This window comes from Cricetulus griseus, chromosome 2 (assembly GCF_003668045.3).
Source record: "Cricetulus griseus strain 17A/GY chromosome 2, alternate assembly CriGri-PICRH-1.0, whole genome shotgun sequence".
Lineage (NCBI taxonomy): Eukaryota > Metazoa > Chordata > Mammalia > Rodentia > Cricetidae > Cricetulus > Cricetulus griseus.
In genome coordinates, this window is record NC_048595.1 from 377607692 (window position 1) to 377751870 (window position 144179).

Consider the following 144179-nt stretch of genomic DNA (forward strand, 5'->3'; position numbering starts at 1 on the left):
ATGTGAAAAGTGAAGGAGTGTCACAAAGAGGTAGTTTTTGTTGTAACCCCCAGTTACTTGTGGGGGTCCCTTGGTCAAATCCTGATATAGCAGCTTTTGGGGATAGGAATGGGGAAGGTGAATGATATGTCTTGGAGGATTTTTTATTTTCTATCTAAAAATATTTCATTTTTATTTTATGTGTATGAGTGTTTGCCTACATGCATGTATGTGCACTATGTGTTTGCAGTGCTTGCACAGTACAGAAGGGGGCGCCAGATCCTCTGAAGCTGGAGCTACCAGTGGTTAAGCACCACGTGGGTGCTGGGAACAAAACCTGGGTTCTATGTAAGAGCAGTAAGTACTTAACCACTGATCCATCTCTCCAGCCCTATTCTCCCCTCTTAGCAGAATATAATGGAGAAGTGTTTGAGCTACCACAAAAATGGGAGTGAGGAAGTTAAGTCTGAGATTAACTTGGGTTTTCCTGGAGACTTCAGTTGTGATCTTGATTTACCTAAGCAGTGTGATGGTGTCTTCTGACCCAGCAATTATACTCCATGGCATAAGAGAATCTGTGAAGACTAGCTATGTCAACTTGATCTAACCTAGAATTGGCTGGAAAAGGGATTCTCCATGAAGGACTAGGTCAGGCTGGTTTGAAGGCAAGTCTCTGGGGGGAACGGTCTTCACTATCTTAATTAATGTTGGAAGATCCAGTCTAAAAATTTCCTGGGTTTGGATCCTGGACTGTGTAAGTGTAGAGAGAGGGGTGAGCACATGCATGAATTATCTCTCTGCTCTTGTCTGTGATGCGACCAGCCACTTGAATTTCCTGCCTTGACTTCCCTACATTGATGCACTGGTGTGATTCAAATAAACCTTTATCTCTTCAAGTGAAAGCATTTAATCACAGGAGCAGAGAGGAAACTAGGACAGAACCTGAATCATATGTTTATAAAGAGTGTGCAGCCGCACCATTCATAGCAGCAAGAAAGTGTGAACAACACAAACCAGATGAGTAATGGCCAGGCAACATGGGCTATCTACATATGATGTATGTGACTTTACCATACAAATAAATGAGGTGTTGGCCAGAGTTACAACGTGGATGAATGCCCAGAACGGATGCTTTATGGCAGAAATCAGACACAGATCCTCAAGTTTCATGATTCCTCCCTGGGCTGGTGATGCAGTGTGATTGATTGAGTACATGCCTGTATGATTCTGTTGATGTAGAATATCATGTATATAAAATATCATGGAGGTAGACAATACATTTTGGTTGTCAAAAATTTGGAAGCTTAGGTGTTGTGTGATATGATTCCTGGGGAGATGTGGACAAACATCTACTTGCCTCAGATAAGTAACAACAGACCAAAATAAGAACGCCACCAAAGTCTAATTTGGTAATTTGGTGAATGAGTTTTATTGGATCACTTACAGAGGCAGAAATGACTCAAGGACAGCTGCGTTACCAAGGCCCACGGCAGCACAATTGACAACTCACAAACCTGGGACCCTGAGCATGATGCACAGACTGCCTGTAGCTTGGACAGTCAGTGTCCTTTCCAGGTTTCTCTGCTGGTCTCTGTCTGTTTCAGGCATCTCAGAATATGCATGGTGAATCTGGTCAGTTTCTGAGACTTCCTGAGCTTACTGGACTTCCTCCAGGATGGACTGTTGCACCTCATCTTAGAGCATCCTGAGTGATAAGGAGCTTCCCTACAAGATGGATATTTATCTAGGGGGGAAGTTGCTGCACAATAGAAAGTTGTTGGGGGTTTTGATATGAAATGTCCCGCAGGCTCATGTGTTTGAACACTTGGTTCCTGGATGATGGCCCTGGTTGGGAAAGCTGTGGAATCTTCAGGAGGTGGATCCTTCCTGAAGGAAGTAGGATACTGGGGGAAAAGTGGGGGTGGGGTGGGGTGGGCCTTGAGGCTTTATAGCTGGGCTCCATTTCCTGTTTGCACTCTTGCTTCCTGACGACTGACACAATGTGAACAGCCAGCCCGCCACCCCGGCCGTATCCCCTTCAGCTGTCAACTAGAATAAGCCCTTTAAGCCCTTCCTTCCCTAAACTGCTTCTTGTTAAAAATTTGGAAAGTGGAAAGTGGACAAGGGCAAGCCCAACATCTGCTTCGGGTACTGGGGGGGTTTTGCTGTAAGGAGAATGTTCTAGAAGTGGGTGATAGCTGTTTAGCTTTGTTAAATCATAGCCCTTAAAGGGCAAAATTCGTGGGTTTTTTTTTCAGATATGAAACATATATCTCAATGTTTTAAAGTTTGTGGGATGCACACTTACTGGCTTATTAGCATATGTCCTAGTTAACTCGTTATTCTCACTGTAACTGCAAAAAGTGCTATACCTGTTAGTAAGTATATCTGCTTACTGTTCCTGGTAAAGATATGCTTGAAGATCCCTGAAAGAGGGCCAGCAAGATGGTTCAGTGGGTAAAGAAGCTTGACAACCCAAGTTCAATCCCTGGAGCCCATATGATGAAAGGAGAGAACTGAGTCTTGTAAGCAGTCCTTTGACCCTCACCTGTGCTATGCATACCCCCTACACGCAAATAAGTAAAACATGTAAAAAAAAAAAGAAAGAAAATGTCTTCAAGAAGCATTTCATTAACTATGAAAAACCTCTGAAGCAGATTTTACATGAGCTGTATCACTGGTCCCTCTAAAAGATTCATTACTTGTGTCTCAGGGAGGGCACATGTGTACCACAATGGGTATGCAGATGTTGAAGGACAGTTCCCAGGTTCCTTTCCACCTTGTTTGGGGTGTTCCACTGCTGTAATCCCAGCATTCCTGTGGTGAGATGGGAGACAGTAAGAGGAAAATCACCCAGAATCTCAGGCCAGCTAACCTGGGCACAGCAGACCTTGCTTGCCTTAAATAAGGTGTTAGAGTGCTGGCCTGGCATGTGTGAGCCTCTGGGCTCAACGACAAACTAACCAAAAGCTTCTGTACTGATCCCTGCATGCACCCAGGATGGGAAGCCCTGGTCTGTAACAGTCAAACTAGGTCATTCTTGTCTACAAAATAAACATGGCATTTTTGTTTGAAAAGTTGTTTTAATGAATTAGAAAAAGATACAGTGAGTTGAAAATAGCAAATTTATTTATAAAATACAAGAGACGGGAAATCACCTGAATTCTCTGAAAATCAACATAAAAATGTGCTCCACATCCTACCTGCCTCAGCATCACTCATGACACTGTGGCGGCAGAGAAACTTCTGGCTCTTGATTTGAGGGGCCTCAGCTTGAAAGAGCATGCCAACCGGGCAGAAGCTTGTTAGCAGCCCGAGTCAGCACTGTGGGTGGGGGCACCCACAATTTCTCCTGGCTCCCTTGTCTACCTTGTTTATCCCAAAGCCCTCCAATAGCTATTTGCATTTTAAAGTCTCCCACAACCTTCACTAAGGCTTACCCCTAGGGACAATGTACTGACATTCGAAGAATGAAAGAAATACTTTTCAGTTTCAAAGGAACGAATATCTAAACCTGAAATGATCAAAAGTTGACTTCTTTCTCTTGAAAAAAAAAAAAACAAAACAAAAAACATAACAACACAGCACCCAAAAGTCTTTGTCGCTTGAAAGATGTGCTAATAAACTTGAAAATGAAAAATTAAGTCACTGCCTTTTTGTCCCCACAGCAATGGGGACCTCTAAAGTGTTAAACCTTCCAGGTCTTTGGGCAGTGGAATCATTTGTGTTCCAGCAAAAGGACTAGGCTTCTAGATAGGATCTGAGCTCCCCTTGCAAGACTGGGGGTCCTGTAGAGCCTCACTAGATGCTTGACTGCTGCCACTCAGGTTACCTAGGTAGCTGTTGATGACACTAAGTTCCTGGATCACCAGGCTCAGGTCTTCATGAAGTCGGAGCACAGCACCCCTCACCTCGCCTAGAAGCGTGCGGATAGAACCTGACTCGGAGGATTCCCGGGGCAAGCCCTGGCTTGTCTGCAAACTAGCCTGGGACACTGAGGGGAAGTAGGTTCTTGATGGGGTGGAGAATGCTACCTGGTTACAGCCGGGAATGTGACCTGGCTTCTCTGTAGTTGAATTGGAGTTATCTGGAATATTGGGGTATTCCTCGTCATCTGAAGATGCTGTGCTCCTGGGAGCAAAGGGCTGGTGAACTCTGGCTGCCTCATCTTTGTATGTGAAGGGGGCAGAAGACGGCTGTGAGTGGGGCTGAATCCAGAAGGAAGGGCTGGTGAAAACCAGGGGAAAGTGATGGGCTGACTTCTCTGGATGGACCAAGTCAGGAGACGACACAGACAAAGTAGAAAAGGAAGATGCGACCTCAGAGGTGGTGGAGACTAAAATAGAATGGAGAGAGAGACATTTATATAACATACAAATAAGAGTAATAGCTACAATAATTGTGCCAGGTAAATACCTATCTGGAAGGCCTCAATATAAACCAGTCTGAATTTTAAAAGTTAGAAATTCACAAACCTGAGAAAAAAAACAACTCAGGAAACAGACAAATCTACAGAAGTATTATATACTAATAATGCCATGGAAATAAACATAAAGTAAAATGATCAATATTCATCATGACTTCCAAACCCTTCCCAGCAGGCCTTGTCTGTAGGCAAACCCTACTGTAGGCCTTGTCTGTAGGGGAAGGTATTAAATCTTCTGCCTGCCAGTGTTTTATGTAGGCATTTAAAGTAGAAAGGCTGAGAAAGTCCTAACCCAGTCTTTCACCTTTTCCCCATACAGATATTATTATAACACCATAAACTCCAGTATCATGAACTGGAGTTCCTCTCCGTGGTCAAATTCAACAAAGACTAAGTCCCACCCAGCTCAGAACCAGAGCACTGTAGCACAGATGAACCCACTTTTCTCAGTAAGGATCTTTAAGCAGCATAAAAAAGCACTTGAAACCCATTTCATAAAATTAAAGGCTTGAGAACAACTTCATTTCCTTTCAGGCAGAATCATATTAAGTGTCTTCTCCTATCTACTTCACTCTAGTTTCCCAAACTGTCATGAGTGTGTTCCTTAGGATATAGTAGATGCCTTTCCTGAATGGAGATGGGAGAGGAGGGGACTAGGGGTGGGGGGGGAAGGGAATGGGGGAGAGAAACTGAGAGGGAGGCAGGGGGAGGCTGTGGCCAGGATATAAAATAAATAGGTGAATAAAAATAAAATAAGACAAAATATAGCAGATACTGGGGCTAGAGAGATGGCTCAGTGGTTAGGAGCACTTGCTGCTCTTGCAGGGGGCCTAGGTTCGGTTCCCATCACCCACAAGCAGCACCCACAACAATCAGTAACTTTGCTTCCAGGGTACCTGACACCCTCTTCTGACCTCTATGGGCACCAGGCATACATGTGGTGCACATACATACATGCAGCCAAAATACCTACACAAGTAAAATAAAGGAATCTTAAAAATAAAAAGCAAACAAACAAAAAACCAGGGCTTTTCAGCCAAGTGAGCCTGGTCACTGCACATTTAGCTCACATTAGGAGACTGACTGTGTACATCAGCACATTTAAAATGATGAGAAATCCACCACAGTACTTTCTTTAACAGGGGGGGTCTCATGTAGCCCAGGTTAGCCCTAAACTCACTATGGAGCCAAGGATGACCTTGAACTCCAGATCCTCTTGCCTCTGTTTCCCAAGTGCCAGGGTTACAGGTGTGTCATGACACTAGGTTCACGTGACACTGGATCAAATCAAGAGCTTCATGCGTGCTAGGCAAGCCCTCTACCCACTGAGCTAGACCCCCAGCCCTAACACATTTTATCCGAGTGTTTCCCAAACTTTTTTGGATACAGGACTTTTTTTTTTCTTTTGGAATACCTACTTGGATTTATTTTTGGATATACAGCACAAATTGGTGAAATCTAGTCCTCGGGTGTCTGATTCGCTCTGAACTTGTTACTTTAAAGATTTACTCGGCCAGGCACACAGCAGGGAAGCTGAAGCCTGCCACTCAGCACTCAGGGATTTTGCTTTGTTGGTAGATTTTACTACATATTCATGTCCCTTCTGAACTAAACTGGAACTCATAAAAATGGCCAGGGCAGGTGGCCATTCTCTATTTTTTGCCTCTAAGCTCCTCAGGGCCTATCTCCAGTTCTCAGGGAAAGTTCCAATCGCAAAACTTGTCTTTGGATGCCAAGAGTATTCTCAGCTGGTGTGAGCACAGGGATGAAAGGAAAGCAGCCACTCAGCTGTGCATGGTCAAGGCCAGCCGAGCTCCCTGGGAGAATCTGGGTCAGGCTAATCCAGTTGCTCCCTCTGTCCTGGGGCAGGAGGGCGGTGCCATGCTATTGGGCATGTGGATAGTGACAGTCATGTATGTGCTCACATGCTCTGTGCTGGATCCCAGCTGTCATCTACTGCATCCTTCCCCTCCTGGGCTGGCTCTCTGCTCTCTAGACTCCATGTCCCCACTTCTTGTTTTGCTGTCATTTGTGAACAGCACAATGACCAGCAGGCCAATGACAACAAGAGGTGAAGGCATTAGAATATCCACATCTGAAAAAGCTCTTTCTACCCTCAGGTTTAGTGATAGTTTTCACAAAGAATTTTAGGCAGAAAGTCTTTTCCTTTGGACTTTAAAAAAAATATCTTAGTGTGTACACACACACACACACACACACACACACACACACACACACACACACTGGTTCTCACCTTTCCACCTCATTTGAGGCAGGGTCCCATGTTCACAGCTGTGTACACTAGGCTAGCGGCCTGAGAGATTCTGGGGAGTCTCCTGTCTCTGTCCCTTATCAGATGCTCACTACCATGCATGGCCTATGTGACTTCTGTGGATCCAAACACGTCTCCATGAAAGCATGAGACTTGCTTGAGCAGTGAGTCTTGAAGGCCATCTTCCACTACCTTCCTGTTTCCAGCATTGTGAGTGCTAAGTCATAGCCATTCTACTTTTTTATTTTAAAGATGTATTTATTTTCATTTTATGTGTATGGGTGCTTTGCCTGTATGCATGTCTGTATACCAGGTGCATACCTGGAGTCTGTGGAGGCCAGAAGACAGCATTGACACCTTGGAACTGGAGTTATGGATGGTTGGGAGCCACCATGTGGGTGCTGGGAATTAAACCCAGGTCCTCTGGAAGAGCACCAGTGCTCTGAACTGATGAGCCATCTCCCCAGCCCAGCTGTTCTAATTCCTACTCATGGCACAGAGCCTGTTGCACCTCTGAGGTATTAACAAATTTCCTCTTCATCCCCATGCTCTGGAATCCTCGATGCTGTTTACTGAAGCAGGGCGATTTTCATTGTCTGAGGTCAAGCGAAAGTGAGTTTTAATCAGGCAACTCATTTCCTTCAGATTCAAGCATTTTCTCAAGACTTTCATCAGTGAGCTGTGGCCTCTGGTGTCCCTGTTCTTCTAAACTTCTGGTTTGCACATAAGAGCGGCTGGACTCCTAGCTTTCCAATGTATGCAGTGTGCGCACACATTCACGTGTGTGGGTGCAGGTGCGCGTGTGGAGTCATGTGGAGGTCAGGGGACACCCTTGGGTGTGTGTCCTCTCCTTCTTCTATGACACGGGGCCTCTTGATGACCACTGTGTTCTGCCTAGCTGGTCTGTAAGCTTGCTGGGGTTGTCCTACATCTCCCGTCTCAATACAGACACACCAGCATCACACACGTGTGCCACCACACCCCTGTCCTGGGGTCCACCAGCATCACACACGTGTGCCACCACACCCCTGTCCTGGGGTCCACCAGCATCACACACGTGTGCCCCCACACCCCTGTCCTGGGGTCCACCAGCATCACACACGTGTGCCACCACACCCCTGTCCTGGGGTCCACCAGCATCACACACGTGTGCCACCACACCCCTGTCCTGGGGTCCCCACTCTGGTCCTCATGGGTGAGCAGCACTTTATCCAGCCCTTTTTCTCAAGGATTATTATTGGTGTGTGTGAGCACACCACAGCACATGTGTGGAGGTCACAGGGCACTTCATGGAACCCATTCTCTCCTACTTTTATGTGGGTTTAGGGACTTGACCTCTGGTTGTCAGATTTTCTCAGCAAGTGTCTACCCTCTGAGCCACCTTGCCAGCTTCCTTTCTAATTTTCCTTCCCCTTTCTGTCACTAACCTTGTCTCTTTGTCCTACTTCTTGGAAGTTTTGTCAGCTTTAGCTTCCAGTCCTTCTGGTGGATATCTTGTGTCTGCTGGCTGTTTTTAATTTTTGAAGAGGTTTCTGTTGTTCTCAGAAATTCTCAAAACAGCCTGTTCTTGTTTTCTAGGCACATCATATTTTCTTATCTTTTGGAGATCTTAAAGATACATTTTAAAAGTATTTTCTTTTCCCCTCACAGCATAATTTCCTCCATTGTGTTTCCACACTGTTCCATATGAGAGGCCCTTCCAGAAGGCTCTTATTCTGTGTCTGCTTGTGCTAAGAACAAAGGCTGAAAGCTGATGGGAGCTTTCAAAATGAGCACAGAGCACCAACTTTGAGGCCCATTGAACAGCCACTGCCTGGGCAGGTTGTTTGACTAGAACTACAGACACCAGTGAAGCAGTTCTTCCCTCTGAGGCAGGTTAGCTTCTCAGAATAGCCTCCTGTTTGCTGCCCTGAGAGGAACGGCCTGGCTACCAGCCTTCTGGCAGCCATCAGGGGAAGGGTGCCGGCATTTGGCTTGCTCTGCCCACTCACTCCTACAATTGTTCTGGTTACAGTCCACACAACCTGACTACCTCTTGGGGCTATCATTTCAGAGACCCACCAACTACTCTCTCCAGATTTCCAGACCTCCCCACCATGGGAGTGATAGGCAGCTGATTACCTCTAGGTGAAGTCCAAGGATAGAACTCATTTTTATTTTATTCTTTTATATGATGATGGTAGTGGTGCTTTTGTCTGTTTGTATTTTGTTTTTTTTTTTTTTTTTTTTAAAGATACGGTCTCTCCATGATCCCTGGCTGTCCTGGAACTCACTATGTACATCAGACTAGCCTCAAACTCAAAGATATCTACCTGACCCTGTGCCGTGGGGGCTGGGATTATTAGAACCCATTTTTAAATAGCTGCTTCCTAGTTCTCTTTAGCACATGTCTTGGTTTACATTTACATGTGGTTTGTCCTCACGCCTTCATGTGTTGGAAGTATGCTTCTCAATGTTTCCATGAGAAGAGGTGGCCTCTTTAAGAGGCTGCATCTGGTAGGAGGTAACCAGGTCACTGGGGATACTGCCCTTAGAAAGGATTGTTGACTTTCTTCCAGAACTCAGGTTAGTGCCTGTGAAAGTGACTTATTATAAAGTGCAAACCTGACTCTCAAATCCTTCTCTCGATTCTTATCATGTGATCTTTCTCTCTCATATGAGGCTATCACTCACCAGATCTGATCAGATGCTCTTAGACATTCAAAACTTTGAGCTAAGTAAACATCTTTTTATTGACTAAGTATCTAGCCTTCAGTATTGTGTTACAATAACAGAACATTGACTACTACTTCGCTTGATGCAGAATAGGTTTTATAACCTCATTTTAAACATGACACAATGGAGTTCAGTTTCTAGGAATCTTTCCCAGATCACAAAGTTAGAGAGAGCTCGGAGTAGGACTCAAATTCAAGTAACTCTGATATCACAGACTGTGAGCTTAACCACACTACTCGACTGTGCTGGAACTAGTTTCACTCTATTACAGAGTTATGTTAAATTGTGGATATAAACTTTAGAAAAAATTATCAACATGGTGAAGAGACATGGCATCCATAGGAGTAGTTGACAGATATGCTGATCTTTTTTTTTTTAAAAAACAGATTTAATTTACTATGTATGTATACAGTATTCTGCCTGCAGGCTAGAAGAGAGCCCCAGATCTCGTTATAGATGGTTGTGAGCCACCATGTGGATGCCGGGAGTTGAACCCAGGTCCTCTGAAAGAACAGCCAGTGCTCTTAACCTCTGAGCCATCTCTCCAGCCCCCAGATATGCTAATCTTTATTCAGAAGAGATAATAAAGGAAGAAAAAAAACTGTATTTCATTATTTGTGGATCCCATTTCTCTTGTGCATGAGTTAGAACTGTGGTCAGTATGTGGACGTTATAGGAAAACCCAGTAAATAGCCCACCCAGTAAATGAAAAAGGCTATTATGGTTTGGAGCTGAAAGGTCCCTCAGGCTCATGCTCTGAATGCTAACTCCTCTGGTAGTAGAGGCACTGTTTTAGAAGGTGAGGCACCTTTTGGAGGTGGGGCCTTGCTGGCAGAGGTAGGCCACTAGGATGGGGCCTTGTGTGTGTGTGGGGGTGTTACCCCTGCCTGCTTCCTGTATCACTAGTTCCTAGACATCATGATGTGAGCCTCCCCCATAGGTCTCCACTCTCTGCCAAGCCGCCCTGCCATGCTTTCCTCCCCACCACAGCTGAATCCCCAGAAGCCATGAGCCAGAATAAAAATCTTCTCCCCTAAGATGGTCCTGGCAGGTTTTGTGGTCATGGCAATGCAACAGTAACCAATTAGCAACTTACTGTATCAATGGTGTTCCACACAAGCTGTGCATTCCCGAGGAAATGGCCGGTTTCCTGATATTCGGGGAGCTTGCCAAAGAGGTCATGCAGCTAATGGCAGAAAAATATGTTCTTGATGAAATTTGGAGACTCTGGGGCCCAAAATGTATTTGGTAGACTTCTAAGAAACTCTTTCAGAAACAGTATTTGGCAGAAAGAGTGGAAGGGCTGGAGGTGGTGGGTGATTACAAGGAAACTGGCTTCTGGCACATCGGCAGCTTTGCAAATATGAGCTCACAGTGGTTGTGACAACAGACAAGACCTGTGCCGGCTTAAATCAGACCAAATCCCAGTGTGGAGAGGGGTGTTAGCATGAAGCCCCACCCCTAGCCAAGAGCTAATGGCAGTTCTTAGCCGCTGGGAGAGGGAGGGTTAGTTTTCTCTAAGAGCAGAGCGGCTGAGGAGTCAACCACACCCCAGTGGAGGGCACATGACACATCCAAGAATATTTGGGCAGCACAAACTGATCTTGATGGGAGTGAGGGTAGGGAAGAATGCAGCACTGGGTGGGAAGGAAAGGGCGGCTAAGGGTGAACATGGGAAAAAGGAAGCAGAGTTTGAGCTTTCTGTGTTTAGAAAGAAGGCTCTCAGAGGAAACCCCTAAGGAGCCAAGAGGAAAAATGATTACATTTTTCAGACATTAATGGGGAGCCATTTCCACACAAGGGCACAGGTATGTGCACACATACATGAGCCCACTAAAACCCCCATACTTAACTTTGTGTTCCTGGCAGCAACACTGGGGACTTGTTAGAGTGTGGCTCTTGGGCCTTTCCTGGACCTAGAGAACCAGAGTCAAGGTGGGGTCCAGAAAAGCTGAGTTTCCCAGGTTACAGGTATTTCTGAAGTCAGAACCAGCAAGTCCTACTCTATCTAGCCACCTTCCTTTGGCTTTGTGCCACCATTGCTGAGTGACAGTGTCATGTGGGCTCCAGCTCTGATCTGATCTGCGGGCTCAGTGCCTGCGAAAAGCCACTCAGTGCTAATTGCAGCACACCAATTTCCTTTTGTTTCCAAACACTTTGCAGCTGTGCTGCACCCTTCAATCTGCTCCCGGGGTACTCCTCCACTGTCCCTTCTCTTCCCCTGCTCAGGCTCCCCACAGGAGTGATGTAGGCATCCTGTTGGCACTGATCCTCTTTGTGCACTGAATGCAGCAGTACGATCCAGGAAGTGGCCGTGTTTTAAGAGATTGTCGCGTGATACACACAGGCTAGTTGTCAGCTGCTCAAGGACAGCACTGACAAATTCATTCCAAATGTTGATGTGTTATCTTTAACACTTATACTTCTGCAAATGCAGAAGACCTGCTAATTAAGATACAATAGCTTTTGATTTAAATGACATTTAGAACTATAGTGCAAAGATAAAAAAAGTACATTTCCAGGGACATTAAAATCTTCCATTAGTGTACATGTGTTTTATCTGGAGCAGCAGGCCCCTGGATGGTTGAATACAGATTTCTCTTTTCACCCTCTAATTCATTTCTTTCAGTGCTCCCAGATGACACACAATGACTTCCAAATGAACAATACACATAAACTAAAGTATTGTCATTTCCCTTCTTATAGCTAAGAAATGAAACATCCTAAGAAATGGTTGTAAAGGACTTATTTATAATGTTAAAAATAACGATAATTTTGCTACAGTTATGAATTGTAATGTACTATTATGAATCGCAATGTAAATATCCGATATGCAGGGTATCTGCTATTCAACCCCCAAAAGGGGGTTGAACCAAGAGGTTGAGAACTGCTGACTTTTTCAGTTCACAGTCTGGTGTGCCCATCTGGTTATTTCATCAGCAGAGATGAACAGCACAGAACAGTGGTGGACCAAAGACAGAAACAGGATGAGGCCACAGCACACAACACTGCTGTTTCCTATCAGAGTGGGAAGCAGGCTGCTCATCTCTACAAAGACCACACAGCAGGCAGCAGTGACCTGAGAGCAGGAGTGAACACTGCCTGTTGGGGGTGCCATGCCTGTCATCCTGGCACCCACAAGTTCCCTGTCTGTTTAGTGTGATGAGGAAACAGATAATGACAGAAAACAGTAGTCTGAGCTACAGACAGTAACAAAAATCAAGCTGAGGTGAGGCAATGGGCTGCCCGGGGGTCGTTCTTTAGTATCAGAAGTCAGAAAGAGCTGGCCTTTAGGAGGGTGTTGAAGCGTGTAGGTGGCACCTCCACCCCATTTGAGGTCACTGAGATACCCATGTGCAAGTGCTTTTGAATTTCTCAGCTCATTACGCCAGACCGTTCATGATTGTTGGACCAGGACCCTTCATATAAACACTTCTTTTTAAAAAAATTATTTATTTATTTATTTTATTTGTTTGGTTTTTTGAGACAGGGTTTCTGTAGCTTTGGAGCCTGTCCTGGAACTTGTCTGTATACCAGGTTGGCCTCGACAGAGCTGTCTGCCTCTGCCTCCGGAGTGCTGGGATTAAAGGTGTGAGCCACTACCACTCAGCTTCATGCAAACACTTCATAAAAGCAGAACATCAGAGCTTCCTTGTTCTCCATCATCCCTAGTGTCAGTCGTAGAGGCTGTAGTGCTCCCTTCTGTGCTCCCCTCAGTATCAACGCGGTCTTCTTTCTCATCAGATTCCCGCTGCCTTGCCTTTCCCATGCTGTGCCACTGTGACTTTTTCCTCATCTGCTGACTTGCAACCCTTTGCTCTGAGAACCAGATGTGAAGCCCTGCGGTCTCCAGCACTGTGTGGCCTGGGTCGCAGTTGCTGTCTTTGACTGCCACTGAAATCTGTCTGTAAGGCAACCAGGCAGGCTGCACACCAGACACTCTCCTCCTGACACAGGCAGTGGCCAGAGGCTGTCTCCTGCTGGCCTCATCCTGCCCCTGTAAGAGGCACATCACTGTCCTTCTTGTCTGCACCCAGGCTCTGGAGAACAGAGCTCTTCGATGCAGAGGGCACAGGTGTGGGCTCCAGCAGGATCAATGTCTCCATAGCATCTTCTCCCAGGAGGCACTCCTCGTGTATCTTCACGGCAGACTGCCCAGGCTCCGCAGGAGTCTTTAGTCACTTTTCTGGTGCTGTGACAATTCAAGAGAAGGGTTCATCTTGGCCCCCAGTTCAGTGGTGGGGAGGCTATGGCGGCAGGAGTATGAGGCAGTTGCTCACGCTGCACCCTAGTCAGGAAGCAGAGCGTGAGACATGCTAGTACTCTGCCCACGTTCTCCTTTGTATTCATCCAGAATCTGAAGCCGACGAAACCGTGCTGCCCACATTTACAGTGGCTCTTTACACTTCAGTTACCCCAATCTAGAGATGTCCTCACAGACATGCCCAGAGCTTTGTCCCCTGGGTGATTCTAGATCCTATCAAGTTGTCAATCACTGGCAATCATTTCCTTGGGTGCCCTACCCCTCAGCAAGAAGCAATTGAGGCTGTGACTTTGGATGTGGGGTGCACAGAGGCTTGATGCTTCAAGACAGCAAGCAGTCCTGTGAAACAGCCTCTCTCCTCCAAGAACTTACTTCCCTTTGTTTTTGGGTTCTGGAATCAGGTCCACTTTCCCAGGGTCATTCCCCACCAGTACTCCTGGCTACCTCCCTGAATCTTTGTGGTCTTTAGTCTCCCTGAACTGTCTTGAGTGGGTGTGGAGAACCAAGCTGAGGACCTCTGTAACAGTAATATGGACTCTTAACTGCTGGGCCATTTCTCCAGCCCTGAAGTTCAAATGTCTTCACCTGCTCCCTCAAGCTCTGCATTCTCAATCTGGCTTAAAGCACAAGTAACCCCTTCTCATGGTTCTCATGGACCTGCACCATTTCTGCCATTTCTAAGCTGGTTTTAGTCCACTTATGAAATACTAACCACTACGATATGTAGGGCACTGGGCCTGGTGCTGGCAATACAATCATAAACAGGGCAGGTAGGGTCCCTATAACAGTTGGGGAGGAATGCACCCAACCATGAATCTATATGTAGGTATTGTTTAGCAAGAACAACAGAAGGTTATGGAAGGCAGAGGGAAGATAATGAGTGAGAGCATCTACACCCCACCGTCACACATTTCAGATGCTCTTGGAAGGGTAACGGGGTGAGTGGGGCCGGGGTGGGGCAGGAGAATGCCAGTGAGAGGGAATTGTACCAGAGAATGAAACAAGAGTTATCTGATAAGAGAACCCCCGGCTGGAGAACCGCGGTGGAAGCCAGGCTGCTCAGGGCTTGAAAGGCTGCTTCTTACAGGAAAATGGTGGTCAATCCACAGATGAGTGGCTGCTTTTCCAGGAACGAGCTGGAGTGCTCCCGGTCCTCTGTGCTCAGTCCCATCTCTGTACTATTCCACAGTGGGAATGTCTTTTCTAGGAGGAAGGCATTGTCCTGTCCAGTTTTATGTCAACTTGACACAAGCTAGAGTTATCTGAAAGTAGGGCACTCAAGAAAATGCCTCCATAAATTCTTGCTGTAAGACATTTTCTTAATTAGTGATTCATAGGGGAGGGGCCCAGCCCATTGTGGATAGTACCATCTCTGGGCTGGTGGTCCTAGGATCTATAAGAAAGCAGGCTGGGCAAGCCATTAAGCAGCGCTCTTCTCTTCCATGGTTTCAGCATCAGCTCCTGCCTCCAGGTTCCCACCACGTTTGAGTTCCTGCCATGACTTCCCACAGTGATGGAGTGTGACCTTGGCAGTATAAGGTGAAATGAACCCTTTCATCCCCAACTTGCTTTTGGTCATGGTGTTTCATCACAGCCAGGATAACCCTAACTAAGACAGGTGTGTGGCTGATCCTGGGAAAGAATGAGGATGCTGACAGAGAGATCCCGAGGGTTAGGTGTTGAGCTGGAGGTATGCAGTTCTATACACTCATGCATCTGAGTAACAGGGCAGTGGTTGCATGTGATGAGTTCCAAGTCCCACTCGAAGGGCTTTGCTTCTGTGAACTCTGTGCCACAGAGCCACCTGCATCTGTCTCATAGACCAGGCACCAACATGAAGAGGCCAGGTGACTTACCCAGTTGCCACGCTGTGGGTGGCATAAGAGCTGTGATCATAAGCCCAGACTCTCTGACTCTAGAGCATGTGATGTCACAGGAATGCTGTTCAGCCAATTATGAGCCCTAATTAGGCTTCATGGTGAGGTTTAGGTGCTTGATTTATTCTCCAGTCTCTCTCCAGTGCTAGGAACTCCGCCATCACGCTCTAGCAGATTCACAGTGTCTCTTCTGTTGGGATTCTCTGGCTGTTGAGCTGGCTCAGCAGGTAAGGCACTTGCTGCCAAGCCTGATGAGCCGAGTCCCATCCCTGGGACCCACACAGTGCAGGAAGAGAACAAACTCCTGCAGTTTGTCCTCTGACCTCCATATTTGAGCTGTGGCAATGCACATCTATACATATATACAATAAATAAGTAAATAGATAAAATATATGCAATAATTTGAAAACAGTAACCAATGCAAACATAATTCAGTGCTTGTTAACAGAGAAGTTTTAACAATTTGCAATAAGTGTAAAATCCATCAATGTCACATAAATATATTATCTATCTATCTATCATCTACCTATCTACCCATCTCTCCCTTCTATTAACAAAATTGGAAAGAGAAATTAAGGTTCAAATGAATTTTTAAAGAAATCAAATACAGAATATAACTAAGAATGGGGGTAAGAAATGGAGTAGGCAGATTAAGTACCATGGCGTCGGCTGGAGGGAAAGATGAACTCTGTTATTCAGTCAGTCATCCTGACTGACAGCCCAGGGACTCCCACCCAGGGCCAGCACTCTAACAGCTGTAGAAGTTTCACACTAAAAAACCAATGCTCTTGTTCTCTCAAATGTGTGCACTCTGGCGTCCTGCTTTACGATGCATCTCCAATGTTCTGCTCTCAAGATTTAGGCTGCCCAATTTACCTTACATTTCCAATGGCGATTAATGGAACTTGTCAATTCAACTTGTCAATTTCTAAGACCCCTTTTTACCAACAAAAAGCCTTCTGGGGCTGCAGGGAGTCAACAGTGACAATAGAGAGAGAGAAAGTGTCTTGACCTGCACTTCTAACCTGCAACCATAGAGCACCTCTCCATTGCTCTCATAAACAGTCGCAGCAGAGACTACTTTAGTTTCCCTGAGATGTCGGGTCATGCATCCCAGGGTAACCTCCACTAAGCAGCTGAGGAGGACCTGAGCTTACCTGTCTACAACTTCCAGGTACAGAGATTCTAGGTGTGTGCCCCATGTCTGGTTTATGCCATGTTCTGGATGGAACCCAGGGCTTCAGCTTCCTACATGCCAGACAAGCGTGCTACCAACTGAGCCCCATCCCAGCCCTCAGTGCTACTACTGTAAATGATAAATGACACTATTCTTTCTTGTTTTGTTTTTGAGACAGAGTTTCTCTGTGTAGTCTTGGTCGTCCTGGAACTTGCTCTGTAGACCAGACTGGCCTTGAACCTGCAGAGATCTGTCTGCCTCTGTGTCCTGAGTGCTGGGATTAAAGGTGTACACCACCACTACCTGGCTATTTTAATTAATTTTTAAAAGATGTGTGTGTGTGTGTGTGTGTGTGTGTGTGTGTGTGTGTGCGTGCGTGCGCGCGCACATGCCATGTGTATGCAGGTGCCAGAGGAGGCCAGAAGACAGCCATTGGATCCCCTGGAGCTGGAGTTACAGGCAGCTGGGCACTTTCCAATGTGAGTTCTGGAAAGGGAACTTTGGTCTTCTACAAGAGCAGTACAGGCTTTTAACTGCTATCTCTCCAGTCCCTTTAACTTTAACTTCTAACTGTCCGTAGTTGTAAACAGTAATACAATTTCTTCTTTGTCTGGAGACAGAACCTTGCTCTGTTGCCCAGGCTGGCCTTGAGCAGCACCTGGTTGTCAATCACTGACCTTGGATCCTGAACTCTTGCTAGACCTACCTATTAGATCTAGCTACTATTTTTTTTTTTGTGGGGTGGGGTGGTTGTTATGGTTTTGTTTTGTTTGGTTTTAGGTTTTTTGGTGTGTCTATGTGGATTTCCTACATAAAGAACCATGTTATAGAACACAGGCAATACTACCTTTTCCTTCCTGGTATCCACATCTTCTATCTCTTCCTATGGCAGACTTTGCCTGGCTGGGCCCTCCAACACACTGCTGAATAGAAGTGGTACAGAAAGACACACGTCCTTCCTTTCTTGCTGATCCAGTCAGAACAGCATTCGCTCTTTCATCATTAATTATGTCTGCAGTCGAATTTTAAAATATGCTCATTATTAGCTTGAGGGAAGTTCCTCTTTATTCCTAATTTGCTTACATTTTTTATAATCATAATTGAATGTAGAATTGTATCAATTTTTACATGAATCAAGATAATTATATCATTTTAAATCTTATTCTATTAATGCGGTGGATTGCAGAGATTCATTTCAAATGTCAAGCCAACGCTACAGCTCTGGGAAGAATCCCACTGGGTCATGGCACATTGTCACTTCTCGATCTTGCTGGATTCGATTTGCTAACATATTAAGAATGTCTGCATCTGATGGTAATCTATGTTGTTCTCTAATTTACTTTTCTTGCATTGTATGTCAGGCCTGTGTAGCAGATTAGCCATCTTCATGAAATGATGAGGTAATGCCTTGTCAGTTTTCGGAAAGAATGGTGGAAGCCTGAAGTTTTTCCTCCCTTAGAATATACCAGTAAAACTACATGGGACTGAGGCATTGTATGTACGATGGTTCTGGTTATACACTCAGGTATTTATGTTTCTGTATGTATGCACTTGCCATATATATATGCCTTAACATATATATATATGTGTGTGTGTATGCATACTTTATAACATACACCTTTGACATGGGAATGCATACACACATGTACATAGATCTATTTATGACCTTTGAGAAACACAAAGGTTATCTCAGGCCAATTAAGTCATTTACCAGCTTATCCATTTCAACTAAGGGCCCAGACCTACTGATAACATACTACTCTCTTACACTCATTAGATATTGGTATTTATAGGGTCTGTAGCTATTGAGTCTTTCTTTTTCCTGGTGATGCACGGAATTAAACCTGGGGCTTGTGCAGGCTGAGTGTTGCCCTTTCACTGTCTTTCTTATTATCAGCCACTGTTGGAAATACTTCCTTATTTAACTTTTGGTTTCTTCTTTGTCATAGACTAGAAGTGTACCAGTAAGGGCCCAAAATTTAGGGTTCTTCAGAGTATTTTATTATCATTTTCTAACTTAATCCCATTGTATCTGGAGAACATACATTTAAAGTTTTTTAAATGTATTGCTAGTTTTTATATTTTCAGATTAGATAGTTCCTGTTGATTTACCTTCAAATTCACTTACTTTTCCTTCCTTAATTTCCAGTCCACTGCTAAATAGCTCCAGTGAATTTGTCATTTCAATTAGTTTTCATCTCTGTGATGTCTATTTTGTTCTTTTATAGTTTTGTGTTCTGAGACTGTCCTCTCTGTTCATTCATTGTGACTACTTAAAGTCCTGGAATACATTTTTTGTTGATTGTTGTGACAGTATCCTACTTTGTAGCCAAGGCTAGCCTCAAACTCACTATGTAGTCTAGACGAGCCTTGAACTCATTATCCTCTTGCCCCCACCTCATGAGAGCTGCCTATACAAGTGTTCACCACCAAGTCAGGCAAGTTCTTGAAGACATTTTTAATGGCTGCTTCATGGACCCATCTGCTAATCACAGTGTGTCTGTCATCTAATGGTCAGCTCCTATTAACTTCTTCCTTGTCCTTCATTATGGTTCATGTCTTCTTATTTCCTTAAATGTCTGGTATTTTATTTATTTATTCTTAATTAAGTGTCTGTGTGGGTTTATGCATGTGAGTGAGGGTATCTGTGGGAGCCAAAAGTGGAGGCATTGGATCCCTTGGAGTTGGAGTTACAGGACACTGTGAGGTGCCCAGTGCTGCTGCTGGGAACTGGCCTGGGTCCTCTGCAAGAGCATTACAGTCTCTTAAGCACTCAGCCAAATCTCCAGCTCCATGTCTGGCATTTAAAAATGCCACAGTACATGTTGGCGGAGCCCCTTGATTCTGTGACTGTCCCCTGAAGACTGGTTTTCACTCCTGGGGGCAGATAACTTGTCCGACTCTTCAAACTGTCACCCGTGCAGTGGACGGAGGCTGAAGGCCTTTTCTTTTACTTTTGGTTTCCAGCAGGAATTGGGGGTGGTGGTGGTGGTACTCACTGGGATCCCACTACAAGTTAGTTAATGATCAGTCAAGGATTTGGGTAGATTTTATAGGGTTCACCCTTCTGGGTCTCCCTCAAGATTTCCATCACCACCCCTTGGTGTCTCTATATCCTGAACTGCCCTTGGTTTCTCTACTGGGGATGTCAGACACATGGTCTAAGCTGCATGTGGCCACACAGAACTGATGACATCTATGAATCCAGCCCAACACAAACCATGAACTTACTTAACATATCAGAGTTTTGTAAGGGTTTTTGTTTTTGTTTATTTTCTTTTTGTGACTTGAGCCTTGGTTCTTGAGTGTAAACTTCGCAGGTGACAGTGTCACTTGGCAATATCAAAGGCTGGGCATGCCGGCTAGGCCATGTGGACCAGTGTATGCTCAGGGTCTTCATTTCAGGACTGTATCTTTTCAGCTTTACAATGTCCACTCAGCCTTCACAGCATAGATAGTAATGGTCTAATGAAAGTCTATCTTCTATTTGAAAGTACCTGCCCTTTTTATATGCCTTGTGACTCAAGATTCTTGACATCTGTGACTCTGCTCTTGTGGTGTTTCTGTACACTTGTTCATTCCTTCTTTCACCTAGGAATTTTTGGTTAAATGCTTAAGTTTTTTTCCGTGAAAAATTACAGTAGCTTTCACAAAAAGGTCTGTTTTCTAGGTGTGGAATGGAGCCCAAGGCAGCCACTGTGGACTCTACATGGACTTTTCTGCCTATACAGATAGTTCTGTTTCTGATGTGTCCTTCCTAGAGTGTGGCTGAGTGGCATAGTCTGTCAGGTCCCCTGGGCCCAGCTGAATGACAGGAACATCCTCATTTGCTCTTTGTCCCCTGAAATAAGATGTTACCAGCAGCTCTGCTTAGCTTGCTGGTCTCTCAGAAGCTCACCAGTTTTAGTTTTTCTCTCTGAGAGCATACAGCTTTGCAACACACAGTTGCAGAGACAAAGAATTGCTTCCCTGTGGCTCCTCATTCTCTCCACTGGCCCAGAGTCACTTTGGGCTTTGAGACACTCTGAAACCCTCCAACTCAAGCTCCAAGGCCCAGAGAGACTGGGAACCCATGGAGAGGATGACTGAGGTCAACTGGGACTCATCAAAATATTCTTCTCCCTGGGGTCCAGATCTGTGTTTCTCCCTTGGTCATCTTCTGATAACTTAAACCAACTTTTAGTAATTTTTCACCTTGAATACTATTGGAGGTGTGTCAGAAAACGGTCCAAGAATGGAGTCTTATGAGGAGACTTCTGAGTGTTTATGAAAAAACTCCACGAAAACAAGAGTCTTAAGACCTCAGTTTCTTCAAGACATGGACTTGTTCTTGGAATGTTTTTTCGTGCTCCTCCCAGGTGTAGTGGATAGGAGCTTTTTTCAGATGACTTATTAGTGCTTGCTGTTGTCATTCAAGTACATGCCTCTAAGGAAAAACATGTTTTTGCCACATGTAGCAGGTCCTTGTGATAGTACACTTTACTCATGTGATTCTTTTTAGCCCCCAGAGTATAAATTGTCTGATGCTCTGAATAAAGTTGGCTATTGCATGAGACTTTAGTTCACCTCATTTATTGGCTACATCCTGCTAGGTCCCACCGCCTCTAGATTGCTAAAAAGAGGTGGAATTAAATGGCCTGTCAACTTCATTATAACCATAGCAGCTTCCCAGAGCACAGCCATGCCTAGAGGCCACCACAGCACAGCATAGGTGTCTTCCTTGGCAGGCAGTCTCAGCAAGAAAGTTATTTGATCACAAAGCAAAAATCCACCCATCCATCCATCCATCCATCCACCCACCCACCCACCCACCCACCCACCCATCCATCCTTCCATCCATCCGTCCATCTGTCCATCCACCCATCTGTCCGTGTGCATGTGCACTTATGCCATGGTATGCATGAAAGTCCAAAGAAAACATGTATTAGTAGATGCTCTCTTTCCAGTGTGTGGGGTCCTGGGGATTGAACTCAGATCATCAGGTTTGGTAGAAAGTGCCTTTACCTGCTGAGCTTCTTGGCAGCCCTAAGACTCAGCTTTACTGCCTTTAGGCTATTCAATACCAAAATGTTTTAAACAGAGTAATCTTTGAAACCTCTTTTTCAAAGAGGATCTTTTATCCTTCACTGCCCGAAACCAAGGTCAGTTCATTTAACCCCTGCACTGCCCCACTGTTCTTATTCCTATGTATTTTTACATTCTGGCTTCAATTATTTTTGTTTATATGCATCTCTGATTTTTGTTTGAAGCTGTTTAAAAGATGTATGTTGAAATCTTTGAGTTTATTTGAGTTGGTGAGCATGATCATACAGAAGCACCAACAAAACCACCACTGTTTTTTTTTAAATTCATGTGCAAACAAACTATTCTTTTACTAATTAACTTTGAAAAAGAAAGCCTAATTTCATAATACAAGATTTAATTGCTGACAGCCAACAGCCAGGCTTTATTCTCTATTGCACAATCTAAATAATACCACAGCCTATTTCATTCTGTTTCGTTTTACATAGGGAGGGGCTCGTTAATGCAGCCCTGTTCACCTTGAACTTAATCTTCTTCCTCTGCTGAAGAGTGCTGGGAATAACAGGTTTGTCCTGCTATGCCCAGCCCCTTCCTTGATGTTTTATAAAGACAGAGAAAGAACATGGTTGCCTGCCCCTTTGGTGCAAATACTATAGAGCCTCAAAGAATGAATACACAGCTGTGTACATATGTGCCTGCACACAAAACAAACCACTTCTCTTGCACACAATCACCTCATGAGTTACCTAAATGTTTAACTGGAAGCCTCAGTGAATGCCAGTAATGTCTAATTTGGTTTACAGAGAAATTATTTAGAATGAATGTTAATATATTCAACCAAGTACTTGCCTGAAGTATCTACTACTCATTTACTATAAAGGACACATGGACAGCCAAGAAGACCTTCAGTGGTGTGTACATCCTGCTAGAACTGATAATGAGTGAGGGAGGAGACAAGAGCAGGACAGAAGGCAGAAGAGCCACAGACACCACTGCGGAGCACTTTCACTCCAATCATTGCTTGTTTGGGGTACACTCACCCCGCATGGCTAAGGGCTTGAGGCTCACATCTTCCATATCTTCCATCCAGCAGAGTCTGGATTTTCTAGGTGTCTGCAGGGCCTTACTGGATCTGGGCTCCTTCTCTGGGGTGACAGTTTTGAACGCGGGTGAGACATAGAGTGTTTCCACCGAGGACTGGTTGGGGAACATGGATGCTGACTTGGACATTCTCAAACCCGTGCTGACGAACTGGTCTTTACCTGATGGCCTAAATGCTTGCAAAGGTGTCAGTGTTTCAAAGCTTTTTGTGGCTGTCTGCTTTTCCTGAAGAGTTTGTGGGGAACTTTCTGTGAGAGTATTTGTGATGGTTTTCTCCAGTCTCTTGGCTAAACTCATATTTGTCTGTATTGATGGTCTTTTTTCTGAGGGAGTAGACACAGCATCTGTAAAATAGCAAGTAGCCCAAATTAAAACTGAAACATTCCATATAAAATCCGTTTTAATAAATAGGATCTTTCTTATTTAGTCTTCTGCTTTACTACTAGGCTGGTATATTCTATTTCAAGTACCTTCGAGCTATAACTGATGCCTTAGTCATTTGGTGACTGCCTTCCCCCCCCTCTCAGAGGAACTAAAACACAAGGCACAGACCATTTCAAATGACTTCCCTTTAAATATTTCTCCACTCACTCACTGATCTGTCTCTGAGCCACTATATTTTTAGTACCTTCAAACCTTTATTCTTTACAAGATTAGTTAGACAAAATATACATCATTCTATCCTTATCAAACCCTTCATCTCTCCTGGAATGAAAGCTGTCTTTTCCCAGAGGTACATTCAGAAGCACCTTAGGGCCAGCATCATTTTAATGAATCTTTTGTCTATGTAAAGGAAAACACATTTTTTTTTTTGCAGAGCTGTTCTGATGGTTACTACAATGCAAACTTTCTTGTCACTAAATAGCCACTAACACACCAAAGCACCAGGAGAGCCTGGGACAGAAGGGGCTGAGGCAGTGTAAGAAACGGAAACCTCAGGTGAACCTGGGTTGAGACCACTGCCTGAACCCACATATCTGGACTGAGTTTCTAGAAGGGACCCTCAGTGTGAGGGACTGTTCTCAGAGAATCTCATCTTAACCCAGACATGGAAAGAAGAAATTGTTCCTTAAGATTGGGTTCTTGAAATTAGAATCAGAACACAGTGAGAGGGGTGTGTGTATTCTCTGGCACTTCCACTAGGGAGGAGGGTGCGGAGCCTGTGGAGTTCACTGTTAGGTGATTGCACACATCACAGAGTACATGGATGACACTTCACAATGCATACAAACACAGGCTCTCAGCAGCTCCAAGGCAGGAGAAGAACTTCTGCTGTTTACCCAGAACTATGAAGATCAAGAAATTTATATTGATTGCTTCACTGTCGTGGTGTGGAAGGCTAGTTGAGGTTTGTGTGTGGCCACTCAGCAAAGATGCCTGAGGAAACCCAGACCCAAGACCAATTTTAATTTTTCAGTTAATGACCTTGATCATCAATATTTTCTATTTGAATGAAGAGATCTTTCTGAGGGAGCTTATTTCAAATTCATCAGATGCTCTGGCTAAGATCAGAGATGAGAGTTTGACAAGTCCTAGTACACGACTCTGGGAAGGAGCTGTACATTAATCTCATTCCCAACAAACAAGATTAAACTGATACTGGAACTGGAATGGCCAAGGCTGACTTGATTAATGACCTTGACACTACTGCCCAGTCTGGCACCAAAGCCTTCATGGAGGCCTTGCAGACTGGTGCAGATATCTTTATGACTGGCCAGTTTGGTGTTGCTGTTTATTCTGTGTATCTGGTTGCTGGGAAAGTGACTGTGATCACCTGGCAGCAATACTGGGGACTTGTTAGAGTGTGGCTCTAGGGCCTTCCCTGGGAGTCCTCAGCGGTCCATCATTCCAGTGAGGACTGACACAGTGAACCAATGGGCCGGGAACAAAGGCTATCTTACACCTGAAGGAAGACTAAGTAGAGCATTTGGAGGAAAGTTGTGAAGAGACACACTCAGCTCATTGGCTACTCCATTACTCTTGGAAGTCGGTGATGATGAGGCTGAAGAAAAAGTAGAGAGAGAGGAAGAGAAAGAAAAAGAAGAAAAGGTGTCCGATGACAAAAGAAGATGCTGTTTCCAGTGAAAAAGAAGAAAAGATAGTGACGAGAAGAGGGAGATTAAGGAAGAGTTCATGGATCAGCAAGAACTACATGAAGCCTATTTGGTTTACATAGAAATTATTTAGAACTGATGTTAATATATTTAATCAAGTATTTGCCTGAATTATTTGCTACTCATTTACTAAAAAGGCCACATGACCAGCCAAGAAGACCTTTAGTGGTGTGCGCATCCTGATAGACCTGACAAAATCCTGATGGATGACATTGCTAATGGAGACTATGGAGAGTCTGAATTTCATTCAAGGGGCAGTTGGTTCCAAGGGTCTCTCTCGAAGAACGGTGCAGTAAAGCAAACTATTAAAAGTTATCAGAAAGAGTAAGGTCAAGAAATGCTTGAACTATCCACTGAACTTGCAGAAGATGAAGAGAACTACAAAAAGTTTTATGAGCAGTTCTCAAAAAATATAAAGCTCAGAATTCATGAAGACTCAAAACTTGAGCTGTTGGAGCTGTTGTGATGCCACACATCTGCTTCTGGGGACAAGGTGGCTTCTCTCAAGGACTACTGCATCAGAACGAAGGAAAACCAGAAGCACATCCATTTTTATTGCAGCTGAGACCAAGACCCAAGTAGCTAACTTGGCCTTTGTGGAACGTCTCTGACAGCATGACTTAAAAGTGATCTGTACAACAGAGCCCATCAATGATAAAGTGTGTCACAGCTGAAGGAATCTGAGGGCAAGACTTTTATGTCAGTTACCAAAGAAGGACTGGAGCTTCCACAAGAGAAAAAGAAAACAGGAAGAGAAAGAAGTTTGAAAACTTCTACAAAATTATAAAAGACATTGTAGAGGGAAAGGTCAAAGTCATTGGTGAGATCCGAATGTAGTATCGTCACAGCACTTATGGGTGAACAGCAAACACAGAGAGAATCATGTGTGCTCAAGCCCCTAAAGACAACTCAACGATAGGTGACACAGCAGAGAAACATCTGGAAGTAAACCCTGACCACTCCATTCTCAAAACCTTAAGGCAAAAGGCAGAGGCTGACAAGATTGACAAGTCTGTGAAGGGTCAGTCTGGAAGATTCCCCAGGCACATGCTAACAGGATCTACAGGATGGTCAAGCTTGGTCTAGGAACTGATGAAGAGGATCCCACTTTGGATGACACCAGTGCTGCTGTAGCTGAAGAAATGCCAACCCTCGAGGGAATTGGCAACACATAGCTCAAGGAAGAAGCGGCCCAAGCTTCAAGAGAAGAACACCTGCTCAATGCTTCCTTCATTCCTTCTGAGAATACAGTTTCAAGGATTTGTGTAACATTTAAAGTATCTGTGTGGCATGAAAATTAAGGGAAAGATAAAATTTCTCTTTGCATCTTAGACTGTGGTACTGTAGGCTCATTTTAACAGGTTGGGAGAACAGTTGTTATAAGACATAAAGGTAAGCAATGTGAACTATTTAAGCCAGGAGCTAGATTCCTTAGTAGACCAAATCATCTGTCACTCAAGTGTCCTGGGATATAGCTTCATGTGTGAAAGGAAAAAAAAAAACTGTTAAGATGCCTTGAGTGTCAACTTCTAGAATCTATTTTGTAAATTTTTCATCCCTGTGGTTAATTCTGCCTGTACTAGTCTTAGGGGTAAGAACACAAGTTGAAACAATGTATTAAGAAGTCCCATGTGGCTTGTTTTCTAAAGTAAAGTACCAAGAATAAAACCCTAAGCTTCTCTAGGTCTTGTAAGTCACCACGGCTTGTGAATGAAAATATAGTACCCGGTCACATTCTGCTTTAAAAGATAAAATACAGACCAACAGCCCCCGACCTGTGGAAAACTAGACTTCTCTGAAACCATCCACCCATCTCCCTCCAATCACGGAAGATCAGTTACTTATTCTGGTTTATGTTTTTTAAGATTTTAAATTTTTCATAAAAGAACGTAACTGATACCTACACAAAAATGTGTTTTCTGCCAAAGGTTCGTGAGTGAGTATGTTATGTCAGATACAAGGGAGTTTTGTTTTTGTTTGTTTGTTTGTTGTTTTAGAAGTAAGATCCTGATCATGACTAATTCTTTTCATAAAGAAGGGAAATACAGAGTAGATATATAGAGAGGAAAAATAGAAATTTAGTTAGCTTTCCACCAGGAATCACACTTTTTCTAGCCGTCATATCTTTTCACTTTTAATTTTTTACTTTTTGGGGTTTTAAGGCAATGTCTGACTCGGTAGTTGGGGTCATCCAGGAAATCAGGATCCTCCTGCCTCTGTCTCTTGAGTCCTGGTATTCCAGCTTTCTACTGCAGTATGTGGGTGGCTTCTATTTCTGAAAATTCAACCCAAGTACTGCTTCCTCTCCAATGCCTGCCCTGGCCCTTCTGTCTGTGCCTTGTCGTACTATGGCCTCAACTACCAAAGACTGGAGCCTGATGAGCAACTGTAATACTTCATTCAGTCAAGCCTTGTCCCAGGATGGTAACAGTCGCCTTGAGTTGTCTCTGTGTCCCAGCACCCAACAGTGCCAGTCCTAGAAGATGTGTTCAATGTCTTTTCAATGGGAGGAAAAATCCAGACACAAGAACCAAAGAGAAGGTAATGCTTTTGTTTTTCTAAATTTAACATAGTTTAACAACTTATTAACAATAAAAGGAAACAGAAAATTGGTAGATGAAAATAACCTCTTCTGAAATATTACTAATTTGCATATGACCCAGTTATATTTAGTTGGTAAAAGGCTTTGTTAGAAGCACTAATATATCTTAGTAGGAAACCAAATTCATGGTATTTCAGAATGTATATGTATGTTACTATATTTACTTTAAAGTACTCCTTAAAGAGAATTTTTAGTTAAATATTCCCCTTGATTCTCCATTGTATTTGAGAAAAATATTTTGTTCTTTCTGTAAAGAAATCACTTTAAAATTCAGTGATTTGTAAAACAGGACAGCCTGGGATGACAATGATTTTCCCATGAAAATATCCCAAGAACACTCTCACCCCAAGTATCTGCACCGTCATGGGCAAAGACTCAAGATGATATGTTAATACTTAGTACAAAAGCTTAAAATTAAACACAAGCTTAAGAATTCAATGAGATGACAGGGTCTGATGAGAGGAATTCAATGAGAGGCTCATGATGTAAATGCTGCCATTGTCTGAGAGGTGGAGACAGGAAAATCCTACATGGAGAGTTCAAGGCCAGTCTGAGCTACATGAAACCCTACTTCATAGAATCAAACTACATTAATCAATATATTAAAAATTCAACAAAACAAGTTAGACTAAAGTTCTTCTATTTTTATCAACCTCTTTCCTGATAGTCTAGGAAGAATAAACTGCAAACTGGTTCCTTGGACTTTTATTAAAACTAGTAAGTCTTTTTTAACTGTGCCAGGAATTGAACTGATGTAACCCAAGTCCTAGTGACAGGGGCTGGGGATACAGCTCAGATGGTAGAGTGCTTGGGAAAAATGATTTCAGACGCACAGCACATTATCTTAAAAAGAAAAATGCTTACTTGAACAGAAAATGAAAGTGTTCTGAAGATTCTAGAACAAAGCTGCCTTGGGTTTCTCTGCTGTCAGCCCAGTTCCACACACCCACCCCATTCTGTGCAATATGCCAAATTAATTCTCTGTAATCACTACTTCAGTTATTTATAGTTTGGATGTGGAAGTCCCCTCCTATGCCAGTGGCCAACTCTGCACTCCACGGGTTCTGAAGGCTCTCCACGGCTTACTTGCTACTTACCAAGAAATGACCCACAGCGAGGCTGTGCTGCATTCTCAGGCTGACCTAGGACTCCCAATTCCTGCATCTTCCCCACCAGCCAACACCCTCCTGCTTCACTGGTTTAAATCCTACCAGCTCCACAAGACCCACCTCAAACAATTACTGCTTCTAGAAGCTATTTCCAATAGATAACACTCCACCCTAATCCATACCTTTTCTGAAATGATAAAACACACTTCCATGAACTCATTATTTTACTTAATTACATACAATATAGCACCGATCATATATGAAATTCCCACACTCTGACTTTACAGCCTATAGGATGCTTTTGCATAGGAAAGGAATGCAAATATCTGCTAAATTTAACAAGTCCCTAATGTGCCTCCTCCTGACATCAGCTTTATATGCTGGTTCTGGACATCAAAGCATGTTGTATGTGAAACCTAAAATCAAGAATGCTCAATCCCAAAGGGGTCAAGACCAGGGTGGGGAAGCCCACAGAAACAGTTAACCCGAGCTAGTGGGAGGTCACTGACTCTGGACTGACAGCTGGAGAACCTGCTTAGGACTGAACTAGACCCCCTGAATGCAGGTGACAGTAGGTGGCTCGGGAAGTTTGTGGGCCACTGGCAATGGGGCCAAGATCTATCCCTAGTGCATGAACTGGCTTGTTGGAGCCCATTTCCTATGGGGGAGATACCTTTTTCAGCCCAGACACAGGAGGAAGGGCCTTGGTCCTGCCTCAATGTGGTGTTGGAACAGACTTCACTGACTCCCTATAGGAGGCCTCACCCTTTCTGTGGAACAAAGAGGGGGGTGAGGAGAAGATAGGGGAGCAAGAGGAGGGGAGAAAGAGGGAACTGGGATTAGTATGTAAAAAAGAAAAAAAAAAGTAATGGGTATAACAGTCATAAAAATAGGTTTTTTTGTTTGTTTTGTTTTGTTTTGTTTTTTGAGACAGGGTTTTCTGGGTTTTGGAGGGTGTCCTGGAACTAGCTCTTATAGACCAGGCTGGCCTCGAACTCACAGAGATCCGCCTGCCTCTGCCTCCCAAGTGCTAGGACTAAAGGCATGCACCACCAATGCCCAGCCATAAAAATAGTTTTTAAAAATAGAATGCTCAATTCAACAACTGTTGGGGCTGGGGTTCAGCTTAGCATCTGGGTGTTTGTCTAGTATAAGTTAAGCTCGTGCTTGATACCGAGTATCATGAAAAATAACAAGGAAGGAACGGGGGAAAGAAAGGAGTGAGCAATGAAGGGAGAGAAAGGGCTGGCTAATTGATACATACTATTTACTTTGGGCTGTAAAAGGCTCTGTCTGGAAAGACATTAAGTAGGTCAATCATCCAGCAACACAAACACAGTAAAAAGTCAGAGAAGATGAGAAAGATGGGAACATGTACAAGTAAATGGAACTTCAACGAAGAAAGAAGGCTGGAACCAGCGTCCATGTGGCATCAGCAGGGCAGGCACAAGCCATTCAGTGTTATTAGTTTTTAGTATGTGGCAGAGAGGGGAGGTGCTCCAGCTGAAAGACAGGAAAAAGCCAGGGCTATGGACCTCTTGACTAACAGGCAGGAGTCTGGAGTAAGGAAACAGAAATCATGGGGCACTTTGGAAGCTCTTTTGGAAGCTTGTTCCTTAGTCACCTTGATGGAACTTTGCTCTCCTGTTCTCCAGGCCACCACCTTGTCTTCTGCTCCTTTCCTCTGAAATGTAGTAGTATATCCTCCACATATCACTTTTCTGATCTACAATAAAGTATCATTTACTTCTAGACTTCAGCTATAACTAGGATGGTCTGTTTGCAATCCATTCACACATTTTTAACCCTGGTCTCTGCTGAGTTCTGACACTCCTTTGGGGAGATCTCACCATCCTGACCTCCTGTCCTTGATCTCTACTTCTCCTCTACTGACATGGACACCAAGTTCCCCAGCACCTGGTTATTTTAGAAGTTTCAACCACAGTCTCTGGATCTTCCATCTGCTCCCTTGGTCCATTCCACACAACCTTCCAGAACAACTGGTCCTCAAATTATCTAACACAGTTTATGGCTCTGCATGAATTTGCCTTTCTTGCTGAATCTCCATCATTGTCCCTGAAAAACTGTGGCCCAGCAATGCTTTCCTGTCCACACCCCTCCTGGTACTAAGTCTGGGCCCAGCTGTTCCTTTGGCCTAAAATTCTCTCCCCTCCTTACATCTGGCCAAGGATTGCCACCTTCCAGGTTGGTACCCCTCACATGAGTCTATGCTTTTGCTCATGGGCATGCCTCAGTCTGCAGGATTCTTTCCAACTCTGACAAAGATGATTTCATTCTTCAAAACTCAATCCAATTTCTTGATGAAAAAAATTTTAACCTTCAAAGTTAAAATGAATCTGTTTTCCTTACTCATTATTGCATAATGAATGCCATATGAATAGTGACTTTTTTTTAGCCAATCTCATTATTTCAAATGAATCCATTCATTTGACAAAAGTGTATTAAGTATGAGGATGTGTCCAGCAGTATCCTAAGCTCAGGGATCACAGCACTAAACAAATGTGTTGTTTCTAACTTGGTCTGATTTCTTGTCACTTCTAGTATAGTGATCTCCCGCTGAGCACAAATCCTATTGAACTGTTCAGCCCACAAGAAACTGGCAGAGTGTCTGATAGTCATTGTTGTCCCAATGATATGGTCACTAAAAAAAAAAAAAAAAAAAAAAAAAAAAAAAAAAAAATTCATCTGTAGAGCCAGGAGAAGGAAGAGAGGATATTCTGATGCAGTCCTTTGAGATACAAGGTACTGAGATACCCAGAGACCTAGGGGCTTATTCAGGATCACATGGGATTCAAGGGCAGAGGAACAGATGTCAGACTGGTGAACTCAATAGTCTTTTGCCTTGGGGAACTGAAAGATGGTAGATCCAGCTGTACCTATAGGGTTGTTCTTCACTAACGATTCTATGCCTGGGATGTGTGCTGTGTCCATACCTCAGTCTTACCTCAGGACCACTTTGTCTGTCTGTGAGATGCAGGGCATGTGAGCAGGATCAAGCTGGTCCATATGTGTCTGAGCCTATGCATCATCTCCTGGGAAGCAAGATTTTGGGGAAGATGGTGGCTGAACACATGAAGAATGGACAGCATTCACGGACATTTTTCTAAAGCTCTCAGGAATGTGAGGGCTCTGATGGAGTATATCAGTGGGGCGTCTTTGTATATTTAAACACAAATACGTGAATGCATACCCTGCAAACACCAGTGTGATTGTTCCAGAAGGCTTCCCAACCTTTTCCAGGAGACAATTTCTGTGAATTCACTGAAAGAGCAGGGAGGAGTTCTGAGTGAATTAATTTGGTTGGCTGGCTTTATCTGGCTTCTCATTTTTTTTCAATTTAAACCTGAATGTCAGAGCTTTCTCTCCAGCATCAATCCAGCCGACTACTCAATAGGAAGCTCAGTGTTAAATTATGAGTGGGCTCCAGCTCGCCTTAGTCTTCTGCCAATATACCTGATTAATACAAAATGGGGTTCTGAGAGGCCAGTCGTCCTAGGCTTGATAGTTATCCTTCAGGAAGTGCTGTATTCTCTGTGGAAGAAACCAGGCTACAATTTCCACACAGACCAACATGAACATGCCTAAAGCTTGAAAACAGAAAACAACCTCCATGTCAAAGAGACCAGCCTGGTCAGTGGGCCAGGTGTGGTCTGGCTAGTTCACAAGGGTTAGATCACTTCAGTTTGGCTCAGAGTGAAGCAACTTTGACAACAGACAGGAACATCCCACATGACTCCTCTTTTTCATTTTTCAGCAATTCTGTGGGCTTGTCCTAGGGACTATAGTCATTTTGTGTTATTATGTACTTGTTATTATAAGTCTAATATTGGGCGTTCTAGTCCAACAGAGGCGGCACTGTACCCCATTCTCTTGATGGTCTGACGCACAGGATCCAATTACAGCTACAAAGGAGAGAGCTGGCAGACATGACTGAAGATGGATGCCAAGATATGGCTTTCTGTAGTTTAAAAAGGCGAAACTGAAGGATTTTTTTCCCTTTTAGTAATTAAGTTAATCAGAGGAAATAGGATGTGAAGATTATAATGAGGTCATTTTGCTAAGAGGCCATGGTTACAAATTATTAACAAGGGAATGATTTAAATTGCTTACTAATATATTAGTTTAAAACAGGCAGGTCATTAACCTAAAATGGGTATTGGATGTAAAAGTTAAATCATATGCTTGACACACAAAAAAATCATAGTTTTTTTTTTCTTGTGGTGCATGTACAAAATCCTATATAATTATAAATCTGAATAGCTACTGGTTCCTGAGGGTCTGCCCTAAGTGTGGAATAGTTGCCCCATCACATTCAGCTACGCTGCAACTATAACCAAGCATGAAGGGAGAAACACATTCAAAACTGAAGTCCAAGACTCACAAGTGTAGGATTTATTTCAGAATGAGTTGGCATGGAGGCTCCATTCTACCAGGAGGACAGAAAGGGGGACACAGAAAAGGACTTTGAATAAGCATCTTCGAGTAGAGCAGCTAACAGTGCTCACACCATAAAAATGGATTGTAATGAATGGATTACAAAATGGGCGCAAAGCACTCGTCTTAGCTGAGGTTCCACTGTAATAGAAATCCCATTTTCCTTCACTGGACTGCATCTCTGGGAAGGGAGGATGCAGGGCCTTTGTGAGGCTGGCAATCACTGCCGCCCATCTCAGCATCTATGTCTCTACAGCTCTGGTGAAATGGAAGCTGATATCTGCCATGTAAAGGTCACCCTGTGCTGCAAGTACACACCAGGCTCTGTGAGATAAGCAGGTGCACAAAGGCCTAAGTGGTGGTGACCCACAGATCACAACGACAAGCAAACACTGACTCCAGATGAGTAAAAAGTTAAACCTAATCAGGTGAGAAGTTTAACTCTGGCCAGAATGAAAATATTTCAAACTACAATATATCTGAAGCTGTGCCTGGCCCAAGGGTCTCACTACCAGGTGCAGAGAACTGTTATTAGGAGCCAACCGAAGCAATGAACCACAGAGCTCTTGCCACAGCTCTGCCTGGAAGTGGTGATGGTGCAAGGCCTGTGCCCACTGGTCCTCAGCAGGTGGCATCTGTGACACAGAGAAGGAAGGTAAGACACAGAAGCATGCACACCAATAATTCACCTTTTTACTTCGGCAGCAAATCTTAGGTAGGTCCACAGCATAGCAACCAGCCTCTAAATGCCATTTACATTGTGAATGAAGAAGAAATGCTACTTCTTATGGAGCATGACTGTGTGTTTATTCACAATAAGCCAAGAAGAGACCTGTAAAGACCATCAACATTATCCCAAGCTCATGTCTCTCTAGGGTCACGTTACTGATTTCCAGAGATGGTGCAAACCAGTCCCTTCCCCTAGACGTAGACTGCCGCATGGTCCCTGAGCCTACAGCTTTCTGCTCACATTCATCTTGAATGGCTGCTGCACTGTTTTGTAACTTACCTATGTTTTGCTTATTCTGTCTTAACCTAGCACCCTCTATATTTTCATTCACCAAATACCACTTTTTAGATAGACTGTGTGCTGAGGAGGCAAAAGCCAGAAAAGGCTTCAGTCACTGGGATTGTTGAACATGGAAATAAAATACCAGATACACTGGCTAAGAAGAAAAAAAAAATTCTGAAAGATGAGTGAAAAGTAAGGAATTATAAAACCTAAACTAAGCAGATTTCATTAAAAAAACCCAAATATAGTATCTAAAACTTTCAAAACTTGGAGAAATGTTAATGAATCAGTGGGTGGCAGGAAATAGAGAGCTGGAAGATGGCTGCAGAGTCAACAGCAGAGACATCTAGCATCAAGTCTGAGAGAGACATGGCAGGCAGAGTGAATCTAGCATCACTGACTGGCACTTGGCTCCCCCAGCCTCTGCTGGGGCCTGACCTCTGCAGGCCAGCCTCTCTGAGATCCCCACATACACCTGGGCCCTCACCACTGACCCCCCTCTCCCTTTCCCCACTCATCTTCAGGGTTGTTTTGATCTCTTCTTATCCCTGTGTTCTGTCCTGTGGGTGTTAGAAGAGATAGTTACCTGTCTCTTTCTCTCCTGGTCAATGCCACTGTCCCTCTGCTGGTGGTGGCTGCTTTGGCCATTATGGCCCTGTGAGGGTTCCTCCCCAGGATCTCCCTCTAGTGGAGTGAACCTGAGAGTCCTTTAAGGTTCCCTTGAGAGCCTGCTCTAATTTCATAGGGGAGGAAATGATTTATTTGGCTTACACATCACAGTCCATCCCTGAGGGAAGTCAAGGCAGGAACTCCAGCCAAAACAGGAACTATGGAGCAATGGCTGGCCATGCTGCTCACTGGCTCACGGCAGGGTCATACTCATATGGTTTTCTCATAGAACTCATGACTATCTGCCCACAGTGGGCAGGGCCTCCTACATCATTTAACATTCAAGACAAGCCCCCACAGACATGCCCACAGGTCAGTCTGATCTAAGCATCTCCTTCTTAGGTGACTCCAGGCTGTGTCAAATTGACAGTTAAAGCTAATGAAGCCACCCTCTACTGTGGTTCCCTTGCATGGGACTCCAGGCCCAAGACATCATCCTCCAACTCTCTGCACTTCCTGACTTGTGACCACTATAGATTACCTTGAACCCAGACTTCTGCCTGAGCATGGCTGGAGGAAGCACACCGCTGTAACTTCATGGTCTGCAGTGGTCTGGAGTCTTGGGAGGGGCCCGTCCTTTGGCTGGTCTTTAGCTTTCATTTTCTCCAATACAATCCCAAACCCTCACTTCAGGCACCTCTGTCAACCTGACTTTTCCCACTTGCTTTTTAGCAGTCAATCTTCTGCCCCAGCACCAGGAGAAGACAGACTTCAAACTGAGCTCCCCTCATGCTAACCAGCTGAGCTGTGCTTATGCAGTATCCAGCCCTCCCTTCAACCTCAGCCTGGGGGGTCTGGAGCAATGCTCTCAGCCCACTCCTTGTCCTGTGCTTGTCACCGAGACTCACTCGTTCTATTCAGCACTTCCTCCTGTCTTCAGCCTTGCATTAGCGGCTCCCAGGCCAGTGGCGGTGCTCTTCCCCCTCCGTATCAGCACATCCACATGTATTAAGCAAGCGGTGCTCAACATGAGAACTGTGCATGTCTATGCTGTATGATGTGATATTTTGGTCTAGAAATACAACGTGAAATTAAGTGAAGCTAATTAACAAGCCTACTACCTCACATACTAAGGGTTTTGTATGTTTTTTGTATGGTTTTTTTTTGTTTCCGATCTCTTCCTTTAGATCCTCAAGCATTGCACTGCTGCTTATCCAGGCTCCATGCTGTACAGTGGGGCTTCAGAGCCTCTTCCCAGATGAAACGTTACTACTTCTGATCAACATCTCCACACCCCGGGGAGCACTGTTCTCCTTTCTGCTTTGAGTTCTGTTTTGGAAGATTCCACATGTATAAGGTTTATTCTATGGTGCCTGTCCTGTCCTATTTCACACACTGCCCTTCAGGTTCAGCCACACTGTTTCGGGGATGAAACTGAGAGCATTCCATTGTGTATAGGAGCCATGTTTCTGTATCCATTCCTCCACTGAGGGACACTTTGGCTGTGGTGAACATGGGAGGGCATCTCTTCCACATATAGCAATCTCACTTCCTTTGAAAAGGTTCCCTGAGGTGTGATTGCTAGACCATGTGAGAGTTCTGTTTTAGGCTAGTCACTTCCACTTTAAATACCTCCACAGAGGGCCCCTTCTGCCATTGTGTTTTATCTTTCTCTTGTGCCACTTAACCAAACAAATGGCAACAATACATGCTTGCATTGAGTTTGTTTCTTCCTTTGCTGTTTGGCTCCTCACAACACTAGCATGGTTCCATTCCTTTCCCATGGAGCTGCCCCTGGGTGGCTGGCACTGGCCTGTTCATTGCTGAATCCAGTGGAAAATTTTCAGTCCTGTCTCAGGACGTTTCTGTGGCATTTAAGATTGACGAGCCCCCCTCTTCTTTCTGCTCCTTTCATTTCATACACTCATTCATTCAAATGATATTTATTAGGTGGTGTGTCACACACTATTCTAGATACTAAAAATATGACCGTGCACAAAAAGATGAAGACTGTACCCCCCTAGAGCTTATATTACATGGTGGGGGAGGGGAATGAATAATTAAACAAGGATTTATATTTAGCTAGTCGGACAGTGATAAATCCTATGGAGGAAAATAAAACCATTTAGGGGCAGAGGCAGAGCCAGGGAGTGAGCAGGCTGCTGGGGACCATCAGAGGGGCCGTGGTGCAGCAAACCAACTGAGGTGAGGGAAGAGATCATGGGGACTAGAGAGGTCTGGAATGTTCCAGTGACAGAGAAGTCCCTACAGATGCTTGACACATTTCAGGAATATCTAAGATGATCTAAGATGGCTGTGGCAGAGTGACCAAGGGAGAAAGAGGGTAGAAGAAAGGCCATGAGGAAGAAGCCAGGTCACAAGGGAAGAGGCTTCCACAGGAACACATAGAGATATTGGTGGTGGAAAGGACCAGATGCCAGTGATGGGGTGACTCAAATACATTTTCCCCTTTGGAGGCAAAGGTGTCATGAGTTTGACAACCTGACTGTAGGTAGCACCTCCCTCTCTGACCTCTGGTGTCTTTCTCTGTCCCCCAAGACAAGACCCAAGGTAATCGTGATTCCCACCCGGCCCCCATTCTCACATGGGTGTAACCATGCTCTGACTCACCCTGGGGTACAGGCCAGTCCCATTTACCAAGCTACAGAGGCTCACCACCACAGCTGACAGCTACCTTGTCCGTCTCCTGCAGTTGGGTCCTGACCATAACATCCAGCATGAGTCAGGGTCCTAGCTTTGGGGCCATCAACCCAAAGAACATTTCTCAAAGCCTGTCATAAGGTTGGGTCAGGCAATGACCATCTTCCCACTGCTGATAGGAGCTTGGGATTATAATGAGGCTTGGGGTAGAGGCCACTATTGTAGGCATCTCTTGAAGGAATGTCCTCTCAGACTTCTAGCACCCTTTTTCTGAGTTATCTGCTCTCCAGGTAGACCCAATATGATGACAATGGCCTCAGGGGGAAGATGAGACTGAGCACCTTCCCAGGAAATCTTACCATGGCTTCCTCATTAGATTCTTCCTCTTCCACCACATTGTACCTCTTCAACCTCTCCCTTTCTCTTTCTCCTTCCCTCCTTCCCTACCTTCACCCCTCCCTCCTTGTGAAGTCTCCATATAGAGACTTGATATCTTGGTATCTACTTTAGTATTAGCATCTCAAGCAAAATCAGATAGGCTGAAACATCCTAATATACATATTTAGGCTGGGGTGTCTAAAGTTTGAATATGAACCCATCTTCTGAGTCTTCAGGGTCCTGAAATGGTTGCATGGCTATGGTTACCTGACAGATTACTTCTCATTCTAACACTACAAATTAGGTGTTATAGTTCTTTTTCAACTGATAAATTTTCTTTTTAATTACCTCAAGCCTTTTGATCATGTGACTCAGAGATGTGTGCTAAGTCAAACCTTCCTTCTGAGTGTCAGAGTCAGCACTAGCAAGCTTGTACACACAAGTTCTGCAGCCTGCCCCTCTGCCTTCTCCTAATTCCAGGCAAGATGGTTTCTGCTCCATTGGAAGTATTCCCTGGGTCTCCAAATGCTCCAGCAGGGTCTCCCCTCCCAGGAAGATGCCTTTGCTGTTGTTGGTGTCCATGTTGGAGAATTTAGGGGTCTGGTCCATTTGGCCTGGAGACTTGGCCCTATCTTGTTTGCCTTCTTTACCACAACAATTAATGAATTGTTGCCCTTCTCAACACCACTCTTTTCTGAAGTCACTTCCAGGCACACAGTGACCTCCTTGCTCAGCTCTCTCAAAGGCTGTCATTATTGTAAACAGCGTCTACACTTACCAACTCTTTATCAACTCCTAAGCTCACCACTGCTTCCTGCATCTCAGATCTTTCTTCTAGAGTAATCCCCTTCTTCCTGAAATTTGGGGTGACACAGTCCTAAGGGTCTATGGGTAACACATTTTGTCCATTTCAAAGTCTTCTCCTCACTCTTTAACCACCCCTCATCAATAACTGCACATTCTAGGGGAACAGGGTTTTTCTCTATGCCTGGAAAGACACCTGTGTCCTAGCTTCTGTCATGGCTGCTGGGAAGTCTGCTGCTGGTCTAGCTGTTTTCTGTAGCTTTCACTTGGCTGTAGGGTCTTGGTCTTTTGTCTCCTACACCCTGACACGTGAGTTAGCAATTTGCCTATTTGCAATGTTGCCCCTCTTTCTGTGATTCTCTCCTTGGCTACCCTGAGCTTCATTTTTCATTGTGTCTTAACTCTCCTTTCTCCCACCTCCTTGGTATCTGCTGCTTCCTGGCTTCTCCCTGGTCTGCATATAAATCTACAATTCTCACTTGGGTTCCATGCTAACTGTTGCCTAACCCTCCCAACCCTCTGGTGTTCCCTTTTCCTCTCTGAAAGTTTTTCTTGGTTACTTTCAAATCTCTTTGGGCATTTCTCACTTAGCGACTCCATCCTTTTGTGTGCATGCATGTGTGGTACATGCATGTGCAACTGTGTGTGCTTGCTGATGCATGTACACATTAGAGGTCAGAGTTAATGCCAGCTGTCTTTCTGTTTTCCAACTTTTTTTTTTTTGAGTATCACAAAGGTTTATTTAGCAAAAAGTTTCTCATGAAAATGTACATGACCAAATTATACACCCCAGTCAAACAGTCCTTTGGGGAAGGATGTGAACTCCTCTGCTGAGCAGCCATTGTTTAGACTCTTTCCAAGGCTTCTAACATGATGATGCTGTTTCCTCGTATGACCACCATGCCAATGTTATTCTGTTGTCCACTAGTTGCCATCTCCACACACTCATCAATCACAAGATTCATAAAGGGATCAAAGCCCCATAGTATTCCTTGCACGTGTCTGCCACCATTTAACTTCAATGATAACTTCTTGTCCATAAATTTCTTCAGTTCGGGAGGGTGGGCCTTGCTCATGGCGACTCTTCGGTGGGCTCAGCACGATGGAAAGGCTGTTTTCCAACTTTTTAAATCACTTTCCACATTATTTTTGACACAGGTTTTCTCAGTGAACCAGAAGCTTGCCATGTTGGGCTGAGTGCAAATCCCCAGGATGCTCCTGTCTTGCCCATTGCCCTTACTGTTTCCTGCCAACACTGGATTAACGGGCACACACCACTCACCATCCTGGCTTTTACATGAATTCTGGGGATCCAAAAGCAGTTCTCCCTGCCTGCACACAAAACACCACCCCACTGAGAAACAAAACAAAACCATTACACAATGAGTTGCTTAACATTCTGCAGCAAGTACTCCATGTCTGGAAAGTCCCTGGAGGTGAACCCTTGGTTTCTTTGAAGACTCTCATTTACATAGCCCAACTACCTTTTCTGGTTGGTGGTCACTGACTATAACATCAAGTTGGGCTCAAGCTAGTTTGTAAGTCCAGAAGCTCTGAGTTATCTTGGGAACTGGGCATATGGACCTACAAGTCGCCTTGGGAGCTCCAGTGTAAGGCAATTTGAGGTCCAGTGTCTGCCTTTGTTTCTGTCCAAGGTGTATCTCTCCAACTGTGATGCTGGCAGAGGGTAACTCATCTTTTGATTTATGTACATTTGTAGTTAATGCTCCAATCATGGTGTGGCTCTCAGGTCTGCCTTTCTTCTGCTTTGCCCTTAGAATCTTCCTTTAGCCCCTGACTACACACACAGTTTCTCTCATCCAGGACCTTGCCTCACTTCGTTCATTTGCTTGACTGTGAGAAGCCAGGTAGGCTGTTCTGAAGAGGAAGTGACATGGTGACGGACAGACGTAAGGCCATGAAAAGAGACATAACAACAGTCGAGGTAGGAGTGACCAGGCACCACAGAGTCAGGGAGATGGCAGTGAAGATGTGGCCAGCAGAGATTTGTCACAATTCCACGGCTGAGAATTTATGAATAACTAAGCTTTCCAAGGTTACAGGGGGCAAAGGACTGGCAACAGGCATTAACTATGGCAGACTTCTCTCTGGGTTTCTCTTTTCTAAGTTAAATGAATCAAATGCCTGCCTAGAAGCAAAGCACATTCCTGATCTGCATTTACTTGAAACAGCTGACTTTGGTTAACAGCCACAGTCAAGCTCTGTTGTTGCTACCACCTTTGCTTATCAAGGTTTGTAATTACTGCAGTCCTTTGCTTATCGATTTGACATGTTGCATGCCCATCCAGCAACACAAATGAATCTGCTGCAGAACTCTCTAGGTTTACCTAGAGTAGTGCTGGAGAGCCACAGTATGCCACTGCATTACCCACACACACTCTAGAAAGGAACAAACAAACAAAAGCCACATTTGTGTGAGTGTAGACCACATACCAGAGACCAGCTCACTATGTACGCAGCTTGGTTCTTGGCCACTGTGAGATGCTAAGTGTCTCCTGAAGGCCCAGATGTACACACATCTCAGAGTGGAATTAGTAAGAGGTGATGGAATCTGTAAGATGTGGAGCCTAATAGGAGACCCTTGTTCACTGGGGCATATACTTGAAGGGGATTGTGAGACTCACCCTCCTCGTCCTCTCATTTGCTTCCTGACCATGAGGGTGAGAGACTTCATTCCTCCCTGTGTTCCCACCACAATGTGCCATCTCACCACAGGCTCCGAAGCAGCAGAACCAACTGACCATGGACTGAAACAGCTAAAGCTGTGATCCTAAGGAGGTCTTTCTCTTTATGAGCTGGTCCTGAGGGTGTCTGGTACAGTGCCAGAAGGCTGACTGAACTCTCTAAAGAGAGCTCACTCCACTGTGAGGAAGACAGCAATACCAAGATGAATAAGCCAGGGACCACTTACACTTGCCAAACTGCCAGCTTGAAAAAAATGAAGCAACAGCTTGAACATGAACTGCAATCAGCAAGGACGGGGTCAACTACTAGGGGTTTTTCTCCCAGAATTTTATTAAAAGGCTAGGCATGTCTGTCAAGGGCCTGCATTATGTGTAATGGAATGATCAGACTTCTCAGCAGACAGTCACCATCCAGGAAGCAGGGTTAGAAATTCTAAAACAACACATTTCTCAGGGAAAGTGAGCCTAACAATGAACAGCCTACATTCTGCTCTAGTTGTTCCAGTGCCTCAATTATAGTCAGTCCTCCCAGAGAAGAGCGGCCTCTTAGAGATGTCTCTGGGCACAGCTAACACACTATCCACAGGTTCCCCCTCCCCTGCTGCCTCCTCCTCAGTAAATGGCACTCACACCCTCCCTTCCCAAAGGCACAAAGCAAGATCGTCTCTGTCATCCCTCTAACACCTGCTCATCAGGAAATCCTGACAGAACACATCTCCAGCCTGTCCTGCCTTCTCCACAGCCACTGGCTCTGTCCTACCACAACCGCCACGCTAGGCGAGGCTCTCCTCTGGCCCCTCCGCTTCTGCTCTCCCACCACTCCACTCTCCCCCTGCACTCAGCAGTTGGTCCAACCCCCACATACACATCTCAAGGACTGAGGATTAAATCGTCTTGTCACACCACCCGCTTCCTGTGCTACATTCCAGCCACGTGGCTCCTCAAGGAAAAATTAATCTCCTCCACCTGGGTGTCCACGCTTCCTGTTTTCTCAACTCAGAATGTGCCTCTCCAGGCCTCTCCACCCTCCTACCTCAGCTCCTGCAGCTCTTCAGAGAAGTGCTCCCATGCAAGCCATCGCTGATTTACAAAGCTCTGCATCTGTCTTACTCATTCCTCATATCACAGTTATAAGTACTTTATTTGTTTACTGTCTGCTACCTCAGACAGATAGAAGGTCCTAGAGGACAGACAGAATCTGCCATATATCCACGCCCATCACAGCACCTGACACATGGCAGGGACCCAGTAACTATTTGTTGAATTAAAATCTAATTTCTTAATCTTTCCTTCTGGAACTCTACGTCAATTTTGCAACTGGTATCCAGTTGATAGTTATTGTAGTTTACATTTACCGAAAGGTACAATCTCTGGTCTTTAACTTAGGGTATTAGCCCGAGGAGAGTTCTTACCATATTGCCCATTGATTAAATAGTATCTCAATCAATAAGCTGTGTAGCTTCACTGAGCAGGGTTTAAAGAGCCTGAACACTCCTCTGAGTCCCAGTCTGCCTTAACCACTGGGTCATCCTCAAGCTTCTGTTTCTCTCTCTTCTCATCAGTTCTGTACTCCCCAGACACCCCAACAACAGGCACTGGGAGGCTGGGGGCTGGGAGTACACAGGCAGAAGAAGAATGAGCAAGTATGGTGACACAGAGGTAGTCTCTGTCCCCACAGCTCCACATACCACTGAATCCCTAAGACAGTGTTTCTCAACCTGTGGGTCACCACCCCCTTTGAGCCGACGGGTGTCAAATGACTCTTTCACGGTGGCTGAATATCAGATTCTTACATTACAATTCATAATAGTAACAGAATTACAGTTATGAAATAGCAATGAAATAATTTCATGGTTGGGGTCACCGCAATATGAGGAACTGTATTAAAGGGTCACAACATTAGGAATGTTGAGAACCACTGAGTCCCCAGAGCCCTCCATCAGGCACAGCCATCTGTATGACATCATCACTGCCCAACCAGAACACGATGGGTCTAGAGATGGAAGTCTTCAGTTATTAACAGACAGGGCTAGGGTTTGTAGTCTAGTGGCAGAACAGTTAGCATGTGTAAAGGCTCTAGGTTCAATGCCAGCACTGCCACAACAAACAAACAAAACTAACACAAGCCAGATCAGCAATGGAGAAGGCCCTGAGGAAGCCCACTGGCTTGGCTTCTACAAAGTGTTCCCAGCACTAAACTCCTAACTTAGGCTGAGCTGCTAAGGGAAGTCAGGCAGCCTAAGTTGGGTGGGGTGGGGTCCGGTAAGCCTGTCCAGGGCAAAGCCAGGGAAGCCTGAGAGACCAGGAGGACCTAGCCAACTGGCACCTTTCAGCCTATTGGCTAGCTACTGCTCTAGGTGGTGAGCATTCAGCAGTGAACAAAACTGAGAAATTCAATCCCATGCTGTTTTCATTCCGAGGGCAAAGAGGATTTCTGCTTGTTGTCCAGGTGCAGTCTGGACAGTGAGCCATGCCCACCCTGGTCACCAAGTAGTAAAGAAAACATGTCAACTGGTAGAAGAGAGGCAAGAGGGAATGTGGCACATTAGCCACTCAGACTGCCATGTAAGATGTAGGAGCAGCTCCAACAGTTTCTGGGGTTGAAAAGTTAGCCGAGGGGGTGGCATAACAGACAGAGCCTCACGATGGGGCAAGGAGGAGATGGGTCTGCACAGCCTACTACCAGGTTGGTGAATGCTGGCAGAAATAGGCAATGCCAAGAGATATTGTTCACCAGAGGCCACACTGAAGAAATGCCCAAACACCAGGGAGCAGGTATTCCCCCTCCGCAAAGGCACAATGCCAAGCCCACTTGGAGAGGTAGAGGGAGGAGGGGAATCCCTATACTGATCTGAGTTTGAGATGGATATAAATAAACTCCCAGAATAACCAAGGAGACTTAAGGTTATCTTGAAATATAGACAAACACAGCTATCCCTACTGCATACTAACAGTCCAGCTTGAAAACACCATGCCTATAGCTCAAGCATGAGCAAGACATGAGGACCCTCTCCCTCTGCGAACTTCCATGAACACTGTCCTCCAGCTACTAGAGTGATGCTGTCCCTCCCTCACCCGCAGCCCTTCCAGCCCTGTTGGCTTGAGTGACTGCCCTGCATCTGGAAACGGGTATGTTGGGGTGAGGAGGGGGGAGTTAGACACTAATGAGACATCTCTGGGCACACGCCACATCAGGGGCAGTTCCTGGGTTCATAGCAGACTGAAAGGAAGAGCTCAGTGGATGCTACCTGGGTCTGGCCAAGGCCCTGACACACACCCTTGCTGTGCCCTGAACACTATCTCCATTCACTGTCTTTGTGCACTCCCTCCTTTCACACATAACCTTAGCTAGCATAACAATCAAGTGTCAGCCAGAGATGGGGAAATTCTCTGGAGCTTTAAAAGGCAACTCTGCAGGCAACGAACCCAGCCGTGAACTCCAAGCACGTCCATTGTGTGGCGCAGGCCACCTCCCTTTTAAAGCTGTGATGGACCTTCTTTGAAGATGTTTTTAAAGCATATGCAGAAAGCACAGGATGAAACCTCAACGATGGCTGCATTCTACTTAGGGCATTTCAATGCCACTTACTCACCAAGAAGCATTAAGGGAGTGCTTACGAGTGCTTACGATGTTCTAAGGAAAGCGTACAGGAACAGTGTCTTGCTGAGCAAGATGTGACCTAGCTCTCAGATTATGGTCTAGTGTGAGGAAGCAGAGCCTGTGCCCGAGCCTGGGGAGGAGCAGTAGCAACCTGTGCCTTCTGCATGCCTGAGAGGGTTTCCTGGGAGGAGTGGCATCCTAGCTGAACCCAGACAAATAGGAGTCAGACAAATGAAGAGGAGCAGCAGAGAGGAACAAGGCCAGAGAACATAGCATCTGGGAAGCAGTGCCCAAGCTGGACCACAACGTGGAATGAGGAGGATGGCAGTGACAGGTGACTCTTCTAGTGATAGGTGAGCAGAGGCCAGTGCAGGGTGCAACCTGGAGCATATCCCACTGTGTAGGCATCTGGTCTGTGGACCTGAAATGGCAGCCACACCGCTTTGGGTGTGGCTTCAGGCAGATGGAAGTGGAAAGAGAGGAACTTGAGACATGGCTTTCCTTTGTGGGCTCCTGGTGGGTCAGCAGATCCGGCAGGAAGAGCAGGGAAATGCTCCGGTGGTGGTTTTTTGTATTTTTCTGTGTAACTGTCCCCAATAAACACCCATTTATCATTTATCTTGGGTCTAGTGATAATAATTTCATACTAACCTTCAATTGGCACCCAACGTGGGGTGAACCCACGACCCTGACATTAAGAGTCTCATGCTCTATTGACTGAGCTAGCCGGGCAGGCAAATCGAGTGGAAGAAAAACCGCTGCGACTCAAAGCTTTGGACTACTTTCCACAGGGCACGCCTGCAAATCCAAGGCATTCAAAAGGCACATGGAAGTACCGGCTTTTCCCTGGACAGGCTGCAGAAACTGTACAGCCAACTTAGCAGCTGGAGCAAAATGCAAAAGCAGAGGGCTGTACAGCCAGACAGGAGGCGGTCTCAGGGACCTACCCAAGCAAACATTAGGCTTCCATCCACCTGAAGCCACACCCAAAGGGGTATGGCCTCTGTTTGAGGTCCATGGACCAGAGAGATGCCTATACCACCACTGTTTGTCTACCTCACTAACTTTCCATCTTTGCTCTGCAATGCAGGAAGCCTTCTTCCAGCCCAAGCATCCAAAAGGCTCCCCAGTGTGGAAAGTCCTCCATGTGGCTTATCAGGCCACTGGGCATCCAAGCCATATTGCCCAGAAATATCCAGATTTATGGTTATCCCAGCCAGCACGAAGGCCAAGATCATTATTCACTGTGTTCTGTCAGTGTCTGGAGTGTCCTAGTTTGGACACTAAATATATGGCTTTCTTTTTCCAGGTCCCTGCTCCACTCTCTGGCTTTGCCTGGCACCCCTCCTGTCACCCTCTTAATCTTAAGGCCTCCCTAAGCTGCTTCCAGTTCCTCAGAGCTGCCAGCTCTCCCTGACCCCTGCCCTTCTGCTCTGGCCTCTCACCTACCAGTCCCCTGCCTGAGGCAGCCTCTCTTGCCCGCTTCAAATCTTGACCCTGACCTTGGTCAGGTTATTTAAACAGTGTGAGTTTTTCCTCATTTATCTCAGAAAATTGTTACACAGATGAAAAGTAAAGACATTTCAGAGCCTGCGGTGCATGCAATGCTTTGGTTGGCCAGTCTTTTGGTCATCGTCCACCCTTCTAGTTCTAGCTTCTCCAGAAAGCCTCTCTCATCTCCTAACACAAGGCTGGGTGCCCTCCTGGCTACCACTGTGTCCCTCCCATTCTGATACCCATTTGTCCACTATTATCTGACTAAGGCTGTCATCTCCTACTAGCCTAGAAGCTCCTGAAAAGCAAAGACCTTGTTTATCTTTGTTTGTTTCTTTGAGACAGGACCTCAACATTTAACCTTGGCTGGCCTAGAACTTGCTATATGGATCAGACTGCTTCTGCTTCTCAGGGGCTAGATGACAGGTGTACAGTGCCACCCATCAGGGCTCTGGCTAATCACAGGCTATTTAGTAGGTGTACAATGTCTGACACACACAGCAGGCATTTTTAACTTTTGTGGGGTTGATAATGTATTCAATCTTGATAATAAACACATGACCATGTGTTTCATTCAAATAAAGTCAACTTACACACCTGGGAGATCATGGTCATTTTGATAAAAAGCCTGTCAACTTAGTTTATATTAAACTTGATTCTCCCAATTGGAACTGTCAATGGGGCTTGTATGACATTTTTCTAATGTACACATTCAGCAAAATGATTTAGGTTGGATCACTTCTTGACCTAAAAATTCATAAATGATCCAGAAGTCAGCATCCTTCAGCACTTCCTTAATCATCACAGTGATAAGGCAGCTGAACACTACATTTATGATAAATGAAAACCAGTGCTTTAGAATAAACTTTATTGTGGTTTCATACAAGAACACAGTGTATTTGGATCATATCTACCCCTGCAAGTCCTCCATTAGAAGCAGTTACGGCCCTTGTCTTGTACTCAGGTGGTTGGGGTTTTGTTCTGCCCATTCAATCATTTCAATGAGAGCCTTTAATCATTTAATCATTTAATTTATATTCACTTTGTACAATAAGTCATCTGTTCTCATATTTTTGAAGTAAAAAAGAAAAGGCAAGATTTAAGGGGGGTTAATTGGATTTCTTAATACCAACCACATTACACAGTTATTATATTGATAACTTCCCATATTTTTACCTATGCTGGTTTGAATAGAAGTGGCCCCCATTGCCCCACAGGGAGTGGCACTATTAGGAGGTGTGGCCTTGCTGGAGTAGTGTGGTATTGTTGGAGGATGTATGTCATTGGGGTGGGCTTTGAGGTCTCAGATGCTCCTACTGCCTTCAGATCCAGATGTAGAACTCTCAGTTCCTTTTACAGCACCATGTCTGCCTGCATGCTGCCATGCTTCCTGCCATGATGACAATGGACTAAACCTCTGAACTGTTAGCCAGCCCCAATTAAATGATTTTCTTTATAAGAGTTGCCATGATCATGGTGTCTCTTCACAGCAATAGAAACCCTAACTTCAGTTCATAACCCCAGGCATGAATTGCTATGCTCTGATGACTGGTATAATGACACTTTCAGGGAAGAGACTAGGAACATAATGACTGCCCTCAAACAAAAGGCATTGGGAAATGCATAGGGTCATGAGAAACACATGCAAACTTCATACAGCTGCTTGGAAAAGCAACACACATACTTGCCTAAGAGCAGGGTCCAAACCTGGCACTGTACTAGTGGTAGGTTGATACCCGAGGGCCATGTGTTTTAGATGGACTCATATGCAATCAGTGTGTCAGAGGGTGATATGTGCTACAGGAAAAACTCATGGGGGAAAGAAAGGTGACACTGGTGGCAGGGAGGTGACTGTGATATACAGGAAGGGCTCCCTGCATCTGTACATCACAGCAGGGTGAAAGTGTGAGACTATGCTTAATGAGTAGGAGTAGGTGCTAACACACACACACACACACACACACACACACACACACACACACACACACAGAGAGAGAGAGAGAGAGAGAGAGAGAGAGAGAGAGACAGACAGACAGACAGACAGACAGACAGACAGACAGACAGACTTCTCCAGACCCCAGGAGTCATTTACAGCTGCCCTAGAAAGACCATATCTTATTGTACACTGGCTGTGAAGAGACACTGGTTTCTGGAGCCCCTGCCAGCCACAGGGGGATTTATGGAAATCAGGTAGCATAGGGATCTTAGTCTGGGATCCACCTCACCACACCCTTTGTTGCACAGTCTCAGAAAATGCAGGGAACATACATACGTGCTTCATAACGGACAGACCTTTATGATGGCTCAACTGCCCATGGAGGGCAGACTACTATGGCTAGACAGAACAAGAAGACACCTGTAATTACACCATCCCCATCTTTCTGGGAAAATTATAGAAATTAGTGCAGACATCAAAGATGTGGAAATTGTAGTGGCAAGTCTTACATATTCTAGCACAATGAGTCTATGCTGAGAAGCCTGTAGACTGGGGGGATGGCTGCTGCTCACTGATTGGGTTGTGCTGCCCATCAAGGCTCCAGCTCAGTTCATACCAGAGCAGACCTAGTCAGCCTTAGTTTTTACTGTTCAACTGCTCGCCTCCTGTTAAACACAATATCAGCCTTCATGTGACACAGACAATGACCATACCTTTACTTTTTTGCCTTAGAGCCATGCTAACTCTGCTGTATTCCTTTTTCTTTTGTTTCAACACAAGGTCTCACTCCACTGCCCATGCTGGCCTCATGGAATCTACCTTTTCAGCCTCCTGGGTACTAGGATTGTGGGGGCAGAGACACCATACCCAGTTTCTGCCGGATCTTCTAAGGACTAAACTCCCTTCATTCCAAATCATGAACCATCACGTTGGCCACTCCACTGGTGGCATGATGTTAACTCAATGTGTGCAGCCAATAGTGGGTTCTCCCGGAGCATACACACTCAAGTTCAGGGTCTGCCATGCCTGTGATAAATTTAGAGTATTCAGTGGTCTGGACAATGAGAAGACTGCCTCCCTCAAATGAGAGACAAACTGTGATTGCCCTTGTAGTGATAGTTTGTTTATACTCTAACAAATAAAGCTTGCCTAAAGATCAGAGGGTCGAGCTAGCCTCTAGTTAACCATAGAGGTTTGAAAGTCTGTACAGACAGACAGGAAGTGATATGTCTGGTGGAGAAAACATAGGAGGGAGGAGACAGGAGCTCAGTCTCTTTTCACCTGGGAAGTTGAGGAGATAAGGTATGGCTGTGGTTTGCTCCTTTATCTCTCTATCTTTCAGTGTTTAACCCTATATATGACTCCTAGCTTTTATTATTAAGACCTATTAGAACTCATGCTATACACCCTCAGTTGCCCAACATAAACAAAGAATCACACCATCCACAGCCTGTCTGGGTTCTGGATGGCATGATGAATGAAGACCACAACAAGGCAAGTCTCTGCAGCAGGTCTGGACTACTAGACAAGCCACACTGATTGATGAGCTGTGTAGCATAGTGGAGCCAATGGGTCTGCAAGTGCCTGAAGCAGACTGGTATGCTCTCTGGAACTTTTTCCTATCCCTGATAGGAAATCACAGGGCTAGCCTCTCTAGCACTGGTGCAAGGCCTTGCCTTGTCTGTGCCTTGAAAAACAACTCTTGTCTTGGGATGGGGCCGTGATAAAAGACTGAATGCCTGACTGTAGAACAGCAAGCAACAATTGTAGAACAGCAAGCAACAATGTCCCCTGACATACTGTCATCTGATCTGCAGAGCATGAAGCTGGACCCATACAACAGAACTCCATTGCCAAATGAGATCGGTTCATATGACACAGGCAAAGCCAGGTCAGAGGCTCCTGAAAAGTATCACAAGCAGGTGGTAAAGATGCCATGATACAGCTCCCATTCCTTCAGCTTACACCCACAGATTCATGGAAAGCTCCTCACTACAGCTATGGCGAGGGAAAAGGACAGGACTGCAAAGCACCACTCAGAAGTGAAGGGGCCAAATCACAGCCCCACTTAGAATGCCGCTAAACACCTGTAGGAAAATCCTCTCCATAGACAGACTGCAAACAGTACATCTTTATATGATACAAGGGGCAAAGCAAGACGCCTAAGAGAAATCAACAGGAATTCATGAGTAGTGGCTGCAGGGTCCTTGTCAGGGGCTTGGAAAGAATAAAATGAGAAGATCGGTGACAAGGAGGTAGACAGAACTCTGAGGACATGTACTTGAAGCAAAGACACTCATGACCCTATGATGCCTGCCAGAATACATTCACTGTGGAGGAGGTACTTGGACATCAGCTGGGAAAATATTCTATTTAATCAGAGGCAGTGGTCACTCAGTGGGCTGTGACTGAGAAACAGGGATGCTATATGACACTGAATTACCCAGTAGATGAGGCTTCAGCAACAGGAACTTTCCTTCATTAAGGTGATCTCTTTACCATGAAGGGTTATCCCTTGACCATGAATGCCCAAATTGATGGAGTAGAGGATAACACTGTACCCCAAGAGAGGAAAAAAGTTAACCCCCTGGTGCCAGAGTTGATTCACTCGGACCCCTTCTGTTCCTTGTAAGGTAGGATCCACATCAGAGTGCCATACCGGCCTGCAATCTTGAGAACAAACCACACTGTCAGAGCCTGTACAGGTCTTCCCATGGGTCTCACAGTACCTGACCTGCAGCACTGCACAACTCCATCCTGGAGCTAAAAAGAAGCAAACACATCCCAAGTCCTCTGCAGCAAAGCTTCAGTATCAAAACACAACAACAAGAATTTGAGAGAAGACAATCTTAACACAATGTGAAACTCCTGAACAAAACACTGGCATACCAAATCCAGAAATAAGTAGAAAAGAGAGTATACCAGGCCAAGTGAGATTTTCCCAATGAATTCTTGGTTGTTTTAATAATTTATAAAATTAATAGTCTAAAGGAGATAAATCTATAGGTATTAATACAGATGCTAAGATTAGAAACTTGGAAACGCTGTCTTGATAAAACTGCTAATAAATTAGTGACAGGGATCTGCAAAAGCCTACAGTGAATACCTCCTATCAGCTGGAGTTGACAGCAAGCTCTTGTGGATAGGAACTAGGTCTCAGAAGCCCCTGGCCATGCTGTTATCTAGCAGTGTGTGAAGCATGGGGCGGGGGTAGGGAGAGTGCGGAGAGTCAAACACAAAAGGATATAGAAAGTTTGCCAGTGAAGAACTAAGTCTGCCATTATTCACAAATTACGTGGTTTTCAATATGAGAAACTCAGAACAATCTGTACATAAATCAGGAAAATTGCTAAGGGTTCAGTAAGAGGCTAACTATAATAATCAATATACAAAAAATTAATTCCACTCATCTGTAGCATCAATAAACAGAAAATAAAATTTATCAAATGGAGCTTCTTAGAGTACCATGAAAACAGAGCCATGTCTCAAGACTTGAGGCAATTCCTCATGAGGTAGATTTGATCAAACCATTGTAAATTGAGAATATAGCAAACTGACAACTCACTAATATGCCTAGCTTACCTGGCATCTTGGAACATGGCAGAGCACTAAGGATAGCCCCATGAGATCACAGGGTTCACTGGGGACTCTGGGGCCTGGGTGCTGGTCAGCACCACCACGAAGTATGTGGCAAACTGCTATCTCAGAAAAGACTACAGTTCCAAATTGGAAGTGAGGTTTTACACTTTCTTAAACTGAAAAATCATAATTGCATCACCTTGCATTGAGAACATACACATATCAAACACATAGGGCCAAATGTAGCCAAAATTACAAGACACCTGTATGTAAAAAATACAAATGCCGTAGGTCAGAATTAAGTGAATGGGATGATTTGCTGCTGTAAAGACTTCATTTCTCCACCTCCATTTAAAGATTCAATACTGTGCCAATCAAAACTCCAATGGAATTTTTAAGGAACTCATCAAGCTTTCATGCAGGAGAGAAGCATGGGAATGGGGTGAAGAAAAGTCTACCAAGAGCTGTTAGAAACAAAGTGTAATGAAAACTGCTGTTGTAAAGGTGAGTTCACATACCTGATGGCTCCAAACAGAGCGCATGAGCACATCTGTGTGCACAGAAACGATGCTGTAGATTATGGGTGGCACTGCCTCTCACTGGAGTAAGGACAGGCAATTCAACTAATGATTCTTGGGCTGCTGTCCATATATGGAAAAAAGAAACTGGATTCCTACTTCAATCACACACTACCAATGATTGTGTATTAATGATTTAACTGTGGAAAGCATTTTTTTAAAATAGCCTATATAGAATTATCTTCATGCTTTTGGGACAAGGAGGACATTTCCCAAATTAGAAGAGACACAAAAGCACAGATCATAAAGAATAAAGTTCTGCCTCATTAAAATTCAGAACTTCTGTTTTGTGAACCCTCCATCTGAAGTGTAAAGAGCACCCGTGAGCTGCAGAACCACACGAGATGGTGTGCTCAGTTTCCCACCCAGATACAGACGCCTACAGATCAATTAGGAAACAGACAAACAACCAAGCAGAAAAATGGCCAAAAGATATGTGCAGATGCCTTACACAAGGAAACACAAGTGAGTCAGACTGTGGAATGTTTCTACACATGGAAATATGCTCAATTTCATTAAGAAAAAAAAACAGTTTAGAACAAATGAGAGACCATCTTACTCTCTACCTTGGCAGCTTTTCAAACACAGTCAGATCAGGGGCTGGTGCAGATTAGCAAAGACCTAGCAACTAGGTCTTCAGAAAATAACCTGGTATGCTAGGTGATTTCAAGGAGCTCATATCCAACTGACAAATAACTGGCTCGGAGAACTTCTTGTCCATGAGGTCCAGGAGTCTTGGACAAGTTATGTGAGTTCATACAAGCTCTGTGATTAAAAACAAAACAAGGCAGAAAACAAGCAAGCAAGCAAACAAACATGACACACAGTGCCAGTGACAGTGTACCTGCTGGGAAACACTAGGCAGCAGGGAAGGGAGACCATGACATACATGTAGATGAAACCTGAGGGTCTAACACTAGGTGACAAAGAAAAGAAATAACAGGACAAAAGGCAAGGAGAAAGGAACAGAATGCAAGGCCTGGCCAGAATAGCTTTCTTATTTTATTTTTGCCACGGGCTGAAGTTGCCAAAATCAGAACATGGAAATCAGAACCATCTGTTGACAGGATAAGTAAGTGAACTGGACAGAAAGAAACTCAGAATAAAGTGTTTTGAAATCTGCATCAAATCACAGAAACAGAAATAAAAGCCTGCTTTGTTCGGATGGGGAAATGGTGTTACTTCACCATCGTTTATATAATAATGAAGTTCTGACGTCACCCACAAGAGCATTAAGGGATTATTAAGGTGGTATTATTTCAGTCTTAACCCTGCACAGAGGGGGACCAGGAAGAGCAGTTTAACTCACACAACCACTAAAGGTTACAGAACCATTTCAGAAGAAGACTGGGTTGCTGGGGAAATGCTTGGTGTGCAAGCATGAGGACATGGGTCCAGATCCCAGTATCCACATAAAAAACCAGGTGTCTCCATATCTGTCTGTGACCACAACATTATAGGGTAAGAAAGGTATATTCCTGGGTCTCCCTGGCCAGCCAGACAAGTCAAAATGGCAAGCGCCAAGTTAAGTGACAGGCCTTGTCTCAAAAACAATAAATAAATAAAAGGTAGAGAACATACAGAATACACCCAATATAGACCTCTGGACTCTTTGTGTGCATGCACAAACAAATACAAATGAGCATATGAATGTATACACACAGAGAGAAGGAGTGAGAGGGACCCATCCACAGCACTGTAATATAACTGGCTGGACAAGCTGCTGTCTACAATCACTCACAAACACTTGAAATCAAGATGTACTACATAACTCAAGCCATGAAAACATAATGGTGTGAAAATATCCTATCAACCTGGGGGAAACTGTCTTGGAGTGTGTATATTTAGTGGTGTGTGTGTGTGTGTGTGTAGTGTGCACATGTTGGACTCAAATCCTTGTGTGTGGAGGCTTGGGGTTGACATCTAGTCTTTCTTCAATCTTTTGACATCTTTGCTTTTATATTTTTGTATAACTTTTTATGTTTAAAAATACAAACAGGTGTGAACATCCTGGCATGGATGTAGAGCTCAGAGAACAACTTGTGCAAGTCTGTTCTCTCCTTCCACCACGTGGATTCCAGGATCAAACTCCAGGCTGTCAGGCTTGGCAGCAAGCACCTTTACTAGGCTAGGCTGGTTGGCCAATGAGTTTTAAGGATCCATCTGTCTCCACCCCCTTTGTCTAAGGCTAGGATTACAAGAATGCATGCACTATAACAAGTATTTTTCTATTAAATAATTTAATTTTTGAGATATAATTATATTTCTCCCTCCCCTTTCCTCTCTCCAAACTTTGCCATGTACCACCTCCTCCTCCCTTACTGTCTTTCAAATTCATGGCCTCTTTTTCTTTAATTATTGATGCGTGTGTGTGTGTGTGTGTGTGTGTGTGTGTGTGTGTGTGTGTGTATTCCTAAATATACAAATACTACCTGCTTGGTCTGTAAATGTTAGTTGTATGTACTTTTTCAGAGCTGACCATTTGGTACTGGATAACCAATTGGTGTGCTCTTCTCACTACGAGTGAAGACTATTTTCTCCTGCTCTCGACATTCCTTATTTACCTGTAGTTCTTTGTCTATGGTGGTTGGGCCCTCATAATATTTCTCCCTTCCATGTTAATATGGCTATTGGTATTATCCATGTTTAGGTCTTGTTTGGGCAGCATGTTGGTGAGACTTCATGGGTGTAGCTTCTGGCATTTCTAGGAGACATCATCTCCCAGCAAACTTCCTGTTCCTCTAGCTCTTACAATCTTTCTGACCTTTCTTCTGTTATGATCCCTGAGCCTTAGGTATAAGAGTAGTTGTGTTATACATGTATCAGTTAGGACTGGGTTTCACAACTCTGCATTTTGATTGGTTGTGGTTTTCTCCAACGGTTTCTCTGTTGCAAAGAGAAGTTTTCTTGATGGGGTGTGAGAACTACACTTAGCTGTGGGTATGAAGATAAATATTTCTAATTTAGTTAGGGATTATGCTGTTTTAGTAAAATGGTGGTTGTAGAGGAGAACCTACAAGATCCATGACTTCACTAGCCTTAAGTAGATGGTTAGGTTTCTAGATCCCGCTACAAGGTTCTTCTTGTTGAGTGGGCCTTAAGCCCAATTAGAGAGTTATTGGTTACTGACAAGGTATGCATGCCACTACTACACTCTTAGTATATTGTTCCATGCTGGTTGTTGATGTTTTACAGGCAACATAACTGGGTAGCACCGTTGGTTGTTTCTCTCCTTTGGAAGATAAATGGCACCTTCTGCTACCATGAAAGCTAGTCCTTGGGGTGGAGGCTTTCATGTCAGATCCAGGTCAGGTTCTCTGAGCCCTATGCCCAAAATGCATGGTGTCTTCACCAACAGGGACTTACCTTCTACCTCAACCAAGGATAACACCAATAGGCTGCATGTTTTTGGATTCTCTTGGATAACCCTAACCAACAACTCAAAAGAGGGCTTCTCATGCATGGTTGGGGTTTTTGTTAGGATTTTTACATGGGCTCTGGGGATCTGAACGCAGCCCTTCATTCTTGTGTGGAGGCACTCTACTCAATGAGACACATCTACAACTTGACAGCTGCTTTTCATCCTGTGAAACACACACTTACAAGCTATGAAGGAAAAAAGTATGATACAAAACCTAAAACTTCTTTGAACACATCAATGAGAAGGCTGAAAGACAAGCCACAGCCTGGAAGAGATTTGCAACACAAATTACAGGCATACCTTATATGTGCAGATATATATAATGCTACAAAATCAATTCAGATGAACAACAAACAATACACAAGACAAATGGGTTAATTATATAAATAGGCAAGCCACAGAGGAGGAAATAAAAACACCCAATCAATATGTGGAAATATTCCAATTATACTAGCTATGTAATACAACTTTCATACAAGTGATAAAAATATAAGGCTTGAAAATACCAAGTGCTAGTGAGGGTGTGAGGGGCTGGGTTCTCGTGTACTGCAAGCTTGGATTGGCACTGATATTTGACGAGTTAACTGATAGCAGTAATAAAAATGAAAATGGGCAGACAATACAACGTAGGAAAGCCATTTCTAAAAATCTACACTGAGGAATTCTCACATATGCTTACAAGGCTATTCACCAAAGCCATAATTATGAGCGAAAATATAAAACACTAAAAAGCTGACTATCAGGGGAATAAACTATATCCCCAGATATTACAGAAGAGTAGGAAAATTTTCTGCATAGTGACATACATGGAAGGATAATCATGTAGTATTATTGTTTGTTTTTGGGCGGGGTGGAGAGGTTTTGAGATAGGGTTTCTCTGTGGCTTTGGAGGCTGTCCTTGAACTAGCTCTGCAGACCAGGCTGACCTCGAACTCATAGAGATCTGTCTGCCTCTGCCTCCCGAGTGCTGGGATTAAAGGCATTTGCCACCACCGCCCGGCTATTTTTTTATATATTTTTAAGATCTGAAAGAATGACAAGTGCTCTAGACACTGAACAATCTTTCCAACTCCCCCCCCCCCACCTGCCGCCCCACCAGAGTGGTACTCTAACACATCACATAGTTTCAGGAAAAATAAAGAATAATGTTCTAAAACAAAATAAAGCTATCTGTATATGATTCAAAATATATATGTGTGCAAATACACAGAGAGTGGTCTAGAAACTTCCCACCAATTGATTAACTCTGTGGAGACAACCATGTTGGATAAGGGACAGTTGGAATACAGAGTGGCTTTATTTCCAATGTTCAAATGTTTTTAATGAGTATATTAACTTACTAACTCATGTAGTTATAAAGCAAGTATAATTTATACAGATTAAAACAAAAATTTAAAAATCCTATAATAGAAGTACTGGGAGAGTCATGTGAGACCATATTGAAAGGAGAAATTACTTAGCACATAGAAAGATTTTATAACAGTCATGGCATTTTCACTGGGCCTTGCTATTTAAATAGGACTTTGTCAATATTTATAATGTGATAGAAAGCTGGTAGACTTTTTCCAAACGCACATACTGGCACATACATGTATGTGCTAACATGCATCCCACCCAGTGCTGTTTTTCTTTTAATGTGGTATGACCCTCCATGGAGAGGTAGAGGTCTACCCTCCAGACTTTTCAACTGACTGAATGAACAGAACATACTGGAAGCATGATGGCATGGCTTCTGAGATTGATTATACAGCTTCTACTGGGTCTCTGTGCTGTGCTTACCCTGGGAACCCAGTCACCATACTGTGAGGAAGCTCTCACTGGCCCACGTGGAAAGACCACTTAAACAGGCTCATGTGGAGAGGAACTGAGGCCCCCAATGGATAGCCAGCAGCAATGGCCAGACACACAAGGGAGAAAGTCTTCAGAAGATTCTTGGCCTGGCCTTTGAGCTCCTCAGCCAAGGCCCAGACATCTATCCATCATGGAAGGGGCAAGCCATCCCCACTGTGCCTTGTCCTAATTCCTGTCCCAGAGAATTCATGACATAATGAATGGTATTTACACCACAAAATTTAGACCAGCATGGTACCCTGGAACAAAGACAGTCTAAAGAGAACGGACTCCACATGGTATGTCACAGAGCCATGAGAGTACTGGCTGTTTGGGGTGATGGGTCCAGAAAGATTGGCTGGGATCAAACTATGGAAATTTCATATGACAATATGAAAAAATTAGATTTATCTCACTGGCAGCAGAGAGCTGTTGACAGTTGTGAAGCTGGGAAGTGAAATGCTAGGATCTGCATTTTAGCAAGCCAGGGAAAGGCTGGAAAAAAGAAAGGCTTAAAAATAGGAAAAAGATCTGGGGAGATGGCTCAGTGGATAAAGTGCTTGTGCACATAAAAGCAGGGTAGGTATTGAGCCTGCCTGTAATCCTAACACTCAGGAGGCAGAGACAGGACCCTGGGACAAGCGGGCTAAGACGCCTCGTAGGAATTGGTGAGCTCTAGGTTCAGTGAGAGACCCTGCATCAGTAAACAAAGTTGACAGACACTGAGGTAGTACACCTGGTACTAACTTCAAGCTTCTTTGACATATGGCATGTGCATACACTTGCACGTACACACCCATAGATGAACACACACACACACACACACACACACACACACACACACACACACACACACACACACACACACACACACACACACAGATGGGTTCTGGCTAAGAAAAACAGTGGAGGCATTCCCTTGTGTAGCACTTTCTGTGGCTTCTCCTCTTCAGGGTGGCTTCTATTCTCACCTACAATCAACTTCACTTGTGTTAAAGTGTCAGAGGGAAAATATATATTAATTCAAAAGCCCACCTTGGTTGCTTACTTATTAGTATCTGCGAAACTCAAAGCAACCAGAGAGTCCTACAGTGGGCAAATCAATAAGCTGGTCTATCTTACTCTGCACTCAGGAGAAAGTAGTGATCCAGCCATGAGGAGAACTTTCAATCAGGTCAGAACCTCAAAGAAACAACTCTAAAGTGGTTATGTATGCATGATTCCAATGCTATGACATTCTAAGAAAGAAAAAACTATGAAGACAGTAAAAAGGTGGCTGAGAGAGCTGAGAGAGGCAGGGACAAATAGTGGAGCACAGAGAGACATGGGACAAGCCTACACTGTATGGTAACAGTGTACATATGCCATGCCACTCACACTCACAGAGTGTCCCACACCTAGAGTGAACTGGGACAAAGCCACAGACTTAGAATGACCGTCACATCAATACAAGCCTGACTGTGATAACTGTGGATAGCGACAAGCTGCATGTGTTTTGCACAAGAGCAGACACTCTACACTTTCCACTGAGTGATGCTGTGAATCTAAAACTGCTCTCAAAAAGAAAGTCTATATTTGAAATGTTAGGAGGAAAAAAATGTTAGACAATGTCAGAATACAAAATAGTTTTCCTAACTGCTCTTCCTTCAAGCTTTTGGATTTGGGCTGTTTGCTGTAAAGGGTGTTAGAAGAATACTAAGCAAAGCAGATGCTGTGGTGTTCTCCTTCAATTCCAGCATCCAGGAGGCAGAGGCAGGGGGATCTCTGTGAGTTATTTCCAGGACAGCCTGCTCCACATGGTGAGTTCCAGGCCAGCCAAGGCTACATAGTGAGACACTGCCTCAAAATTAATTAATTAATTAAAATTTTAAAATGCCAAGCAAACTGTCCCTGGGTTATAGCCATTTATAACAATTTACCTGTGTAAATGCCATCCCACACAAATATCACCATATCTCAAGTTTTGTTGTGTTTATTAAAATATTATTTAAGTTCTTACAGGACTTTAGTAGAACTATTTATAAATGTGTATTTGTAAGGAAAGTAAGTCTATGCTAACACACTGTGATCCAAGCACAGGGAGCAGAGAGAACCTAAACCCCGAGGTACCACTTCTGTGAGACAGGACAGGCTGACTGGGAGCTAGGAAAGCAAAGAGACAAGGCCTGAGGGGTACTGAGGTACATCTCACTCACATCTTGGTGAAGGATGGTACACCCTACCTGCTGAGCAAACCCAGAGGAAAAGCCTATTACAACCAGGATGAGGTGTGGTGTACAGTGTGCACTTAGCATGCAGGCCATGAGGCCTGGGCTCCACCTTCAGCTCCAAAGCATATTGCAGATTGGGACTTCATGTAGAGCAGAGACCAGAGGTAGAAGTTCAACCAGAGCCAGACAGTAACGGGTCCTGACAGCAGCAGAGCCCAGATAGATCCCAACACTGTCATTTATTGGAGGTGACTTTGCTATCATTTTGTATAATTTTATCCTGTGCTCCCCCGGGGTGTTTTGAGACAGGGTCTTACACTGCAGTCCAGGTTGGCTTGGATGAGGCTGGCTTCAAGTTTGTGGCAATCCTCCTATCTCACCATCCTGAGTGGTGAGAACTACATCCAGATTTATACTGTGCCCTTTCCTAATGTTAATTATTCAAGAGATGATTAAGTAAGCTATGGAGATGATGGTGTGTGATGCTTATTCGAATTTTCACTTAATGCCTGCTTTAAAAGGATCTCATTCATTAAACTTCATCAAAATAAGTTACATTAAAAAACATACCAAAGCTGGGCTATAGAGACGGCTCAGCAGTTAGGAGCTGCACTCAAAGAGGACCCAGGCTCAATACCCAGCACCAACATGGTGGCTCACAACTGTCTATAACTCCAGTTCCAGGGGATCTGCCATCCTCTTCTGGCCTCCATTACACAAAGGCACACACAGACAAATAACGCATGCAAAACACTCATACTTATTAAAAACAACAAAAATGAATCTTTTTTAAGAACAGAAAATTAGTTCTGTTATTTAAAGCTTTCAAAAAAGGTTTAAGGCTTACAGTTAATTTTTAGACAAAATGACAAAGAAGTGAAAGAAATAAAAGTCAGTGAAGCAAGAGACTGACAAAATGGAGTCTAAGGACATGCCTGGGTTAGATTTATCATACAGTCCTGTCCTGGGTTATCAATGATAAACATGTCAACTGTTGCTTTATTTCAAAAATCAAATCTTATATTTATGTAGACTTCCCTTCTAGTGCATCTTACTCATATTTCTGGAGAAACTTCCGTCCATAACCAAATTACCTGCATCCCAGAGGTTGCAGACTTCTGCTTCCCCTTCTGACAGCCAGGAAGTAGGAGAGGTGATGGAAGGAGGTATCTCAGGCAAAGGTTGCTTCGGACACTCGTCATGCAACAATGTTAGGTCCTGAGAGAAACAAGAAGGAATGCATGCACTGAGAAACAAATCCTGCATCAGAGAGATGGCTCAGCCTCTAAGAGTGTGCACTGTCCTTGGTAGGACTGGAGCTAGATTGCAGTAGGCACATCCAGCAGCTCCCAATTGTCTGTCACTCCAGCTCCAGGAGATCTGATGCCTCTGGCCTCAGAAGGCACTTGCACTAATGTGCACATACCCAGACACATGATCCAAAGAAAATCATGTGTGTTGGCTAGTTTTATGTCGACTTGATACAAGTTATAGTCACTGGAGAGGAGGGGGCCTCAATTGAGAAAATGCTTTTATAAAATCAGGCCCTAGGCAACCTGCAGGGCATTTTCTTAATCAGTGATTGATGGGGGAGGGCCCAGCCCATTGTGGGTGGTGCCACCCCTCAGATGGTGGTCCTGGGGTCTATAAGAAAGCAGATTGATCAAGCCATGGGGAGCAAGCCAGTAAGTAGCACCCACCCCCATGACCTCTGCATCAGATCCTGCCTCCAGGTTCCTTCCTGCCCAAGTTGCTGCCCTCAGTGCTTTGATGATAATAACTATTATATGGAACTGTGAGTGAAATAAACCCTTTCTTCCCCAAATTACTTTTGGGCATGGTTTCATCATAGCAATAGTAACCCTAACTAGGATTCATGTTTGGAATCTGACATGAATTCAGCCAGGAAACTAAGCATTTCTATCCCAGGCTCCTACAGATCTGTCCAGCCTGTCTATAATTTTGACATTTAAAGTATGTTATATAAATGGGACCACAGTCTGCAGCCCTTTAGGATTGGCTCTTTTCATCCAACACAGTTCCTAGAGATTTTATCAAGTTGTGCACACCAACAGTTCCTTCCTCTTCCCTGCCCAGGTGTGCGTCAGACACTGATGTTTAGCCCACTCAAGCACTGGGTTCTTTTTATCTGAAATTGCTGGGTACAGGTGTTTGTATGATGTAAGTAAATTTCCGTAGCTATGAGATAATGACTCGGGGTATCATTGTTGGGGTATTTGGAGGGATGTCAGATTCAGGTTTTGTTATTTTTGAGACAGGATTTTACTCTGTAGTCCAGGCTGGCCTGGAACTCACAGAAATCCATCTGCCTCTGCCTCATGAGTGTTGGCATTAAACGTACCCAGCACAGACACATACTCAGTTGGTTCTATTTTAAAAGATTTACTTATTTATTTATTGCGTATGAGTGCTTTGCCTGCATGTGCATCTATGTACCACTGTATCCCTGGTGCCCATGGGGGCCAGAAGAAGGTGCTGGATCCCTTGGAACTGGACATACAGGTGGTTGTGAGTTGCCATGTGGGTGCTGAGAATCAAACCTGGGTCCTCTACAAGAGCAGGAAGTACTTTTAACGACAAGCCTGTCTCTGCCCTGTGTATTCCATTTTATACGCGACTACAAAATTGTAGGGTGACTTTACCTAAAACTCCTACCATGGAAACAGGAGTGGTCTGATCCCTCCACACCCTCATCCACATGTGGCTGTCACCGTTTCTGTCCCAGCCATTCTGATATTTCACTGTGTCCTCAGGCTGACGATGCTGGCTATCTCTCCCAGCATTTCTTTACTTTCCATATTTGCTGAAATACTATTCATACTGTTTGCCCACCATCTGGTTTCAAGTTTGCCAAGTTTTTCCATAAATGGGTGCTGTACTCTGTCAGATGCACTCTCCTATCAATGAAATGATCTTATGATTTTTTTCTTTAACTTGCTGATAAGACAAATTACATGGGCTCAAATTGCCATGTCACCAACATAAGCCAAGCCTATCAGACTATGACAATCTCTTGTATCTGGTATCTGTATCTCCTTTCTTCTGTGCTAAGGATATAAAAGATAATGCAAACAGAATGTATCCATGGTTACCTGTTGGATTTTTCACACAGTAAACTCATCATTTTAGAGCAAAATACTAACATTGCAGAAGAAAAGCCCCAAATAAATGCAAGGTATATTAATTTCATTTTATATTTTAGTAATTACGCTTTATAGTGATACAAAGCTTTCCAGGTTCTCAATGACAAAAATCTACATGTGCATGCTCTCGTGCATGCACATGCACACGCATGCATGCATGCATGCATGCAAGAGCACATGCCTATGCACAAGCCCTTGAAAGTTGGAGGGTCATGTGGGACCTCCTCTTTGACTGTATGCCTTAACTTCTTGGCACAAGGTCTCTTGACACTGAGCCTTGAGCTCGCTGTGTTGTGTAGTGATGCTACTGTCTCTGTACTCCCCAGCCCTCCACACAGCACTGCAGCTGCCGATCCTTTTTGTGTGGCTCTCAGGCTCTGAACTCAGACCCTCATGCCTGCCCACCAAGCACTCTCACTGACTCTTGTCAGCCCCACAAATAAAGTTCTTGGCAGAACAGAGCTTTCAAAAGTAGAGTGTTGCTTTCAAAACCAAGGAAACCTTTTATGTTTATAATTGACCCTGGTCTGTTTTCTTCCTTCATACTCTCCAGAGTTTTTATCATTAAGTTTGATAATAAGGTTATTTGTAGCTTTCACTACCTCAAAAACAAAAGCTAAACCAAACAAATAAAAAAAAACCCTTCGTTTCATGCCTGAGAAGACTGAAGAAAAATCACACAGACACACACACAAGGTTGCAGATTTTTTTTTTTTTTGGTTGCAGCTGTTTCCATAGCAACTGATAGGGATGTTGTGAAGTGGTTCACACAAAAATTAAGGCTGACCAAAACCTTCTATGTCGCTGTGAGTTGCTAAATCAATAGTAATGGATGATAAATGTCTGTTCTGCTGCTTCTGCTAAGTATTTTGTAAAATAAAGAATATACAAATTTTGCCCTTTGGTTTATTTTTGTGCGATCTGTCCTATTTGCAGAGATTTGCACTCATCAGAGTTGCTAGAGAAGCAGAAATTATACTTATTCTAATTATGTTTGTTCATCTTTCCCATCTCTGCTGCACATTGCTTCTGCTTAAAAGTCCATTTCAATGTCTACATTTGAGAATTATTATTTTCCAGATTAGCAAATACTTGCTGCAAAACACAAAATGACATGAGTGGTAAAGAGTGAAAAACAAAGTTTCTGCTCTCTACTCCAAAGGTGTTGCATTCCTCTACTTGAGGCAACTAGCACTCAGTTTACTTTATGAGTTTGGGGGTAAATTTTCTGTGTCAACACATATTTTAAAAGCTAAATGGAATCATTATATGTATATATATGGTGTACATACACACACATATGTATGCATTGTGTATATACACACATATGCATGTATGTATATGCACATACTCTCTAGCCTGCCCAGGACTAAGCAATCTACCTTGTTCATCTTTCTACATAATAAATGCAATCATTCACTATGTGCTGTCCCCACATCGGCTCCTTTCACTGAAGTACACATTACAAACGCGCTTCTCTCAGGATAGAGCTGAGCTGTATTCCTGATGTGTAAATTAACTTAATCATCCCCTATTGGTAATCATTTCAGGATTTTTCTTGTTTCTATCTATTAAAATTGTTGCAATAAAAAGCTTCATACAGCCACCTTTTCAAGCTGCATGTTCACAGTGGCATCACTGAGTGCTCACATGGGCTTGTTTTGAGTTTGAACAGTGCCAAATTGTGTTCTCAGAAGTCGCACCTGCTTGTATCCAGCAGTGTGTTGAAGTGACTCTTCCTCTCAGTGCAAATACAGGTTGGTAGCAATTACACATTTTTTCCTCAGTGTGAAAGGCACACAATTTTGTTTTACTAATTACATATGAGACTGAATAATATTCTGGGAGGTATTTCATCCTTGTACATGTATATGTTTAGTGCTGTAGATTGGATCCAGGGCCTTAAGTACATAAAACACTCTCTACCATTTAGCTGCAGCCCTAGCCCACTGCTTATCAACTTCTTAAAGAAATATATAGTATTCATTTATTCATTTGGGGACATATGGGAGGGTCACACATATGCCACAGTTCATACATAGACATCAGAGCACACTTGAGAAAGTGGGTTCTCTCCTTCCACCATGTGGGTCCCAGGGATTGAACTCAGGTCCTCAGGATTGGCAACAAGCACCTTTACCCACAGAGTCATCCTGACTGTCCTCTTTATCAATTTCTAAAACTGCTGATCTATTGAAGAAGTATCTCATTATCAGCTTATTGTTCATTTTCAGTTTTTAACTTCTTAAAACTTTTTAGACTATTTTTTGCCTTATACAAGTCTTTAACTTTTAGGTAGCCAAATCAACTTATTATTCCATTATCACATGTGGAGTTGAAGTATTCTTAGGAATATCTATCTAACTCTAAGACTTTATAAAAAAAAAGTCTTTTAAAAACAATATATTTTAGCGCTACTTTGGGTTTACAGCAAAATTGAGCAGAAGATACAGACTTCTCTGTGCATCTGTCTATCTTACTGACAGCGTCACTGTTGGCATGATCCCTGAATGGTATACCGCGTTGCTGCAGCAGACTTTAGACACACACTCACTCAGATCTGCTGCCATTCATGCTTTGGATTTTGGCAAAGGTATAATGATACATGCTGATCATTATTGTATAGAGCAGTTTCCCTAAAAGCCCACTGAACTGCCTATAGACCCCTTCCTGTGCCCGGAGATTCCAACCCTTGTACTCTCCAGAGTTCTGTCCTTTCCAGACTCCTATTGTGGACTCCTGTGGTACAGACACTTTCACTGGCCTCTTGCTCTTACTAATGGGCATTAAAGTTTCCTCCATGCCTTTATGGATTACTGGTTCATTTCTTTACATTTTATTTTAATTTTTCCCACTATTTTTTATTAGAAGACTTAAGTTTACATAATGAGAACTAATGATAGATGAACAGTACCAAAATAAAAATGAAACTTGGGGATGGAGCAGTGGCTCAGTCAGCAAGAGCACTTGCTATACAGGCATGAGGACCTGAGTTCAGATCCCCAGCACACATGTTAAAAATAATTGGGTGTGACCATGAGCATCAGCTGCTCTTCCAGAGGATCGGAGTTCAGTTCCCAGCATCCACATCTGATGGCTCACAACTGTAACTGCAGCTCCAGGGGATCCAATGCCTCTGCCTCCAAGGCATTGCACACATGAGGCTTTCACTCACACAGGCATACAAACCAATATAAATGAATCTTTTAAAATATACTTTTTAAATAATTTTGTCTCCTTTAAGATAAATTTTCTCTCAATTGCAGAAAGAGAATAGTTAAAGAGGTGTGCTTCTATTTGACTTTTTAAGAGATGTTTTAAAGCCACCTCATGCTGCCTGAGTCCTGGACAACATCACTCCCTTCTGGCTCTGCATGGGAAACAAGGAGATGGTTGATGGCACAGATGAGCACCCTGCAAGCAGTTCACTGCAACAACCATCAGTTTACTGTTCAGCTTACTAGGATTTGTCTTCTGCTACAGGAACAGGCAGCTGGAGAAGACATATTGACTGCACTGAACGTCCCTAGTGTGACAGGAAGTCATGCTTGTCAAGAGGGTGATGGGACACTGTTAGCACACAATCATGCCTTGAAAGTGAAAACTTAGCTACTAGAATACTCCAGTTATCATTTTCTCGCTGATATAAAATATGGTGTTATGTAAGCCAGTAACTGAGGGCTCCTCTAAAACAAGTTGGAAATCTCGGGGTTTAAAGACTGATTCAAAACATCGGGTGGCATTTGATGTCTCTGGCTCTACTACACAAAGGGATATTCAAGTCAGTTTTCTACTGAAAAGCTGTCAACATCAAAGAAATTAATAGCAAATTTTAAAATCATTTGACCTCATGTCTTTTAAAATTATCTAGTTTCTTTTTAATCTGTAAGTTGTTGTGCATTAAGGAATAGTAAAATGGAACTGTTCATACTCTTAGGAAAATCCCTTTCCAAACTCTTAGGAAAGCCCTTAAACCCAGTGCCTAAAAGGACTAAGGAAAGGGGTCAGTCATAAAGTCAAACCCCCTTCCTAGGAAATGCAGTAGATGGTCGAGGACCAGCATTCACAGGAAAGGAAGAGCAGGCAGCACACTAGAAACTCTGTTTATAAAAGATGGAGGCAGGAGCAGCCTGAGGAAGCATGCCACTGAGGTAGGCGAGGGGACACTCACACTGCTCCAGCAGCTGACCACATGATGGGACACACACTTCCCTAGCAGCTGGACCTGCACACCCTGTGCTCTATAGACCAGACATGCATTATCTCTGACATCATGAAAGTGGGGACCTCAAGCTGCCAGTGTGAGTCCTGCAGCTAGCACTGCAGAAAAGCAGGGCAGGAGCAGGCAAATGGGGACCTGTTAATCAGGAAGGGGTAAGAGGGACACACACACACACACACACACACACACACACACACACACACACACACACACACACACACGAGACCTGCACAAGGAAAGCTTAGGATCCAATATTCTAAAAACCAAAATGTTCACTCTTGACAAAATGAAAATAAGCAAGTCTAAAAAGCATGAAAATGAAATATGTGCAGATGCCTCAAAGACACAATGAAGGTCACTGAAAGAGAAGCAGGAGCTGCAGTTGTCTCTGCTATCCCAGCCTTCCCCTCCTCAAATGCTGGCTGGTTCTAAGGGATTTTTTCACCTGAAATCTGTCTCTGTGCTTCTACCAAACCTGGAAAAACTCTCTAGTATTACTCTTATCTTAAGGGGAAAGTAAACAAAAACAGAAGCAATCTGAGGTTCTGGGAGTGGAAGCAGTCACTGAGTGAGAATAACTCCCTGGACAGGCACAGTTCTAGGCACCAACCAATGAAGGGACATATGGACGGACTAGAAGACAGACTGAAATGCAGCAGGAAGATGGAAGACAAAAACTAAGTGACAGATTAAATGTGTACCTAATAGACACTAATCAGAAAGAATTCCAGAGCAATAGAAAAAAGTAGCATTTGAAGAACCTCATGTCAGAACCAGAAATACAGGTTGGCATGTGCAAGCATAAGGAAAATAAGGTTCAGGTCTGAGGTCAGAGAGCACAGAAAAAGGAACACAGCAGGCGCTGGCTCTGCTTCTGGTGCATCCCATGCACAGTAGAGTACTGTGGAGAGGAAACAAGAAAATGGAGATACTGGTTTCTTATGAATGGACCTCTGTGTGCATGGGTGCAGCAGCTGGTGTGGGCCTTACAGCTAGCACAAGGTGAGTGGCACAGTGGTGGGATGGAATGAGGAGAAAGCTGCCTCATCTGCTGGCTGCCTTGGTGCCTGCTTCCATGCTTTAGTCAGAAGCTGTGCTCAGGAGGTCCCTCTGGCCAGAGCAGAAGCCCTGGGTAGTAGGGAGATGAGCATGCTCAGTGGTGATGATCAGGCAGGCCTGAGAATATTCATTTCTCCATTCCTGTTTCAACTCCTGCATAGACAGGTCTCCCTTTGAGGCTGCTGCTGCTTGGGGTGCTAAAAACAAAGAATTGGTGTGAGGCCTCAGTCCAGCAGGGGTGACCCTCCTCTTGTACTGGGGCAGAGAGACGTGTTCCCCACCCTACAATCCACTTTCCACCTCCATGTCCCCATTTAACCATGAGGCTCCCCTCCAGAGGGATTACTGGCAATTGTGGGGAGGAAGGGGGACATTGCTTTATTCAGTGATGGAGCCACAGACAGCTGCCCTTGCTCCACTAAATACCCTTTCATCTGTGCTTGGGCAAGTAAATAAATCTTCCTAAACTCAGTGGCCAAACAACAGAAGACATGAAAGTAGGAGGAATAGGGCCTCAGGGGCTCTTCCCCCACCCATGATGAAATGTTGTCAGGCCTAATCTTGTGCAGGACTTGCTGAGAAGAAGGGCTCCATGGGAAGAAGGGGATGAGGAAGGAAAGTGGAGATGAAGATATTTAAATTTCACTGTCTGTCAACATAGGAAAGCAGGGAGAAGGTCACTTAAGACTGTACTGTTCTACTGCCGGGCATTGATGGCGCACACCTTTAATCCCAGCAAGCACTTGGGAGGCAGAAGCAGGCAGAACTCTGTGAGTTCAAAGCCAGCCTGGTCTACAGAGCGAGATCCGGGACAGCCTCCAAAGCAATACAGAGAAACCCTGTCCCGAAAAAAAAAAGAGAGAGAGAGAGAGAAAGAGAGAGAAAAAGAAAAGTAAAGAAAAAAAGAGACTGTACTGTTTTGTCATCTTCCTGTAAAGTTGTAATAAAGGCTGTTTAAGGCTGTATAGCTCAGTGGTAGAGTGTTAGCGTGTTTGCCCAGCACGCACTGGGTTCCATGCCCAGCACTACAAAATAAATAAATGAACAGCACAAACTATAATATGAAGGAAAACTCAACACAATTTTACCTCGCTGATATTTAAAACCCCGAATAACATAAAACACAAATGGCAAGTACAGTTCATCTTTCAGTTCATGAGGTAGGGAAGACGGACCTGGCAGGCAGCCTCGCAGTCACTTTGGACCAGCAGAGCTGCAGAGGAACACGCTCAGATTTTAATGCATGTGTTTGGTTACCTAGTACAGTGGTGAAGGGAACTGGAGCATCTCACCTCTGTTGATTTCCATGTCTTCATCCTGGGTAAAGGAGAGTCCTTGGCCAGGGAGGATCCAGGAGGTGAGGGGCTGTCCTGGAACTGTTCCAGCCTCAGCCTTACCTTGGAGGCATTTTCTGTCAACAACATAAAGCTAAGGTTTTACTTTGGAAAAAGATTATTTTTGGATTTGTATATAACTTTAATTACTTCTGAAGATTAATTCTGCGTACTAAATACACATCACACACCATGCCCACCTCTGAGGATGCACTACTTACAACATTAGCAAGTCCAGAGGGATTCAAGAACTACAGTTTGAGGTCCTTGGTTCTGTCCTATCTTAGCAATTCTGTTTTGTTTTATTGTCTGAAGTATTTTAAAAATAATGTAAAATGTAGTGATAGCTATAGTGTAACATATGGTGTCATATAACAAACTAAAATCTCAAAAAGGTAAACACTATTCAAAGGGAATTTTAGCACTGCAAGAATGATGACTATAATTATTAGAATACTTATGGAATCTTAATCCTTCGAAGTGAATCTCATGTGTTCTGTATGGGAGAAACAGACCAGAAAAGTATAGATTATTTGAGAAGGCAAATAAACCTTTAATGTAAAACAAAAATTTTAAGCATAAAAGAAAAGAAAAAATACACTAATGAAGATAAATTGGTATGTCTGTTTATGTTTATTACATTTAACATTATTTTTCAGTTTTAATATCTTTAGCCCTCCTGGGTTAGTTACTGCCTATTAGTACCAGATCTAAAGGTGAACCGTTAGGCCAGGATACAGCTTGGTTGTATAGCATTTACCCAGCATACATGAGCACTAAGAAAAGAGATGCCTGAAAGTATCAGTGCTACTGTGTCCTGGCATGTTATGGTAGACAATAAGAGGTTTAAGACAGCTGTCTTCATATTGGTGTCTGCATACTTGTGGGCTAAGAGCACACTGACCTTTTTAAAGGAATCAGTTTCCAGCTCTGCAACATTTGCAGATCTTTCTGCCAAAAGCTTATCTGCCTGAGAGGGCTTAGCCAGCTCTTTCCTCTTGGCCATTTATAACTCCCACTACTTCACAAAGCAAAGACATATCTTTCATCCACTTTGTGAATGGGTCTTCTTCCCCAAACATAAGACATCAATAGTAGAATCAGCAAAACAAGCAAGCCACCTCAAGGAAACCTCCTTTATTCAAAACAGGGAAGACCCAGTATCTTGTTCCATACATAGTCTTTTGAAGGCAAAGTAATGGCAATATGGGGTACTTACACTGGTCCATACCAGGACACCTGATATTCAGAAAAACTATATCATAGCATGGAGCAGCAGGACAGGTGACCAACTTCATTTAACATCCATGTGCTTTCCAACCCCAACCACAGTCAAAGAACGCATCACTCCTAAGGAAGATTTCCCTGAGAGCAGAGTAATGAAAGCCTGGCTGTGTGTGTGTGTGTGGCAGGGGAGGCATCCTTATGTTATCAGTGCAACAGTTCACATGGCTCCAAGCCTGAGATAGCCACCTTAGCAAAGAGTTTAGGAGTCTCATGACAGCCTGAAATCCTAGCATTGATGAGGCAGAGGTAGGAGGACCCTGAGTTCAGGGCAATTGTCTGCTACATATAGATTCTAAGGCCAGACTGGGTTCCATGAGACACCCCCCACAAAAAAGGCAGGCAAGATGGCTTAGTGGGTAAAGGCACCACGAGTTGTTCTCTGACCTCTCCTAACATGCTATGGCATGCATGGGCACACATGCACTTACATGTAAAACATAAGTAAATAAAAATATAATAATTGTAAAGGATGCTGAGATTTTTAAGGTTGTCTTGTTAGGGTTTCTATTGCTGTGAAGAGACACCATGACCACAGCAACTCTTATAAAGGAAAAACGTTTAATTGGGGGTTGGCTTACAGTTCAAAGGTTTAGCCATTTTCATCATGGAGTCATGCAGGCAGACATGGTGCTGGAGAAGGAGTTGAGAGTTCTACATCTTGATCCACAGGCAGCAGGAGACTATGTACCACACTGGGTGTCACTTGAGCGTATAGGACCTCAAAGCCCACCTCCACAGTGACACACTTCCTCCACCAAGGTCACACTTACTCTAACAACTCCTAATAGCGCCATTCCCTATGGGCCAAGCATTCAAACACATGAGTCTATGGGGACCATTCCTATTTAAACTACCACAAAGGAAATAGGAGAAAATGCCAATACTTATTATAATAAATAAGACATTTCATGGAGAAAAAGGCCACCTGAAATCCAGTCCAATTTACTGTTTTGACAATGAGGTTGTATTTGCCAAGTAGATTATATGGTAGATATTTTCTAAAAATTGCATAAGCCAAAGTTGCTGTTTTGAAGAAATGAAAACATTTAGTATAAACTATAAAATCAGTTTCTGAAAAAATACATTACACCGACAGTTATAAGGCAGTTAGTATTTTCATTTCCCTGCAATTTTTTATTATGTTAGGTTAGAGAACAAGTTTAATTAATAGTTGATAAATTTTGTAGTGTTTTTGTATTATCCCCAGAAATTGAAAAAGTGAATTACTCCTAATGACTATTTAGAAAATATTTCCCCAAACAATGTGTTCCCAACTCTTTGCTTTCATAGAAAGACGTTATCAAGTTGACAAGAGATAGGAAATATTTCTATCATAAGTCACTAGATAATTGCTGGCACATTACCTGGAAGGAATTCATAAGACTGATTGACAGTACTACAATAAAGTACCTTCTAGTACTGGCTATTATTTATGTGAACAAGTTTTTATAGCACTTATATCTATAAAAATCATGAAATAAAATGGATACGGTCTCATGCTTACAGCGAGGGATGAGTGGTATTCATATGTGGATGAATGGTCCCTCTTAGCTCATAAAAGCATGTGTTCCCAATTAAGCTGGATTTTTTAAGTGTGATATGTACTTATAAGGATGTACTATGAATTCAGTAGTTTTGATAGATTGTGTACTAGAAGGCAATCTAGCCTGGCATGATGGCAGCATGTCTGTAAACCTGCATTTGGCTAGAGACAGAAGAACAGCTAAGTTTGAAGTCAGCCTGGATATCCAGCCTGGGCTCTACAGTGAGATTCTGCCTCAAAAATACAATTTATGCATGTATTTGATTTTTTCATTTAGAAACAATCATTTTATATGTCAATCCCCCTGTTCCCTCTCCCTCCCATTCTCCAATGCCCCCTGTCAACCCCTCCAACTCACCCTGCACCCACTACCCAAGGACAGTGAGGCCTTCCATGGGGGAATCATCAAAGTCTGTCACATCATTTGGATATTCCTCCATGTATCTGGGATGAAATAGTATCCCTCCATAGGGAATGGGCTCCGAAGTCCATTTGTGCACTAGGGATAATTACTGGTTCTACTGTCAGAGGTCCCATAGACTGCCCAGGCCACCTAATTGGCACCCACATTCAGAGAGTTTGGTTCAGTCCAATGCTGGTTCCCCAGCTTTAAGACTAGGGTCCGTGTGTTCTCACTAGGTCAGGTCAGCTGTTTGTGTAGGTTTCTCCAGCATGGTCTTGACTCCTTTGCTCATCCCTACTTCCTCTCTACAACTGGATTCCAGGAGTATGGCTCAGTGTTTAGCTGTGGGTGCCTGCTTCTGCTTCAATCAGCTACTGGATGGAGGCTCTAGATTGGCATATAAGGTAGTCATCAATCTCATCATAGGGGAAGGGCATCAAAGGCAGTCTCTCCACTATTGCTTAGATTCTTAGTTAGGGTCATCTTTGTGGATATCTGAACATTTCCCTAGTGCCAGATTTCCTGTTAAACCTATACTGGCTCCCTCTATTAAGATATCTCTTTTCTTGCCCTCCTCTATTCCTCTCCTGTCTCAGTCTTCCTGCTCCCTCTGTTCTCCTCCCCCTCCTCTTCTCCCTTTCTCTTTAAAAGGGCTTTCAAGCATGAAAATACTACATATAAAGATAAGACTCTCTAGGCAGTATCGGGACTCACCTTTAATCCCAGCACTCAGGAGGCAGAGGCAGGTGGATCTCTGTGAATTTGAGTCCAGCCTGGTCTGCAGATGGAGTTCCAGGACAGCCAAGGCTATACAGAGAAACCCTGTCTCAAAAAACCAGCCCCCTCAAAAAAAAGCTAAGATTCAGTGAAGGATGTGAGATCAAATCTGACATCACTGAGATAGGAATGACACAAACTTTCCATAGTTAAAGACCCTGTGTTTAAAGTGAACGGCCGACTGCAGGTCTCAGTCCTACAGTACTCACTCTCCTTAAGATGTGAGAGGGAGTGGAGAGAGCACTCAGTGGGGTAAGTGCATGCTCTGCTATTGAAGAAGACCTTAATTTGGTGGCCAGCACCCACATCGGGTGGCTCACATCAGCCTGTAACTCCAGTTCCAGAAACTAAAGCTCTCTTCTGGTCGCCATGAGCACTCAAGTGCACAAACCTACCCAGAGACACACATAGACACATACATGAAATTAAAAATAAGTAAACAGTGACAACATGCATGTGGTATAACCTCTCTCTCTCTCTCTCTCTCTCTCTCTCTCTCTCTCTCTCTCTCTCTGTCTCTCTGTCTCTGTCTCTCCCCTCTGGTTTTTCAAGACAGGGTTTCTCTGTGTAACAGCCCTGGCTGTCCTGTAACTCACTCTGTACACCAGGCTGGCCTCAAACTCACAGAGATCCACCTGCCTCTGCCTCCCGAATGCTGGGAGTAAAGGCATGCCCAGTGCTCGCTCGCACCCCCCCCCTCTGGTACTGGACATTGAACTGGGTATTATTCATGCTAGGCAAGAGGTCTTTGTATTTTATTTTGAGACAGTTTCACTATGTCGTTCAGGCTGGCCTTAAACTCATGAAGCCCTTGTCTCAGCCTCCTTGGTAGCTGGGATTACAGGTGTCTTAGTTAGGGTGTCTATCGCTGTGAAGACACACCATGGCCACAGCAACTCTTATGAAGGAAAACATTCAATTGGGGCTGGCTTATGGTCTCAGAGGTTTAGTCCATTGTCATCATGGCAGGACATGGAGGCATGCAGGCAGACATGGTGCTGGAGAAGAAGCTGAGAGTTCTACATCTTGATCCACAGACATCAGGAGTCTGTGTTCCACACTGGGCAAAGCTTGAGCATAGGAGGCCTCAAAGCCCACCCCCACATTTCCTCCAACAAGGCCATATCCACTCCAACAAAGCCACACCTCCTAATAATGCCACTCCCTGTTGGGGCCATTTTCTTTCAAACCTCAAAAGGTATATGCCATTATGCCAGGCTTGTTTTTCTTTTCTTCTTTTATGTGTATATTTATAACATGCCAGACTTCATAGTTATTTACTTTTATAAAATTCCACATTTGAGCATTTGTGAGAAGTATATGTCTGGGATCATACAAGAAAAAGGCTTTAGAAGCAAAAGGTCTGCATGAGACAGGCTCTGACTTCAAGAAGTCCATGGCCTGACAGGAAGTTAAGCCCTGCACACAGGCTTATGGGGGAAGAACTGACCTTCCTAACCAACTACAGAAGAGCCTTAGGTAAAGGTAAAATTGGAAGGGGCTCTGAGGAGTGGTACACATCCCAGTAAACAGAGAAGACAGAAATCATTTCTGGCAGAAGGAACCTCTTGGGCAGAAGGCACAAGGACAGTAGGTGCCAGATCCTGAAGAAATAACGAGGACTTTTCACTTACACTTGTAGCGTTTCATTTTGTTGTAACCTTACATGAAAATGAGTAATTAAAATGGACTTATTTTTTTTTGACTTGGAGATTTTCTAATTAATCCTGGCAAACAGTGGAGACTCAGAGCTCCCATCATCTAGCTGCTTTCCTTAGGTTTAATCAGAAACTATAATGATTTCTCCTTCAGTATTCAGCAACAAAATTATCTCTGAAATGACATGGGTTCAGGCTTTCAGCAGCACAGGGGTAGATTAATAAGCATTTCGGAAGGTCCCTTCTGAGGAAACTGTGAGATAAGTCAAGCTCAGAACGACTCACGAAGGGAAAGCCTCATGCATGTTTTTGAGATGCCTTCTGGCCCAGAATCACCCCCTCTCGTTTTACTTCTGTTGCTGTAACATTGACAAAAAAAAAAAAGAAAGAAAGAAAGAAAGAAAGAAAGAAAGAAAGAAAGAAAAAAAAAAAGAAAGGGTTATCTGGCTTACAATTCCAGCTCACAGCCCATCATTAAGGGGAAGTAAAGGCAGGAAGTCAAGCAGCTAGTCACATCACAGCCACAGCCGAGAGTGGAGAAATGAAAGCACTTGCACCGCTTGCTTGCTTGTTTCTTGTACACAGCAAGCTTTTTTCACTTTTATACAGCTCAGAACCCAGCCTAGGCCTTGGCATTGCCCACACAAGGGTGGGTCTCCCTGCTTCAATTAACAAGCAAACAGTCCTTCTCAGACAGGCCCATAGGCTAACCTGATCACCAAGACTCTCTCTTCCTAGGAGATCCTAGGTCATGTCAAGTCAGCAGCTTAAATCAGGCAACACAATGGCTAAAATACTATGAAGCTCTCTTTAGAAGGAAGAAAAGCTGCCAGGCCACAGAAAGCCCATGCACATTCACGACCGTCCTTCTTTGAATTACACAGCACACACTGGAAGTGAGGTGCACTCCCTTAGATTAGGTGACTATACAACATCTACTTCTGGATGTCCATTAAGTCAAGAAGGAGGTGTGTGCTCACATTTAGTTTCTCATCAGAAATGAAGTCCCTCTGCTGTCATCACAAGCCAGTAATTAAGACCACAAAAATGCCATAGGAAGTGATACCAGAAAGTCACTGGAAGATGCTGAGGCTGCAGAACTTTGTAGAGACAATCTGGAGAGGCTGGAGATCCTGTTGAGCCTGCAGCACTCAGATAATAAATACCTCAAAGCAGAACGGGTGGGCCCCGTGACAGCTCTTAGACTAGATACGGAACTGAGAGACTACAAGACATTATCAGTGCAACTGTAACTCTGGACCTGAGAGGCCCTGTAAACCAACAAATCCAAACTGTTCCCTTACGGTAACAAACACTGCCATCATAGATCAGCAGGGTCCTCTCAGTTGTGATTTGAGTAAACTTTCATCAGTCTCTCTGAATTAGTCTTCAGAACTAGGATGATGGCATACACTGTAGACTAAGGAGGCTGGAACACCAGTGCCAAGGCCCAGCTCTGGAGGTCATCCTGGGCAACACAGTGAGACTCAGCTTTTACAAAGGTTTTCATAAAAGATAATATGTTCTATCTTAGAAAACACCCAGGTGCTGAAGAAATGGTTCAGTTAGTAAAGTGCTTGCCGTGGACATATGAGGACCTGAGCTGGGACCACCAGGGCCCACATGGAAAGCCCACATAGAAGTGGTGTGCACTTAGGGAGAGAGATGGGAGGAACCCTGGAGTGCACTGGTCACCCAGCCTAACTGAATCAGTAATGTCTAGGCTCAGTGAGATACCCAATCTCAAAAATCAGGTAGAGGACAATTGAGAAAGACACTCAGAATTGGCCTCTGACCTCTACACATGTACACCTTCATGCATACATGCACACACATGAACATACACAAAAAAGAAAGAGAGAAAGAAAACAAAGAAGCAAAGAATTCAGTGAACTGCTGAGGAGCCAGGGAGATAGAAAGGCAACCTCATGGTGATGGAGTTTCTTTGTAATTTTGCAGACTCAAGCACTTTTGAGATCTTAGCTCCAGTTCCTCTCACTGGGTGGTCCAGGCTCGCTTCAAACTCACAGCAAATCTTCTGCCTCAGCCTCTTACATGCAAGGATGAGCCACCACCCTCTGCTCAATTTCACCCTCTTGGAGCATTATCACACTGGAATAATTTTAAGCAACTGATCTCTGTTCTACTTTTTAAAACTTCCATTTTCATCATAATTTTAAACTCACAGAAAAGGTTCAAGAATAACACAAGGCACTCAATGTGTTCACCACCCAAACTCAGCAGCCATCAGCACTTCTTGGCATTTGTTTTCTCTCTTTTCTCTTTCACATTTACCTGTTATTACTGTCTTTCATTTTCCATCTGGAGAGAAAGCTACTGTTGAGTTCCCTAAAACACCCTCTAAGACACATGTCTATGTGGGGGTTCACCAGGAGGAGCTTTTAGGAACAAGGTTTGTGAGGAGTGAGGGAGGCAGGACTGGACTAGAGCAAGAGAGGACTTGGCAGATCCTTCTAGAAGCTGCCGAGCTAGACTCTCCTCACAGCTACTTCCATGAAGCAAGAGAGCTAAACCACAGCCAATCAGTGGGTACACACACCCTCAGGAGGGACCATGACTCTAGGCAAAGAGGCTCTCTCCTGCTAAAAGGAGTTCCCAGAGAAGGACAGGGGTGGGGACCTCAGCCACCAACTTTGAAGCAAAGGAAAAGTTCTAGAAGCCCCACTCCAGAGATACCTCTGTTGCTTCTGACTACCTCTTGTTACAGAGACAGGGTACACAAATATTTTATCTTTTCCTTGAAAGATGAGTTTTGGGGTGTGCTGAGGAAACGTAAATTTTAAGGGTGAGAAGAGTAAAAAAATCAAGAAAGCACAGACATTTTTAAAGGTTTTTTTTTGAAAAACTAAATGAAGTGGGTTGATAAGAAGGAAGGGCCCACTATTATCAGTGGAGATCTTTAGAGAGGGTGTTAAGGCAATGTCACGTCAGCCTTTTGTCCATAAACACACGTGACCCGAGTCACAGCAACCAAGAGGTCTCAAGAATAATGGGAGAATTTACAAACAGTTAAATGCTCAGCTCCAGGGACAGAGAAATAATCAGTCACACAAAAGGAGGTTTCTGAGTTTAGTGGCTGAGACAGCTGAGTGAAACTGCGGGGGGGGGGGGGGATTCCCAGTACCCAAGCCAGGAAAGTAGCTGAGAGGTCAGATGCTTGTTTGACATGGCAGAAGCTCAATCCTCAGTTTGTGGGAACACACACAGCCACCACACACACACACACACACACACACAACACACACACACACAGAGAGAGAGAGAGAGACATGAATACACACACATCACCACACACATACAGACATGCACACACACACACACACACACACACACACACACACACACACACACACACAACATTTCCATAACTCAACACACAACACTTAATGAGATATTTTTAAGACAAAACTAACTTTTAAAAGTAACAACAAAAAACCATTGATACCTAGCCTAATTGTCATTAGAGAGGCTTCACCCAGCAACTGATGGGGACAGAGGCAGAGACCCACAGCCCCACGTTAGGCAGACCTTGGGGAATCCTGTGGAAGAGGGGAAGGAAGAATTGTAGGACCCAGTGGTATCAAGGGCACCACAAAAAAACCCCACAGAACCAACTATCCCGGACTCACAGGGGCTCATAGAGACTGAACTGACAACCAGGGAGCCTGCATGAGATTGACCTAGAATCCTGCATATATGTTACAATTGTGTAACTTGGTCTTCATGTGAAACTCCTAACAGTGGGATCAGGGGCTGTCTCTGACTGTGTTACCAGCTTTTGGGACCCATGCCTCCTACCGGATTGCCTCATCCAGCCTTAAGAGAAGAGGGGGTGCCTAGTCTCACTGCAATTTGATATGCCATGGCTAATATCCATGTGAAGCCGGCTTGTATGTGAAGAGAAAGAGTGGAGAAATGAATGGGGGGGGGCTGGGAAGGGTGAGGGAGAGGGAATTATGATTGGGATATAAAAACAAAAACAAACAAACAAAAAGTAACAAAGGCCTTATATGGAAGCAGACATAACTAAAAGTAACTAACTTGTGTTTCTTTCTTAAGAAAGAAAACAAAATGGTTGATGGTCAAGAAAACAAACAAGGCCCAGAATGCCTTTCTTCCCCAGACCCTGTATGGGGAGAGGCAATGTTGGGATCTTGTCTGGAACCTGGAAACTGAACGGACAATCAGAGTGCAACTAGCTGGAGATGTGTGAAGACTCCTTCTCCACAGTAGGAGTAGGAGCAGCCAGTTTCACACTGAGTCTGGCAGATTATCTAAAGTGCAAGGCTATCTTCCCTGCCCTGTGGACCCAGGACACAAATCCCAAGCAGACAGAATGGGCAAAACCCTTTACAAGAGACCACGAAATAAAGCAGAGTCTGGATGTTCTACAGAAGATGTACATGGCTTCAGCTCAGCTTTCCTTCCTTCTTTCTGTAAAGAAAGAAATACAGTAAGAAATACCCCAAACTCTAGCTTGGTGGAGAAAACAAGCTGGTCTAACATGTGCTGGGAAGAGTGAAAAAGACCACAGCCCAAGTTCATTGTGCTGTGGCTGTGTTAGCTCATCCTTCCATGCACCAACTCCACAAGAGTCCACATTATCTTCACTCCAGGAAGGCGAATTTGCAAGGGAAGGTCTTAATATATCCCAGATCATACCAAATCCAGGTCACATTGTTAACATCACTGCCTTTAATAACCATGTCTGACCTGTAGCCCATGGGCCATGTGTATCCCAGAAGAGCTATGAATGTGGCCCAAAGCATTTGTAGATGACAATAGCATATTAAAATGTCAAAAGGTTGGCCATTCTTAATGATTGTAAGTAAATAACCAGGCAAGTAAACAAATACATTCACCACACAACAGGAAATAAGAAGAAGGGATGTAGAAGAAAGTGGATGAAGTGCCCAACTGGAGTAATGAAGAGGAATGGCTCCATTGGCTCTGAAGTTGTAGTAAATTACATCCTCTCACAAAATTTCCTCTCGCAAAATCCGCCTGGGATTTGTGTCCTGGGTCCACAGGGCAGGGAAGATAGCCTTGCACTTTAGATAATCTGCCAGACTCAGTGTGAAACTGGCTGCTCCTACTCCTACTGTGGAGAAGGAGTCTTCACACATCTCCAGCTAGTTGCACTCTGATTGTACGTTCAGTTTCCAGGTTCCAGACAGGAACATGCTGACAAGATCCCAACATTGCCTCTCCCCATACAGGGTCTGGGGAAGAAAGCTGTTGTTGCTATCATAAGGATGCAAGGCTGACATTATGAATAGTGCTTCTTGGCCTTACACATTTCCTCTACTTCTCTAGAAAATTCTTCTGTGCCTAGTTTTCTGCCCATCTCTCACCCTTTACACTGATTAGTAGAAATTCTTTATGGACTCTGGACTCGAATCCCTTTTCAGTTGTATGTATTAGGAAATTTCCCATAGACTTCTGAGCCTTTTTCTACTTTCTGTACGGTGGGTTTTGAACTCAAAATCCACAATACAGAAAAATCCACAAAAACCGGTCAGAACAATTGGTGCTGGAACAAACCAGACATATAGATCCACGGATCAGAACAGACTGCTCAGAAATGAATCCACACACTTACGGTCAGCTGAGCATCAACGTGCCAAGAACACACGGCGGGGAGAGGACAGATGGGAGCTTCAGTAAGAGGGGCTGGGAAAACCAGACATTTGCAGGCAGAAGAGTGAAATAAGATGCTGCCTTTACTACAATGCAAAACCAACACAAATCAGACTTAAACACAAAAAGTAGCAGGAGGAAAGCAAGAGATACTTCCTCACACTGAGTCTGAGGCCAAAATCAAGGTGTTAGCCCAGCAGAATTCCTGTCTGAAGACTGAGGAAGAATTATTTCCAAGGTTATTCAGGTTTTGGTGGAATTAAGCTCCTCAAGGCTGAGGGCCCCATTTCCTTGAAAGCTGGTAAGTAGGGCCCACTCACAGCTTCTAGAAACCACTTATATTCCTCACTTCTCATCTTGAGGTCAGTAGCAGTGAGCTATGTCCTCTGACTTGGAACCTCTCACTTCGTCCTCTGGTATCAGCTGGAGAAAGTGCTATGCTTCCCAGAGTCCTGTGATTAGATTAAGCCCACCTAAATAACCTTCCACCAAATAATGCAGCAATTACAGGTAATTACCCACAGGTTCTACCCTGGTGGGGAGCAGATTAGACAGGAACACAGGACACTGGGCTAATAACAGAATACTGCCTATCACCTAGCACACTCATGAACTCATTTGTTGTTTTATTTACAATCTGCACTGTTTCCAGGGCTGAAGGTACAGTTGAGAAGTGAGTGCCTGTGTAGCATAGGCAGGGCCTGGATTCCAACCCCCAGAACCACAGAAGAAAAAAAAAAAACAAAAAACAAAAAAAACCAAAAAAACAGTTCCTGGCTATCTGGATAGCTCAGTGGATTGAGGCACATGCCACCAAGCCAGAGTACCTGAGTTCAACCCCAGGGACTCATGTTGGGGAAGTAAGAACCTATTCCTACTTTCTTTGTTATGTCTACAAGCATATTTCTCTATCCTAATATTACAGAAAATACATTTTCCCAATTTTTCTTCTAAACATTTTAAAATTTTGCTTTTGTATTTTTAAGTCCCATTTATCTACAATTATTGTGTGCATACAAGATTTGAGACAGAAATCTAATATCATTTTCTTTAGTGTGTATGGGGTCTATTATTTATTGAGCAATTCATCCTTCCTCCATAAATTTGAGATTACATCACTGTCCATTTATTAGGATTGCACAGTTGTGCAGCTGTGTTCTGGGCACAGTGTTCTATTCCATTTGTACACACACCTGCCTGCCTCGATAGCATGCTGAGGTTACCATGTTTCTAGCCTTATTTAGGAAGGAAATCCTTCACTTTATTTTTCTTTGGGAATGTTCAGTTTTTCTTTTTTGAGACAGTGTCTCACTATCTTCATGCCTCAGTCTCCTAAACATTGAAATTATAGATGCGATGTGAACTACCATGGACCACAGTGTGTGTCTGGGCTATTCTGTGTGTGTGTGTGTGTGTGTGTGTGTGTGTTGTGTGTGTGTGTGTGTGTGCGCGCGCGCGTGCGCGCATGTATTATTCTTGACTTTTTTATTTTTCCAAATACATTTTATTATCAGCCCATCACATTCAGTTTTAAAAATCCTTCTGGAAATTTTGATTGTAATTGCACTGAATCGGTAGTTCTCAACTGGAGGCAATTTTGGCCCACAGGGGACATCTGGCCATGTCTGCAGATGTTTTTGATTCTCACAATAGTAAAGAATGTACCAATATCATCCGGGGGTGGGTGGCAAGGCGAATACCTACAATGTATAACAGTCATAAAAGAATCATCCTGATCAAAACAACAGTGGTACCAAGACAGAAAAACCCTCACCAACTCTTCAATTTGGAGACAACTGACATACTTGCATTATTCCAATAAGCATGGCATATTTTCCCATTTACACAGATCTTCTTTAATGTATTTCAATTATGCATTATAACCCATAATGTACTGATCTCATACATTCTATGATTTGTTCCTAAGTAATCATGATTTTTAATTTATAAATGGTATCTTTTAAAAATATGTGCATTGGGCCATCTGTAATAACACCTGCTACCAAGATTGACAACCTGAGTTTAATTCCTGAAACCCACATGGTGAAAGGAAAAAAACTGATCCCCAAAAGTTATCCTCTGTATAACCTCCATGTGTACACCGTGGCACCTGGATGCCCATACATACTGGGTCTGGAAAGATGTTTAAGAGTGTTTAAGAGTACTAATGGCTCTAACAAAAGATTGGGGTTCAATTCCCAGCATTCACATGGCAGCTTACAACCATCTGTAACAACAGTTCCAGGGAATCTGATGCCCTCTTCTGGCCTCTGTGAAAATTGGACAAATGTGGTACACAGACACACATAAAAATTCTTTAAAAACAATGTTCATCATTCATGACTGGCTGGTAGAATATACTACATATGTTTTGTTTTTACTATTTTTTGCTTGATATAGTGTATACTTTGATGTTACAACACCGATCTTATCAAAGCTCTTATTTTTGTGTGTCTTCTGTAGACCTTATCTAGTTTTCTACATGGAACGGTTTGTTTCTTTTATATATTTAACTTCTTGAATGTGTATACATGTGTGTTTGTGTGTGTCACTCACCTATGGATGTGCGTGCAGCACATGTATGCATGCACATAAGTGGTGACCAGAGGTCTATACCTAATGTCTTCCTCAATCACTTTCCACCTTTTGGAGACAGGGTCTCTCGCTGATTCAGTTACACAGGCTGCCTTGGAGCCACAAGAGGCCTCCTCTCCTGTCTCTGACTCCTCAGTGCTAGGATTACAGGCTTGTGGCAAGCACTTCACCATCTCCAGCACTTGCTTTAACTTCTGTTGTTTATTGTGATGGCTGGACCCCCAACACAAAGCCAAGTTAGCGGGAGTTTCTCTTTTCTGCTCAATCTTAAAAGAAATACTTTTACAGCAAATGTATGGGAATTTTCACATCTATTTTTTTCTTGTATTCAAATTTAATCTCATTTTGGTCAGAAAAAACTAGTTTGCATGATACAGTTTTCTTGAAATACCTGGTGCATTCCACATATAGATAATTGAAAGGTATGTCTGGAAATTGTCTACCATGATAGTAAGTTCAGTCTCCTGCAGTCCCACCAAAGTTAGCTTCCCATCCTTTGAAGTTACTCCACTGGGAATATTCAGGTTTAAAAGTTTTTTTTATCTTCCTGGGAAACTGAACATTTTTTCATTGCCTTTCTGATTCTTTTTGATCAGATCTTACTATAACTATTGGTTTGAATTGTTTTACATGTATTTATTATTTTGGGGGAGGGGCACTGCAGGAATGTGGAGATCAGAGACAACTTTCAGGAACTGGTTCTCTCCTTCTACATTGTAGGTTCTGGTTGCCAGGCTTAGTGACAGGCACTTTTTCTCATTGAGCCATCATTACAATTATTATTTTAGCTAGTTAACGATATCTTATTCTATCCATCTGCTTTCACCCTCAATGTGAACTTAGACCCACAGCATATGTCTGGATTTCTTTGCCTTCATCTGATAGTCTCTGACTTCTAATAGGAGTCCCATCTGCTGATATCCGGCCTTAATCATGTAAGTTTATTTTTTAAATTTCTATGTGATTTAATGTATACTTCTTCCATTTGTAAAGATTTTAACTTTTTCTTATTACATTTTTTCCTTGTGGGAGTTTGTGCATTCTATTTCTGTTTGGAGCTTGTCCTGGAAAGCTTATCATACACACTCACTTGTGAAGGTTTGGACTCAGATATTCTCAACACTCAGAACAATGCAAAGCAATGCAAAGACCTTCAGAGTCATCTACCTTCAACTTATGTGTCATAGCCACCCACTATTTCAGTTTTTTTTTTTTTTTTTTTTTTTTTTTTTTTTTTTTTGAGACAGGTTCCCATCCTAACCCAGGCTGATCTCAAACTTTTGGCAGTCTTCCTGCCTCAGCCTCCCAAGTGCTGGGACCTGGCTGTCGCTTTTAACCAAAAATCTAAGCAATCCTATTTTATACTGAGAATAATTAATTCTGTATACATTTATTCATCATTCTCTTTTTTCCAACCTTGCTTCTAAAACAATTATTCTTCTTTTTGGACATATATTCTAATTTGCTAAAGTAGTTTTCTTTTTTAATTTTTCCAAGTTCTTTCCAAAAATTCATCCATTTAGTCCTTATAATTTCTTTAAAACTGGTTGTGTGTGATTCTACCCTTTATTTTTTTTATTTTGAGTCTACTCTTTATTTACATACATGTGTAAATACTGGTCTGTACAATGTTCAGTATCTGACCAATCTTAGGGGACTGAAGTGATCCTCACTTACTGTGTTGAGATGCTGGCCTATGAGCTCACTGCTTGACTTCACATGGTGAAAACCCCAGGGACTCACTGGTGACCTGAGGTGGCTTCCCTCTGCAGAGAACTGCTAGCTCCTGCTGGGAGCCTGCAATCCATGCTGCTCACATTCCATGCTCAAGGCCCAGAGAACTCTTTGTTTAACCAATGACACCAATCAGTGAGTCAATCCTAAAGCGTCACTGGTACCAGCTCCTGCTGATGTCAGCTCACACATTCTTTTCTTCCTTTATTATTAGCATTTGGAAGAAGAAGTCCTTGGGGATCCTCACAGTTCTGTGGGGACAGTGAATTCTCACACATCTTTTATGACCACTGGTGATCACGCAACAGAAGGGGCCCCTGGAGTTATTGCTAGAAGCAGGCATTTGAAAAACTTTTATCATAAATTTGCATATAATACATTGGGTTGGTGCACACTTGTTGTTTCAGAGCTTGGAAAGCTGAGACAGGAGGACTGAGTTCAAGGTAAGCTTGCACTACACAGTGAGAGACCCTGCTCCTCTCCTCCACAAAGGAAGAAAAAAAAGCACTCCTCTCAAGCTGTCCATAGCTCTTGGTAGACATACCTCTGTGTGTATGTATGTCTAGAATTATGTTCATCACGTGCTGATGACTACTTAGGATGGTTACTTAGGAGTGACCAGATCTTTACAATGTGCCTGTATCCTTATATGGGAACAAAGGAGCTTTCCCAAAATAAAGACCAAAGAAAGGCAGACTAGAAGCCAATATTCTTAGTAAAATCTGTTGGTTTGGGAAGGCCGGGATATAGATTATAGGGTTTATGTTTACTTTTAAAATGGCAAAGATGAACAGCAGGCCTCATCAGCTTTACATGTTCCAGTGGCACCCAGTGTGTGTCATGAGCCCCCTCATCTGTTGTAAGTGAGCAGAGGTGAGCAAGTCTGACTCTCCATCAAGGTTGTCAGTACAGACAGTGGCATCCATGGCTCCGGCTGTGACTATAAAGGCAGGATGATGACAGCAGTGTAACTGATTCTACAGCCATCATGTACCATTTGCACAGGAATGCTTTCAAGACATACAATGCTTTTCCCACTGCCCTTTGAGTACAGAGGAAACTGTACTACAAAGGTGACACCTTCCAGAGAGTGCCAAGGTGTCAGTGTGGGTAAGCAATGCTTCTGGAGAGAGGACCCTGAGCAACCCATAGAGCCAACGCTGGGTTGGAGACACTCTCTGCAGCCTGCTGTTTGCCATCACACAGCAATTAGCCTTCAGTACACCGCTTCCTTCAAAATCAAAATCTTCCAAACAAAAACCACCCGAGCAATTGACGAGAATTAAAACTAAGGGGAAACATCCAAGTGTAGGAATAAAAAACAAGAAGTGGTGATGTGTAACGGCTTCTTCAGAGTGCTCTTTTCCCTTGCTAATTTACCTCGAAGCAGTCAGAGCAGCTGTTTCAGCTCTAGGCTTTCTAGTGATGCTCTCAATTTCACATCTTGCTGTAACTAAATAAGACAGTGGCCTCTCTAAACTCCCATGGATGGAAATTTACCTGCACGATACCATCGCCTGCCTCTCTTTCCTCTAACCCAGATGTGGAAGTCATTTTCAGTTTCTCTCTTTCTCTTCCAGTATGACATCCACTTAACCTGCTGCCTCTCTTTATGGGTGCTGCCTTCAAACATGACTGTCCCCTCATCTCTCCCACCCAGAGCAGGTCCTGTGACCAGACTGAAACAATTGTTCCTCACAGTCTCCCTACAACCTACACCTCCTTCATTTCCACACAAAGCAGTAAGAATTATCTTCCCCAAACAGCTGTTTTCTGTAATAGGAAAGCAAAGTTCTGTGACTAAGCTAAACATCCCTCCTGTTTAAGGCCTGAACTGCTTCCTAGGTGCAAGTTCTAGCAAACTGAAATTTCCAAATACCATTATTATACGTTTTGTTAATTGCTCGGAAACCCTTCAAGTATCTTCCCACATTTCTCTGCATATTCAAATCCAATTTCTATTCCATTTAGTACACAGCAGGTCTTACAGGTTCAATCCACCTTCTGCTTGTATTCATCCCTACTCTGGGTGAGATTACTTTACTGTCTCCTCTACTTATTCTCCCAAACTTATTCTTTCCAAACAAACACAGTTGACACACAGCTATCCAACCTCCCTTGCAACTAGGAGAGTCCATGTGGCCCAGTGACAAGCAACATGTAAGCCAAAATGTTAACTGTGACTTAGCAGGATGAAGCATTCATATCTTCAACACATCTTTCTTCTTACTAGCTAGAAAGAAGATGTGATGGCTGGCATTCCGGCAGCTATGCATCATGAGTTTGGTATAGCAATGAGACAGAAAGAACCTGAAGCTGCAGACATCACAGAAAGCCACATCAGCCCCCAAACACCTATTCTATATTATACAGAAGGAGAGGAACCCCTGCTACATTTAAGACCCTAGGATTTCCGTGGCTGCCTCTATTGCTTGAGACTTGGGACTACCCACTTTACATGCATCTCTCCATCTGCCTGCTTTCATTTGCTACTTCCCTTGTCCCACTAAGGAGGCCCCTGCCCAATTAATTTTCTTTTCCTTATTCTTATTCCAAAATGTCTGCTTTATTTCTTCAAGTACAGCTTGAGATCCAACACCTTCGTGGAAATAATACTACAGCTTAACTTACTCAACCCAGATGCTCCTTTCTAAACATAAATGCATACATCTATGTATCTAGTGCAGACATCTATGTATCTCATACAGAAACAAAAATAGTCTAATGGCATCTCTATTAACAGGACTTCATCAGCTTCAGCATCTAAACATGCACTTCAAGCAGTACTTCCCACAGCCTCACTCCTGGAATCCGTTGTAGTGAAGCTGACTTGAGAGCACAGTTCATCTTGTGATGTCACTTCCACGATAGCAGAAACATGGGATTTGCCTACCATGCCTAGTGCAGTGTCTGGAAGATGGCAGGCCATTCTTGATATATGTGTGCTACTAAATACATTGTAACAAAGCTCCAAGATTTTTTTCCTTTGAGGTCAGGTCCAGCTGTGTGGCACAGGCTAGCCTCAAACTCTCAGTTCTCCTGACTGGGCTCCTGAGCACTGGGGTCTCAGCTGTGGGCCACTGTGCCTTGGGTTCATAACAACAACAACAAAATCAACTCATTCAGAGCTCTTCCTGATGACTGAGGTGTGTCATAACACTGGGAGATGCCACTTGGATTTAAAAACAACTTACTCTAGGACTGTGAAGTAATGAACTGGAATTTCTTGTGTGCCTCAAACACATGGCTCAGAGGTGAATTACTTTCGAAGTGACTTAGGGATTCACTTTGTTAGCATGCTGTCACCGAAGCTGTGTCTGGTTCATAGCTGCTCCTTTACCAGGCCACCTGCTTCAGCACTGCAGCTAGGTCTCTATTTAAATTCCTCTCCTCCCAAATGCTGCCCCATGCTATATCTGTCCCCAAACAAAGTCATCACTGTCACTCTGTCCCTTACTGCTTTCCCTTTTGGTAAAGGATGGGTTTCCATCTGACATGTGCATGTGTGTCCCAGGCTGGCCTCTGCCACACAAGTTCCATGGTGAAGGGAGCTTTGTCTCCCACAGCACTGTTGCTCCTAATTCCTTCTGGCTGTTCAAATTTCAAGTGAGAAGTTCCAGAAGAAAGTGAGTCAAGAAGTGGCAGAAAGGGCCTAGGAGATGGCTCCACTGGGAAAGGGTCTGCCATGCAAGCACGAGGACCTATATAGTACATATTACTTGAAGTAATCACCTCACAGAGCTGGACAGAGGGCCAAATACCAATGGTCCTAAAGCTGGACTCAGTAGTCAGCACCTTGCTACTGAGCGTTCGGAGCCCCAGAAGCCATGTAAAAGATAGGTGCCACAGCACAATCTGTAATCCCAGTACCGTGTGTGTGGGCGAGACAAGTTGACCCCTGGGGCTCCCTGGCCAGCCATCCTACTTGAATCAATAAGCTCCAGGGTCAGTGAGCTACCCTGTCTCAAAAAACAAAAACAAAAACAAAAAAAGGTGGAGCTTGATTGAGGAATATACTGGCCTTCACCCCTGGCATCCATATTCACAGGTACCCCAAACACACGCGCACACACACACACACACACACACACACACACACACACACACACACACACACACACACACCTACATGAACATGTATATACAACACACACACACACACACCTACATGAACATGTATATACAACACACACACACACACACACACACACACACACGGACGAGCAAGAAAGTTGTCAGGAAACAGTGAAAGGGGTGAAGAAACTCTAAAGACTAACAGCCAGGTATTGTACACTTAGTGTCCACTCCAGAGAATTTCTTCCAAAATAAATGGCTCCTGTGGTGATATTTTGTTTGTGCTTTAACAAATAAAGTTTGCCTGAAGATCAGAATGAGGAGCTAGCCACTAGTTAGCCAGAGAGGCCAGGCAATGGTGGGCACACACCTTTAATCCCAGCACTCGGGAGGCAGAGGCAGACAGATCTCTGACTGAGTCAAGACCATCCTGGGCTATACAAGATTGATCCAGTCTAAAAGAAACAGAGCCAGGTGGTGGTGGCTCACACCTTTAATGCCAGCACTAGGGAGGGCAGTGGAAACAGCAGTGATATGGCTGGGTGGAGAGAGGAATATAAGGTGGGAGGAGACAGGAGCTCAGGGCATTCAGTCTACCGATTCATAGGGACAGGATCGCTCCTTTGGACTGAGGACTCAGTAGAGGTAAGAACTAGTGCCTGGCTGCTCTGCTTCTCTGATCTTTCTGCATTTACCTCTATATCTGACTCCAGGTTTTTATTTTTAAGACCAATTAGAATTCGTACTACTGGGTCCCCTGAAAAATATGTTCCACTACTTCTTAGAAGTATTTGGTGTTTGCTGTTATAATTACAGAACTCCTTCTAATACCTTTCTCCACCAGCAGCACACAGGCACAAACTCAGTGAATATTTAAGAATGCTTGACAAAGACATGTAGAGAGACACTGTAGCCCTGCCTCCTAGTAGCCTCAATAGGTGTGCCAGGACACGCCCGTGAGGGCGTGGTCAGGGGAGGTCTAAGGTGATGAGGAAACGATACTTAAGGGACCACGCACACGCACACTGTCTTTTCACTTTGCTACATTTCAACGTTGCCTTAATTTTATCTAGAATAAAATTAATTAGAGTTTTAATCCATTTTAAAACAAATTCTTGGCCCCTTCTTTCTGGCCCCTCTCTCTGGCCTGGCTGCCTTGCTACCCCTGGCACGCTCTGGCTTGCGTTTGGGCTGGAGTTTATCTTAGCCTTACGTACTACGGATCATCAAAGACAGGGAAGGATGATTTTAGGATTGGTTTGTATTAATATTACTGCTGATATTTTCAAGTTTTGGTGTGTCACTGACAATTAGTTGTTGAATGTTGAATTCCTGTAGTCCTTTGGGGTCTTGCTTAACAGATGTCTTGGTGGTTTGGGGCTGCTAACACCACCACAGAATGGGTGACTCAGAAAACAGAAATCATTTTCAAACAGCCCTGGAAGATGGGAAATCTGCAATCAGGGTGTCTGCAAGGTCAGGTCCTGAGAAGCCACCTCTTCCCATAGCATCAGGAAGATAAGAGAGCTCTCTAGGGTTTCAGGGCTCAAATCCTGTCTGGGGCTTCCACCCCTGTGACCTACTCATCTCTCAGAGGGCCCACCTGCAGCTGTCGTCACATTGGGAATTACATTTCAACATGGGGGTGGGGACAAGCTTTCAGTCCATTGCCGTAGACATAGATGCCGTGACTAGGAGGCAATCTCTGAAAACCCTTGGAAGCACTTTCAGACCTGAGTTTATTTGCTCTCAAAAAGCAACTAAGTCATATTTCATCCATGTTTTTCATCTCCTAACTGCCCATCTTTTTGCACAGCTCATCATGGGTGCTGGAGAAGCTACGGCAAGATGCCATTCTTGGATGACTCAACAAGAGTAATAGGAAAGACCATTCTGTTTCCCTGATAATATTGTATTTCCCCTGACACACCCTTGTTTTTAAAGCTCAGTAATCCAGAACTAAGGTTTTAGGCAAAGGAAAGCCTTACAAAGAATTATTCTAGAATATTTAAATTATGTTAGAATCTTCAAACACATTTAAAGAAACATGCCCATGTACCCAGGCCCCTAGTCTCAAAAAGCAAACTTCCTTCATATTCTAGTTAAGAAAAAAAATATTAAACTGAATAAAGATGCCAAATAGGATAACCACTAGGCTAACAGTTTTAGCTGAAAAACATTTTATGTGAATTCAGAAGCAGTGCATTCTAAAACCACCCATACAATTGCCTACTGAATATCTATCCTCCTTCATCTTTGGTCCCTGCGGTATGAAGTCTAATAGTGGGACAGTCCTACTGATGCGGTGTTGGTAATTTGATACTAGCCTGGTGTTTTGTTTCTAGCTGTTCTCACTGGACACATATCATGTTTTAGCCCACTGCTTATAGTACATACTTTTATTGCGTAGACTTGCAATTGTCAGGAGTGAATGTTTCTTCTCGGAGTTTAGGCTTTCAGGGATGAGGACGGAAGTACATGGTGCAGCTGAGTTCCCCGAGGCAGGTAATCTGGTGGGAAAGGTCATGGAGTAGGAGGTCCGCTGTCGCGTCCAACTGGCCACTTCCCTCTCTTTAAAAAGCAGCTGCTCATCCATCAGCAGAGTGATGATTTGCTTAGACTTCTCCCGGATATAGCGACCTAAAAAACAGCCAAGAATTTGTTTTAAAATGGATTAAAACTCTAATTAATTTTATTCTAGATAAAATTAAGGCAACGTTGAAATGTAGCAAAGTGAAAAGACAAGTAGAAGACTGTTGGTGAACACATTCTTCTCTGTGTCCACTAAGCAAGCAAATCATCAATACTTGATGAAATTGCATCTTATCTGGCATTACACTTTTCATTTTAAATGCATTATTGGATTTTTCTTTGGAAAGCCATCCATATTCTGCAATAAATCCACTAACACAGGCACACAAGAAAGATTTGAGCATGAAGTTAGGGAACTTACTCAGAGGGTAAAATGCTTGCTGTGGGAGCATGAGACTCTGAGTTCAGATCCCTAGAAAACACATAAAGTCTAGAGGTGGCAGCGTGTGCCTGTAACCCCAGTGTGGGAGACCTAGAAAGAAGGGTGCAGAGACTCACTGATCAGCCAGTCTAACAAAACTATCAAGCTCCAGGCTACATGAGAGATGCTGTCTCAAAAAAGTAAGGTGGAGAAGCAACTGAGAAAGGCACCCTGACATCAACCTCTGGCCCCCACATGCACCTACACAGATGAGCAAGTATGTGCACAAAGGCAATTTCTCTGCTCTCATCTCTTCGCCACTTCTTCCTTTTAAATTTCTTTTGTAACTGCTTCAAACTCTGTTCTAAACAGCCTTAATTTCTGGTAGATACTCACAGGCCCTACCTGAAGAGGCCCACTTTGTGCTGGGCCCACTCAGTGTCAAATGAAAGGCACTGGCTGGGACTTTAGCCCTTGGGGGTGATGTCAGACACTGCCTTTCCCTGGGAACAGGGGCACAGTTTAGATTTGGAGATGAGGAAATCACATCTTCCATTCTCAACTTCAGGAGCTCGCCTCCTCTCCTTTCTCCTTCACTGTACCTTACCCGGCAGCCCCAAGCGTCTTGCCAACAACACAGAACTCTGTGCAGCTGTTGCTTCTTCCAGGAACTCTGCTTGGCTAGATCCCTGACTCATCTGATCTTTCCTGAGATACCACCTTCTCAAAGCAGCTTTCCTCCTGCTGCCCTCTGAAGAAGCCCCGCCCCATCATTCCATTTCTCATCCTGCTTTGCTTCTTATGTGGCATCTGTCACTACCTACTATCACCGGTGTGTATGCTTGTTGTTTGTTTCCTTACCTAGAATATAAACCCTGTGAGAGAAGTCTCCTTGCAGACACTGATGGCACATAAAATATATTCAATAAATATTTACTGAGTGAATGAATCAAGAAAGAAACATCATCAAAAAGTTTCAAATGTTCTCCTTGCTATGGTGTAAATGAAGCAGATTGCTAGAAGATGCTGGGAGCCAATTTACAACTTAGCTGCCTGAGAAAGTTGCTTGGCTTAAAATAGCCTCCTGCAATGCCCCCAATTAGAAACTATAAATTATGGGCTAGATTTGGAACATTCTACTTGGAGTTTGTGAGGATTGGTGGGATGTGGGGGCAGCTAACTGGCTCCAAGTGGCAGGCAGGCATAGCAAGCAAAAAGCTAGTTGCACTGGTGGAAGCTGCCTCCTCAGAGCTTCGGAAGTAGCTTCAGGAAGGCCATGCCACTGCATTTTGGCCAAAATAAGGAAGAAATCACCCAGAAGTGGGCATCTCACTTAACTCTGCCTCCTTCCCCAGGCTCCCTGCCCCCTGTACCAGCCTGACCACTCTAAAGCACCCCAGTGAGAAGTGAGAGAAGCAGGGAAGAGCCCTAAGTCTGTTCCAAGGAGGACATGAACAACAGCACTAGCCAGGCAGCATCCATTCACTTCTAAGCATTATGTTTCTAAAGACATGAAGGAGCACACAACATAAAACCAGAACATAAAAGCAGCAACAGCTTCATGTCTGAAACAAGACCATGCTCTGCAACCCGAGGGCTCCTTCTTCTTCCTCTGAACTGAAAGAATCCATGAGAATGACTGATCGATCCAGTTTGAAGCAGTCACATGTGTTGTTATGTGGGGTGGGGGCTACAATATGCAACCCCACAGCACAGGGCTGGGGAGACTATTCAGTGGTTAGAAACACTGGCTGCTCTTGGCAGAGGACCTGGGTTCAGTTCCCAGCATCCACATGGCAGCTCAAACCATGATTAACTCTAGTTCCAGGGGATCTAGCACTTTCACACTGGCCTCTGTGAGCACACCAGGCTTGCACATGGTATACATACATACATACATACATGCAAGCAAAACACTCACACACATAAAGATAATAAATATTTTTAAAAGAAAAAGTACAACATGTGACAAAAATAATGATGAACACAAAGATAATGAAGACCTAGCATGAGGGCAAGATCATTATGGCAGGAGGAGGATCAAGCAGGAGGTCACCTTGGGGCACCTTCTCAAACACAAGGTAAAGAGGAGGGAGAAGACACTAGGGCATCTATGCAAGAGACCAGAGTCCAAACACATTGCTTCTGCAGTCATTTACTCATCTCTCAAACAGCTCAGGAAGAGTCTAAGCACCGAGGACACAAGCAAGAAAGAGAGACAAGTGCACATGTGCTCTCAGGTTCCGCTGCGTGAAAAACCAAGGGAGTATTGACAGGGTGATTTCAAGCCAAATAAAGTTTTCTAAAGAAAGCATGGGAGGGTGAGATGCTAGACATGAATGTGAATGTAGGATGCAGTCATGGCAAGTCTTAGTGAGGAGGTGATACAGCACCGGGCCTCCGACTTGGCCAGGCCCTCCTTCCAGCCATGCCAAGAGCACCTTACACATGTCCTTTAGAGTTCTGCCACTGTTTGGAGTTGCCCATTTGATCGGTGTCCTTTCCTCCATCAGACTCCAACATCCACAAAGTTCCCAGGACACTTGAGAAGTGTGTGAGATGAGTGAGCATGGCAAGGATGCTCCCCAAATGCTGGAGAAGGAGAGACTAAGAGGTCCTGGGACTGAGGTCTGTGATGTGTGAAGAGAGCCATGACAACACTTAGAAAACACGCTAACACTTCTGTCTCCTTCCTTAGCCGCCATCCTACCCAAATCCACAATTCTTCCTGCATTCCTTTGGTACTGAATTTTACTTCCACTCTAAGTAGGGAATATGAACATATAATGCCTCACCTCCCATGCAGTCTACCAACCAAATCTACTAACTAAATTTATCCTTCCTCTGCCTTAGTTCAGATCATTTGTTGCTTATGGTAGCTTAAATTATTTACCTACTCATCTTCCTTCCAATCTGCCTTCCAACAGGCCTCAAGTAGGCAGGGACAGGAAAAAATGAGAAGCATCCAAACTTTAGTATATGACCAGGTTATTTCTATTTAAAAACAACATCCCCTTCAGCCAGGGGCTTGGAGGGTACCTCAAGTGGAGCACCTGCCTAGCATCTTTGGGGTCCTGACTTCCGTCTAAGTACTGCAAAAACAAACCCCATCAGTGGTGTTGGCACAATAAGTCATGCACAAACCCCATCCGTGGTGTTGGCACAGTGAAGCTATGCTTCAAAGTGCTGCTCTGCTCTGCTCTGCTCCAAACGCCAACAGTAACAGGCACTGCCAGTCTTAAACAAAAAGATTAAGAAAAAAAAACTCCACAGAGAAACAAAGTGAGAAAGCCACATGTGTAGCTGATGCCCTGGGACTGCTGGGCTCTTGATCTGGCAGCTAGGATTTCAGCAACTTAGGGGTCAGAGATCTAGACCTGATTTCCCTTAGATGTGAGAAGACCATGTTTACTAAAAGACAATGACAGCACTCACTGCTCTCTGGGATACATGGAAATAAGGTAAGTTGCCTACTGGCTCAAGCCTGGGTCTGCAACACCTTAGTTTTAACTGCAGGGCTCAAACTCCAGGCAACTTTGATAAGGTCTGTACTGGAGGTCAGAAGGAAACAGGGTAGATGAAATGGAGCAGCTAATATGAAGGCAATGTGAGCATGCATTGCTCTAGGAAGAACCTCCCACTCAGTGAGCCTGAAGCCATCACTCTAAACCACATTAGACAGTCAATAAGACTAATTTTACTCCAGATGAAATGTGTCTATAGGATCTTCTACAGGATCAATATTCTATAGGATTTCAAATTTTTTCTTAAAGATTTTTAAATAAAGCATTGAGAAATTAACACAGGGCAGGGAAGATGGATCAGTATGTAAAAGTGTTTCTTGCCCAAGCCTGGCACCTGAGTTTGACCCCTGGAACCCACATAAAAAGCAAATATGGTGGCTCACATCTTTAATTCCAGCACTCCTACAGTGAGATGGGAAGAGTCGGGAGAATCAACTAGAAGCTCATGTCCAGCTAGCACAGAGTGGCAGAGGGACTAAAACAATAGACACCCTGTCTCAAACAAAGTGAAAAGAAGGAACTGAATCCCAAAAGTTAGCCTGACCTCCCTACACATGCATGCACACTTGTGCGCACACACACACACACACACACACACACACACACACACACACACACACACACTTTTTTTAAAAGAATGCAAGACTCATATATAAATAAGAACATGGAGTTATGAAACAAAACAAAAATGAGCATAAATGAAGATCAGATTGAATCATATAAGCATCCCAGCTATGGAACTATGGTCAAAATTGAGATTAAAAATACAAAAACACCTTCAACATCTTAGATTCAAACAGCCAAAGAGAGACTTAATGGAGGTAAGCAGCACCAATGTACTCAAAGTACAGCACAGAGGCCACAAGAAAAAGAGTAATTAAAACTCATCAAGGACAGATAGCAAGGCCCCAATACTCATCCAGATGTTTCAAAGATGATTTTTTTAAAGCAGCATTCAGAAAAACAAGTATTGGGAGTTACATGTAAGTTATGATCTGCAGATCTGGCCAGGAATCCCTGGCTGGGGAGTTCACAGGCCCCACGGAGAAGCTACCACTATTATTTTACTCAACTGACAAAAGTATCAAAATGCCTTCTAAATTTATTTACCTATAGATTAGTGCAGTTCTCAGACCTCTTCAGAGAAGCCTCTCCATTCAGAGAATCATAACTGATCAAAGAGTGGCTTTGGAGGGCTCAACCATAAATGGGGCATTTGTGTCACACCCTCTCCTCCCAAGGGCCATCATGGAAGAGAGGACCAGGAGAACAAAACAATACCTTCTGAACAAACACAACAGGTGAACTCGTGAACTCACAATAGCTGTGACTGCCTGACTAAGACCTGTGCAAGATCAAGCCAGTCAACATTCCAGCATGGAGGTGGAAGAAACATTAAGTCCTCACCCCTAACTGAGGAGATATGGACAGCTAATGGCTTCTGGGAGGAGAGTCAGTTTTCTTTAAAGGTATGTGGTCCCTTGTAGATAGATATTCTAGTGTAGGACCCAACACCTAGCACAAACTGGAATTAGCAGGCTATTAAAGAAAAAAACAAAACAAAACAAAACAGGAACCGAAGTTGGGAAGGGAGTAACTGGAGAAGATCTGGGAGGAGTTAAGGGAAGGAGAAAAGGGTGAATAAGATAAAAAAAAATGTACATATGTATGAAGTACTCAAAACATAATATAATAGTACTTTTAAATTTGTCTTCTCCCAGGCATACTTGTGTATATCTGTAACCCCAGCACACAGGAAGCTGAGACAGGAGGATCACAAGTTCAAACCAGCCAGGGGGACACAGGAGACTTACAGAGAATCTGAAGGTGGACTGGAGAGAAAGCTCAGTGGGTAAAGGAACTTAGTGCCAGCCTGGTGACCTGAGTTCTAGCCTCAGGAGCCAATGGTGGAATAAAAATAACAAATTTATTGTATGTATTTGGTGTGTGTATGTGCATGCCCAAAGGCCATGGTATGAGCATGGAGGCCAGAGGACAACTTGCTGGAGTCAGTTTGCTCCTCCCACCATGTGGGATCTGGGGTTGAGCCCAGGTGATCAGGCTTGGCAGCAAGTGCTGTTACCCACTGAGCAACTTCATTGCCACCACCCAAAAGAATTTTAACTTAAAAAATTCCAAACATTCAATGATAGTGCTTGCCCCAAACATGAGGCCCTGGATTCCATTCCCTGCACTACAAAAGGAGAGTGGGGAAAATCAGCCATCATGCAACACCAATAATAACAAATCTATACCTAGAGCCACTGTAGAAAAAATAGGAGATGCACAGTGTGAGGTCCCCCAGATGGTGTCTAGAGAGGGAGAAAGAAGAAATGTAACCATCATTTGATTTTTAGGTTAAGTTAATATCAGGCCTGTCTCTCTTAGCTGTAGGTAGGTGCTGCAGTATTGAATTAAGCCAAGGTAATTGATATCCTGTATCTGGGCAGCATTTTCCTTATTAAGAAAATTATGAATTATGGGGCTGGAAAGATGGCTCAGCAGTTAAGAGCACTTACTCTTCCAGAGGATTGTGTTTGAGTTCTAGCACCCACGTGGTGGCTCACAATTGTCTGTAACTTCAGTTCAAGAGGATCCAATGCCCTATTCTGACCTCTGCAGACACTGAACACAAATGGTGCACAGACATACATACAGGCAAAACACCCACACACATAAATAAATTTTTAAAAGGAAATGTATTTTTAAACTTCTTTATTGACTCTTTGGGAGTTTTATGTCATGCACCCAATTCTGCTTATCTCCTGGGCCCCCATGTCCTCTCCTCATCCCTGCCACCCCCCCCATAAGGTAACAAATCAAAGAAACAAGCAAACAAAAGCAAAAGCAAAAACAACATAAAAATCTCTTTGCTTCTCCTTCTTTCCTGCCCCTCCCACACCTCTTCTCTTCATTCTTCCTAGTGGCATTGGGGGCTTCGGTGTGTCATACAGTCTACCTCTTTGTCCCATCAGTTTTACTGGCACATGTTCATTGCAATGAGTCACTGGTCTGGTTCAAGGCCTCTGGTTTCTGGTACACCATCCTCACTGGATCCTCCCCAGCACTCTTCTGGGATATCCTGTGGCTGCCCTGAGTCTTGGAGATCTTGCATGTATTATTCCACAGGACCAGTCTCTTGACCAGCTCCAGTAGGTCTTAGATGGGGTAGATGCTAGGGTGGGTCAACCCAAGGCCCGGCTGTGGGCTTGGGTGGTGGCTGAGCTGATCAGTCTGGGCCACTGGGGCCACCTGCCTTGGTCAAGAAGGCAGAGTCAGCTCCCCTACATGCATGCCCCCAGGGTTAGTTCACCCTTGCCTTTGGTAAAGCGTGGGGACCATCTCTCCAGCACACAGGAGCCACCGCTCTTGCTGTAGTGTCCAGCAAGAGGCAAGGCCAGCTTTCCCAGGGCCAGGGAAGGGCAGGACTGGCTCAACATGGCCCTCTGATTTCATCTGCATTGTTCCTAGGGCCTCCTGAGATGACACAGGCCACAGACATCATCAACACAGACCCCTTGCTGCAGCGGGACCATAGACCCAGACATGGCCCTCAGGAGCAGCTTGGGCTGGGACAACATCCTGGCTCTGGTGGAAGGAATGTCTATTCAGGTGGGAATGGTTCTGGTGGCCATATGGTCGCTGGACACCACAAAGGGCTCAGGTTGCAGCCCCAATCCTGGGCCTCCCTGTGACCTTTGGTGGCAATGCAGGACCCAGACTTCAACACAGACACCAGTTGCAACAGGGCCCCAACATGGTCCTTGGCAGCAGATGAGTCTGAATGTCACTACTGCTCCAGTGACAATATGGCCCAGAGACATCATGGCCCTCTATCTCGGGTGTCTGAATGGACAGGAGCATTGGATATCAGCACAGACCCTGGCTGCAGTAGGGCCATGGACCCTGACACACTCGGCTGCAGCTTGGCCCAGACATCACCATGGCACTGAGTAGCAGCACAGGTTACTCAGATCTGGATGCATCCTGGCCCTCAGACACTGCCAACCTGGAATCAGGTGGCTGATATGACTCTGGACATCCTCCTAGTGCTCAACAGGAGCCCCATATGTGCATACTGGTAGGATATGCTGAAGTAGGTGGATGCAGGAGGATCAGGAATTCAAGGCCAGCCTGGGCTACACATTTTAGGGCTGGAGGGATGGCTCAGAGGTTAAGAGCATTGGCTACTCTTCCAAAGGACCCAGGTTCAAGTCCCAGTACCCACACTGTGGCTCACAACTGCCTGTAACTAGAGTTGTGAGGGATCTGACACCCTCTTCTGGCTTCCATGGACACTGCATGCATGTGATACAGAAATACATTCAGACAAAAGGAAATTTATTAGTGATAAATACTTGTCTAAATAAATCTTTCATGATTAAGCCTACTGTCTGTGGAGTGAGATCCCTTGAATTGTTAAAAACAAACCATACCAATCACTATAATCTTTGGCTATCGTTTCCTATTGGATGTCTAAATCAATGCAGATGACCAAAATTAACCTTTCTGTTCTCTTGTCAAGGCCATTTGAGAATCTGGTCCTTGGGATCACTTGGCTTGGGAAGAATGTCTGGCTCCTCTTGTCTCTGTCACAACTGTTCATCCCTTTGAGAGTAATTCAAGGCCTCTTTGTCGACCCTCCTCTTTACAGTGTGGACACTGGTTAGTCTACTTGGTGGAGTCTCCATATTTAGGAAAAAGAGATGATCTTAGAAACTAACAGTCCAGATAGTTTCTGGACTTGAGTCCTTGGATGCAGCTGTGGGGTGAGAATGGGGATACCCTCTGTCTCCCCGACTTAACAAGCCCTTCTGCTTGATTTGAAAGAAACACTAATTCCAATGACATAGCAACATTTTTTGGAGCAGATCTTCTGGGGTCCAGTGGATAGATAGAAAAAAAAATCAAACATGACTTGTGTACCATTTTTCTGTAAGGTTGAGAAGTGCTCTCCACCGATAGGAAATTGGAATAATGTCTCTAGACAACATATCCAGATAATTCTGTAAGGGGATAATGGGAGCATTGTGAATCAGACAACACTAAGAAAAATGGGGCAATTTGAGCTAGCTCAGAATTATCATCAACCATCAAAACTGTGTTTCTGGGTACAGCAATGGGAGTCCCATTAGAACATCTATCTGTCTTCTTGCTGAGAAAGTCCCAAGGCAGTTGTCTCTTCGATAAATGAGAATGGGGAATTATAGGTGACAGATTACAATTCTATTAGTATTGTATTATAAAAAGAGAGTTGATGAAAAGGAGGAAAATAGGAGGGAAAGCAGGCCAAGCTGAATTGGCTGATGATACCCTTCTTTTACTTGTTAGAAATGTAATCAAGTAGAGCTGAAGACCCACCAGTGGCTTCTCCATTCACTGCCTTGGTTGTGAGTGAGACTTAAAAGCAGAGTCAAATGTGGTTTGGCTAGCTCCACCTTAAAGAAGCTTCTGGGGAGGAGTTATAGAGGATGTTCCTTGGAAAAGGAAGCAATGAAGGCGAGGAACTGGACTCAGAAAGAGGAGTTCATTTGGGGCTACAGGTTCCAAACAGCTCCTCCTTGATCAAATCATGGAGTTACATATCCTCTCGACCTTGTGTGCCCTATTTATTCTCCTCGTGTGCCCAGCTCACTAGGAAGGAATCAGGGCCTGGGAAACTGTAGAAATTCCCTTCCAAGTCCTTTAGCATGCTAGCTCAAAGTCATCATGCAACACTATGCTGCTAAGCTGGCCTTCCTGCCTTACCAGCAGCCCTGGCCTCAGGCCCTCCAGAGCAGGTGGGAGAACATAGGATTAGGAGTACATACTAACAGAATTCAGGGAATATAAAGTGAAGGCCTGGGCCTGGTCATCGGTACTTGTGACCTGTATTATTTTCCTTATTGTTGCCTTTCCCGGTATGCATACATATAAAAGTTAAAATTTCTCTGCTAACATTAATGTTTAAGTTCCCCATAGCCAATGAAGAACTTCCTAACAGCAATCTTTGAACTCTCTGGAAAGAAAATGGGCCCCACCTCATTGAGTCCACTTGATCCAACTGGATGCGTTTGCTGGCCAGAGCTTCAGGTACTGACTTCAATCAACACAAGGACTTCAATCAAGATAAGGACTTCAACCTAGACCTTCAATCAAGCATCTCCCACCAAACACAGACTGGATACATGTGTAACTTGGAGAATACTACGCCCCCTTTCCCCACTGTTGACACTAAGAATAATGTACACCTATTTAGGGCTATTGTTTAGGGTTGGATTTGGAAGGAGGTGTTCAGGCTTGGAAATCTTTTTCAGATGATTTTAGGGTTTCTTGGAATAGATACAGTTAAGATATGATATAAGTAGATTATTATATCTTCTTGTAATTCACCTTTATTATTGTTAATTATAGATAATTTACACTGTTAAGTTTAAATCCTCTTTAGAATAAAGGGGGAATTGTAGAGAGAAACCCTGATTAGAAGTACTACTGACCATGCCCACTTGGTCAGAGGGTTTAAGAAGGAGGGAGGCGTGCACAGGGCTCTTTCACCTGGCTGAGCTGACTGGGAAGCATTTCTGGGTCTGTCCTGCTCAGGTGCAAACCTGGTCACTGGCTCCCTTGCGTGATTACTTTTCCCCCAATAAACTACTGGTTATCAACCTATTTCTGACTCCACTTTGCAATCGTCAATAGTCAGTCTTCCAAAAGTACTTGGTTTTTGTTGTTGTGTTTGAGACAGGGTTTCATATAGCCCAAACAGACTTGAAACTTGCTATGTAGCTGAGGCTAGCTTTGAACACCAGATCCTTCTGCTCCCACATCTCAATACCTTAGCTTTACAGTGTGCTCTCTGTACTATATGGCTCATGACTATCATCCCTGTACTCTCCACCTCATTTTTTTGAGATAAGGTCTTTTACTGAACTTAGAGCTCACTGACTAGGCTAGACTGGCTGGCCAGTGAGTCCCAGAAATTGTCTTCCTGTCTCCCCTTCCGTGCTGGGATTACAGCCATATGCCATAAGGCCTGGATTTTTATGTGGGTATTAGGGATTGAACTCAGGTCCTCATCCTTGCACAACAAGCACTCTCCTCAAAACTCTATTTGACACTTTTACTAGGACAAATACACACATTTATTTACTTAAATTTTGGAGTGTGGCTTTCTTTGATAAATCTCAGCTGTTTAATCTTTAAATCCCAAGACTCTGTCTATGGCATCAATTAATCAGGTAGGCATAGGTGAGATTGTTTTATTAGCATTTCTTTTTGTGTACTGGGATCAAACACATTCTGGGAAATACTCTGCTACCACTGAGATATATCCCCAGCCCAAGATGTACTTACCAAAGTCCCATGTTCCTGCCTTGATTTTTAAAGTCCCTCTTTGATATTAGAACATGTGAATGTTGACTGCTTGCCACTTAGCTGTTTTTATACAATGCTGTTTAACAGTAGATCATTCCTCACTATGTATGAGTGGGTTTTTATGAAATTTGTAACTGCTAATTAAATTAGATAAATCTAAATTAAGTTAACCCCTAAATATTCTTGGCAGAATCTGAGGGGAAAGAATTAAGCAAATTTATAGAAGAAAAAATTCACAATAAAATGGTTTCGGTCACCAACAATAAATGATTGGCAAATGTTGGAAAGAAGTCACCATCCTCCACCTCTTTGCTGCAGTTAATATATGTCCTGAATTGTTCCCTGGGTACTAGTGTGTTGCCTAGACTTCTTCAGTCTGGCAGAGCAGATGTGGGGAAGATCTCTAAGAGTTGAGCCAAGTGGAGGACTCAAGTTAACTTGGGAGCATGCCCTTGTTTCCTACTTTGAGATGGACTTCTTCCTTCCAGTCTTGTAACTCCAGCTTCCATGAAGTCATCTCTAGGGATATTGATATCTTGCTTTCAAATCTCTAGAACTGTGAGCTAACTAACCTGCTTTCTTTATAAAATTAGTTGCCTTTGGTATTTTGTTGTAATGACAAAATGTAATTAATACTCCCTCCATTTTCCTTTTATTCTTTTTCACTATCATTATTTACAATGGTAATTTAAAATTATTATAAATAATGAAATAATTTTTAAAAGGTGACTTCCCCTATCCCACCCCTATCCACCACACATACTACTGTCAGCCACCAGACCCTTTTTTGGGACTGTAATAAGGAGTATGATGGACATGGGGATGGGCTAGGCTGGCAGAGAACTGCATCCCTACCAGGACCACAGGCAAGGCCATCCTAGTTAACACTTGCACTGAGTTGTTTCAGTGAGAGCACATGTGCCAAGAAATGCAAATAATAAAAGATTCAGCCCTAATGGTATTAGACTGACAGCCGACCCTCAAACACGTCTCTATTCTAACTACCACTCTCTGAGCTCATTATGGAGTCCACTTTACAAAAGAGAACAGCACGGTTTAAAGTGATGAAGGACCTTTGCCCAAAGTCAAAGCACCAGTGAGTCAGAGAGCAGAGATGGGCTCTGTAAAAATGACAAGCTCACACCTCAATTTCTTTGATTGACCTTGGCATATGATCCAATACTATTTTATTTGATGAGAATCCAAAGTGAGTAACTCTGTTGACACAGCACTGGCAACGTTCGCTGCTTGCTCTCTCTTTTCTGTTTGCTTTCTCTGTCATTGCTGGGCACAATAAATAAGGAGTACAGTGGGAAGACTAAGCAGTTGGGTGAAGGTCACATTTAATTTTAAAGGAATTCAAGTCTTGCTTCTGCTCTCACAATTACCAATCCAACTGTATTTATTGAAAGGGAACAAAGGCTAAAACGTGACACTGTGTTAAGTAAAGGTACTTTGTTTAAATGCACAGTGGTATAACTTAAACTCACAGGTTCGTGATAACCTAAAACCTATAATGTGTTTGTTAAGGAAAATTAATTGTTCATAAAAAATGTCTATTATAGGAAATCTCATCTATGCTATGAATGTACTCAAGGAGCCTGTGTTAACTAGCCCACCACAGCACACATCTACAACTGCATTTGTTAGTCTGCAACCACACGTCAGGTGTGTTCCAATTAAAGTTTTGACTAGTGCTATCTGACAAGAGTATGGAAAAAAGAAAACATTAAGTCCAATGCACTCTGAAGCTAGACAGTTTTTTCCCCCACAATGCTTAGTTGTTGCATCAAACTGGCTGGGAGTCATGTGGGAGCTGTCTGCCTCCTGTACCCCAAGTCTAGACTCCTCTGTAGTAGGAGCAAAACTCCCAAATTGCAGCTGTTTGATATTATAGCCTTGACTTGGATAATCACATCTAAAGTAAACATTCCTGCATTTAAAAGACATTTTTCTTGCCTTTTTGGTAGTGCACCTAGTCTTTAACAGCCAAGCCATCTTTCTGCTGTGCATAGTGGCACACTTTTCTAATCCCAGCACTAAGGAGGCAGAAGTGGGGGGAAACCTCTGTGAGTTCAAGGCCAGATGGGTGTACATAGTGAGTTTCAGAGCAGCCAGGGCTATGTAGAGAGACCCCTCTTAAAAGAAAAAAGGTAGCCAGGCAGTGGTGGTGTAAGCCTTAATTCCAGCACTCAGGAAGATAGGCAGGTGGATCTCTGTGAGTTTGAGGCCCACCTGGTCTACAAAGTGAGTTCCAAGACAGGCAGGACTACACAGAGAAACACTGTCCCAAACCAACAAAAAAGAAAAGAAAAACGGTATTTTTCTTTCTTTCCTTGAACTTTTTTGTAAACAGCTCAGGCCTTTTGAGTTACTACAGTTGCTTGGAAAGGATGCAATCTTAGTTATGCCTTTCCCTTCTGCCCACACTGTGTACCCTCTCTGTCTAAACCTTTCAGGAATCAAACACCTGGTGTTTTCTTTCCTTCTATGGGATTCTGAACCCAACCCAGCCCCCAACATATTTTGGTCATTTATAGCCTATGTGAATATAAATAAATGAATTATTCTTCTAGAATATTTGCTTCTACATTTTAATGTATAACTTCAATCGAGGGCTTAAAAGGCTTAGTGTGATTAAATCTGGTGGGCAAGTAAGCAATCGGTGTGGCCTCATCACTCTACTAGAAGACAGGACAGAGAAGCAGAAGCACCCTATGCATAAACAAATATGGATGTGAGCTGCCTCATTTCCTAAGTAAGAGACTAAGGATGGCCCTGGAAAACCAATATGTCAATGTTACCAAAGGATGCTACTTCTAGAAAAGTGGTTTAACATAGCTTTCTAATGACACTGAAACTTTGTTCTTTTAAAATGTATCCCTACTCAAAGAAACCATTCAGAGCGAAGTAACCCAATCACAAAAAGACAAACATGCTATGTACTCACTCATATGTGGACCTGCTTTATGATCCATAGTAGTGACCGTGCTTTATCAGAGCTGTTTTTAATGATGTTGCTCAGAATGGTTTCCTTCCAGATGATGATTGAGAAGCTAATTTAAAAAAAAAAAATGGTGCCAGGTACCACAAGAGTAACAGAACTGTGCTGTTTTCTGGGATTTTGTTTTTTACTTTTTTTTTTTTTTAAATGGAGTGTGCTGGATGTCTCTACAATTTTGTTCAAATGACTGCAGAACCTTGGAAAAGCTGTTGCTGCTATTGATGCATAACATACTGCTATTATTGGTCTTTTTATATAAATATAAATATATATATACATATATAATTTGAATTTTTGGAAACTTTAGCCGTGCTGTCAACTTTGGAAAAAAGTATCCCAGTTTACCGTGTTGAGTTGGCATTGCACAGAAATTAACAGCCATATTTGTCTAGAAATGTTGAACTTAATTTTTTTCCATTTATACAGGGGTAACACACTGTATTAAAAATGTAAGGTCTTATCTATGTGGGTTTGATTACAAAAACTAATAAATATTCTCTAAATAAAAAAATATTCTGATGAAATGAAGGAAAACCATTTAAAATCTTTTGTGTGCTGGATGCTAGTATGCAATTCTAAAATAAATACTTGGCCTTCACTTCTAGTGAGGAGCTGGGCTAATCCAAAATAAAATAAAATAAAATAAAATGTATCCCTTTTTGAAAACATGCCTTTCATTTAAATATGTAGATACATGCACAAAATGACCTATGTAAAAAAACAGCAACTGCAATTTCACTACTTACTTAATCCAGAATAAAAGGCACTTATCAACCCATAATGAACATATTTCCTAAAATCTAGTTTTAGAAGAATACCATATTTGTATAAGTGAATGTTTGATAGTATGTCAAAGTTTCACATTTCATTCAGCATTTCCAAACACTTTTAATTAAGCTCATTCTAGAAGTTCAATAACACCTTGTTATGGTCTTTTATAGGCCTAGTTATGAGAGGATGATTAGTATATTAACACAATATGACTAGATGGTATCAGGACATGTGAGTCCTAATTGTGTTCAGTTTAATTGGTGTGCAGCCTTACCTAAGTAACTTACATCCCACCGAGCTTTAGCTTATTGTCTATGTGAGAGGTAATATTCCCAGCAGCCCCTCTTCCCAACGAGGAGATGTTCTAAGGTACCTCAAGCTATGGATATTCCAAACACTGATGACCCGATGCTTTTTCTACAAATATGCATTATGGTGATGCTTAGTTATAAATCAGGCATGGAAAACCCAGCTCTCTCTGATGAAGAAGGGCTGGGGTTAGAAGTAGTTTTTAAATATACCAAGGTATTCTGTGTTTCTTAACAATCTCTGCCCTCAGAGAAATGTGTTATCTATGAGCTAATTTGATGGGATAAGCTGAGTCTCACCACCAATCTGGCAGAAGAGAAACACCCGACCTCGATCTACTCTAACCATCCACTGCACTGAAGAGGGGATGGGTGGGATAAATGAAAAACGCTTGTGAAATTCCCAGAGTCACAGGCTCACTAAAACACTGAGACCTAGCCACAAAACTAGTACATTCTGTCTCCCCCTTACCACCACACCACTGGAGAAAAGCCTACTTTCCACAGTCCTGCCTATCTGTTTATCAAGCCCAGTGACTGAAGGAAAATTACAAGACAGACTTAAAGGCAACAAGCATGGTCTGAAGAGACAGCAAGCATGAAAAGTACAGCCCGATCTGAGGGATGAAAGAATCACCACAAGGCACTGATGATTGGGATGCTGAGGGCACTAATGGCTAACATAGTCATCATACCCATAACAGATAAGCAGCATAGGCAAAGGGGTGGAAAAGCTGACAGAACCAAAAAGAAAACATGAAGATGAAAACCACCAAAGAGAGTCTTCAATGGACTGGCATTTGACAGGACGTGGCTGAGAAAAGAGCCTTCGAGTTTCAGTACATCTCAGTAGAAACTTAAAGAGAAATGCAAGAAAAATAAACAGGACAGAGTATCTGCACCTGTGGCACAGCCATGGGGTAATATAAGTCAGTGGGAATTAAAGAAAATGAAAGAAATTAACAGAACAAATATGTGAAGCAATAGCCACATTAATGCCAGACTGCAGTTCAGGGAAGCTAAGAAAACAACCGTAGACATATCATTTTAAAATGCCCAGAAACATAACGATAAAGAAAGAAGCCAGAAGGAAAAAGCCTTTCCTGTAAGGGAACAAAGAAAAGAATCATATTCCCCTTCTCCTCACAAACCATAGAAGCAAGAAGAGAATGTCGAGAAATACCAACACTGTTAGAAGAAAGGCCCAAAGGCTAGAATTTTGTGCCCCGTGAAATTGTCCTTCAAATGAGGAGAAATAATTTCTCCAACCAAAATGAAGAGATCTGCTATCAGAATTCCTGCATTACAAGGAATGTTCAAAGAAATTTTTAAATAAAAAGTAAAACAGCAAAGGCTAGAAACAGATACTCATGAAAGAAGAAAGCGCTGGAGTTAGTGTGAGTAAAGGTTAAAAAAAATCTTTCTTTTTCTTATTCTTTATATCACAGCAGTTTGTTCAAAATAATAACAGTAGGGCTGGTGTGTAGCTCAGTTGGTAGAGTGCTTGCCTAGCATGTAGGGAGCCTTGGTATGAGCACTTTGGAAATCAGGTCTGGTGGCCCATGCCTGTAATCCCAGCACTTGGGAGGTGGGGGCAGGAGGACTCGAAGTCCAAAGTCATTCTTGGCTACATGGTGAGTTCAAGGTGGCCTGATCTATGTGAGACCCTCTTGGAATGATGGTAATGGGTGATGTATTTGGAATGCATATATTCCAAATATATGGCTTCAAGATGAATGATGGCAATAATATAAGGGATGGGAAGGTACATTAGAATTATTAGTCAGTTCTCCATAGCTGTAACAGATACCAGCTCATAAAGAGGATAGGCTTATTTTAGGTCTCGCTATTAGAAGTTTCAGGCAGGATGAATGACTGGCCCTGTTGCTTTGAATCCTAGGATAAGGCATGTGGACCTCATGACTAGGATGAGAAAGAGAATGTGGAACTGGGGTCCCATAATACTTCTCAAAGTTGTGCCATCAATGACCAGAGACTTCCCACTAGGCTCTACCTCTTGAGAGGTCCACCACCTACTCTCCAATAGTGCCACCATCAGGGGACCAATGACACTTTCAGATACTTAACCACATCATAGCATAGTGTTATTTAATAATGGGAGCAGACTGGCTATAAACACACACTGAAAACTGGAAGGTACATGAAAATGAGGGGAAAGGATGTATAACTGATATGCCAAAGAAGAAGAGAAAATGGGGTCATATAAAACTACCAATTAAATCACAAAGAAGCAAGTAGTTGGTATAGATGATGTCATGTAATTTAAGCACTAGTGAAAGAAAGAGAGAGAGGGAGTGAGAATAGGCCAATAAATTGAAAACACTGAGAAATAGAGCAGCTATTAATCCAACAATCAGAAATCACTCTTGAGTATTCATGAGTTAAATGCACCTATTAAAGGACAGAAATGGTCCCAAGAAACAAGATCCAACTAAATGCTGTCTGCAAGAAGCTCATTTTAATATGAAAACACACTGAGAATTAAAAGCAAAAGGAGGGCCAGATGGTGGCAGTACATACTTTTAATCCCATCACTCAGGAGACAGAGGCAGGAGGATCTTTGTGAGTTTGAGGACAGCCTGGTCTACAAAGCAAGTTCCAGGACAGCCAGGATTGTTACACAGAGAACCCTATCTCGAAAAACCAAAATAATAATAATAATAATGTAAACAGAGAAGCTGGGTATAGTGGCATGCACTTGGAGTCATAGATACTGGGCAGACTAGGACAAGAGGACAAGTTTGAGTCTAGTCTGAGTACCAAAACTCTACCCCTTGGCGGAATGGGGTGATGAGCTAGGCCTGACATGGCTGCTCCTGAAGAAGTCTTATGAATAGTAGCTAGAGAGATGGCTCAGTGGTTTTAAACCAATTGCTGAACAACCACGAGGACCTGAGTTTAGATCTCAGCATCCACATAACAAGCTGGATATGCTCTCTCACAAGCTTATAACCCAGCATGGTGGAGAACAGAGACAGAGGGGCTTGCTGGCTACTAGCCTAGCTGTAAAAACAAGAACTCCAGGTTCAGAGAGCCCCTGCCTCAAAGGAATAAGGCAGAGACTGATAGAGGAGGACACCTGATACTGTCCCCCAACTTATCCCCACCCTGCCTCAGTGTACACACACACACACACACACTGGAGGTGGTAAGAAAAAACTATTTTGTCTATGATATGCCTCTTCAAAGACTCACGCCCATGATGAGAAAGAAAAAGTAACATATAAATATGTACCACACTAACACTAACCAACAGCATGAGTAGCAGCTTTAGAAAGCATAATTAATCTCAGACACATAAGACATCAGACCAAGGAAATTTATCCAAGGCAAGAAGGGCACTAAGTGACAATGTCAGTTACAATTCTCCAAGCAAACAGTCCTTAGTGTCTACATGTGAAATTAGAGCCTCAGAATCCACAGAGTAAAAGCTAATGTAACAGACATTTATAGGCTATTTCGTTTTCATCAAGCTCACACAGAACATTCACCAAGACAGGCCACATCCCAAGGAAAGGCACACGTCAATAAACTGGAAGAATATAAAAATCATACAGTATCTGTTTTCAGACCACAACAGAATTAAACTAGACATCAGTAAAACTATAGTTAGAAAATCCAAAAAAATATATTGAAACTAAACAACACACCTCTAAATAATACATGGGTTAAGGAATAAAGTAGGAAAGGTAAATTATTTTAATTGAGTGAAATGAAAATACAGATTATTTAACTTTGTGGAGTGCAGCCAAAGCAGTACTTGGAGGAAGTGGGGGATTTCTGAAGAGATCTGACAGCCAGAAGAGACTATGCAGGTTCCTGAAAAGGGAACAGCCCCTACCTCCCACTCGCTGAGCAAAGAGGACAGCAAAATTAAGAGCCAACCAAGAAAGCTAGAAGTCTTTGGTTTTTCCCAGCAGAATTTGGTATCTTGATGATTTGTGTGTAGGACAGGCTTCCAGTGCAAATGGCTTGGATCCATAAATAAATCCAGCATGTTCTAGTACTTTCCCAGTGACTTTACACGAAGCACTTTTCTTCCCCAATCCAGCAACAGCATCTTTATCCAGAGTGTTTCAATGCTCACACAGCTTTTCTCAGGTCTCTCTGTTTTTATGTGCCAAGGTCTGATAGTAAAAAGATGACTAACACATGGCATGTGCCCTCAGAATCTGGTTAAGGAAAATATATTATATATATATATATATACACACAATATGTCATAAAAGGCACCACACTGATATGAATAAAACAGTACAGCAATGACTATTTCTCAGGGAGGGAAAAAGGAGTAGACACACACAGGAAAAGGTCTCCGAGTTGGGATCTGAAGACTACACAGGAATTGAACAAACAGCAAGAAATTACTATTTTAGAGGGGGGGAAATTTAAGCACAGTACAAAGCAGTACATTAGCAGTGCTAATTGACAGAGCAGTCTACACTGAAGTCTAACAAGATAAAAGCACAAAGACAGATTGGGGGCCAAACTCTCAACTAGAGACCCACCATCCTCACAGAGGCACATTTCAGTAAACTGAATCAGGCCAACAGCATTCATTGGGAAATAAAAATAAAAGGGAGATGCATAAAATATAAGGTAATATCCCTCAATGTAATTATTTTCATTCATTGGTAAATATTCAATTAATAAATGTGACATGAGCCAATGCAATCAATCAATGGCTGATACCCCTTCCAAAATGAACAGATAAATATACTACATGGACATGTCTGCTCTGATCTGTGCTTTGCTTGCTGTCTTAGAGATAACCAATCACTGAAAGATACCAATGATACTGCTGTGTACTTGGTTCACATATTTGGTCCTGAGCTCAAGTGTTAGAGAACTGAAAAACCTTTATAAAGATGGATTTTAACATGCTCATACCTTGCTCATGGAAAAGCTATAATTAATGCATAAGCATGTCTGTCTGAATATTTGTAATTCTATACTTTTCAATTCCCTTCTTCAGAATAGCTCATGGGCTTTTTAGAGCAGGGACTAGCTTCTCTGCTTTACAGAGTCATCCAAGTTCTCAGTCTGGTGATAAAATGGCCGCTCTGGAATTTTCAAGTGAAAACCTGCACATTTTAATTAGCATTGTTTTACCTTGTAACAATAAATTTATATCAAGACTCGGGAAGCAAAGGCAGGATGACTGTAGGCTTGAGGCCAGTCTGGACTACATAATGAGATAGTGAGACCTCCTCTAATAAACAAAAACTTAATCTTCATGAAAGTTGAATTATATAAAAATTTCTGAATGAATCAGAACAGCAGGATGAAAACTCAGGAAGAGTTCTCCAATTTCATCATTAAGCCTAAAACCTAATCTAAAATAAATACTTAAAAAGTAAGATGTGCACCATGATTAAATCTGACTTACTCTAGGAATGCAGAAAATCAAGGTCTTAGACCATATTCACAAGATAAAAGGATTTTTAAAACACATAATCAGCTCAATAGAAGCATAAAAAGCACTTGACAAAAGTCAACATAGTTTCTTAGTTCTAAAATACACTCAAGGGGCGGAAGGGGGGAGAATGGATCAGAGTTTGATCCCCAGAACCTACATGGTGGAGGGAGAGAACTGACTCCTGGAAACTGTCCTCAGACCTCCACATGTATGCTATGGCACACAAGCACCTGCATTTACACATGTGCATGCACACACACACACACACACACACACACACACACACACACACACACACACCAATAGTAATAATAATAAATTTGAAATACACTTAACACATCAGTAACAGAATAAAACCTCTTCGACCTGAGCCAATATAAAAAGCCCACAGCTAACCAATATGGTGTCACAAACATGTAATCTTAGCATTTGGGGGCTGAGGCAGGAGGACTGTGAGCTCCAGGTCAGCCTGAGCTGACCTGAGTGAGATCCTGTCTCAAAACAAAAAACAAAAAACAAACAAACAAACAAAAAAACAAAAAAACAAAAAAAGGAAGGAAAGAAAATCCATAGCTAACATAATTTTTTAATGCCTAAAAACTTTCCTCCTAAAAGCAAAAACAAGGGAGGGCCATCTACACTCACCACTATTGCTAGAGAAAATACTATGACCAAGACAACTTACAGAAGCAAGGGCTTGTCTGTCTTATGGTTCCAAAGGGTAAGAGTCTACCATGAAAGGTAAACATAGCAGCAGGCAAGCACAGTGGTTGGACTTGGAAGCTGAGAGCCCACATCCTCAACGACAAGCAGGAAGCAGAGAAAGTCAACTGGGAAAGGGGGAGGCCTTAAGCTCTTAAGTGACACACTTCCTCCAGGAAGGTCACACCTCCTAAGCCTCCCCAAACAGCACTACCCAGTACTCAGTCTCCTCTTGCTGCCTGTGGATCAAGATGTGGAACTCTCAGTTCCTTCTCCAGCACCACGTCTGCCTATGTGCCACCATGTTTCCCACCATGACAACAATGGACTAAACCTCTCAAACTGTAAGCCAGTCCCAGCTTAATGTTTTCCTTTTGTAAGAGTTGCTGTGGTCATGGTCATGGTGTCTTCCACAGCAATAGAAACCCTAAGACAGCTCCTATCTTATATACAGAAATATCAACTAAACAGAAATCCAAGATCTGAATAAGAGAATGTTCTGCTAGTCTTATGTCAATTGAACACAAGCTAAAGTTATCTGAAAGAGGGAAGCTAAATTGAGAAAATGCCTTCAGAAGATCCAGCTATAATGCATTTTCTTAACTAATGATTGATGGAGGATGGCTCAAGCTGTTGTTGGTGTGCCACCCCTGGGCTGGCAGCCCTGGGTTCTGTAAGAAAGCAAGCCAATAAGCAGCACTTCTCCATGGCCTCTGTGTCAGCTCCTGCCTCTAGGTTCCTGCCCTGATTGAGCTCCTGTCCTGACTTTCTTCAATAATGAACAGTGATATGGAAGTATAAGCCAAATAAAGTTCTTCACCAACTTGCTTTTTGGTCATGGTGTTTCATTGCAGCAACAGAAACCCTAACTAAGACAAAGAGTTAAAACTATAAAACTCTTAGAATGAAATATAAATATAAACCTTTATGACCTTGTATTTGATAATAATTTGTTTTATATATGATATGCAAAGTAAAGCAACCAAATGAAAAATACATTGGACTTCATCTAAGGTTAAAACTTTTAGACAGATGTGGTGATACACACCTTTAATCACAGCACTAAGGAGGCAGAGGCAGGTGGATCTCTGTGAGTTCAAGGCCAGCCTGGTCTAAAGAGCAAGTTCTAGGCCAGCGAGGGCTACATAGTAAGACCCTTTAAAAACAACAATCAACTCTTGTGCATCAGAGGACAGATACATAAAGAAAGCAAAGAGACAACCTACAGACTAGCAGAAGATACTTTCAAGCCCCTTGTCTGGTAAGGGTCTTGTGCCCAGGATATATAAGGAACTTTCAAAACCCAACAATAAAAGAACTCATTTGAAGACAGGCAATGGACTTGAAACAACATTTCTAAAAGACAACAGCTGTATCTCCAGCAGGGACATGATGCTTGAGATCATGACTCTTAGGGAAATCTAAAAGAAAAGGTCCATATTCATATGCAGCAGAATTAACCATAGTTTTAAGATGGACAAAATAACAAGTGTTAGCAAGGATTCAGGAAAAGTGAAACCCTCTTGCACTGCTGATGGGAATTTAAGACAGTTCAATCCCTTTGGAAGGGTTCAGCAGTTCCTCAAAGAGCTAAACACTGACATTAGTACTTGTTGAGGCAATTCTACTGTTCTGTACATACCCCAGATTACTGAGAGCAGAGACCTGGACTGATGCACCAACTGCAGTGTTATTCACAAGAGCTCACAAGTAGAACACCCCATGAGTCTATCAACATATGAATACATTTGTTTAAAAGTGGTAAGCACAGAAATAAAATGTTATTCAACCACAAAAGAATGGAGTTCTGACTCATCCTACCACATGGATGAGCCTTGAGGACCATGGGGTAAGATAAATAAGCCTGATGGAGAGGAGAAAAAAAAAAACAGTAAATCCCACTTATATGTGAGTGGACTTAACAGTCAAGTTAACCAAGACAGAAAGTAGAAGATTAGTGGAATGGGAATGAGGAGTTTTGCTTAATGTTGACAGTGTGACTTAAAAAAAAAAAAAAAAAAAAAAAGGTTTAAACAAGAATGGTGATGGCTTCACAACACAGTAAATGTAATTTACTGTAACAACACCAAACTGCACACTTACAAATGTAAATATGAGCCTGGCAATGTAGCACACACCACTAAGCCCAGCACTTGGGAGGTGGGGGTAGGAAGATCAGGAGTTCAAGGTCAGCTCAGCTACTTAATAAACTCAAGTCCACATGAGTTCTGACTGAAAAATCAATACCAATGAACACAAAACGCAAGGGATATATGTGCGTGTGTATATCTCTTAAAATAATATATTTTATATTTTAAAACAACTTTTAATGTAATAAACAACCTTATAATTATATATTATATATACTTTATATTTAAAAACTATATTATGCATATATGTATATATCCAAGTGTGCAATTTGTATGGTATGTGATTTATATCTAAAACTTTTTATTAAGAGGAAAGGAAAAAGGAAGGATATAGAGGGACTTTGGTGTATACTGCCAGTGAAAGAAACCAATTAAAGAAGCTTTATGGCTCTAAGCTCTTGATATCCAGAAAAGGTAGAACTATGAAGACCAGTGGTACCCAGGGCAAGAGTATGAGGGTGGGGCATAAGGCATACTTAGGGAAGTGAAGGGCCCTTTTAATACCCGGTGACAGACATAGGACATTATGCCTTCCCAAAACTTACAGATCTGTGTGACGAGTATCTGTGAGCATTATCAATACTGGCTGCCACTTGTAGCAAATGTACCTCACTGGTGTTAGTAATTAGAGTGTTCATGTAGTTGGAGAAGGGTACACAGAAACTATTTTTTGTATAATTTTTGAATTTTAAGAAATGTAGTTTTAAAATGCAGTAACCATAGAGTATAGTGAACTTTATTCTCTTCTCATGATTTAAAGCCTATCACTTTAAACATAAATTATAACTTCACATTTCTAATGCAAAAGAAAGGAATGCTGGTTCTTCACCTTTGCAAATAATTTGGCACCAGTCCCCCTCAATATTCTATATCCCTTTCCTACATCATCTCTTCTCCACACCCAGAATTATTTTATGACCTGAATTTCTGAACTTCTGTTAAGTGCATCCATCTCAACAGCCTTTGAAGATTTCAGAGTCCCTAGAAACACTTCTCTAATGTATGACTAAATTCCAATCTAATTATAATTATGAATTATAGTGTCATCGATATACAAACTGCCATGCCACCTACTTTCATTTGCTGTATTTGCTTTTCTATGAGGTGTCACTGGATCTGTGTGTTTGGGACAAAAACACTTTTCGCCCAAGTGTCACTCAGAGGATGGAAATGAGAACCAGGCTGTCAAGAAGAGAGGTGGCGGGGACAGTTAAGAACAACTGTTCAAGTCCAAAGTGATGGTGTGTGCCTGTAATCCTGGGTTAGAGCAGGAGGGAAAGCTCAGGACATCCTAGACTACATAACAAGACACTCTCAAAGTCAAGAACCACCTTGCTCCAGTCCAGGGTTTCAATAGTCTGGCCCGCACCCCTGTCTTCACTGGCACACTGTCTCATTTTTTTTTACAAACTGTTACCTTGGTCTTTTCCAGCTTCATCTACGTGTTGAAAATCTTTCAGCATTTGAAGGTTACACAAGCCCTCTCTACAACACTGAATAACTTTCTTGGAGCCATTCTTGATGAGGTAGTCCATCAGGGCAAGGCATTTGTACACATGGCGCCAGTTCTTCCCATGGTCACCGAGTCGTTGCCACATCATGTGCATAATCTCTGAGAGGGAGACCGTGTTGAAAGTCATGTCACTGATAGCTAACATCAGAGAACTAGAGGGACCCCAGGGGTCATTGGAAGTTGCTTCCCTGACTTTTATTTCAGCCTCTGAGTAATTTTTCACGAAGTTTTTCACTTGCCTCCTGAAAGACATAGCTAGTGTTGAGTCTGAAGGTGAAGGGGGGGTGAGAGCAATGGGACAGGGATGACTGGCTTACAGGGCTCCTCACAGGAGATCTGTCCTGGGTTCTGCAGCTCTCAAACACAAATGATTCATCTCCACGTGATGATAAAGTATCGATTTCCTGCAAGGGAAGTGCAAAAAAAATGTGTAAGTTCCTTTAAAAAAAATGTCTACAGGAGACCAAGTTAGTCTGGAAAAAAATCTGTATTTAGTTTCCAAGTCAGTCTGTCTAGAGAGGAGAGGACTATATGGGTGTTCTTAGGACGAACATAGAAAAATCCCTCGAAAGGTTGAGTTCCATTATCCAAAGAAATGTAGGTAGTTTATCTGTTCCTAAAAGTTCCTGCAGAAAATATACAATGAGTAAAAAGGCTTTCACGGAGAGCAGACAAATTAGTATTTAAGGGGGAATTTGCACTCTGACATTATTTAACATATTCTACCATTACACAAATACTGGGTCCTGAAATAATTTAAATGGTGGTAAAAACAGTGTGAGAACCTCCTAGTGCCCTATCACGTTCCCTCTAGAACCACAAAGCACTAAATCAAACACTTCTACCTTCTCAGAACTACAACTAATGCACGGTACCCAAAAGCAATTATTTTTTTAGCCTAGACAAGGCTAGCAAACTAGACAGAAAAGTTTCATTACTTACTTTACTCACTTTCAGAAAAAAGGTATGGGATTTAAATTCAACAGTGTCAAAGTAATGGAATTCCCTAAAATCTGGGGTGATTAGCATGTCTGACAACTTCCCAAATACACAGAAAAGGAAGGTGTTTAGGTTAAAATAAAAACACATTAAAACTTAAAAGAGGTATGCAGCCCCAAGAATCCACAGGATGCCTGTGAATTATTAGTTTATAATTTACATGACACTGGTCCCTTCCTCTTTTTCATCACTCTGCAGGAAGGTGAGTCACTTAGTTTGCAATTTCTCTAGTGATTTCATCCCCCCCCCCCCAGCTAGCAAGGCACTGTGCCAAATTGATTTTGAGCCCTGATGAGCATCCAGACCCAATGAAGCCTAAATGAACTATAATCAGATTTTACTATCGAAGCTGCACACATACAAAAGAAAAAAAATCAAATCCATAATGACTGTTTGTTATTTTTAGTTGTTTTCTTGGCCTCCTCGGCTCCTAGCTCATGCCTGATTAATTTGTGTGTTGAAGGAAGACATAATTTTTAGATGCATGGTAAATGAACTATAACCTTTTTGTAAAACAGGAGACCATTAGCCCTTCTGCCCTGCCCTTTTTTGGTAAAAACCCAATGAACTCTCAAATAAATGAGATAGGAATATAATCAATTTAATTAATATTTCTCAGAAAGAGACCACATCCATGAAGAAAAAGAGAAATGTGTGTCTGTGACTTTCTGGTTGTCTACTTTGCACCCTGAATACAAGCATTTTGTCTGACTTCCTCCTGCAGCAAAAACATGATTTATAATGTTTCAATAAACTATTAAAAATCTCAATTTCTACTGTCCCTTTTCCCCCTCCACCAAACTCACTCAATGCAGAGCTGCACTTTAACACCAGCATAGATCAACAAATATTGATCTGTGTCTTCACAAATCTATTTAAAAAAAAAAGCCGACTTTGAATCATAACTTGCTGGAATTGAACAGTTATAATCTTTTGTTTTTATAGCTACCTATCTATATTTTGGAAAGACTGTGTTCATTATTCAGTTTTCCTATATTCTCTAAACTGCATCCTTAAATTTTTGAAGTGTTTTCTTAGACAAATTTTCTTCCCCAGAAAAAAAAAATTAAGAGCCTTCTAACCCAAAACAGTAGTTTAAAATTAGTGTGCCCAACACCATGACAAAATTACTCTCCCAACTGTTACAAATGCCACAAAGAAAAAAGTCTAGATAGGTAAATTAATATCACTTATTTACATATGGTTTCATGAACACAGAATGAGCCACCATTCTACCATAAGGAATTCAGTAGTTGGTGTCAGTTCTAAATGATGTCAGCTTATTATGTTTTAGATACTTAACTATAGAGAAATGCTGTTTGCTTACACCCTGAGGTAACCTAGAGATTGTAATTAAAGTCATGTGCTGCACAGATGCTTCAGTCAAGGATGTCACACGATTGTGGTCACACAAACTTACATCACCTCGTGACGTCATAGCCATCTCAGTCTGGGTAAGTACATCCTATATTTGTGTAGACCTATTAGCACATATCTCAGAATGTGGCTGTCATTAAGCACCTTGTGACTGTATGGCATCTGAGACAAAATCAGTGGTAAGGAGGCAAATCTCCACACTTGACTCTGAGTTGCCTGGCTATCCACACTACCATCACATTAAGAAATAAGAGGGAAGAAGGCAATTCATGCCCCAGATTCATCATCCCTCTGATGTCTATCTCACTATAAAGGTCAGCCTCTTTCCAACACCCAATTGATTTCCTCCTGGAGCATTAGATTTCTCTAATGACATTTAAAATAATATATACTTAACTACTTGTTGTTTGGTTGTGACAAATAACACCAGACTAGAAGCTCCCAAAGGGCAGAGACCTTGGCCTGACTATCTTACCACTGTAATCCTATACCTAAAGACTACCTAGCCATGGTAGGAACACAGGACACATGTGAGGAGTGAATGACTAAATGAGCCTGTTTTTGGATAACCTGGAAATGATTCTATAACTTTCAATTTCAAAAATGACATTAAAAAAATCTAGCTCCTAATTACATAATTGTCATGTATGTAAAAGCCTGGAATTCCAGCAAATATTTTCGAAGCAATCAGCAAATATCTCTTGAGAATCATTTATACAATGTTGTGAAAAATGTAAATCATGTTCCCTATGGTCAAAAACTTCCTGTTTAGCTAAGGAACTTTATTAATTAAACATTTTTGAAGCAAACACATGAAGCCAAGTCTCTCTCTCTGTCTCTGTGTGTGTCTCTTTGTCTTTCTCTCTCTCTGGTCTCTCTCTCTCTCTCTCTCTCTCTCTCTCTCTCTCTCTCTCTCTCGTGTGTGTGTGTGTGTGTGTGTGTGTGTGTGTGTGTGTGTGTGTGTGTGTGTGTACTTGGCCCAGAAGAAGACTCTTGGCTTTCTTTTTGGATCTGCCCACTTCCCCAACTTTGCTCCTTCCTTGGCATTTTATCAGAACTGTGACAGGAAAGCATTTATCAGGTAATATTAGACTATGATCCACAATTACAGACAATGTCCTTGAGGTCAGTTGAACTGTGGGCTTCTGTTCTTGTTTTGAAAGGTACTGCAGTGCCTGCATCATACATTACAGAACACACAGTGAGGGGTAGGGATGTTCTGAACAGCACACACCACCAACATATTTGCAACAAAACCTTGTATTTAGCACAGAAGTTCTAAATGGTTTCATTTCAGTTCAGATTTCCCTACTAAGTTAAAGGGGGAAACTGGTCTTCGAAACTGCAGGTTTCCCAATGGAAAATAAAGGATTAAAGAACTAGATGGAGGGGTTGGAGAGATGATTCAGTGGTTAAGAGCACTGACTGCTCTTTCAGAGGACCAGGGTTCTATTCTCAGCACTCATATGGTGGCTAACACTATCTGGAACTCAAGTTCCAAGGGAGCCAACACGTCTTCTGGCCTCTGCGGGCACTGCACACAGGAAATACACAGATGGCCATGCAGCCAAACACCCATACACATAAAATAAAAAGAAAATAAATCTAAAAAAAAAAAAACTAGAGGAACTCCCCAAAGACTTGGGACAATGATAACAATAACATCTAAGAGACTGAGTACCCAACAGCATCTCTGGAAAGACACATTTAAGACAGTGCTACAAGGAAAGCACCGTTCTTGTTTGTTCAGGTTCTATCTACAGACTTGGGTTTGGCTCTAGAGGAAATAGATTCTGGCCAGTATTGTTAATCAAACCATTACAAAGTATCGTGGCATTTGAAAAACTCCACACTGAAAGGCAGAGAAACTTTTTTGAGCCACTTCTGTCTTCGGTGATTTTCCCAAAGCTTATGACACGGCAACCTCCATCCTAGGCAAGGAAAGGGCAAGAGAACAGGAGAGGGTAAGATGCACAAGGCGCAGTCCCCACCCTACGCTCCCGAAAAAAAATGCTACACCACAGACAGCTTTGACAGGCGTTGCCTCAAAGTATTCAAGATCCAATGTCACGGATTTGAGGTGCATTCCCTAATTAATGACATCTCCGAGCCATAGTTGCCTCAGTTACAGCATAAAGAACAACACCACATAGGGCTGTGGAGAGGAAGAAAGGCAAAGATTTGGAGAAAATTCTGGGAAATGGAGGATAGAGACTGAGAGAATCAGCTTCCACTAGACAGTTCTCTCCAGGTACCCTTTTTTTGATTTTTCAATAGGGAGTTCAGAACAGTGAGCCAGGTCACTTGGCACACAAGAGACCCAGCCTGATGAATGTGCAAAAACGGACAGAGATTCCTCAGATGGGCCACTTCACTGAGGAAATTTCTGGAAGGTGGGAGGGGCCTCATGGCATCCGGTAGCGGCATCCTCAGGGCCCTCGGGCCTGCCTGTCCTGTGCCTTGGCTGAATGGTGGCTACAGGAAAGTTAGGAAGTTAGGCAGGAAGGCCCCTGGTTTCCCTCCATCCACTCTCTGCTCCACACTGGAGGTTACTACCCAGGGAGCCCTTCCAGTCACCTACCTAGGGATCTCTTTCCCCATCAGAATCAAACCCCCAGACTCTTCGGCCTCCTCAAAGAGACTCAAGCGCCCGCACCGTTGCCCACTTCCGCTTCCTCACTTCCGGCCCCTTAGCACCTGCCCCTTGCAGACCCTCTAGTCAGGTGTCTGCAGCAGGTTTGTTTGTCCTGGCAGGTGAGGATCAAACAGATGGAAGGCAAATGCCCTTGTTATGCAATCTCGGTCAGTGGCACTGCTCTAATTTTGCTTTCTAGATTTTTACGATTTGTGTTACTATTGTAAATGGCGCAGAAATGCCATCCTCCGACAAGCTCCGATTCCACCTCAGAGGTTAAAGCGGCTAATAGCCTAGAGGTGTAAAGCAGTGTATATAATGGTCAGCGATGAAGTGGCTCAAGGACAGCTCCAGGTCTCACCGAGGGCTGGTCTTTGATATATTTAGCCCATCAGCAGTGAGCACACGCTTTGTACCAGGCAGGAAGGACCCAGAGATAAAGCATAGCCCTATGCTGCATGAGTTTACAGGTTAGTGGAGGTGACAGATGCAGTCATCGAAGATTGTGACAAGATATGTATTGCATAATGAGAGAGGAGAGAGCATCTAATTCTGCCAAGGAGTATTTAAGGGCAGCTTTCACAGAACACTTTACATCTGAATTAAATCTTGAAGGATGTCAGGAAGTTCACAGGGCAGACAAAGAAGAGGAGGACATCAGAGACAAAGGAAGTATCTTGTATAAAGATACAAAGGCAAGGAGCACCTATTATTATCTCAGTAAAACTACAAGTCCTCTAGTCACCATGACTGTAGGAAAGCTATTAGTGGAACAACAGTAGAAGAAGATAAGTGACAGGCAAGTCCCAAAGAGTCTTGTCCCTGTGGACATTGACAGTATAATTGAGTTCATGTTTTAAAACACATTGGTAACTAGATGAAATTTTGACTAGGATGGAAAGACTTAGAAGTTAGGAAAATATTTCATAGTACAAAGTAAGGTTTGATTGTTGTTACCCTCCACAGCTTCAATTATTGTAATAGCCCACATTATTGATACTGACATGTTGATAGGGAAGTAAAGTATAAAATCGTGAAAGGTATGAAAAAAGTTGGTGTATTTGAAATATTATTTAACTGGAAATAATATAATTAAGGTATAGCCAGAAGCAGCCTGGAAAAACAGCCTAAAAAGGCAGCCTGGAAAACAGATTGTCTTCGGCCTTGAATGTCATTCAAAGATATTTAGATTTTATTCAATGAAGTGGTGAGGGAACAAATGACTATTTTATACGTTACGTTATAATTTACATACATCTTATGTATATTTCAAAGATCTGCTAAAATCGGTCATTATCATCCTACTTTGCATATGAGAAACTGCATTCACTCTATATCATTAAGAATGTGCTGTATGCTAGACACTATGCTACACCATGAAAATGCAAGAAAATTGTAGTCTGAACAAAGTCACTGGCATAAAAGGTTGCCAGAACAAAGGCAGCCATAGAGTGCAATGGGAGCAAAGAAAAGACTTCCAGGAGGCGGTGAGCTTGTAGGAATACATGGATGATAAGGTGTGTTTAGGATATCCAATAAGCAAATGCTTTAACTCGACCCTTGACCCTAATCACTGGTATCCAGCTCTATCTTCATTCCCCCAATCTAAAGACAATCTTCCACCCTTGATTGTGAACTCCATTGATATTTTCAGTCACCATTCAACATGCTGTACTGTGAGGGGAGGAAGGGGGTGGTTTCCAGGACAGGGTTTCTCTGTGTAGCCCTGGCTGTCCTGGGACTCTTCTCTGTAGACCACTCTGGCCTCAAACTCAGAAATCCTCCTGCCTCTTCCTCCCAAGTTCTGGAATTAAAGTCATGCACCACCACCTCCCAGCTGGAGATTGCAGTTTTTAAAAACTATTCAATTTTCTTTTTCTAGAGTGTGTATTTTTTCTGCATGTGTTCAGAAGACCTGAAAGGACAGAATGTTGTGGCAATTCTGGGAATAAATGAAGAAGGCCCTGAGACAGAAATCTAATACCTCCTTCACCACAACTCCAAACTCAGTTTCAGTTACCCACAATAACTATAGCCTAGAAACAGTAAGTGGGTAATTCCTGAAAAAAATTGTAAAGTTTACATTCCATGCCATTTCCATAACATAGTGCTCTGGACATCCCATTCCACCTGGGACCTGAAATGTGTGTCTGTTGTCTCTCCATTAGTCATGTAATGGCTATCAGATGGATTATTGAATTATGGATGTGCTTTGTTCAAGTAACCCACTAAGTTAGCCTAAATCTACTTTACAGTGTCTACTCCCCTAAGGCTACTCCACAATGCCTGCTCCTCTCACTTCCTGCCATCAAGCAGGCATTGTATTTAAAAAAAATTGACCACAGTGCAGTAAAATACATTTGAGAGGTCACCTGCATGTCCGTCTATGCACCAAAGTGTGCCTGGTGCCCAAGGAGCTGCCATGTGGGTGCTAGGAACCAAGCCTGGGTGCTCGGCCAAGCCATCTCTGCAGCCCCTTGTTTGGTTTTGCTTTCTGAGACAGCCTCACTATGTAGCTCAACCTGACCTGGAACTTACTGTGTACACCAGACTGGCCTCAAACTCATGAAGACCTGCTATCTGTCTCCTGCGTGCTGGCATTAAACAGGATGTGCCTGTTTCATCCATGTAACACTGATTGTTACATATTACCACTGTTCTTCATTATTCATCCCTTACTATGTCTAATGTGTGAGTTAAGTGGCATCATAAATATGTATGTACAGGAAAAAACATAGTGCATAAAGTGTTTGGTGCACACAGAATGTGAAACATCCATTGAAGTCTGAGACTGTTTTCTCCAGGTAGAGGAGAATGGCTGCAATAGGTGTGGCGTGCATCTGTTCGGATTGTGCCGAAGCTACAAGTTCCTTTGCCTGACTCCAAATCATGTAGGAATGAGAGAAAGGGAGAGGGGGGTCTAGGTGATTCTCAAGTGTCTTTTGGGGGTGACTATAGATGTCATTTGTTCAAGATTAGGAGGATGATCTGAGCTGGCCTAACAGGAAGAAAAGATACATTCTGGCATGTACTTTTTTAATATGAGGTTCCCATGAGTGGAAGACCACTGGGAGACAGGCTAGTGGAGCAAGCAGAAGGTTTGTAGCCAGTTGTGAAGCCTTGAGGGTAGACAACACACAGAGAGTGATTGGTGAGGCAGATGGAAATAGATAAGGCATGCTGGAAGATTGTAGCCCCACAAACTAAAGAGGAGTTGTCCGGTCTAAGCAGAAGTGTAGAGTGGGCCCACACTGGTGAAATTAGCTCTACAGATGTAATATTAGGTAAGGGGATCCTCTTTATCTGTTTCCCTCCATTTGGGGTCACAATGTAGTTGCATTACTGGGCTATCCCCACCCCCCAGTACAAATGTCTTTCTTTGATAATGAGTTGATTGATGGGATGTTTTGTTGTTGTCTTTAATTTCCTGAATTTTACAAAGAAGTCAACAAACCTTTCTCTGCTTGGCATCCAGGATGACACTGCTTCTGACCTCAGCCCATTGCTACTCGCTCTCCAGTAGCAATGGCATCCTTTCTCCAAAGGTTGTCTTCTCTGGCTAGACCCATGCCCCAGTGGGTGAGTGTTCAGTCTCACAGCTTTACACCCCTTCTACACCCACAACTTTTAAAGTTTTATTGGCAGCCTTGATCCCTCTTGACCTTCAAGCTTCTCTGTTAAGGGCTCTGACCTCCCAGTTAAGATATCTAACATTTCAAAAGAAGCATGTCCAAACCCTGACCCTTTCCTCCACACGGGCTCCCTCACCGTGTCTCCTGTCTCAGTGACACCGCTTTGTTCTTGTTTCTCAGTCTGGGAGCCTTGGAGTCCATTTGGATGCTTATGTTTCATTTTATGTCATAATGATCAGATTCCTTTTGAAATGGAAGATGGCTACTGAATAAATGGGTTGTTGATGCTATATTCCAGTAGATAATACAATAATATTACTAGGCTGGCCTTGCATTGAGACAGAAATCTACCTGCCTCTGCCTCCAGAGTACTAGGATTAAAGGATACCACACCTGCCTCTTTTTTTTTAAGGGGTGATAAAGGGGTGGTGTCTCACATTGTAACCCAGCCTGGCCTAGAGCTTACAATGTACCTTAAACGCATGGCAATCCTTCTGCTTAGGCTTCTGAGTATTGGGATTATAGCCATACCTGTCTGTTGCTAAACTTGATTATGTAGAGTCCAACCGTTTCCTGACACCTCTACTTCACTAAGCCACCATCACTCCCATCTGGACTGTTACAGTAACATCCTGGGCAATGCCCAGCTTCTCTTCTTGGTCTCTTACAGCAGTGGTTTTCAACCTGTGGTCCACGACCCCTTTAGCAAACCTCTATCTCCAATTCATAACAATTCATAACAGTATCGAAATTACAGTTATAAAATAGCAATTAAAATAATTATGTGATTGGAACTGTATTAAAGGGTTACAACATTAGAAAGGTTGAGGACCACTGCCTTACAGCTTAGTGTTTATTGTATGAACCTTTCCTGGAAAAACATAAACAAATATCTGCTTCCCCACATAGGAACCAACAACAGATCAAAGTAAATATTCTGCCCAAATTGAGCTTAGTGAACCAATTAGTTCATTTAGTTTACTTATAGCAGTGGTTCTCAACCTTCCTAACACTGTGACCCTTAATACAGTTCCTCATGTTGTGGTGACCCCAACCATAAATTATTTTTGTTGCTACTTTATAACTGTAATCTTGCTATTGTTATGAATCATAATGTAAATATTTGTGCTTTTTGATGGTCCTACGTGACCCCTGTGAAAGGGTTCTTTGACTACCTACTCCCCCACCCCTACTCCCTCACCTCCCCCCACCCCACCCCACCCGCAAAGGGGCCTCAATCCATAGGCTGAGGATGCTTGTTTATGAGTGAGGGGTTACTGGCAGGAACAAGATCATCCACCCCACCCCTCCCCCGAAACAGCCATATCACCATGACTTCCCCATAGCTGCATAGATGGAGTTCCCCCTTTGATTAACCTCTCATCTTCCGAGACCACGTGCTGGGGCAGTTACATATAGCTAAAGAGTGCAGGAAAGAGTGGCTGGAATCCCAGTCTAAGGGCCGTCCCCTGCCCCTCATTATGGCTATGAAGAAAGCCCAGTAAGCCAGATTTTGATGGCAGTTTCTCTGTTTAAGATGGTAATGATTGTGAAGCTAGGTGGACAGTGTCCACAGAACAGTCAGGAGGAATCCTTGAGAAATCTCAAACTCAAGCCAGCTCACATCACTCTCACTCACTTCAGATTCTCTCATTGGCTCCCATCGCACTCAGAATGAAGTCTCAAGGCTTTGCCACAGCCAGCAGGGCTCTCTGCCTGGTGTCCTGCCCTCTTTGACCTGTGAACCCACTTCTCTGCCTCATTCACTGTGGCAAGTTCATTCTCATCCTGAGGCTTTGTAGCCATGAGTCCTTATTACCCCAGATCTTCACCAAGTTGACTTCCTCCACAGGGTTGTGGCATTGTTTCTCCCTTATCAGAACACAATGTCCAGCAAAGTAGAGGCTACATTATATTCACCTGTACATCCCTAGCCTGCCCCTAGAGCCATGCATGCAGATGGTGTCCAAACTCTTTTGAGTGACTGAACACCTGAATGCACTCTATTGAATCAGAAGTATATGTTTTACTCAAAAATGAGATGGAGCACAATTGCATATAAGCTCTGTTACAAAAGATGACCCTTCAAAAGGAGTTGCTAGATTTCTTTTTTTAAGCAAGTGTAGTTTTTAAGGACATTTTCTCCATTGAGGCTAAGTGGGATTTCACACATTCCTGAATCCTCCTAATGGTTTGCTATTTTTCTGAGTGTCTCCTGAGGGCAAAGGCTGAAATGCAGACATCCTTTCATGGGGGTCTTTATTCCTAAGCTGTGACTTTGTCCTCCTTTAGTCACAGAGCTGTTAAGAAGTAAACCACTGAAGTGACTTCATCCCCAGCCTGTGTGCTGACTATCATGTCTGCCAGTCAGCTGGTACTTGCTAGCAAAATTAATTCTCTTTGAGGTTCTTCTTGGCTGCACTCTGCCTTTTACTTGGAAAGGGAGGGATTCTGCTCCCTACGGAACAGTAGTGCCCTGTGGGAAAGTAGCTTACATGTTAGGGTGCACGATGAAAGATCCCTGGGAGATTCTGGATAGAGCCATTCACCATTTTCCCTAGCCACACAGGCATGCTGAGGAGGGTGCTGGCCAGAGGCTCTTGGAGCTCAGAAACTTGGCAATGGAGCTGTTTAATGTAATAATGGGACCCAAGAAGGTCCTTAGGTCACAAAGGCAGGACTCTGAAGCCAGTGTTGCTGTTGTAAAATCAGAGACGAGTTACCTTTAAAATCCTTTGTCGTGTGAAAATAGTGGGTGTTGTGTTCACAGTCAACTTAGTTCTGAGAAAATTGTACAGGCTTTCATTAATAAGGGAAGATGCTGGAGAGATGACCCAGCAGAGAAGACCATGCACTGCTCTTGCAGAAGACCATGCCTGACAGCTCACTGTGGTCTTGTTACCCCAGCTTGGGAGACCCAGAACTCTTCTGATCTCCATGGGCACTACACCCACACAAACATACCTAAACACATATGCACATAATTAAAATTAAAATAAAATCTTTTTAAAATCCCATTACTAGAGAGTTGGGGGAAGTAAATTACTTCTAGATCATTTGATGGATATTTACTAGGCACCTACTATGACCAAGGTAGCTTGCCAACTCTATACAAGGCTTCTTCTTTCCTATTTCAATTAAAATATGTAAGTGAGCAACTATGGTAGTACACATCTATAATGCCAGCACTTGAGCAGGCTGTGGCAAGAAGTTGGAGAGTTCCAGGTATAACATGGGGCTATATTGCATAACAAAATCCATCTCAAAAAAAAAAGGAGAGCAATTATAATGAGAAGAAAAGTTTTAAAAAGTAAAACTTCATCAAAGTTTAAAGAAGCAATGTGATACCACCGCAAAAAAAAAAAAAAAAAAAAAAAAAAAAAAAAAAAAACAGGAATGAATAAGTTAAAATCTTAGAACTTCAAATTGAGTCAAATAAAGAAAAAGCAAGTATCCAAAGATTAATGCCAATGAAATCCCCAATATTTCCCTCCTCACTTTGGGTCCAGCCTCCAGACTCTAAAGGTGTTGCTAAGCCAGTTGAAATATGTCTCATTTTTATGCAGATGATACAAGAACAAAGAAAAAGGAAGAAGCTAGCATAGGCTGCAGGTGGCTTTGGGGTGGGGGCAGAGGGCAGGCTAGAACTTGGAAGGTAAGGACTAAGAAAGCTGAGGGACATGGTCAGAAGCCTTGGGTCCAGCTTACTCAGAAGAATGCCAAGTCCCATGGGTCTAAGGAAAGATCCTTGCTCATGATAGTGGCAAACCTAGGCTCAGAACTTCTAACTCGCTGGCTGGTTAACTCAGTTGGTTAGTGGGTGCTGTTAACAGAACTCCCAGCTCTACGAGCCTCCCTCCCCTTCTTTCTTTCTTTTTCTTGGGTCAAGATTTTTATCACAGGCTAAGAGTTATGTGTCAGGCTGGATACACTTAGCAAGCGGTTTCTCTGAGGTTTTAACATTGCAATTGACCAGGGTGACTTGAACTTTTTCCCAGTGGCCTTTGTGTTTCTCTGGATGGAGGCATGTGAAGCTAGGGCTTTCCTTGAAGCCAGCAGCAGCTTGCTAATGGACCATATTCAGGATCAAAAGTTATGTTTCTTATGTGAATATGAGAGTTGGGGGCAGGCGGGTATTGTTAAAACTGAAACATAAAGGGGCAGGCATGTTTCGGTGAACTGGTGCGACTCTAGCAGCAAGAAAACAAAACCACATAATCTAAGGCTCACGCCCAACTCTGTGCAGCTGGGTGTCTGCTAGTTCCTGTGTGGTTTGCCTACAGACTGGCTGGGGGTAGCTTGTGGGGAGAGCAAGAGGCAGGGAGGAGGAAGCTGTATTGATGGATCTGGGGCTTGCACCCTGCTTCAGCGTGGTACTCAGAAGCCAGCCCAAGGCAGACCTGTACACTGAAGCGCAGTTATCTTGACATTTGAATGCATCTTCCCACTGGCAAAAGGCGATTCTAATAACTCGTCATCACAGCCAAGATACACACCCAACCTCTTCACTTCTAAAAGGTATGTCATGTTGCATGGGTTTCTAGACCATCTAGAAACCTTGAGTGCTCTTAAGGGTCTGTTCTCTACTAACCAAATGAATCAAATAAGAGCTAGTCCTACTGGTTTTCCAAACTTTGCTGTTAATACTTCATGCCATCAGCCTTTGTCTCATCTAGGTGGCTATGTTGGTAATAATAGGATTCAACTTCTGTTAAATGAACTAGAGAAAACGTGATCTTTACTCGGCTTGTAGCAAATAAAAACAAGTCTGGAAAAGACTCTGGATGTTGGAGTCACAGAAGTCAAATCTCTCTCCAATGGTGAAGGGCCAGCATTTAATTCAAATTGAGGAGTGGGAGATGGCAGAGGACTGAGCATCAGTGGCTGGAGCCGGGAGTCTGAGGTCAGGAACCGCCTCTTGCTCAGTGCCTCCACCAGTTCCAACTTCTAGTGCTGGTGGCATTTGCTCTCATTATGAATAACACTGGTTTGGATTCCTTTAATAAAAGAAAACTTCATGTGGGAAGATGTGAGGAGAGAGTGTTGTCTATCTTTGTCACTTTATTAATAATTTTGTGGCATCTTTAAGACCATCTCTAGTTTCTGATCCTGTCCCCATCTGTTACAGAACATGAGGAAGGGATGCAAAGACCAGGTTTTCACTAACCTAAAAATGACCGTATCTACTTACCTCACATACAGCCTTGTTAATACAGCATATTTAACCATTTGCATATTATTAAAAGTACATATCCATAGTCAAATTAAAGGGGGCTGCTAAGGATCTAAAACGGCATAGGGATAAAACAATATCCACAGTGTCACAGGGTGGGAAACTTCAATGGAAGAGTCTTACATGTGGGTACATTTATCATAAACTATTGATTCTTTAGTGAGTCCCTTTTCTTTATTTTTTCTTCATTTTTGATTTCAGAAAGAGCATTTAGTTTAATGTGGTCTCCTTTAGTGACTCGACATGGCCTACAAGGCTTGATGTCTACAGGATAATTTTAGAGTGGTCCTCTTTCAAAGAACAACCACTATTTAGTAGTGTCTTTCCACGCCAAATTTTAAAACCTTCTGACTTGTGCCTGTGACATTTTTGAGAACTTCTGTGTGTGTTGTCTTTTAGTTTTTTTTAAAAAGGAGGCAGCCCCACATCACTGAAGCAAACCACCCTATGAGACTCAACTCAGAGAGTCTCCCACATAGTAAATTGTAATCGCTTTCGTCTTTATAAATGACTTTACTGAAGCAGAGGGGAAGGGGGTGATTGATCTATTCAATATGAAGAAATGTCCTTTGTTGCTAACAATAGCTTCCATGTCTTAGACCTTCAGTTGTTTTATATCTACCTCATAGGGACACCATAAAAATAAAAGAGTTAACATAAATACTATGTACCTCAGGGAAAGGCACTATGAAAATGCATGATGGGAACATTATTATTTCTCTAAATCTTAACACTTCCTTCCTATCTCTTGTACAAAACATCTCTCTTGCTGCCCAGAGCAATCTCTTTTGGAACCATTGCCTTCTGCCAGAAGAGCTGCCAGTGATCCTGATTTCCATGTATTTATTGATTCCCAGAGAGTAACACCTGCTGATGTTGGCAGTTTAAAGTGCTCATGCCTGAACTTGAGCAAAACTCGCCCCTTTTCCTGGCTATAGAAAAGTCTGTAATTGTCATTAAGTGTGAGTCCTTTGGGGTTTCTTAACTAAGCCACAGTTGCTGCTGGGTCGATTTGAGGGACAGAATCTTCAAACTCCCACGAAGAAAAGCTTAAAATTTGTTGAAGGGGGTGCAGCACGGAGGCTCAGCAAGCAAAGATGCTTGCCATCAAATCTAACACCCTGATTCAGCCCCTGGGACTCACATGGTAAAAGAAGAGAGCCCGTTCCTACAAGTTGTCCTCCAACTCTATATTCGTGCCATGGTATATGTGTAAGAAATGGTAAATAAATATTTTCAAAAGTTCAAGCATAGTTGTTTGAATCAAAAGGTAAAATAGTTTAGCCCCATTTTGTTTCATTAAATGTCTTTGTGTCTCATATCTCCTGATGCAAATGGGCACCTCAATCTCTGCTTTTTTTTCTTCATTACTATATTTTCATACTGTTTGAGAATTTTTAGGAAATCACAGCTTCATTCAACAAACATTTCACTAACATTTACTGAGCAATTGTTTTGTGTCAGCAATAGCGCCACACCCTGCACTATGGGGCCAAGGTCTCTGACAAAGTTCACATTGGTTTTCAATAGACTTGAGCCAATAAGGCTTAAGTAAGTAATGTTTAAAAGTAGTTTTCTTTTTAGGTATATAAGCATAGTCCAAAGTTTTAGAAAATTTAATGAAGCTACAACAGCATACACAATGATAGGAACCTCCTTTGCTCTCCAAAGATGGTAGACACACGACTCATGAGAAAAGTTAATTTCTGGGCAGATTTAAGCAAGGCATGGGTGTCACATGCCTACAGTCCCAGCACTTGGGAAGCAGAGGCAGGAGGATTGGTGCAAGTTCAAGGCCACCAAGCCAGCTAGAGCTACACAGCAAGATCCTATCAAAAAAAAAAAATTAACGAAAAGTTGAAGTGCTAAACACGCCCCACTTAGGTTTACTAATATAACCTTTTCCACACTTGCTCTATCTGCCGTGTTTCTCTCCGAATTTCTTGTAAGTTGCAGACGAATGACAGTGCACTCCTGAATAATTCAGTTCACACCCCAAAACAAGAACATTCTCTTATATAACCACAATGCTGCACCATGGCTACAAAAGTAGAAGTCCTTAATATCTACCACCTAAAGGCTAGTTCGTATTAACCTTCCCCATTTTACTCCCAGCTGTCACCTCTATTATTATTTAAAAAAAAAAACAGGCTTTATACCTCCTATTCAACACTGGATTTTTTTTTCCAAGTTAGGTCGGTGACCTTGTAGAAATGTCCCACATTCTGAATTGGTTGTTGCCTCATGGCTCGTCTGTCACTGTGCCTCTTGCTTGTCACATAAATTCCATGTTAGGACTAAAAGCACATTGAGAACAGTGTTTACATTTACTTATTTACACTGTGTGTATGTGTGTGGATATGCTTGTAACAACATATGCATGGAAGTCAGATTTGCCGGAGTCAGATCTCTTCTATCATGTGGGATTCAGGGATCGAACTCAGGTTGTCAGGCTTAGCAGCAAGCAAGAAGCTTTACACACTCTCTACAGTGAATGTTGAGGTTCTGATTGGACATTTTTCATAAGGTGCTATGGGGTGCTCTGTATTGCATTATATCAGGAGGCACACCATTCTGGATTGTTCCAGCACTCACAATGCTAAGCTTGATCCTGGCTCTGGGCATTAGTTTTGCTCTGGGGATCTCTCTCTCTCTCTCTCTCTCTCTCTCTCTCTCTCTCTCTCTCTAAAAGTACTTGTTGCTTCCATCTGATGATCTTAGGTCCTAGTCTTTACCTAAATCAATATTTCATTGGTGCTCATATATTTTTTAATTATACTTTGAAGATGCATAAGACATTTGCCGTCACCATTAGCGACAGAGGCTGTAAGTATCTGAGGGCATAAATTCACATAGCAGTAACAATAGGTTACACTGACTGAGTACTTGCTGTGGAGCCAGACAAGCCTAAATATGAGTCCAGCCCACCATTTGCTGAGTGAACAAAATTCAGTCTCTCTGTTTTTGTTTCTTGAGCTGTAAAAGGAGAGTAATGAGAGTGCAAGTGGGGTTGTCTGAAGGCTGAATAATTTATACACGCTTCCAAAACAGTATATTGTTGGTGCTGTTGCTGTTACTGCCTTGTGAATAATCTGATACTCTACCTCTCATAGTACTTGTAAACTCTGCCTCAGGACCTCATGTGCCAATCTAAACCTTCAAAGGCATTCAATTTTTTACTTCTCCTGGAGTAGCCAAGAAAGCACTAGCGATGTCATATCTTCACATATAAGAAAATTAAAGTGCAAAGAGGTCAAAGTACTCCACACAAGGTCACTCACAGCAGAGCCAGGGTTTGACCCCAAGCAGTCTGATTCCAGAACATTCTCTGTGAAGACTGGCATGTGGAAAGAGAAATTCAGGACAGAATTAAGTGAAAATCAGCAAAAAGATCAGCCCATACTTAGGGTTGAAGTTGAAAAGTGGCCGCTCAAACACACTGCAAGTTTTTGGTCTTTTGAATAAGAATAGTGTTCTATGAAGCATGGGTTTTTATACTTACAGCATTTGCATCACTCAGGAACTTTTTCTTTTTCTTCTTCTTCTTCTTCTTCTTCTTCTTCTTCTTCTTCTTCTTATTATTATTATTATTATTATTATTATTATTATTATTATTAATTCAAGTTAGGGAACAGGCTTGTTTCACATGTAATTCCCCTCTCCCTCTCCCTCCCCTCACCCCCATTCCTTCTCCCCCACCTCCAACCTACCCCCCACCCCATCCACCCACCACTCCCCAGGCAGGGTAGGGCCCCCAACCGGGGCTCCACCAAGTCCACCAAATCTTCCTGTGCTGGGCCTAGGCCTCTCCCCATGTGTTCAGAGACAGAGCGCATCCCTTCAAGTGGGATGGGCTCTCGAAGTCCCACACACACACCAGGGCAAAACAACTCAGGAACTTTTTCAAGGAACTTAAGAACATGGAAGTGTTGAAAGTGAGGAAGGGAGAGCTATTAGGCAGGGACAGGAATGGAAAAGACTACTACAACAGAAGAGTTATGAGCTCTCAGAGCCTCAGGGCAGAACATGATATTTTGATAGAGTCAGGAGGGGGGAGTCCTTCTCATTGTTCACATTGCTGTACTGTAAAAGATTTTACCACTAAAACACTGGAGTAGAGGCCTTGTCCAATTCATAAAGGCCACACTGGGTTTCCTTGTAGGAAGATGGATGTCTGCTAGTGGTTGTAATGCCAGCGGCTGGTTATCTCAGGCACTCAGACTTTACCTAAGTCACTCTTATGACTTCAGAAACACAGTTTTATCCAGAAAAAGCTTCCCTAGCTAGGGATTGGTTCCAGCTCTTCATTAGCATCGCAAGAGGTTCCAGGACTGTGTCAGTCTTATCTGCCCCTTAATTGCCATTATGGAAGGCTCTCAAGTATAATTTTCTAAAGAGAACTAAAAATAAGTGAGTAAAAGGAATCCAGCATCATTAATGCTTTTATGCATTCCTAGGACCATCATTGTTAAGCTGCTTCTGCGTTTTCATGGCTTTTAATGAAAAGCAGCCTAATTAATTGATCAATTGGTCACGAAGAATACTTTTTCATTTGTTTTGGGCCTTATTTCCTCCTGTCCACCCCTCAGCCTTCCAGAGCCATGGGTTTTACGTGTCAGCCTACAAATGATTTATGATTTGAGTCTTTTGTCTAGTGCTCAGTGGGAAAAAGGTAGACACGAACTGCTGAGAACTCTGTGGAAACTTGGTCAATAATGAGTAGGTAGTGCTCTTGTTAAATATGAATTTCAAGAAGAACCTACGTAAATAAGACTTTATTGGAGGAGAACACAAAAGGGGGGGCTGGTTGGTTTGTAACTTGGGATTTCTGCCCATCGTTTTATAAGTTGGAGATTTTAGTCCTTGGTAAAGGAGTGAAGAGTGAAGTCAAGGTGAGGGAGCTGGCTCAGTGGGTGAAGTACCTGCTAGAGACCTTGAGGCCCGAGGATGGATGCCCAGCATGCCTGGTTTGGAAGTTCAGATTTGTAATCCCAGAGCTGGCCAGTCAGCCTAACAGAATCAATCTTCAGGTTCAGTGAGAGATCCCGCCTCAAAATAAACAATATAAATAGGATAAAAAGCGGTTGATAAAGGCACCTGATGTTATTCTCTGGAACCCCCACAAATGTTTGTACATACACACACATACACGCTTACACTCAACTGAAAAGCCTCTCTTCCCCTACACAGAACTGTCACCAAAAGGTGTATTATTGAATCAGTAGTGGTTGCAGCAAGCAGAGCTCAAGCATACATTAAGTCTAAGAAAACTGACAAATTTCAACACTTTATGTACCAATTCTTTAATTGCCTGTAAATAATGTTGATACCCACAGCAGCAGGTTCTCAGTGATGGGAGAAGTCATGGGGTTCCATGTTGCACTCAACCTCCTACTCCTTCACCCAGATTTTTCTCTAATGTCCATCCGTATAAGCCCAACAGGAAATCTTCTCTAGATTTTACTCTGAGCCCTACAGGATTTTAAAAACAGGTTTTTACACACTATCTCACTTGATCTAGGTAAAGTCTTCAAGGCAGATAAACCACATATCTTACCTCTAACTTTGCAGAGGGGGAAAAGCAAAGTTTAGTGCCTCACTCAAGGTGATTTGGCCAACATCTGCTGGGACTTCCGCTCTTCCCTGATGTTGTTCTAGGCATGCCATTCTCCTGTCACAGGAGCCCTTACCCAGCTTCGAAGATCTGAATTGGCCCTACCTAAGAGAACCAGCTATTTGACCATGAGCAGGTCACAGCTCCCCTCTCTGGGCCTCATTTTCCTCTGGTCAAGGGAGAGGTCATAGCATAGGTTCTCTAATACTCTCTGGTTTTCTGTTGAGAATTAAGTATCCTATTGGGAACAGATAGTAAATGACTCTTTTTGTTCTACATGGCAGGACCCCTCAACCCTTCCCTGTAAGTCATGAGAGCTGTCGTCTGTTTCTATCTTTCTGGATTCCTTTGCAAGATCCAAATCTTATTAGGAACAATAAATATCAGTAGTGCCTTTGCAGGCCACTGTGTGTCATTCTGCTGGGCACCTCATTTGCTGCAGGGCTATTTTCCAGCAATTATCTTCTGACCCCGTGCTCTGTAGCACACTATTTTATTATCCCTCATGGGCAGTTCAGAGTGCAGCATGGACATAAGTAATGCTGATGGACTGTTTAGAGCTGATAGATCCTGTCCTCCTAAAGAGGTTGTTCCTTTGGAAGGACACCATGCCTTCCACATGATTTTTCATTAAGAGTTGTATCCTTGGGGGTTGGTAAAGTGCTCACCACACAAGCCTAAGGACTTGAGCTTGGATCCCTAGGACCCACAGAAAAAGGTTAAGTATAGATGTGTGTGTCTATAATCTTGGTTCTGGGAAAAGAGAGAAAGGAATCCATGGAGCTTACTGGTTAGCTGGTTTTGCTGAATTAATGCTCCCTAGGCTCATTGAGAAACCCTGCCTCAAAAAATAAGGTGAAGAGCAATTCACATTGGCCTTTGTCCTACACACATACACACACACACAGACTTGCTTAAACCTAGACATGTTCATCACACACACACACACACACACACACACACACACACACACACACACACACACACATCCTTTAATATCTCTGAAATGAACTAGGCAGTTGGAGAATCATAAGCTCTCAACTCAAAAGCCCGAGACCAAGGAAGGACATAGAGATCCCTTCCCCAAGGGCCTGTGGCCCAGACAGGCTGGCTAGCCACAGAGGTGACTGCCTGTATTTGTGATTTGCCATTGATGGTAAAAAGTCAAGGTTGTGTTTCTCAGTTACCCTACTTTTGAAAGTTTGTAACCTGACTTTAGGCTGTGAGGTCACATCCGTACCTTCCAAATGAACAGGTGTATAATGTGTACCCTGCCAGGTCCTTGGGCTATTGGAGATAACCCTACACCCTACTATGAGAGTGATGGAGCAAGAATGTAACTCTATTCTCTATTCTCAGCCTCCTGGATGGCTCAGGGTGCCTCATCCACTGCTTTCTGTCCTTGAACAAATCCACACTGTTCTTTAACCCAACACACAGGAGATGCTGGAAGATTAATGCTTGACCATCCCGAAAGCTTTTATGTATCTTTTCTAGGCTGCAAAACATGCAGCGTCTCATTGGGGAAATGCCTTATATGTTAACTTTCTTATTTAAACAAACTCATTCTGTGTCATTTTGATTTCTTACATAAATATTTATAAATAGGCCACAATACATTTTATAAACCAAGCATCCATACAGCATAGTAACATTCAGTACCCCACAAATACCCAAATAAATAAAGGGCAACTGTTTAGTGAAGGGCACCCCTAGCTAGAGAGAAGTCCCTGGTGCCTGCAAGAAGAGGGAGGCAGCTTTTAGGAGACTGGTTTTCTGCATCATAGATGAGCAACTTGCACGTGAAAATGAAGATGTCAGGGAGTAAGATGCACGACACAGCCAGCTATGTCAGCTCACATTATATCATATATGGAAGGGCTGATTCCATTATTAGCATCAAGAGAGTAGCTGTAATGCTTTGTCATGTAGATGTTATAAAAGATTACCTGTCCAGGTACTTCGATTCATCTTTTGGCTGCTGTCTGCAGAAATTCCCTCAGTCTCTTGTTAAGACCAGGATGAACTTGAACATTTAGAAGGATAAAAATCAAAACCATGAAAGAGTCCTCTTCACTGGAGAACAAATAATCCCCAGGAGAGTAGGAGAAGTGGAAGAAACTACTATCGTAGTGCGAAGTCCATGACAAGGGGACCACAGAGAAAATGGCTGGAGGTGGGGATTTTAGAGAAGGCTTCTTGGCAGAGGCACACGTGGAGGGCAAAAGGAGGCACTGGTATACCCAGAAGTAAGTGTGTGTGTGTGTGTGTGTGTGTGTGTGTGTGTGTGTGTACATGTAGGTCAGAGGTTGACATTAGATGTCTTCCTCTGTTGCTCTTTACTTCTTTTTTTTTAATTTTATTAATTATTTATATGGGTGTGTCTCTCTCTGGCTGTACACACATGTATTCAGTGCCCTGGAGTTGGAGTTATAGGCACTTGTTAGCCATCCAACATGGGTGCTGGGAACAGAGCTCCAGTCCTCTGCAAGCACAGCAAGGCACCCTTAGCCACTGAGCCATCATCTCTCTGGCCCGCTTTACCTTATTTTTTTGAAATAAGATCCCTCACTGAACTTGGAGCTCACTGACTATCCAGGCTGGTTGTCCAGCTAACTCCAAGGATCCACCTGTCTCTGTTCCACCCAGTCCTGGAACTATAGACTCTATGTCTGGCTTTTATGAGGATCTGAACTCAGGTTGTCGTGCTTGAGAGACAAGCACTTTACTGACTGAGCCATTTTGCTGGCCCCACCCAGAACTTTTTATACATCAAGGAAATCATGAGGAAATTGGGGTGCAATTTGCTGAAAATGTTTATTTTGCAAGCAAAATATGAGAAGGCCTTCATGAGATATTTTATATTGGGGATCCAGAAATTAAGTTTCCACACCTATAAACAACCTGGAGCTCTTTCACAGAGGAGCCATCATGTCCCTTGGAGTCTCCTTCTTCAGACAGAAATATTCTTGGTTCTTTTAACTCCTGAGATGCAGTTTTGCATGCTGCCATCATTTGAAGTAGCTCTCCCCAGAAGGATTCCAATTTAGAACCCTTCTTTAGCCAAGGTGCCCAAAATGGAACAGAGCTCTGACAGTGCAAATACCATGGGTAATTCTTCCCTGAACCTTCTCCCTCTACTTCTATTAATACAGCCCACGGCTGCATTAGCCTTGGTGGCAGTTATGTCACACTGTTGACTCACACTGAAACTGTGGTCAGTTAGAACCCTTGCGTTCTCGTGTGCTGCTGCTGTGATCTTCTTTGTCCCCGTTCCCCACCTCCGTGTGTGTGTGTGTGTGTGTGTGTGTGTGTGTGTGTGTGTGTAGAGAGAGAGAGAGAGAGAGAGAGAGAGAGAGAGAGAGAGAGAGAGAAGGCACAGAGGTTTAAAAGTGACATTTATCCTTATTACATTTGATCATAGTGATAGCAACCTGTCAGAATATTACAGAACGAGCAGATTAGCTTTCCCTTCATGGAGGAAAGAGAGTACTCACCAGCTTATATAGCAGCACAGCTGAGCCCATGCTGATCCCTGGTCTCAAAGGCATTAGAACTTTCCTATCTGTGATTCATCTGCCACCCTGGAGAAATCTGTGTCTTTAGACTTACTGGGACCTCACTGTAAAACAGTAACAAATGTGAGAGGCCATTTCCTTCCCGAGGTTCCACAAAGACTTAGATGTGTACAAACCCAAAGTCAATGTTAACTCGGGTAGTATGGTATGAGAGGAGGAAAAATGGTGTATCAGGGTCTGAGCAACTTTCAGAAGATCTGTCTACCCTTATCACAGCATGTTACAGCTAGTGGGCATTCATTTGTGCAACTATTTTAAAGATATGACTGGGTTATCTGATTTGGTGTTACAACAACATTGTGTGGGGTTAATATAATTTTTGAATAAAATTATTGGCTGTCTGACTAAATGCCATAAGGCCTTTCTTCTTTACAAGACCGATTGGAGGTGACTCTTTTGGTGTAGAGAGCACGTGAATTAGGAATGATATCTCTGTACCCAGGACCAAAAGCACAAGCTCTCTATACTTTAATTTCCATGATGAATTTCTTTGTCATGTTCCTGGAAACTCTCCAACATGACTGAGGATTCTAGATTTATGAAGAAAAAAAAAATGGCCAGCAGTTGGAAGATAGAGGCATGCATGGTCTACATAACAAGTTCTAGGCCACCCAGGGCTACATAGTGACACCCAGATAATAGGTTTTCTGCACCCTGATGTTAGGTTTCTCCACCGACACAGTAAGCCAAATTGAGCAGAATTAAAGTAAAGGACCAGGTTTAATCTGAGCAAAGCACTCCTGAGTAATTCTTGGGAAAGGGAATGGGAAATCCCGTGGCTGATCTACAGATGGGGCTTAAATACCCTATAGGTGGCGGTCTTGAGCTTTGGGGGAGGAGCCTGGACTTCTGGTGGTCTTTCTGAGGAGTGGGGCCTAGGCTGAGTTTCAAGGCAGAGTTTCTAGCTGAACACCTATATTTAAAAAAAAAAAGAAAGATGGGGTTGGTGTTGGATTGATGTGTAAAGTAAGAGAACTGCAATCTCTTTCTCATATGTGTGTGTGCATGGGTGTACTGGTGTTCAGTGTACATGATGTACATGTACAGATGTGCATGTGTTTGCGGAGGCCAGAGGTTGATGGCAGATGTCTTCCTGAATTGTTTTCTCCACCTTAATTTTCAGACAGTTTCTTGCTGAATCTGGAGCTTACCAGTTTGGCTAGACTGGCCGGCCAGCAAGCTCCTGGGCTTCTTTTGTCTCTGCCTCCCTAGTGCTGGAGTTTGGGGTACAGGCTGCCATGCCCACCCTTTTACATGGGTTCTGAGATACCCAGCTCAGGTCCTCATTCTTGTGCAGCAAGTGCTTCACAGACTTGGTTCCAGCCTAGAACTGTGATACTTTAAGCAATGAAACATCTAAACTTGAGCTAGAGGGAGGGCTCAGTAGACAAGAGGCTGCTCTTCCAGGGGACCAAGGTTCAGTTCCCAGCACCCAGATGGCAACTCACAACCATCTGTAACTCCAGTTTTGGGGGGATCCAGTGCCTTCTTCTGGCCTCTGTAGGCACTTGGCATACACGTGATACACAGACATATGTGCAAACAAAACACTCATATACATACACATAATATATATATATATATATTATATATATATATATATATATTCTTCCTTTGAGCTAAGATGTGATTTGGTGGCAGAGAACCTCCCTGGCATGCTTAATGCCCTAGGATTCCATCCCCAGCCAAGAAAAGGATACCAAAACTGCATTACAGAAAAATAAATTAAGTAATACAAACTTTAAATTGAGCAGCTCTCTTCACTCCTTCCCTCCCTTGCCCCATCCTAACTCTGCCATCTTCTGTTAGTAGCAACACATGAATGGCAAACACCTTGAGCTTTGGGGACTTTCAGACTCCTGGAAACTTCTGAAAGTATTAACAAACTAGAAATTTGAAGATTATCATTTTAGGGTGAAACAGAGAGCTCGTGGGTAACATACAATGTATAAATTCAAGCTAATGCCAGTGTCTATTGCAAAATATCATGTGAACAGTTGGCTTTGTGGCAGGAAGGCAAAGGGAACATCCCCACTTCTCTAACCTGTCATCCTAACGTACATCTTAACCTTACTCTTACGATGTTGAAGAGCTCAATAGCCTCACCTCACCTCTATGAAAGATTGGAACCTAGAGCCTCTGTGCTTGAGGCAGCAACATGATCCAGGATGAGTAGCTTTAGCAATCTATGAACCCAAGAGAAAAGATCTGAAGTCAGTTGCCTCCAATGAACCAGAAAATAAATAAAAGAATAAAAAAAGAAAAGCTCTTGTCTCTTTCCAAAACCTTCTGAATATGACTTTAAATTTCAAAAACCTTTTCTGGGTGACTCCTATGCACAGTAGCATCTGGGAAGGCCTAAAGTAGGGGGAAGAGATTTCACTTGGGTTTGTCCACACTGCATCCTGACACAACTTACCAGTGCCCCTGTGGCACTTTTGAGAGTATAGAAAGTCATTAGTTGCAACATTACCAGATTTAAATGTTCCTAGTATACACAATCTTTTCTCAAGATGTGTGTCATTGACTTTAAAATACTCTTGCCTTACTAGGTCTTTGATGATCACTTGTTCTCCACACTCCATCCCTAGGAGGGATGTTTGGCAATGCCAGGAGATACTTCTGGTTATCGTCATCTGGAAATGGGATACTGGTGGGTGGAAGCTGGAGATGCTGTGGAGCTGCACACTGCACAAAGCGGTCCCCAACAGCTGGCTTAGATATCAATAACAAGGTCGGCAAACCCTTCTGTAGAGGTGGGTGGTTTCTAGGCGACTCCTGGGTGCATGCTGTGAGAAAATAGAGCCATGCACACGACCAGGCAAAGGAAAACAAACTGGCAGTGGCCAGAGTAATGTTGGGCTCCTGGGGAGGGGGCAGAGAATGGAGAAGCCTACTCCAGGTAAGAGGCAGATAGGACAAGTTGTACCCAGTGTTCTGTACACAATTAGTTTAGGCAGCAGGGCTGGGGTTCAGGGAGTAGATGCCAGTGATTGTTACAGAAGGGCTGGGGGTGGGGTGGGCTGGAAAGATTGAGAGGGGGCAAGCCATAGAGTGGACACTTTATTACCAGCCCAACATTTTGTAAGGCCTGGAAAACAAGAGAGTATGTTGAGCATTAGCAGGGAGCAGCAGGAGGGATTTCAGGTAAATCCACTAAGTAGGGCCACCTCAAAGCCATACCAGTCTCAGAGAAAGACCCGTGGCAGGGTCAGCTGAACGTTCAGCCCCAGTGAGCTTCTTAAATCCCTCTCCATCAAGATCAGGCTTCTGCTGAGTCCACAGTATGGTTGACTTGCAAGAAGGGGTCCAGCGCTCCCAGCTCTGAGAAAGGCAGCCAAGAACCTGGCTACTGCAACACCTCGGGATAAGAGCCCAGAGAGAAATGGAGAGGTCCCCCCAGGTCATTTCCCTCCAACAGGGAAGCTAAGACATTTCAGAAAGATTATCTCCCCTTCAGCTTTAAACTTTGCAGAGAAAGATTTCTCAAGGACCCATGGGTTCCTTAGAATCTAGACAAGTCACCACAGTGTCCCCGTTCCTGATCCCCACATTCCCCCCACCAGAGTGGCTTTCTTTCATCTTTTCCATCACCACCCCCACTACGCCCCAACCCAGCAGCCCCTACCCTTTTGTCCGGTTACAAGGTTACAGAATCCAAGTTCCATTTGCTTGCCGCTCCAAGCATCTCTCATCAACCTTTGCACCCCTTTGGGACCCTCTGGATCCCCTCAGAGTTTTGCCTGCCTGTGTTAGCACCAGCTCGTATTAAATACATCCTGTGTGCAGACTGCCCCTTTGGCTATGGAAAGTGAAGAGAGAAAGGAAAAGAACATTCACAGCTTTGTTGGTGTTTGTTCTGTAATCTTCCTCCAGGGAGTTGTGGATCTTGGCTGAGTTTATAGTCTAGCCGGTACAGTCATCCTTAGGCTAAGTTTCACTGTAACATCT

The 144179-nt window shown here is 43.2% G+C and overlaps 2 protein-coding genes and 1 long non-coding RNA gene across 4 annotated transcripts in view; all 3 read right to left on the reverse strand.

The window, feature by feature from the left end:
• Positions 1-3090: 3090 nt before the first annotated feature.
• Positions 3091-93131, reverse strand: Enthd1 (ENTH domain containing 1). 2 transcript variants are annotated; one of them, XM_027403772.2, is made up of 6 exons: positions 93003-93131; positions 91840-92082; positions 69669-69787; positions 61026-61149; positions 22773-23177; positions 3091-4315 (listed from the first exon to the last, which is right to left on the reverse strand). In XM_027403772.2, the coding sequence occupies exons 1-6, from the start codon at positions 93091-93093 to the stop codon at positions 3729-3731; spliced, it is 1569 nt and encodes a 522-aa protein (XP_027259573.1). In that variant the 5' UTR covers positions 93094-93131; the 3' UTR covers positions 3091-3728. The 2 variants fall into 2 exon arrangements, with proteins under 2 accessions (XP_027259573.1, XP_035296662.1); XM_035440771.1 differs by lacking the exon at positions 93003-93131 and adding an exon at positions 92801-92996.
• On the reverse strand, positions 39295-39700 carry LOC107978682 (small nuclear ribonucleoprotein G-like). Its single transcript, XM_035440772.1, has one exon. The coding sequence runs from the start codon at positions 39651-39653 to the stop codon at positions 39423-39425; it is 231 nt and encodes a 76-aa protein (XP_035296663.1). The 5' UTR covers positions 39654-39700; the 3' UTR covers positions 39295-39422.
• Positions 93132-143861: 50730 nt separating the features above from the next.
• Positions 143862-144179, reverse strand: part of LOC107978683 — a 5779-nt gene continuing 5461 nt past the window's right edge. Inside the window, exon 3 of the long non-coding RNA XR_003483066.2 lies at positions 143862-144179. This exon is cut by the window's right edge and continues 1778 nt beyond it. This is a non-coding gene — a long non-coding RNA (uncharacterized LOC107978683).

Excerpts from the sequence above, each read along its gene's own strand:
- LOC107978682 (XM_035440772.1), bottom strand. The coding sequence starts at position 39,653 with ATGAGCAAGGCCCACCCTCCCGAACTGAAGAAATTTATGGACAAGAAG.
- Enthd1 (XM_035440771.1), bottom strand. The coding sequence starts at position 92,951 with ATGGAAGATGTGATTTCCTCATCTCCAAATCTAAACTGTGCCCCTGTT. Across the intron at positions 23,178-61,025 it reads CTGCAACCTCTGGGATGCAG|ATGCTGTGTCTACTCCCTCA; the intron begins GTAATTTGGTTA and ends GCTATTTTACAG. Across the intron at positions 4,316-22,772 it reads CAAGCCCTTAGCCATGCGGG|TCTCCACCACCTCTGAGGTC; the intron begins GTGAGTGTACCC and ends ATTCTATTTTAG.